Raw genomic sequence first — 101,777 nt, 5'->3', positions numbered from 1 at the left:
GATGTACATGCATAATCGAAACTAACCCATCCTGCCACGTCCTGCGGGTTTTTTTGTGTGGGGGAGGGGGGGGGGGGTGAAGAATAACACTATTTAACATCAAGAGAACGAAACCGGTATGTCAAACACTGGTCATGATTTCTGAGCTCATATGCGACCTTTTACACTCCCACAAATAGTGTTATACATGTGAACAACACTGTTTTGCAAAGTGGTGAAAGAAGCGGGTGAGTAAAAGCCATAATCCTCCTTAATATTGGATTCATTAATGTAAATACTACTTATATACATCATAATTAATTATTAGAGTTTTTTGCTTTCAAATGTGCAAATAATAAATTACTAGCTACAGCTTTAAATTAAATGGTGTATGGGGTATAAAGTAAAACATTTGCATCCAAATTTTAGAGAAGTAGATGCAGAATACTGAAGTACGTTAAATCTGTAGTTCAGTAAAATAACCTAACTAAATGTTCTCATTAAATTTCAATATGATTCTATCTATGCTGTCATCTAGTGGGCACTGGATACTGCACATTTAGCAGTACTCCAGTCCAAAAGCATTCCTTGAGCAGGGCATAAGTAGGAACCAATCATATTTTACGCCCCCCTCTGGGCATGCCCCTGTCCATCTCCATGTCCAGTACTGGTTAGCATAATCATTATTATTTATAGATAACTGAAAAGGCGTACCAACCCAAGGCCTACCAAAATTTCCTAGAAAGAGATAAAGCATCCAAAATGTTAATGTGAAATGAGCACAAAGACATACAAAGCCCACAGATCACAGGGGGAGATACAAAACTCCTGAAAGGAGAAAGACACAAAAGCAGCTATAAGAACAGAAGGAATAAAGAGACAAAACAAAGAAAGAATAGATGTAGAAAGATGAAACCAAAGAAAACATGACCGAGAAGATGCCCCTGAACTCCCTCAGCACACGTATGTGCTTGTGCTCCTGGGCAAATTCAGCAGCTTCCTCTGCCTGTTCATCATCATGTCTGCTTTGCTGCAACAATAAAAACAGCCCTGCACTGCTCGACGCTCACAAAGGTCGCACTCTAAGACTGAATCAACACAATGACTCCACTCATAGCAGCTGATAACCATGTGAATCCAGAAAATCAAAGGGCCAATTCATAAGCAGCTGACGCAGAAGAAGTTAGCTGTTGTGCTTTCTCCTTGTCACTGTGTTGTGAACACCACAATATAAAACCTCTATAGTGAAACTATTGTGCTTGTCAGTATATTCTAAAATATAAAAAAGCATACAATGGTGAATATTTGAATTCAAACATGGTAGAAATTTCATTTGAAGCTGTGTGTACAGCCACGTGAGCCTCAGCTGTAGACAGCTCTAAACACTCCAGAGTTTCAGTGTTTCCACTCTTGGCTCTGTAGATTATTAACTGTAAGGGAATACGTTTATCTCAGGCACACAGAAGCAAAGAAGCTCCACCCAGCTGCTGTAGCCTTTACCCACTTTCTACTGTTCAAACAGAAGAAAGTATGTAAAGGGAGAGGCGCAACAACAACTTGTTTCAGACCAAGAGAATGTGACAAGGCCCAGTATAAAATACACAAGGGTTGATGTTTGCTCCACCATTTACCACAGACTTCCCAACTCTGTTATTTATTTATTTATTTATCACTGAGCAGATTTTATTTTCTTATTTCTTTCTAATTACAGCTGAAAACACTATGGAGGTAATGAGAGTGAACAGCAGCTAAAGAATGTGCTGAAATTGATAATATACGTCCCTCTTAAAGTTAGAGGAGCTGCAGATTTGCCTTTTTTCATCTAAAGTCAGATTTTCCTTATTGGTGTTATATTACAAAGCATGTGGCTACATAAATCCAATGGAAATTAAAGAAAAAAAAATAATGTCAACATTACTTGGACAAGCAAATATTTGAGCTTTAAAGAACCCTTATCTGTTTTTACTGATGAACAGATCTTTTTATCACTTCCTTTTATCAAATCCTTAAAAAATAGATTCAAGGTTTCAAGATTTTTTGCCAGTTTTTCCACATGTCCTAAAATAGTTCTTTAAGACATTTAGACAGAAGGTCATGGCTGTTTCTGGGTCTGTAAGATACATTTTTCAAATAATCCAATTATTTTAAATAAGTCGTTCTATTACTGGGAAAGGAATAATTACAATTTTCAACTAAAACTAAAGAAATGTCAGAAAAAGAACAAATTTTCAGTATAAAACAACGTCTCCAAGAAGCACCAACATTCATCCCAGGATGCATGTGTAAACCTTGCAACTGTTGGTGCCAAAGCACGGTACTTCGTTTCAATTTGGTTTTGTTTATATAGCACCAATTCACAACAATAGCTGCCTCAAGGCAATTTATATTGTAAGATAAATACCCTACAAATAGAGAGAAAACTGCAACAATCTGATGATCCCCCCACTGGGCAGGGCTTGGTAACAGTGGAAAAGAAGAACTCCCCTTTAACAGGAAGAAACCTCCATCATAATCGGGGACCAGGGGGGTGGGTGAGAGGAAAAAGAAGAGGAATGTTCCCACTCTGGGGGAGAAAAAGGAGAAAGTTAATAACATGAAGTAGTAAAACATATGGGAGGTGTACATGAAATGCTTAGTGCATCATGGGAAGGACATCAGCAGCCTGAGCATAACTTCTGGGACAGGACAGAGCCACCTGATCCAGCTTTCCTTCTTCCTTCTTTGTTATGTGTTTCCGATTGTTGTTAAAATCTTTTTAAAATCACTTTCTGGACCCACTGAGATTTTTTTTCCTGCAGATGCTAGAGGGAGAGTGCACAGCAATAAACTAGTGACCCACTCAGGGTGTGCACTGCATCTCACACTCTTACAGCTGGGATATAACCCCCACATGAACGTGAAGTAGATTTTTCAAGACGGTCAGGATTTTAGGCAGAGAGCAAGTCCACCAAAGTGTTGCTTCATGTAAGGAGGAAAAAATTGTTTTTTATACTAGTAGGCCTATGATGAACCCATGGCTTTGTATGGAGCATGTCAAAACGCTCACTCAGCTCACTCAAAATTAAAAAACTCCAAATGACTTAAACTTGTTTGAGGTATTTGGAGGTTTTTAATTTTATTTTTACTTTTAGTACAGCATTACTAAACTTGATAAACTTTTTTCTTATTCTTTGTGTTTGTCATGCCTACATCCTTTCATGTGGCTGGCATCAGATAACCTTCCTTTTTATCTAATAAGGAAAAAATCAGAGAATTATAAGAATAAATATATGTACCTGTACAAATATAAGAGTGTATGTATACTAAATATGTATATATACATGTGTGTGTGTGTGTGTGTGTGTGTGTGTGTGTGTGTGTGTGTGTGTGTGTGTGTGTGTGTGTGTGTGTGTCAAATCAAATCAAATCAAATCAAATCAAATCACTTTTATTGTCACATCACATGTGCAGGCACACTGGCACAGCACATGCGAGATCAGACAGGCATGTTTCTGCTGCTCTTAGTTCAGCATTTCGTTTCAACTAAATTTACCTAACTTACCATTATTTACCACTAGATGGCGATTGCAATCTTTCTGGTTAAAGGATCCAGAATTCTTAGAATACATTGGAAAGCAAATAGATTATTACTTTGCTTATAACACTACTCAGACTACGGCGACTATAAAATGGGAGGCCTTTAAAGCTTTCCTGAGAGGGAAAATGATCAGTTTTACAAGCTTTAAACATAAAGCATCTAGGATGGAACTGGTTCATTTGGAGAAAAAGATAAAAGATATTGAGGAAGAGATATTTATATCCAAATCTAATGCTCTAATTCTAGAGTTAAATAAACTCAGAGCTAAATTTAATATTTTGTCATTAAATAAAGCTACTAAAAGTTTACTAAGACTGAAACAGTCATATTATGAACAGGGTGAAAAAGCAAGTAAAATACTGGCTTGGTGTATTAAACAGGCTCAGGCTGAAAGAACAATAAACTCTATAACTACAGATGAAGGACAGATCACAGCTGATCCTAAACATATTAATGACTCTTTTTGTACTTTTTATAAACAGCTATACAAAACTGAGCATTTAAAGTCATTTTCATCAAAACAAACTTTTTTTTTGGATCAGCTGCTTTTTCCTAGTCTACCAGAAAACGATATGGATGAACTAGAGGTTAATATAACAGTAGAAGAATTTACTAATGCTATAAGGAACATGAAAGGGGGCAAAACTCCTGGACCTGACGCAATACCAATAGAAATATTTAAAATATTTAAAGATAAATGAATCCAGCCTTTATTGGATATGTATCAGGAATCATTTGAATCTGGGTCTCTCCCCATTTCACTTAATGTTTCAACAATTACTTTGTTACTGAAACCTAATAAGCCAGCAACACATTGTAGTTCTTACAGACCAATCTCACTGTTGAATTATGATTGCAAGATACTTTGCAAACTATTAGCTATGAGATTAGAGACACTCTTGCCTAAAATGATTCATTCAGACCAGAACGGCTTTATCCAGGGGAGGCAGGGGTTTCACAATATATGGAGGGTCATGAATATCATTTATGAGAAAAAAGAGACCAGAGACAATGCGTTAATCTCAGTGGATGCGGAAAAAGCCTTCGACAGGATCGAATGGCCATTCTTATTTGAAGTTTTGAAAAAGTTTGGTATTGGAAACAGATTTTTTAAATGGATTCAATTGATATACTTCAACCCTCAAGCAGAGATTTTAACTAATGGTCTTTTTTCCACACCATTCAGATTATATCGTGGAACTAGAAAAGGGTGCCCCTTGTTACCTCTCTTGTTCACCTTGCAATGGCAATTCAGAATCATAAAAACATATCAGGAATTAAAGCAATGTTGACCACCTTATTGCCCTATATGCAGATGATGTGATCCTGTTCTGCCCTAATTTAAACAAATCAATACCATCCATATTAAGTCTCATTAATACATTTAGTACATTTTCGGGTTATAAAAGAAATTTTGATAAATCCGAAATATTATTTTTGAATAACAATGAACGACAAAATCCTCCAATCAACACTCCCTTTCTGCTATCTGAACATGGGTTTACTTATCTGGGTGTGAAATTAACTCACTCAATTGAAAATATTCTGGCATCCAATTATAATTCCTTAACGACGTCAGTTACTACACTTCTAAACAGATGGACGAAACTACCTAAATCTTTAATTGATCGTATCAATATACTAAAAATGTCAATTTTGCCAAAATATCTTTACCCTTTTCAATCAATACCTCTCTCTCCACCAAACTCTTTCTTTTTAAATTTGCAAAAACTATTCCGAAAATTTATTTGGAATAACAGAAGACCAAGACTCAGAATCTCATTATTATACCTTCATTATGAAAGAGGGGGTTTACAACTTCCAAATTTAAAGTGGTACTTCTGGGCTGCTCAAATCAGAGCGGCAATGCTTTATTTTGTTAATGAGCAAATTCCAGTGTGGGTTTCTATGGAGTCTACAGAAATCAAAATTCCCCCTTCCTTACTAATTAAACAAACTAAGAACCCTCTTTTAAAAAACACTATAATGATCTGGTTTGAAATACATAACTACTTGGGAGAAATGATACAACTGTCTAGGTTTACTCAGATATTTGGAAATAACTTTCTTCCTTGTAGGGCGAATGCAGGTTTTCAATTTTGGTTTTTCAATTTGGAATAATACTCTTATGTCTTTTGAACAACTTAGAAGTACTTTTTCTATTCCTGTCAAACATTTTTTAAAATTTCTTCAATTAAGAAATTTTATCTTAACCACACAGCTTAGAAATCCCCACCTACTCCTCTCTAGAGAACACAGTTATAAAGCATCTGATGATGAGTGGTATAAATCATGCTCCTTGGCCAAGAGTCAGACAATTAATGTGCAATCTCGACTACTTCAATATAAATGGTTAACAAGACAATATCTTATTCCTCAAAAATGCATTATTTTAATTCAAACATCCCAGACACCTGTATTAAGTGTCGAGTGGACAGGGGCACTTTATTTCACTGTATATGGGAGTGTCCACATGTGAAAATCTTTTGGGAAAAGGTAATAAATCTGTTGAGTCAAATTATTGGTGATGTGATTCCACTTAATCCTAAAATATGTATTTTAAATATATACGTGAATAATTTTATAACTGCTGCAAACAATAGAGCTCTGTTAACGATTGGACTTTTGGAAGCCAAGCGCTGTATTGCTATGTGTTGGAGAAATCCAAAAATATGTGGACTATCTCAATGGCTTAATGGACTGACATCTATACTATCTATGGAGAAAATATATTGTAAAAAGTGATCAGGTGTTACGAAAGCTGAGATTTCTGATGCTCTTTCTGTCAGAGGTACTTGCCAATAACCTTTAAGAAGGTCAAGCTTACTCACATAAGCAGCAGATCCGACGCTGTCAATACAGTCCTCAATACGGGGCAGTGGGAAAGAATCAGGTACTGTTACTGCATTTACCTTGCGGAAATCTGTGCAAAAGCGAGGTGTTCCATCTGATTTTGGCGTAACCAGGCACAGAGAACTCCATGGACTATAGCTTGGGATAGCCAATCCATGCTTCAAAAAAATTTACTGGACTTTGCAGTCCTGTGAAAAACTAAATGCACCCCATGATTCAGCAGTTTGTACAACCGCCTTTATCAGCTCGATAAACTTCAAATAATTGTTTTCTGTATGACTTCATCAGTGTCTCACATCGTTGGGGAGCGATTTTGACCTGCTTTTCTTTTTAATGTTGCTTCTGTTCATTGAGGTTTGTGTGTATTCACGCATGCACACCTCTCTTAAGGTCCTATCACAGCATTTAAATCTAGTTGATGTCTTGACTGAGCCAATGAAGAACAGATTCTTTCCCTTTTCAGTCCTTCTGTTGCAAATATGCTGTTGTGCTTGCGATCGTTGTCCTGTTGATGACCTCAGCGAAGCTCAGCTGTTGGACAGATGGCCTCACATTTTACTCTAGAATACTTTGGTATACAGAGGAATTCATGGTCAACTCAATGACTGCACCACCACCGTGCTTCATAGTATGAGGTGTTTGCGCTGATTTGCTCTGTTATAAATGGCATCTATAATCCAATTTTGAGATCCCTTCCCAGACTGGATTATAGATGAGATTCATTCCCAGGTGCCTTAACACCCACTCACATCTTCGGTCATTTGATCTCAGCAAATCACATGATAGGGTGGGGCTAGGTTTCACAATGGGTTCACCCGAAACCTTGGCTGATTGTGACCTACACCCATTTTCACGCCTTGGCTCGTGTGATTGGGTAGTGGATCAACAGGGGGTCCATGACCCTCCAGGGAAAACTCCCACAGGGCTTAAAATCTGGGACTTTCCCCCAGTTGCTCGTAGAACTGAAGAAGCTTCTCGGATGAGAGGTGAAACGTCTTCAAGGAAACATAAAGAATTCCAGACACTTTTATTTCAAAGCTCCTCAGACTACAATGACCTGGATGACTGAGAACCTTCACAGACACGAGGTACCTTTTGGGTTAATTGCACTTTCTGGGAGTCATATTTTGGAGCGAATCTGCTGGGACATCCACTCTTGTGAAAATAGAGAAAATACAAAAGTCTTTGAGAATTAATTACCAGGAAAAAATGCACTTGAAATACCAACAATGTATTACTCTGTTATTTTTAAATACCCTAGGACTTAAAGGTATATACACACACATATACTTAGAGATGAATACAAATAAAATGAACTCCTAACCATGTACAGTAACTCTTAAAAATATAGCTGATATATAAAAGAAGAAAACAACTAATTACATAACTAATCACGTTACTTAGAATAATTAATTATATTAGAGGGAAAAATCTGTTAAAAGTACATTTTTGTGGCCTGGTTTGACTATAGTTATAAAGTCCTGACTCCAGCTCTATTAAACGTGATTGTACAGAAATAAAGCATGGCAGTACTGCATCATTTTGCATTGTAACTGTTAAATGCAACATTAAATGTTCTTCAATCTGAACCTTTAAAAAGGTGCTTGTTTGTGTTTGCCTAAACTAACAGGTGCCGAGACCTTCCAGTTGAAAAAAGGTGGAGGAACCATATGCAGTTACGTTGCACCATTGTCAGCTACTTAGTGAAACCGGTGTTCATTCTGCAGGGTGGTAAACTCTCAAGGATCTCTGCAGCACTTTTCCCTGCAAACAGACCTCGAGCTCTCATTTGCCCTCTCTGCCAGGATTTGGGTCGCTGTTCACTTTCATTAAGCAATTATCCTTGGCAGGCGAGGAGGGCTCACAAATTTAGGCCTTCAGAACCACACTTGCACTGGTCCCATGTGCACTCTTTATGCCAATCTGACAGTAACTCAGCAAGCTGCAAATCCAGCCCTAATCGGGAGCTTGTTAGAGCGTCCCTGGAGCTTTGGGTCCAGGACGGCCTTCGGGAAATTGCACTCTGGGGTAAAATAAGATTTAAAAAAACAGAGGCTGCCTTAAGGGTGGTCAGACTTTGAACGTTTGTTTCCATCCTCAGTAATTAAATCTGATTAGATTGAATGTCTGGGTAAAGAAGCACCCATGGGTCAGCAGATTAGATAGCACAGTAAGTACTTTGAAGGGCGTGAATTTTTTTTACAATATATAAAATCAGGGCTTTGCAATTTCAGAGGCTGTCTTTGTATTTTTTCAAAGACACGTTCTTGGGCAATCCTATATCAAAGTTTTTAAAATATCATTATTGCAAATAATGCAATGGGGAAATTCCCAAGAATTTTGTCTTTATTTGTATATTTGATGACAACTTTTTATAATTAACTATTTATTTTTTGAGTAACGGATGTAGAGTCTGTACCTACAAATACATTCTTCCTTGAATATTGTGTGTGTGGCTTTTCAAAAGCCAAAAGATACATATGTGTAATTAAAAGTAGCCTTTCTGCAGTTTCTTCTATATTTTTAAGGGGGGACAACAGAAGACAGCCTATGCTAAACTTTTTTTTTCTTTGAAATTTTTTTTTTTGTCTGTTGGATTTTCACATTTACACATTTGATACATTCCTGTTGTCATGTGCCTCCTGGGCACACTGTATTCCCATTATTTCTGTACTGTATATGTGCAGCGAATTGGTGCTGGGTTTAGCCCTGTCACTTAAAGCAGATTCAAACCTTCCAGAAGTCTTGTTGATTTTAAGCTGGCTCTAGGTGAAAATGGGAGACAGACAAAGATGTATTAACAAGAACAATAATAAAAACAAAGAATAAACAAAAAATCCCCCAGTTTAGCATTGTTTTAAGGCCTTTTTTCCCCTACTTCCACCTAAAGACCTAAAATGACCTTAAATTAGCAATCTCAAAATCAACTGTCTTAAACGATGTGTTTCAGGAACATACTGACAGAACTCTGTGGCCTGCTTAAAGAATTTTATATAGCTAATTAATTTCATAATCATAAGTCATTTAGCTGTACTGATAGTCTTGGTCCATAAAGTGACTGAAGTGGTCAGTAATCGTGCAAAACTTGAAAACAATATAGAGGCCAAGATATAAGATGACATAAAACAAAAATACTGAATATGTCTGTGAAGGTTCTCAGTCATCCAGGTCATCGTAGTCAAAGGAGCTTGCAAAGAAAAGCGTCTGGACTTCTTTAAGTTACTTGAAGACGTTTCACCTCTCATCCGAGAAGCTTCTTCAGTTCTAAGGTCAAATGGTGAGGAGTCCCAGATTTAAACCTAGTGGGAGTATCCCCCCACAGAGGGACAAAAGGACCCCCTGATGATCCTCTAATCGCTAATCTCTAATCTAAAAATACTGAAATAATACCTCAACATGACTTATATTTTTATTCACTTTTTTGTTATTTCATGACAGTACACACTCAGTTAACTTACTAGCTGTAAATCACAGAAGCACATTTTTATTACTGTCTGTTGCTTCAGTAATGTGAAAAAGTACAGTGTTATCACATATAACTCTTTTCCTTTTTTCAAATAGCATGTTCACATTAACTAAGTGATCAAATAAATGCATTTTATTCAAGTCTGAAAGGTTTGAAGAGAAAGTACAAGGGCAACGAGACACATGAAACATGGGCATTAAAATACTATATGATTTTATAGGAAAAGTAAAAAGACAAATTCATGGTAGGAAATATTGTCACATGTAAATAATATTCATTTTCGGTGGAAACCTTCCCAGAGCTATAGGGTTACATATGGAAGCTGGGGATCAAAATTTTAGGAAAAAGGAAAATCTAAGGAGTCCGAAATAAATCCACCTGGTAGCTTGAAGATTAAGTAAGGTGTTACGTCCCCTGGCTAGTCTAGGGGGGTTGAAGGGACGAACATAAATGTGGATAGAAAAGGAGGAGCCAAGATGGTAATTCTAAAAGGTTTATTTAATACTGGTGATGGGGTTCAGACCGAGGTGTAACGTCAGGGAGAGCCAAGGCCAACATAACAAAACATCCCTGACGTAGAAATAAAAGAAACTTACCTAACTCCAAAGAAACAAAATATACAACCTATAACCATAACCTACCTAACAACACATAAACAGGAGAAAACAGGGTGTCAAAACAAAAGGCAGCTCTCCCCTACAAGCAGTCTGAACATGAAACAACAATGCTCACACAAAATACAAAGGCATGCAAGCCTGCACAAGTATGGCAACCAAAATGGCCAGAGGGCACAGAAGCACAGCTCCACAGGCCTTAAGTAGTGCTCTGCTGATTACCAATTAGCCGGACTCTGCGCAACATCCAATCAGGACAGAGGTGGAGCCTGGACAAAACAAAGGGTTAATAAGGAGAAGAGACATCCTCCTGGGGGATGTAACACCCCCACCCAGAAAAAAAACATAAGTTTGTTAACCTTACACCATCACATTCTTGAGAGGGCATCGGCCACAATATTTTCACATCCTCTCTTATGCTTTATTTCAATGTTGTAGTTTTGTGAAATTAAAGCCCACCTCATCAATCGTTGATTGTTGTTATACATACGAGAGAGGAACACGAGAGGATTGTGATCAGTGAAGACCTCTACAGGTTGGGAAGTAGATCCCACATACACGTCAAAATGCTGAAGAGCCAGAAGCATGGCCAGAGTCTCCTTTTCAATGGTCGAGTACCGCCTCTGATGAGTATCGAACTTCTTGCCAAAGAAGCAGACAGGATGACTCACTCCTTGTCCATCATCCTGAAGAAGAACAGCTCCAGCCCCCACCTCACTGGCATCCACTTCAAGCTTGAAAGGTTTCGAAAAGTCTGGAGCAACAAGAACAGGTGAACTCGACAGAAGACCTTTTGCACATTCAAAAGCATGTTGACACTCAGGACTCCAAATGAATGGTACCTTCGGGCTGCACAGGTTTGTCAGTGGTGTTACGACTTCAGAAAAATTCCTACAGAAACACCTGTAGTAACCAACCATCCCCAGAAATCTGCGCCGCTCACGGCGTGTTGTTGGCACAGGAAAGTTGAGAATGGCATTAACCTTTGCACTGATAGGGCGAACCTTGCCCTGCCCAACTTCCTTTCCAAGGTAGGTCACTGTAGCCTTACCAAACTCGCATTTAGCCAAGTTGAGGGTCAAGGAAGCATCAGCTAAACGCTTGAACACAGTGGTTAAAGTGTCGACATGCTCTGACCAGTTGGAAGAATAGATGACCACATCATCAAGATAAACATTACAGTTCGCCACACCAGATAATACAGTTGACATTAACCTCTGAAAGGTAGCAGGAGCATTTCTCATTCCAAATGCCATGACTGTATATTGTAAAAAGTGATCAGGTGTTACGAAAGCTGAGATTTCTGATGCTCTTTCTGTCAGAGGTACTTGCCAATAACCTTTAAGAAGGTCAAGCTTACTCACATAAGCAGCAGATCCGACGCTGTCAATACAGTCCTCAATACGGGGCAGTGGGAAAGAATCAGGTACTGTTACTGCATTTACCTTGCGGAAATCTGTGCAAAAGCGAGGTGTTCCATCTGATTTTGGCGTAACCAGGCACAGAGAACTCCATGGACTATAGCTTGGGATAGCCAATCCATGCTTCAGAAGGTAGTCTACTTCTGTGTTCATCATTTCCCTTTTCGCCATATTCACACGGTAAGCATGCTGCTTAATAGGCACTGCATTCCCAACATCAATGTCGTGCTCTATTACAGTAGTATGGGAAGGCATGTCCCCAAAGAGTGTTAAATGAATGTTGACGAGCCTTTCAATGTCCAACTGTTGCTCACGGGTCAAGTGGGACAGATATATAGACAACTGGGACAGTACCTCAGAATTAAGCATTCTGGCATTCTGGTAGCTGGCATCACAAAGTTTGAGCCCGTCTTCATCTAAACTTGACCTCAATCCTGAGGAAGAGTTCAACAAGAGAGTTTCTGGAGATGAGATTTGCTCTGACGGAGATGCCACAGGCTTATCTGCAGTGCCACAGAAAGAGTCAGCTCTAGAATGAAAGGATTTGAGCATATTGAGATGGCACAAGCGTGTTTTACGCTTCCTATCTGGTGTTTTAATCACATAGTCAGTGTCATTTACTTTCTTATCCACCTGATATGGTCCACAGAAGCGGGCAGACAATGCAGAGCTAGCAGTTGGTAGAAGAACCAAAACCTTGTCACCTGGATTGAAAGATCGAGGAACGGCTTTCTTATCATACCAACTCTTCATCTTCCCCTGAGCAGAGGAGAGGGCTTCTGCAGCTGCCAACCTGGCCTTATGGCTCTCTCCACAGACGCTCCATCAATGGTCAGAGGAGCATGTTGGGTGTGCATTCTCCTGAAGTCCACAACAATCTCCTTCGTCTTCTCCACATTCAGAGAGAGATTGTTGTCAGCACACCACGTGGCCAGGCGTCTCACCTCACTTCTGTAGTCGGTCTCATCCCTGTTGCTAATGAGACCCACCACCGTTGTGTCGTCCGCAAACTTGATGAAGAGGTTGGAGCTGTATGATGGAGTGCAGTCATGGGTCAGCAGAGTGAAGAGGAGGGACCTGCATGCATGACCTGCTTGAAAAGTTTAGACAGAAAGTTAGTTCCTTGGTCTGTCTGGACTACTTTTGGTAAACCAAAAGTAGTGAAGAACTTTGTCAAAACTTTAATCACCAAAGGTGCAGTTATTCTCCTGAGTGGGACAGCTTCTGGAAAACGAGTCGAAGTACACATTGCAGTCAGTAAAAACTGATTACCATTCTTTGACTAGGGCAATGGACCAACACAGTCCACAATGACACGTTCAAAAGGTTCACCAAGTACTGGTATAGGATGAAGAGGAGCTATAGGAACTGTCTGGTTTGGCTTTCCTGCAATCTGACATGTTTTACAAGTGCGGCAAAACTCAACTACATCAGCCTTCAATCCTGGCCAAAAGAAATGGTTGAGTATCTTGTTGTATGTTTTTGTAACTCCCAAATGACCAGACAGGGGGTGCTCATGTGCAAGGGAGACTACGTAGTGACGATACTCAAGAGGCACAACAATCTGATAAGTAGTGCTCCAGTCACAGTCATCAGAACAGCTTCCCTCTACGTCTGCTGTTAAACTTGGGTGGGCAGTCCACTTGCGCATCAAGACCCCATCTTCCAAGAAATAAGAAGCCTTTTTATTTCCTGTTTCAGAAAGAGAAGTAAAGCATTTAGTCAATGAGGGATCAGACTTCTGAGCAGCAACAAGGCTTTCACGTGTGACTGGCAAGTCTAACTGTGGGAGATGGAGATCCTTCCACTTCTCAGTAGTATCCTTTGAACCACTTTTAAGATCAATCAGGGTTTGCAAATCATCTGTAGCTAGAGCCTGAGCCAACGAAGAGTCTGACAAATCAATTTCTGCAGCTTCACGTCTTGCTTGAGCCCTGGTGAGAACACAAGCAGGAAAAACAGATGGAAAACAGGTTGCTAGGTCGTTGCTCTTCAAGTTTGATTCTAGATCATTTGTTACTTCGGGAACAGGTTGCACTTTTCCACCAGCAATATCATTTCCCAAAATAAACTGCACCCCTTTTATGGGAAGTGAGGGGCGTACTGCCACAGAGAAGATGCCATTAACCAACTTTGATTTGATGTGTACATAATGCAAAGGAGCTTCAACATAGCCCATTTCAACTCCTTGAATCAGAATGCTACCATGACAAGAGGAATGGTCACTCAAGGGTAATACATCAGATAAAATCACAGATCGTGACCCTCCCGTATCTCTGAGTATTTGAATGGGTTTTTCATCCTCAGGCTTCCCAGTCAATGACATAGTGCCATCTAAGGGAAAGGGTTTGAAGCAGGGATCAACTCCTTCACTTTGGTCCCCTCTCTCAGCACGAATGGTTTTAATTAAACCTACTCCTTTTGGTGACTGGTTCTTGCGCTTCAAAGCGGGACATTCAACAACAACATGACCAAGTTTATGACAATAGAAACATTCCCTTTCAGTCCTTGGAGCAAAAGTCTGTCGTGGGCTTGAAGGATCCTTTCGTGGGGGAGGTTCTCTGGTGGTAACTTCACGTTTCTGCACAAAAACAGTTTTATGAGTCAGAACAAATTCATCAGCTATCACAGCTGCTTCTTTCAAAGTGGAAACCTTCTGTTCATTAAGGTGTACAACAATGCGTTCTGGCAGGCCATTTTTGAACTCTTCCAGCAGTATCAGTTCACGTAAGGAGTTGTAGTCAGGAACTTTACTTGCTGTTATCCATCTATCAAAAAGAGTAGCTTTTTCACGAGCAAACTCTACAAAAGTCTGATTTGCTGTTCTTTTGTGATTGTGAAAGCGTTGCCTATACGCTTCGGGAACAAGTTCATAAGCAGCAAGGATAGCAGACTTCACTACATCATATTTCAAACTTTCTTCCAAAGACAAAGCAGAACAGACTTCTTGTGCTTTGCCTACCAATTTGCACTGAAGAAGCAATGGCCAAACTTCTCTCGGCCAGTGCAATGACGCCGCAACACGTTCAAACACATTGAAATATGTATCAACTTCTGATTCACGAAATGGAGGTACCAACACAATGTTTTTACTCACATTGAAACCACCTGGGTTTACATGGGAGGAGGTTGTTTCATCAACAGATGAATTTGCAGAACTAGGTTGAGTAGTAGTACTTCTTGAAGTCTGTGCCTGTAACTCCAACTGACGCAGTCTGACCTCCCTTTCAATCTGCAACTCCAGCTCCAACCTTTTCAGCTTGAACACCTTTCCTGTCTGTTTCCAACTCCAACCTGCGAAGTTCCAACTCTGCCTGACGAGCTTGGGCTTTATCCTGAGCCTCCAATTGTAATTTAGCCAAACGTACCTTGAGTAATACTTGTCTTGAACGAGGAGAAGATGGAGTAGCAAAAGAAGGTGAGCCATTAGTGCTTAAATTTTCCACCGTTTGTTGCTCCCCTGCAGCAGGGTTTTGCCCTTCTTCCTTTAACACAGCAGGCTTCACTCCTTCATTAGGGGACCTGTCAAGAGGAACTGGCAAACGAGGTGATTTAGAAACAGGAAGCAGGCCTTCTTCTACAAGTTTGTTTGAAACAGCAGTTTTCAAGTCCTCTTTCACCATTTGCCTTGATACATTTAACTCAAAGTGTGCTGCTATAGCAAACAAATCATGTTTTCTACACACATTTAGCTCCTCCCAAGAAGGATTACTCAGAAATGCACTCAAAGTGAAAACACCAGTTGCCATACTAACTACCTCTGCCAAATACACCAGCAGAAACAAACTCCAAACCTTCACCATCCACAAATGGATTAACCAGGACTTTTATCCCAGACGAACCGCCAATTTATGTTACGTCCCCTGGCTAGTCTAGGGGGTTGGCCAAGGCCAACATAACAAACAAAACATCCCTGACGTAGAAATAAAAGAAACTTACCTAACTCCAAAGAAACAAAATATACAACCTATAACCATAACCTACCTAACAACACATAAACAGGAGAAAACAGGGTGTCAAAACAAAAGGCAGCTCTCCCCTACAAGCAGTCTGAACATGAAACAACAATGCTCACACAAAATACAAAGGCATGCAAGCCTGCACAAGTATGGCAACCAAAATGGCCAGAGGGCACAGAAGCACAGCTCCACAGGCCTTAAGTAGTGCTCTGCTGATTACCAATTAGCCGGACTCTGCGCAACATCCAATCAGGACAGAGGAGGTGGAGCCTGGACAAAACAAAGGGTTAATAAGGAGAAGAGACATCCTCCTGGGGGATGTAACAAAGGTTAAAGTTACGTATGATGATTCTTGTATACTTTTATTTTAAGTAACAACTTAGAGCTTTAATTTATAGTGTGTTATTTTGAAAATAAGGTGAGCACCTCTAATTAACTGAGAAAATAATTTCATGGGACCTCAGAGGTTCGATGTCTTTGGGTTACACAGGTTTTATCAATTGTAATACACACGTTTGAACACCAGGGGGCGACAAACTCCACGAAGGAACATCAGCGCTTCAGGGAGCTGTTCTTTCAGCACCACAGCCTCTCACACAACACTCACACAACATCGCTGCGCTAATGCCGGACATTACTTACACAGGAGCCCGTAATTATAAAAAATAAATAATAATAAAATAATAATTGAATGTACCGCTGGGTTCATATCTTCAAGCACTCAATGTCAGCCAAGCCTCATTCACTCTCGCTACTAAGCATCATTAAAGAAAAATCGCGTAATCAGAGCGGGGATGTCTGCCTGTAGCGCCGTGCGCTGTAGCTGAAAAATCGAGGCTTTTAGTAACAAAGAACAAAACAAAAAACAACAAAAACGCGAGAAAAGTGACATTTAGAGTGGCTACTTCACAGAAGAGTGCGAGAGCTGCAACGATTGGATCGGGCGATAATCATCACAATAAAGCCATTAAATGCGTAAATTCCTACATGTGTGCACAAATGCAACCCACCATTCAAGAAGAGAGAGAAAGCGAGGGGGGAGAGAGAGTCCACCATCGCAACACCCCCTCCTTCCGTCCCCTCCACCACTCACAGAAACGGAATTAAAAAATCTTTAATATCTTTCCAGCAACTGGCCTCCATTGCTGCAGCGCTGAGCGCGCGCACACACGCCGACACTGTGGGCCTTTAAAGCGTCGCCAGAGCGGAAGGAGGAAAGTGATCCTCCGATTCAAGAGCGGCTTCTTTACACTGAAGGAAAAAGGGGGGAAACGGCTGGAGTGGATATGTTGAATGTATAGCGCTGCTCACATTGACATCGTGACAACACCAGCGCTGTCCGTGGATCTGTGCGAGTCGCTCTCCTGATTGTGTAATATCATTTTTTCACCCCCTTCCTGCAAAAGCGGCCGAACCTGCACCCGAGAGCGCAGGAGAGAGAGCAGCGGCAGAAGCAGCAGCAGAAGAAGAAGAAGAAGAAGAGGAGGAGGAGGAGGCGAGAGCAGGGGGATCACAGCCTTCATCAGAATTTATTTTTTCTTGTTATTACATGGCGCAAGGGCTATACAAACGGGACCGTCCTGGGTGTGATACTGCCACGGTGAATTTGGATATCCACGCAGCAGCAGCACCACCATCCTCCTCCATCCGCCGAAGAAGCACCGTGGGTTGCGACGGCGCCCACACCGACTCCTCATCCTCCTCCTGCCGGCTCCATGTCGAGTGATGGTCGGCTTGCCTTGCTGGATGCTCCCCGCTCTCTCCGGATCGTCGACCACCGAACCTCCTCTGACCGCAGACCCCCATTTTCGGCGGAAACCTTCCCAGAGCTATAGGGCTACATATGGAAACTGGGGATCAAAATTTTAGGAAAAAGGAAAATCTAAGCGGTTAATTTATTTTTTTAACTAATTTATTACTATTTTTGTTAGGTTTCGATCTGGTTTTGAGCGTGTGTGTTTCTTTGCGCCGGCTAATGAATTAATTTAGTCGTTGAGCCTTGATTTCCTCATTCCACCGGGTTGATTTGTGAGAAGACAGATTTGCTTTTAACCTCACAATAGGCTGTTATAAAACACGCAGGGAATCGCTTTTATTTCCTCTCGACAGGACTCGAATCGGTCCGTTTGTTTACTCTTCGCTGTCACCACTAATATGACAGATTTAGATTTTGTCCTTCGTTTCCTTCCCCAGTTTATTTTTACTAATAAAAGCCACTAGAATAATACTATTAATAACAACAATAGTCTTTAGAATAGCTCTCTTTCTGAATACTTACTAGTAAACGTAATGTTATAGCCTTTGACTAAAGCAACTTGTTGTAACAGACGTATTGAACTGTTGTACTTCAAACCTGCCATTACTCCAACACCGCACCCCCCACCCACCCAGCCGTCTCTTTGCTCCATTTGAGCTCGTGTAAATTCAGCTCAGTGCTTATAGCTGTGATCTCTACAAGTCAACGAACAGGTTGTACAAAATCAGCCTTGCTTGTCTTTTTAGGCTCCTCTTAGTTACCCCAGGCTTTAATTAACCAGTCATAGATCTGTGTTAATAATCACATTTGTAGCTTTTGTTTTCTTGCTGCAAGTGGCTCCAGTGCTGGGCTCCATCTGCAGCTCCAGGCCTGCTGAGGTGCTGTCATCCTCTGCATACCTAATTTTTCCACACATCTTTTTGGGTGTGAAAGTTAAAACAAACAGAGAGGAGAGACTTCACCGCCTCTTCCTCTCTCCCCCTTCTCTCTGCCATAGTTAGTTTTTTCTCTTGTTTTGGTCCTCACCCAAACGCAACCATAAGGTTCCTACCGCATCCTCCGCCTCCTTCTTCCCTCTCCTTCCGCTCGAGTATATCCCGTTTTTTCGGTTTGATTTGGTCCCGCAAATTTTCAAATATTTACTTCCTATACATCAAGAGGAAAGGGGGTCCCCCTTTCATGGAATGCGGAAACATGGGTCTGTTCGACCGCGGAGTCCAGATGCTGCTGACCACGGTGGGCGCCTTCGCGGCCTTCAGCCTCATGACCATCGCGGTCGGCACGGACTACTGGCTGTACTCCCGCGGCGTCTGCAGGAGCAAGTCCATGAGCGAGAACGAGACCAGCAAGAAGAACGAGGAGGTGATGACCCACTCGGGCCTGTGGAGGACGTGTTGCTTGGAAGGTAAGAGGAAAGTCGGTTCTTCTGTGGTGCTGTAGTGCAACATAAACTTTTCCAACGTGTTCATTTGCGTGCGTTTGAAGCCGCCCGCCCGAGAGGCCTCAGCACTGCCACGACACAAGTGTACTGTGGGAGGGGAACCTATTCTCTCTCTTTTTCTATGCTACTCAATGTAAATGAGATCCACTGCAGAGTTTCCCTGCAAAGGGTGTTTAAATGTGTGTCAAAAGCCAAACGATCTCTTAGGATACTGAATACGTCACTGACCTTCTTGGTGCCTCAAATGATACAATCTGATAGAAGGAAAGTAAAAATGCAACATGTGACCTGGCTGCTGCTTATGAGCTTATATGTGTTCTGCATTTATGGGGAAGGAGATTTCTACCTTATACCAAACAAATCAACGTGCTGTAAAGATCTGACACCATCATTTAGGTTTCATGTTCTAAATCTGTTTGAAATGAACTTCACTTTTTAGCACTTAGTTATGTTTTGTTGAAAAAGAAACAAAGAAATTTCACTTTTAGCCGAAATGACAAGTCCATTTTCCAGCAGGGTGAAACAGGTTTCTGTGAGGAAAACCCAAAGGACTACACGGATGTGCAGCTAATAGATGAGAACAATTCGGATTAGAATGAGTTTTTCTGAATTTGTGGATGGTTTCAGTTTTCATCTTTTTCATGAACAAACCAAAACTTATATCAGTAGAAATGGCATCTGCATCTTGCAATGGATCACAAGGTCAAGAAAAGTTAGCATGGATCCCAAAAAGTAGGCTTTCCACATAAATTCTGTCTAAAACTAATGTAACTCATTAAATCTCAGCAGTTTTGAGCTTTGGAAGAAACTGTTGTAACTTTTACCTGGTGTAAAATAAGCCCTTATATAAAAATCACGAAACTGAATTGCTGCACTTCAACGGTTAATTTTGGTGTTTAGCTCCTGCAGGCAGGCTGAATCAGGTTTCCGGTTGCATAAAAGTCACCCACACCAGTCTGGAATTGTTTATTCAGTCCGGCTTTAGAGTTTAAATAATAAATTAACAACACATTCACAGGCTGTAGGTGGAGATGAACCTTCATCATATATCACCCTGATATATTGGCATGCCAATAAGCTGGTCTAACCCTAATTAAAGGAAGCTGCAGGAGATCTGTACCTTTAAAGAGGATGTGACACCGGGGCAGCACGTTGGACAGAGCGTGAGGACCCAAAAGTCGAGATGCAGTCACATCTGTCAGCAGGCCTGACCTGCCTGACAACCCTGATGATGGCAGAGCTACCTTCGACCTCCCTGTGCCCGGTACTTTCTGAGATGTCAAACTGCCTCACGTCCTGAGTGCAGGTTTTCAGACGACCTCGAGTGTCTGCCCTGTCAGACGGCGGCGGCGTGTTTCCTGTCATGCCCCGGTGGAGGCGGTCGGTGCTGACTTGGAGTGAGGTGCTGTAACCTTGTGAGGGCACAGAGCGTTACAAATCTGTTCATCGTCTTAGCTGTGAGCCCCTGAAAGGCCTCAGTGGCTGACTTCATGCTCTTCTGCCCCCTGTGATAAGCAGCACCCTCTGTTCAAAGTTTAAGAAGAAGAAACATTTAAAGCCGCTATAATGAATATCTTTAAAATAACTATGATAAAATAGCAGTGCGAAAGAGGTCGCTTGTGGAGTAGGGATGAATTATTGACCAAATCTACAGCTTTCCTTGGCTTACAGAGCTTTAAGGAGAGTTTAAGGTCATTATTTAACTGTGGAGGCAGTGCACCTCCCTCTTTGATTTCTGCTCACTATGAAACAGCAGGTTGTAAGAGACTAAACAGAGGGCGAAGGTGGAGGAGACCAAAAACAGACCAAAAAACAGGAGTGGAAATTGAACATTTATTAGCTGGATACAAACTCAGATCCAAGTGATTTGGAGCTGGATGTGAAAATAAGAATCTTTTTGTCAACATCCAGTTAAAGACTGATAATATATTTAAAGAAAAAACAAATATGTTGCCACTTCAAATGTTTAGACACAAAAATGACATTTAAATGATGTGTGAAACAATGTGCTTTTGCTTTAAAATGAAAAAAATATATATATATATAAGATTTGTCATGTTTAAAAATTCTCCCTAGTTGTGTAAAATTGACATTTCTTTCATTTTTAGTAATCATGACAGGAACAAATTAGGAAGTCAGGGGACACTGCTATAATGCCACAGAGTCCCTGTAGGGAGGAGGTTGGGGTGAATGAATATCCGAACAAAACATTTAAATTAAATATGGCTGAACGTTTCCTGGTTTAAAACTATAGTAGAGTGCCTTGAGGCCATCATTGTTGTGATTTGGCACTGAATTTTACATGCCAGTCAGTTGAACATACTGAACGTTTCCTTGTTGAGTCTGATGATTTGCTGCTTTTTTGTCATAACTATTAAAGTCTGAATATAAAAGCAAATTAACAAGTATTTTATGCTTTTTCAGCAATTTCAAGGCAAAACTCTAAATAACCTGGAGCACAAAAATAATCATTAATTGCAGGTCTGCTAAAAAAAAAAATAGACATGCCCGATATGCAACAACGGAAATATGTCACTCTGAAAATGAAACGTAAGGTAAAGAACAAGGAGTGTAATGGTATTCAAGTCATGCTGCTGTTCCTGTTAATGAGATTCAATACATTTACCCTTAAAAACACCTTTATTTGGTGCACAGCCCTTCTTCCGATCACAGCATTGACACCTCAGCTGTTCCCGAGAAGCTGCTCAGGTGCTGGGATCAGAAAGCTGCGGTCTCACCAACACAGCTCGAGATGTGAGGCAAAAGAGCTCAGCTGGCCTTCACCTGATAAATAAGAGGAATAACACTAAACACTGATACAGTGATTATATTAGTCGACATAGGATCACAGTTACAGCTGGAGTGTAATTGTGACAGTGACTGGCTTTTATCCCTGCCAGGCCATTATTTAATTGGCAAACAGAACAGCACGGAGTCAAGATGAGAGCAAAAAACATCACACTTAGACTCGCTGTGCGCGCATGTGTGTGTGTGTTCCTTTTGCATTAGCACAATGTGCTTCTTCCTTTGAATCCAGGATCAAAATGGCAGGAAATAAACCCAGATTTGTCATTTGTGATTCATGAATGATCCCCGGCCCAGAAGAGGCAGGGGAGTGGAAAAATGGGGCCACTGCATTTACTCAGCGGGGTCAGATTCATTTAAATTCTAATTCAAATGACTTCCTGCTCAGGAAATTGGGTCTTAAAAAGCGAGTACATTTAATTATAGGTAGTTTGAGCAATTTTATACCAAAAATTGTGAGGGGGAAATTGAAAAATAGGAAAATATAGAGCGGATGCAGCTGGAGAGAGGCAGCGATAAGCACCAAACCCTGCCTTGTTTCAGCACATAGAGAGTCAGGAGGAGAGATATCAAGTTTACATTTCAGATGTTAATTAGGCTTCAATTTGTAGCTCCGCTCTATTAAATCAAAGTGCCAAGACGGATAGTATTCACGGTTCCCCGGTTCCTCTAAAGTGAGCTGGTGATCAGGCAGCGGCTGAGGCTGCAAATAGTTGAAGTGGTCGCTCCATCCTCCTCGCAGCAGTGAATGCAGACTGTGTGTTTGGCAGCTCGGTATCCCACACATTCTGCTTACTGAGTGTACGCAGGTAGGCGACCGTTTGTGTTTGTATAACAGCTACAGAAGAAGAGAACCTGTGAAAAAGCAAAATGGGAATACCCACACTGGGTGCACCTCGACCTCTGCTCCGCTCACTGCTTGTCAGAGAAACAGAAAAATCTTTCTCCTGTGGATCTACAGAAAACTGATCATTTACTTTCCCTCAGTATAAAACCGTGCAAGTGTGCTTTGGAGGTTTGCGCTGGGTAAAACACAGAATATCTCGTATTGATTTAGCAGATGTTCACTTTTCCTTTCTAAAGCTGAAATAACTGATCAGTCAACGCTGTTTGTTGCACATTTTAGGATTTGCTGCTTTTCTTTCTCAGAAATTGATTTGAACTGTTGTTTCAACAAATCGGCTTCATATGAAAATTGAAAAAATGTCACAACTTTCTCTCAGTGAGCAAAAGTGACACCAAAATGAGGCAGAAATGGAAGCTGCCATCTTGCACTGATGACTGGAAGACATTGTTCAGACTTTGGTGGGTTCAGGGGCATTTAAAGAAATGTGGAAATCACATGGATAACAGTTATAACAGGATGCCATATGTGATTTTCCATCACTAAATCTTTCTCAAAAACAACAGCAAGTTGTGCAACAGCATTTAAAATGATTTTTTTTTTTTATTTCTGGAGGAACTAATTTTTCCGTTTATTATGACACCGCATAATTTGCATCCAGAGCTTTTGCAGTAGCAACTTGGGACGCATTGAGCTAAGAGTGACGGAAAGCGGTTATTGCTAATAGTTTTCTAGATGCTGGCATTTACTGAGTTTTACAATATCTATAAAATAAATGTATATATAAATCTATAAACATTTCTATAAAACTGTTACTTTTTAGGTCACATGTGTTGTGAAGGTTTTGTGTTGTTGGTTTAAAGCTTTGACTTTTGTGTTGGCTTTAGTTCAGGATTCCTCTTTTGGTGTATTCATCACTGAGTTTGAGTTTGTGCAGCATTATCTGAGCACTGGTTTCTGTTTAGGCTCATGCCTCTAGTTTTCAGCTGTACCTCCCTCCCTTAGTTGCATCTTTGTGGTGCAGTGTTTCTTTGAGTCAGTCTTGTTAAGTGTGAGTTTTCTTGTTTCTGTGTTTAGTCGTGTGTATTTTGCTTCAGTATTTTTGGCTTCCTGTACTACTTTTCTTTTCTTGGATGTTTTGTTTTGGTTTTAACTTCTTGCCTGTCTGATCGTGCTGATTACATCCACCTGTGTCTTGTTCTCCTCCTGTTTCTGATCCTGTCTGTTGTCCTCTTTGGTTTTGTCCCTTCAGTTTCTTTGTTCCTTATCACTGTTCCCACCAATGGGTCTGTACTTCCGTTTGGAATTGCTCACCTTTGGATTCTGTTTTTTGTACTTAACTTTGACTGTGTGGCTTTACTTACTGCTTGAATAAAACCTTTCTTTTATGAATTTGGATTCACCTTTAAACTGACTCTGAACAACGTAAAGTTCAAGAGGCTGAGGGCAAAGCCTCAAAACCACATCTGCAGGCTCTATTTCACTACTGCTCACAAGCATTTATGTCAGCCTTACTTACAAATGATCTCATCATATCAGCAACGTGATGTGATCATGGTGTATCTTCATAGTTAATGCTTTATATTTTGGACCTAATATCATTTGAGTAAATAAATAGATTGGTAATCAATAAGTAAGGCAAATTTAGTCAAATCGTGCCGGTGCATTTATCAATATGCAGGCTGAGTTTTTCATCATGTGGCCAACAATTTCTCAAACATGTCTGCAGGTAGAAGAATTTTGTGTGTTTCTGTGCTTTTGCAAGAACATGCACATAATACAAAACTTTATGCCTCAGATATAGGACCCTTATTGTCAACTGCAAAATTCCTCATGGATATGACTAAAGTTCAAACGGAATGCGTCACTCTGTTCAAAGCTCTCTGGGGATGGATCACTTGCTGTCACATTCCTGAGATGTGATTGGTTCCAGGGACATCAGATGATTTCTGTTGGACCCCCTGAGGAGATCGTTTTAACTGGAACAATGTCATAATCAGCCAGCACATTACAGCACAGTTACCAGTTATGTCATCGCACGGATAACACAAGCTGCAACGAAGAGTAATAATTGATCAGTTGTTTTAGCATCTAACTCTTTTTTTTAAGCAAACCGTCACTTTTTCCATCTTTCCTATTCAATAAATCAACTGCTTTCATGCTTTTAGGATAAAGCAGCTCTAGAAACAGGACCATCATCATGCTTCAGGAGGTTTCTAGGACTAAAAAGTGCCTTTGATGGCTTTATTTTGAGAGAAACATCCGATTCTTTTATGCACTGCAAGTCTAGAAAACTTTCAGTATTAGTGTGAAAATACTAATCTGAAAAATACTAAGTACTATTTCTTAATATAGCTCTTGATCACTTAAATGAAAACACATTAACGTGGCACAATTTTAGGAGTTTCCTTGAAAAGGTTTAAATTTTTATTTATTCTGTGTCCGTCTTCCTTCAGTTTTTTGATCCTCTTGTCAAATGTTTTATTAGTTTAGGTGAACCTGGGGCTTTAATCAGTCCACACTGAACAGTGGCTTAATTTTCTTTTTAGTTGTTTGATTTTATCTAGACATTACTTTAGTTCTTTTTGGTCCTTTGCCATTCAGCCTTAAACCAGCATTAAAAGTCCAGTGACTGCGGTTCCACATACACACAGATGTGGTTGCACACAGTGTGGGTGCAGAGAGAGATTCAGCTGGTGAAGCATGAACGGTGCAGAGTAAACATGTGTGATGCGGATGAATTGGTCCCTGGAGGCCGCCGCTCCTCCGTCCTATCTGGGACGTCTGTAAAAAAGCCGCCTCTGCTCCTCCCTCCTCGTGCACGTCGCTCGTAATCTGAGGCATTCGTCTTCATTACAGCGCCACCCTCCGGCTCTACCGTGGCTTCAGGATGAGGACACAGTTTAGGAAGAGACGTTGGAGAGAAATGGTGCACTTCATGATGAAAGAGGGCCACATTTTTCTTTTGTGCCTGGACCTAAAGCAGTGAGACTAATCTAAGTCTTTCTAGCTGTGTCCAAACCACAAAAGCTAAAATACAATAACTAACTAAGCTGTGAAAGTTTTTTCACTTAGTGTTCGCTTCTTCCAGGGTTTACACCGCCTCTCGCCCTTTGAGAGCTGGCACACACTCCAACCTGCTACAACCCTTAAACTGGATAAGCAGAAGAGAATGGTGGGATGGATGGATGGATGCTTTTTCATCTAATCATTTGACCTATGATTTATGAAATTTCAAAGAAATACCCTTTATATTCTAAAGTCCCAGTTGGTGTCCTTAAATTTCCTGTTTTGTCTGAATCACAGTCCAAATCCAAAAGAGATCAGGTTCATTCTTGTTGCATAATGTTGCAGGTAAAGAAAATATATTTAGAATATTTGTAGCATTTTTAAACAAGACTTTGAACCTATGTTGTTTGTGAGTCTGTACATGCTCGCAACATTAATATCTTTAGCAGGTAAAATATCAACCTGTTCATCATTCTAGCACAGCCTATGTTGAACCTATATTATCAGGGAAACATAAATATGTTTCACAAAAGCGTTTTTGTGCCAATTCACCCAGCATCTGTTGAGATCAAGTAGCATCCTCTGGGGATGAAGGCCATCGCAGAGGTGCAAAAAAACTGCTGTTGAGGCTGGCTCCGAAAGAGAGTCATCCCTAAAGACCGTGTTAAAATGTCCAACTTTATAGCAGAGATATGCATGTGTACAAAAACAGGGCATTTTTTTGTTATGTTGTTCTTCATGGCGGCTGTGTGGGGGCAATTTCTTTAAATTCACTGATACAGGCAGCTGTAGAGTATAGCTGCTGGCTAGGCTTCAACTGAACTTCAGTTTAACACACACTTTGCTAACATGTTAGCTACTAACAGTCAATCCAAAAATGATCACATCTGTCTGCAGAAAAGCACCAGAGCAACATCTGTAAAACCAGGTTAGCCATAAAGGTATGCAGAGTTATCAAATCAGGGAGGTGACATTTTTACAGCCGCTTATAGTCGAGGCATCAACCAACTGATCTCCGTCATGGGTTATTAAAATGTATCCAGTGGCTGATCATTCAAATGGGTGCATATTAAGTTGGCTGTGGCTGAAATGGTAGAGAAGGGCATCCTCTGATCACAGAGTTTATTGTTCTATCATCCCCAAGTGTAAAATTGGCCCTTAAATATCTGTGCTGCCAGATGTGTATGCGCTCGTGTGTACTCATATTGCTAAGGTGCTACATATATACTACCCAGCATGCTTGAATTTTGTGCTGCTACTCAGGTTTTTTTCATAAGGGCTCTAAAGAGTCAAAGGCAACATGTGGGTGTGTCTTTTTGTTGTTATGTTAAGAGGTGACGTACTATAGGAGACTTACACAGCTCCTGTCCATCACCCCAGATCACAGTTCACGATTCCTGCCTCATGATTTTATGTATTTGTATGTGGGAGTATCTGTGTACTGCACATTGGTGCATCTGAAAACACATGTGGGAGTCATTTCTGTGCATATTGTGCATGTTTGAATAGTGATGTTTGTGCTCAGTGCATAACAGAGAGGCAGGATGAGATAAAAGAAGATAGCAGTGCAGAGTGGCAGAAAAGAGCAGGATTAGTCTCATAGTCCAATCAGATAAGGATTACCCAGCTGGAGCATGCCCACCCAGGCTAATGCTCTGGCCCTAAAGTGGCATTACACTGTATTATGACACCGATCCCCTGTACGTACAGCTGCATGGGACGGATTACAGTTACAAGTCGAGGGCAGCGTAGATGGAAGCAAATACGGCCACTTGTTGGAGTAAAAACTGAGCCCCCTCTCCTCCGACAGTATCGCTGCTCTGGGCTGCCTCCCCCCTTCATCTGATAACACACTGTGTAAAGTGACTGAGCTCTATTGCACTGCACTGTCAATGCTGTGCAGCCGGCGATGGATGGGCTTCATTTTGCCCTCACCGGAGCTCCGCTGAGACAGCACACAGTCACTGACGAACATGACTATTTTATTGGTCTTCACCTTGCCCTCTTTATTGCCCACTAAGGCCAAATTACAGACCAGACATTATCAGATTAAGCCCGGGCTGCAGACAGTCTAAGAACAGTGCAGAACTCTGGCCTTTGGCTGTGATGCCGTTAAGGCTGTCGTTTATAATTCTCACGGCTACAACCAACAGACTCAGATATCAGTGTAGAGTTTATTGATTACGTGTCTGGTTGAGATCATTAGACAAATATAGTCTGTCTTCAGTTTATATTAAACCTGATGTCTTTATCTTTTGTTTCAGATTGCTTTAAGTCTGCTTGGTTTGTCCTTACTTCTGGGACCAACATTTTTAAGTTTGCTTTACTCCCGGGGTCAAAAACTCATAACAGTGCAACAACTTAACAGAAAATAGGCCCAAAATGGGATCCAAATAAACACAAAGTAGCATCCAGAGAAGTTTTCTTCCAAACAACATTTGGAACAGAGTCTTGTTGCTAGCAGCGGTCCTTTAACTCTTTGCACCATGGAGGTCACTGCACCGAGACCAGACTGATGAGAATTAAAGAGGCTGCCTATTACTACTAAGAAATTGTTCTCCAGCGAATGAACCCTTGTACACTTGTAAGACTTTTGTTTGGTTTTTTTTTGATTGGATATATTTGCCTTATTTAGTAATTAAAAATAATTCCTGATTTGCAGGTATTAATAATGAATATTTAAGGTGGTATTTTAGCTGTCAAGTACTTTGTCACAGTTATGTAAAGGAGCTGTGTTATCACTTACCTGTCACTTACCTTTCCAGAAAGTCTTTGATATAGCACCAGAACCAGCTCTTCACCTGCTGCAGGTTCTGGTTAGAGCAACCGTCTAGCATGCAACTCCAGAGCAGAATAAACACTTCAATCCACAGCTGTAGTCTGAGATGATGGATTTCAAGTTCAGCTGAGTGACTGTGTGGAGAGGGTGCTCAATGATTGAAGGCTGCCACAATCGACTGTGGTCAGCGAGACACCCAGCAGGGAAACACAACACAGCAAAGGTGTGGACAGAGTGTGGCAAATCAGTTTCAATCACTGTCCTGGACCAACGAAGGAAAGCTGTAAATAAATAACGCTAACACGAGCAGCCAATTATACTTTGGCAGCAGACAGACAAAGTTTGGTAAACACTGTCCCCGCCTCACCCTACTGCCTGAACTCTTTCTGCACTGACTCCACTCACAAGTTCTCCTTCTTCATGGAGGTGAACACTGCATCTGTCCATGTTTTGTTAACCAAGAGAAGAAAACCCATAAACATAACCACACACAAAGCATTTCGATAGCTTAACACTTGTAGGGAAGTTTTATTGCATTTACAGTGCTGAAAATACGCAAGCCAACTTAGTATAATCTGCTATCATATAAACTGTATGTAACACAGTATTGTGACATATTTCTGTTGTGCTTTGGAGATCCAAAGCACAAAATACAATCGTAAAATAGAAAAAACTGAATTTTACGTGCTAGAAACAGTAAATAACTCATATGTTATAAATATTAATTTCGTGAAATACAAAACAAATTGAAAACAAATGTATTGAATAAATAAGTAATGGGTTAAAAGTAAGTTAAGCAATTTCTAAGAATGAACAAAATGTGGTTAGACTGATGTTTAAAGCTACATTTTAGACACCTTAATTTTAAAAAGCTAGCTTAAAAAATACATTTCCTTCCCAGTAAATCAAAGTTTGAAAAAGCATTAGTGCTGAACAATGATAGAACCAAACACATCCATCATCAGTCTTATTATTAGCCATGTCGATCATTACATATCCCCTCTCATTCTCAGACAGATCCCTCGTAATGAGAAAAACATTTATCCTGAATTATGGCAATCTCGATTGAACCACGGAGGTTTAAAGCACACAGCAGACATCATTCTGATTCCCTCCTTGTACATTAATAGTGATGGCTCTTTGTGAAGCTGCATTCGGCTGTCCTGATGAAGTCTCTGAGATTAGATGGACAGCCAGAGGAGTGTGATGGCACGGTAATTGGTTTAGTGTATGATTAATGCCTTGGATGGCTTTGATCAATGAGAGAGGGGCTGTAAACTTCGGTAGCACTCTCCCATAAATGCTGTCGCCCTCTTTGCATGGAGATGCCCCCCACCCACCCGTACTCCAGATATGCGCTTTAGCTACAAATTAGGAAAAAAGTCAACTACAAAGCATTAATGACGGGACATGCTTTGAGGAGGAGAAACATCAGTTATTAACCGCTCTGACCCCCAACACCTCCTCGTCCTCACAGCCAGAAGGGCTGCATGTGTGTTTCTGTGTGTTGTTGCCACGTGATATTTTTTAGCTGCAGTTGGTCCTGTTGGGTGGGGTCTATCTTTATCCTACATGACCAGAGAACAAATCGATATGAAACATACCCAGGGCCAATCTTTGTGTAAGCAAACTGTGTGGCACCACAACTGTGGAACCACGACTGCTGGCCGTCTGCTCCTAACTCCACATATTTCCATGACAATTGGTAGGACATATGGATTCGAAACAGAAGCCACCTCAAATCTGTATTTTTAATAAAGATTCTGATCAACATCTGCTGGTGTAAGAATTGTACTGTTACCACAACATTGCATTGATATGCTCTCAGATTAAAAGCACTTTATGCAGAGATGCATAAAGAACTGCTGATTATAATCCTTTAAGCTTCCCAATGACGATGACAATGATGAAGGTGGATGAGTAATAATAATGTGGCTTGAAATATCTCTGTGAACATTTAAAAACAACCAGGCAGTGTTTCAAACTCTAAGTAAAAACTTTAAATTCTGGGAATTTATTTCAGTGTGAGATGAGAAAACTGATGTCATGCTCATGTGAGTGGAGCTTGCTTTTAGTCTCCAACAGCATCAAATACTAATGTTTTGTCAGATGTTCACAGAATCACAGAGAAACACTAAAGGTGAGCTTGGTGTGAGAGCTGTGATCCATCAGCTGCAGCAGCAGGGAAACAGATAGGGTGTTGCTTCCACCTCGTCATGTATGGATGCTTCTTTGGGACCCCCTGACTTTTAAACTCACCGGGTACCACTAAACATCATCTTTTAACATGCACGAGTACGGCTGCTCCCAAAGAATACATCCTGGTAAACAAACAACTGATTAAAATATAAACAGGCTTTGTTGATTTTTCGAGCAACATGACCGTTGGTGATGTTCAGCATTGCCGTGTCCAGTGAATTAGGATAACTTGTGCGTATCACACTTTTCTAAACAAACAGCAGTATTTGACACACTGTAATGTGAAAGCATGAGTCAGTATGGTAAATATGACACTATTGCCATTTGTCAGCTAGCTTAGCTTAGCATAAAGACGGTAAACATTGGGAAACTGGATATGTTCAAGGCAGCAAAATGACTCTGAATGCATCATAGCTTAATTTGTTTCTGCACAAGAGCTGCAAGGTAAAAGAAAGAGATATGTCTGACTAAGTGTTTGCAAAGCGCAACAGTTTCTTTTGCTAAGCTAAACTACCTGCCATTTGGCTCCAACTACAGATGTACACAAAAGATATCAAAATGTTTTCAGTTTGCAAAAAAATATTTGTGTTTTCATTTGCTGCAGCTTTTTAGAGTTGAATCTGTTTGCTTCAACTAATCATTGGGGGTTTTATGTGTCCATTTGGGTATGTTTTGGATATTTTAAGAGACATTATGCCAAAAATCCAACATTTAATATTGTGTTTTGGTGTCATAAACTGAATTTCTGTGGATTGCAGAGATTTTGAAGACAGGATAACATGAGTAAAAAGATTTTTTTTAAATTTTCCTTCCAAACAGAAAAACTCTGCAGTGTTTGGATATCGAGCACCAGCACAGTCAGACTTCTCAGCCATCATCGTTTATTTGATCTCAGCCGCTGTTTATTAAAGACATGTTATCCCCTTGAAAATGTAAAGTTTGCATGTTAAAGTGGCTTGAATAACCACTCGATTTTCAGTAGGATTGCACTCTGATTATGTAGAATTGATCCTCTTACATTGGAAGTGTAATTACCAGCAGGTCTATCTCTGACTCCATCGCAGTAGAGCTGCTCTCTGTTCCACCTCCTCGGCCATATCCTTAAGCTGTGGAAGCATCCCAAAGAGACCCTGTAGTAACTGATAATTAACTGCAGATACAATCCATTCATTTAAAGGAGGCACAATTCACTCTTTTTTCCTGCAATAGCACAGAGAAAGCAATCTTCCTTTTGATTAATTGGTGGTGTCCGTGGTGCAGTTCATTTGCAATCTATTACAGCGTATTTGCTTTGTGTCAGAACACAGCCCAAACACACTGCATCATCTCCGAGTTGGTTGAAGGTATGAAGCAGCGTTGGTCTGTTTGGAGGTTTTACCCCAGCTCAGTTTAGTACAGCCTGCTGATATTGATACTAATGTGATAACAATAACAATAGTGGCCATGACTGTGTAATGTAATTGTGTAATGGATATGCAGCATGAGGTAAGCATTCTGTTTTACCCACACTTGCACTGTAAGAGCTCATGTTCAAAGAAGTTCTCGTAAAGGTTTGGCAACTTCTTTACATGTACGTCGGCCTTTATGAGAATATTAGCATTCAGTTTAGTAGTTTTTAGTTCATTTAACTTTTTTAACTGTACAGCTCTACATCTGTATATCTTTATATGTCTATGTGAATAGCTAGACATGTAAATTATTATGATTTTTATCATTTTCATCATCTTTGACATGGAAATACCAAATATAAATTCCAAAAGTGTCTCTGATGCTCTCAGCTGAAGATTTGTTGATTCCTAATTTACTGTGAGTTTTGTACTGGCTAAAAAGAGTTCAATATGGACCCTTGAAATCTATCTTTTTCATAATTTGGCAAAAAAAAATTAATGTAGACTAATTTTTAAAAAATCACCCAAAGATTTTAAACAAGCGATTGAGACCAAAAACAATAAAAAATGCTTACAGAGGTCATAAATCGCTTGAACTGTGATATTCTGTATGATCTGGCAATTAGACGAATGCAGGTTTAAGACACTTCTGAATAGGTATCACTTTGACCCCCAGATTTAAAAAGTAATTCATTTAGAAGATGTCACAATTAGTAGTCATGTTCACAAAAGACCCAAAGACAGACAAAGCTGAGACAGACAGGCAGGTGGATAAATAAAGGAGCTTTAGTCGGGAACTTATGGATTAACAGAAAGTGCTTCACAGTGTGGGAGGAAAAGCCGATAAACTAACAAAATCCAAAAGAACAAAACAAATGTAGGGAGCCAGTAGGAGAAAACAAGGGATGCCTCCCCAATAGGAGGATGATGAGACAGCAGGAGAACTCACAGACTGTATACACACCGGGAAGAAGACGCAGGTGAACTTTCAAAAGGATTTTTTTACTAATAAGAAACTATAACTAGATTCCTGTAAATGTTACGCTTTCTCGTATCACTGCAGTATAAAGTTTCTACTAGCTCTCCTGGAAAAGTAGCTGCTAAGATGCTGTGGTTAAAAGGAATCAAAGGAATCATGGTATACAAAGAAACAAAGCAGCACTAAAGAAAGCAGACAGAGATGTTCCCACCTCTGCAAAGCCCTCTTAACACCCAGTGGGAGAGCTGCTGACACCTCTGCGACTATCACAGAAGTCTTGGACTGAGGTGATGGGAGGTCTGGGTCAGAGGAGGACGTACGGAGGTAACGCCAGTAGGGCAGTGCATGACAGATGGAGGAGCGAACACAGGGCAAACAAAGAGGGCAAGGAGGAAGTAAAAAGACAACATGATGCAGTTTCATAAGGTTACACAGGCAGAGAGGGCAAAGATGATCCAGTCCAAGTGGCCCTGCATAGTATTCAAAGTGTATATACAAGGCTTTATAGTGTATTTAGATATCACATGTCTTTGGCATTTGACTGTGATTGATTTGTTTTCTGTGCAACAATGCAAAGAGACTAGACAGAGTTGTAATTTCAGACAGACAGACAGACAGACAGACAGACAGTTGAGCCAATGGGATTGATTTCTCTTTTGTTTTTTATACTGCAGGACAGACGCAGTAACAGGTTGCTCGTTCTCACCCCTGGCCTCATTTTTTAGGTCACTTCAGTTATCAAACAACCCTATAACCCTAACTCTGTATCTTAGAGAAAAGTAAAATGGACCAAAAAGTTTTCGATGTATCTAAATAATGGTTTTCTTTGTTCTGTGACTGACGACACTTAGGAAACAATAACGACCACAAAAAAAAACTTAAAATGATATGTTCTGATTGGATAGGGTTGAGGTTGTTATTGAAAACAATAAATCTAGCTAACAGTATGACACAGTAAGATACTGAGACAAACTGAGGCCTTAAATACACAGTTAATCAAGAAAAGTGGACACAGCAGAGTGACGAGACACAGCTGAAACTAATTTTTTTTTTTTTTTTTTTTTGCCTGTCCCGTTTGGCTCTTTTGCCATCAGAATTATTGTCTAAAGGCGGATAAAAAAGATGCCCAACGGATTTACTTTACCAAATGGACCATCCCAGCCTTGCCGTAATGGTCTATTTGGTTCACCTTTTATTGTTTATTTTACTTTATTTTCACTTGCTAAATACAGGACAGATTTGACTGGGGAAAAGAAAGGGGAGAAAGAAAGAGGGAAAGAAAAACAGCGGGGAAGAGGGACGGGGATAAAGGGCAAAAAACAAAAACCACCAAAATAAGCAGACAAAAAATACATATTTCAATCACCTTGATCACCTGTTGAGAAAGAAAAAAGAGAAAACAAGCAGAAGAAAAAAAAGAGCAATATAATAAACAACATCACGATGATCTATGGCATAGGTGTCAAACTCTGGCCCGCGGGCCAAATTTGGCCCGCAGCCTAATTACATTTGGCCCTCAGCCTAATTACATTTGGCCCGCGAAGCCATACCAAATTATTATTAGAGCTGGCCTACTGGTATTATACAGCTATTATATATATTGTTTAGTATTAAGCTTTGCTTGTTCCATATTCAGTTTTTCAGAAAAACGTGTTTGAGTCCATAAGAAGAGATTCATTCTTAAATCTGGAGGAAGATTTATTTTTCAGTAAATATTAACGTTAGCCCGCGACTTTGCTCCAGTTTTGAATTTTGGCCCACTGTGTATTTGAGTTTGACACCCCTGATCTATGGGAATATAACACTAAATACTAAATATTAAACATTATTGTCCAGCACGTAAGATCAACAGTGTGCTTTGAAGTAGGAGCCAAAAAGGGTGTAGTTTGTGTGTGTGAGCACCCGTGTGTACACCTGTGAGCATGAGTGCGCTTGTATTTAAAAGGTTCCTTCCTGTAATGATCTGCTAGAGGGTGTGGGGGGCCACAGCCCCGTCCTCCAGGGCATGAAGCAGGTATGGAGGAGATCAAAACTCCAGACATCCAGAGGCCCTCAGAACACAAGAGACCAAGGTCTGTCAAATGGAATAAATTCTGTTCCTTCTAATATATGTTCTAAATATTTGACTCCTTTACCACTCCAATATGGAAAGTTTATCATATTATTGTTTTGTAATATGTCAGGGTTGTTCCAGATAGGTGTACGTCTGCATGGGATTAATGAAGACTCCGTCAATTTTAGAAACTCCCACCATGCTGTCAGAGAAGAGCTGATGCTGACGCTTTTGAAGCATTCATGTCGTTGGATGTTTGAGCTGATAAATGGTAGGTCTGAGATCTCTAGATTATTGCAAAGTGCTTGTTCTACATCTAGCCAAAGTTCGTCTAAGAAGGTATGTTTTAGCCATCCTGAGATAAACTGAAGCCTGTTGGCTAAAAAGTAGTGCTGAAAGTTAAGTAGTTCTAATCCTCCTTTATCCTTGGTCTTTTGTAGTGTTTTTAAGCTTATACATGGGGGTTTATGTTTCCAAAGGAATTTGGACATATATGAATCGAGAGATCTGAACCAATCTTGTGGCGGTTTAGTTGGGATCATTGAGAATAAATAATTTATTTTTGGTAAGATCATCATTTTTATAGCGGCAACCCTTCCCATGAGTGATATGGGTAAACATTTCCAATCTAGCCAGATCATCTTCTACTTTCTTTAAAAGTGGGATATGGTTTATTTTTGTTAGATCTGCAAGCTTGGGAGAAACATTAATACCTAAATATTTTATATTTCCAGATTGCAGTGGTGTAGAAGAGGAATTATGGAAGGAGCAATTAATCGGAAGGACTGTAGATTTTGACCAGTTAATTGAGTAATCTGATATTCTTGCAAAAGAGTTTATCAATTCAATCACCCCAGAGATATTGGTTTGTGAGTTTTGGAGAAAAAGTAACACATCATCCGCATAAAGGCTGATTTTATGTTCCACGTTCTTGCATTTTATGCCCTTAATTACTGTATTCTGTCTAATTGCTGCTGCTAGTGGTTCAATAAAAATTGCAAACAGTGAAGGGGAGAGTGGGCATAACTCAAACTCAGAGCACTAAACAGCCCAGGACCATGACAACTGTATTCAATTTGATTGTCTCAGTATCTCCAATCCCTTTAAGCCACCTTTCTTCTGATTGGGTGGCCCTTTAACCCCATAAGGATATCCAAACTCACTGACATCATTCATAGCCAAGAGTAAAGCTCTTGTCTTTCATTTTCACACAATCCGAACTTAATGTTTTATATATATAATGGTATATATCTGACAGAGAAACAGGAAAAGCGCTGTATGTTCATCGTCATCCTGGATGTTTAGGATGATGATCTGCCTGGAAAAAATATTCTCAAATCTTCAGTAGCAGCACCTCAGCATTGAGGACAACATGAACAGTGTTCATCTCGGTGCATAAGCAGTATTTAGAAGAATTTTGAAATGGTAACTGGAACACTGTGACATGTGCAAAAAGTGAAAACTATGTCCTGCTTTCATCTTGTTCAGTAACTAGCTGACCTCTGGCGCATCTCTTCAGTGCTTGTTCAGTGATTGTTTTAAACACAATCTTTCTGCAGCTTGAAAACAGCCATTTTTTTTCTTTTCACATTAATACAGTGGGCATGAACAAGAACAGCACAGAAATTAACCTGCTTGAAGAGTTTACACGGTAGCATTTGCACCCCTCTGAAATCAGGTTGCTACTGCACACACTAAGACCTCAATAAGAATAAACGGGGTCGTTATTATTCCACGTGAGTTTTAAAAATGATTATAATGGGATTGCAGGGTTTTCATGTTAACCTGTTCAATAACACTTCTGCTCTAAGTCAGAGAAATAAAGCACACATACTAAATATTCCATGCATTTTGCACTTTGTGTCAAAAAAATGTTGAAAGTTCTCTCTCCTATAGCTGTAAAACATTTAAAGAAAACAGTTTTCTGCTCGCTTTACACTCGCTTAATTTTTTTCCCAAAAAATATATGGTTATTTTAATTATTTTTAACAAATTTTCACTTTTTTAGGATAAAAAAAAAACTTCTCTTAAGCAGCCACGCTTACACAGTAGGTTTGGGTCCGTCGTCGTGCCCTTTGGTGGCCATGTTGGAGCGAAGCCCCCTGAGGCTGCCCGCCTGCCTTAGAGGACATCAGAGCTGCCTGTCAGTGTGACACTGCTCAGATGGCCATGTTTACTGCACTCCAGAGTGAGTATTTACTGCAGTCGACAGGGCTGGCAGACCCCACTGTCACAGCAAATGGTGCTGTTGGGAAAACAAACATTTGTAATGAGACTGTGTCTGTCAATTGAGGCTGCGGAAAACCACTTCAGTCCAAAACACGAAGGAGAAGTTACGCTTCAAGTTTAAACCGGGAGCAGGGCACGTTCGACATCCTTGGTTTCGTTTTGGTGCATTTTGGGCCGATGCTGAACGTGACCTGACTCTCATTAATTTAGATGCTGTTGGTTCTACCAATCGCATGTCGAGCCGGAGCAGCTTGACGGAGTGACTTGGGTCCTTAACCTGAAGGATGATGATTTAATATGCTTCCCACGTGAAATGATGTAAACCTGGTGTCTGGGAAAGGCTGACACATGATTATTCATGTCTGTGGCGGTATGTACTGTGACTCCAACGCTTCCACAAAGCCTCAGCTGAACTGCTGACGATGCTGCTGATTTTTGCTGGGATAAAAAAGACCGTGCCTCACTAATCTCCAGATCAGAGCGAGTCAGGGAATTTGTCAAAAATGAAGCTGCTGCTGTTATCATCGCTACATCCTGATGTGGGCAAGGATAAGGTGTTGCTAAGTCCACTGAAGAAGATGATGTAATTTCCAGTGGAGCACACTTATTTTCTCCTCCCCCCTCTCTTCTGGCCTATGTTCGTACATGTGTGTGTGTGTGTGTGTGTGTGTTTGTTAACGTGTGCGCGTGTAGGCATGTATGGGAGCGATCACCTTCATGTCTCTGTTTCCCTCAGAGCAATAAGAAACAGAATGAATATTTAATGAGGAGCAGCGTGGCTTCTCTTTGCTGTGTCAGATCACTTTCCAGGACAGGGAGTCTCTCATGATCATAGCAGCATGCATACAGGCAGCCCAGAGTGTGAAAAGTCACACACATATCCACACAAAATCAGACTTTCACCTGGAAATAACTACAGTTGTCATGTAGAGTCTGACTGCACATGCATGTTTTGCTCCCTTCTTTATGAGTGACACTGTGTCTTACAGTTGTGCTTCTGTAACCAGCCTTTTTATTTTGTGTGTCACACCATTACATCATCACAGCCAGGGCCGACGCTGTGCCGGTCTTTAGGATGACGGCATGAACAAGTTGTGAAAATGAATCTATTATTTACCCACAGTGCTCTTCATACCGCTCGCTGCGGGGCAGCTTGGCCTGCGAAGTCATCTCACTATGCCTTAGTATTGAAAACCACACATCTGGAAATAAAATGAAAGTAAGAACCTAAAGGGCTCCTCTTTTCAACCCAAATGAATGAACTGATCATTGAACGAAATCAAATCGTCTTTGCCATCATTGGTAGCGTGCATATTTCAGTGAAATTAAGACTGTAGGCTACAGAAATGTACACAGCCACTGAAATACTTTTACATGTTGTAGGTGTGTGGTCACCAGGAATAAGACATGAACAGTCTTACTCTGTATTTTTTATTTAATTTCAGGTATAAGTATGGCCCTCAAAAGTGTAGCTTCACAATCTTCAGCTTTTTGGTTTTAAGCAGGACATAGCAGATCATTTATCAAAATTCTTATGTGTTTCCGATTTTTATCTCATTTGGTACACAAATGAGCCACTACAGGCAAAACACATTCCTTCATATAATTCCCACTGTCTGTTATTTTTAATATTTTATTCAGATTAACCTCTTAAAACTATGCTGTTGTTCTTTGAAGGCCTCATTCTGAATGAAATTGTCCACCATTTGAAAGCATAAAACTATGTGATCCGACACTTTTTAAGACAGAGCACAACGTTTTGTTGTATGCCATATTGAATTGTAGCTTCAGTTTTCTGTTCTTAGTTGAGCGTAGTGGCACCCGATACGGCCTTTGGACTTGTATGTTTCGAGATGTCCTTCTGCTTACCTTGGTACGAGTGGTTGTTTGAGTTGCTGTTGCCTTCTTGTTTGGCCTATCCTCCTGTCAGACCAGTCCATTTCCATGTTTAGTCACTTAAATCACCTTTCTTCCTCATTCTGATACTTAGTATGAACCTCACAAGGTCATCTTGACCTTATCTACACTCTTAAATAGATTGAGTTACTGCCATTTCATTGGTTGATTAGATATTTTCATTAATGGGCAGCTGAACAGGTGTACCTAATGTCATGGGCCGGTGACTGTATGGGGGTTAAATAATGTGATGCAGACTTACTTTTACGTACATATTGTGATACTGCTTCCAGTTTTGTGCTAAGCTAAGCTAACTGGCTGCGCTCTCCAGCCTCATATTTACAGACTGATATTGATCTTCTCATCGAACGCTCCATTTGCTGAGTAAAAATGCAAACTTTGCTCACAGAAGACAACATCTTCCCCTTAAGGCAACACCGGCACAAAACATGACTGCAGCCATGTGACTTGGACACACATCCATCTTCCATGTCTTTTTATGTCACATTACAGTTATTTCAGTTTTATTCTTTTGAAAAGTCAGATTCCTAATTTTACTGAATTTAAAATGCCAACTATTCATCAATTGGTTCTCGTGGACTTTTTAGGGCGTCCTTTCAGTAGATTTCAACCATAAACACTCCTGTAAAGGGATCATTTGGCATCATCTTGCACTTACATTTTGGTTTCTACGTTGTCAGAGCTGCATTCTTCATCTAGAGGATTTTTTTTTTGTGCACCTTTCCATCTACTTTAATTTCATCACCCGTTGCTGCTGCTGAGTATGTGCCCTTGAAAGGTCATTTGACAAACACGACATTTGCTGATTGTTCTACACATTCCATTTCTCTCATTTACTATGTAGAGTCAGACATGCTGTGTGTGATTGTCAGCCAGCAAATGTAGGTCATACTCCTCTCCCAACGCCGTTTGTCAGAAATGTGCTTGTAGTACACAGAGAGACAGGCTCGTCAGTGCAAACGCTAACCACATACAGGCTTAATTAAACTGATTACCCAACAGAATTAAGTGCCGATCAGACAGCCTGTCATCTTCTCTAACCCGACCACCTTCCATTGCTTCTCAGAGGCCACAATATTAAATTTCCTTAGCAGCTGTGTGCAGATTTAACTGAAGAAAAAAAGAAGAAAAGATACAGAGGAAAGATGGGAAGAGAAATGAAAAGAGGCAGTGAAGAATTGGTGGCGGTGAAAACGGTGCACAAGACGATGTTTGTCTTATATCAGGGGAGGGGAGGGGGGAGATGGAGGGTGTGGAGGTGAGGGGGTGGGTAAAGGATGGAGATGGGCTGTAAGCACACACACACACTGTAGGTAGTAGCATTTACATAGATGTAATGAAACAGGGAATTGGATGAATGCATGCCTCCATCCATCTAGCCATCTTGCCTCCCTCCTTTTTTTCCCCTCCGTTCCTCCTCCCAGCATGCCGCGCTGCTCGCCGCTGCAGCAGGGCAAGAGATGACATGTGGACACTCAGTGAATTGCCAATCTCCACCGAGAGAGAGGGGTGGAGGGGGGAGGTGAGGTTTGGGGGCGGGGGGGGGACTGAAGGGAGGTGGTTTGACGCATCCAGACTGCAACCATTGGCTTCTTTTTTCCTACATTAAAGATTAGAGGGGGAAAAGAACTGCAGAGAAGCATTACACTGAATACTGGATGTGTCCCCCCCACCCAGCCAACCCCTCTCCACACACTCCTCTCCCTCTCTCCCACAACCTCACCCCTTTCCCCCCTCACACACTACCTCCCCCTCCCCTCCCCCCATACATACTTTCAGTTCAGGAAGAGAAATCAGTAGCCACAAATTAATCATTCTGCCTTGGGCCGACCAAAGGAGGAGGCAGTTCGGGGGTGTAGAGGGTGGGGTGGAGGGGCAGAGGACACTAGAGAGGGGTGTTTAGAGAACTACAGAAAGGTATAACGAGTGCTTTCTCAAGATCTTAAGAGTTTGGGGGATTTGGGACCCCTCACACACGCATACACCCACGCACACATACAACTAAACAAAGAGAGCTAAAACTCTGTGGCAGGTGCAAGTAAGACATTGCTGCAGATGGCCCTGCCCCTCCCTGTGCCTGGTTCTGCCAGAGGTTTCTTCCTGTTAAAAGGGAGTTTTTCCTTCCCTCTGTCGCCAAGTGTTTCTTCATAGGCAGCCGTCTGATTGTTGATCTTTTCTCTGTATTATTATAGGATCTTTACCATATATGTAAAGCGCCTGTAAATAAATAAATAAATAAAATAAAAGTTAGTTGAACTGAATTGATCTGAACTGAATTTCTGGGGGGCATTTGTCTGTCATCAGTTTCCTTGTTTCACAGGAGAACTACATTATATGGACAAGATATTGGGACACACCTTTGAATTCAGGTGTATCACTCACATTGCCACAGAAAGAATGGGTCATGAGTCTTCACAGTGAGCCAGATTACTTGTCGAATTTAAATGATCCAAATGACATTAACGACACAGACATGATCAAGAGATCCAGTGAGGCTTAGCACACGGCTGTTCTGCTCCTCGTGTCGCCTGTCAAAGTAGCTACGTCCACAACATTAAACCTTACCTTACTTAATCTTAGTTACAATTATAAAAGTGAGTTATAAAAAATCATCCCCCTTACAGTCAACAACAAGTGAAAGATCCCCGATTCAATCCCAGAAAGTGACACAAATACCTTCAGGGGATTGCTGCAATCGGACATGTGGAGGTACCCGCTGCAGTAACCCTTGGTGAATGAGGGAGCAGTTCAAAGTAGCTTTTTTTGTGGAGATTATTTAAACTTTTTATTTAACTCTGTTGTGTTATAGTTGCTGAGAACAAACTCACTATGATTTAAGCATATGCAATAAGATTGTGGGTCAACGACAACACAGTGTGACACAGCTTTCCTTGACTCGAGTGATGTAACCATTCCTCAGTGATGTATAATACTGAGTCACCACAATCAGGATTAAGGTACAGGGTCCCGCCTTTGCAGGCTTCTCATTTACACCTTCTAGTATGACACTGCTAAACACATCCAGGTGATATGAGATTTGTGTTGCTTGTTCTTTGTGGTGCTTTGATCGTTGGTGGTAGTGTTTTGGTGTTAAATTCATAAAGTGTCTGTAATTATGATGTCTTTTTTGTTCTGTTGTAATGGTTGTGTTACAGGCCTTCGATGAGGTCTGTTTTTAAACTGTTTTTTTAACAGAAAAGCAGAGACAGGAGACATGAGTTGCGTTCGGTCTGCAGGCTCTTCCTTGTCTGATTTATTAACAGAATTAAACAGTTCCTTTCATTCAGACACACACATTTCTCTTTTAACAACAAAAACACAGTCAATCAGGTCCTTAGGTCAAACCCTTTTGGTTACCTTGCTGTCTCGCAAGAATAAACGTATAAAATAATCATTGTATATGAGTGTCCTTATTTACAATAAATCTGTAACCAATTCTACTGCATTTCAGCATCAAAAACCTTCTATGCAGTACCATTAACACTGCAATTAACCTGCTTATATACCATTATACATTCTTTATATTCTAACAGATTCAAACCATATATTACATTTGTAAACAATAAACAAAAATATTCTACCATTGCTCACAAACAGTTTACAATCGTCCACAAACAGTACACATCAGACTATTTACATTTGACACATAAGAACTGGGTCCTAATCAACTGTAACTTCCAATAATGTCAGGATAAAAGAAGTGTCTAAGAGCTGCATTTGTCGCAAAATAAAACAGGTAATAAGACCAGTTGCCTATTTAGACTACAAGTGAAATGGCGGCTTCCATTACAAATGGCGGTATAGTTAGCTTTTTCTCAATCGGTGAAAACACACTCTCTCGCAACATTTTCGGTTTTTAAACTAAGACAAAAAAGGTTTCTTGCCTTTATATGTGCATTGCAGTGAGCAAACTTGAACTACTAACCTGTTTTTTTAACAGAAAAGCAGAGACAGGAGACATGAGTTGCGTTTGGTCTGCAGGCTCTGAGGCACAGAAGCGTTGCAACGGCCTATCGCACTCAGCGCTATCTCCCCCTTGCGGCAATGCCATGCAATTACAGATACAAAGAAAATTTATAAAAGTCAGTTAAGTAAGTCGGTAGATGCTAGGTAGAAAGGTTTCATCATACCTGTCTGTAAAAAGCTTTTTAATGCAGTTTTAACTAAGTCTGCGTTCTTTTTAATGGCCACCAGGGGGCAGTAAATCTGGTTGTAAATTACTCTTGGCTTCCTCACACTGTGACATTTGTAAACACTGTATAGGCTCAGTAGCCCATAAAGTTAATCCAATATAGATCATTTTGAAAAACACATGAAATTAATTTTGCAAAGTATGCTCATTATTAGAGTCACAAAGAAGAGTTATTAAGGGTAGGCTCGTTGGTTAATGACTAGTGATTCATTAGCCAGAGTCTCCCTTGGTTTCGCAGTTAGATCCACTCCCTCACACTTCATGTCTGGACTTCACTAACCAGTGGGGCACAATCTGATATCCCCGTGTTGGTGTTTTCCCTACAGCATCATAACATCGGCATTGCATCTGACCAATCAAGTTGTCCGGGTACTCAGTTAGTTACGTCAGCTTAGCTAATGCTATTAAAAATGCACAACATGAGTAACCTAATTTAGGCTAACAGCAAACCTAACTTGATAATATATTTAGTTATGTTGCGCAGATTAATAAAGAAAACACTTGAAATTCTTATAAACACACACTATGACATCACAACAACGTTACTGGTCAGTCGCCATGTTGATTCTGGACCAATATGGTTATAATGATGTGGGACCACACCAGCACTGGGATATCATATACACCACAGGTGTCGAACTCCAAGCCTCGAGGGCCGGTGTTCTGCAGGCTTTAGATGTGTCCCTAATCCAACACAGCTGATTTAAATGGCTAAATTACCTCCTCAACATGTCTTGAAGTTCTCCAGAGGCCTGGTAATGAACTAATCATTTGATTCAGGTATGTTGGCCCAGGGTGAGATCTAAAACCTGCAGGACACCGGCCCTCAAGGCCTGGAGTTCAACACCCCTGATATACACCAACCAGTAGGTGTCATCTTTTACGAAGTCTGTGGTGGAGATTATCTTTTCCATGGAGCCTACCAGGAGGCCATTTAGGGAACTGCACATTTTTTTGCACTTAGGCATTGACATTTTTAAGCTGTGCAGGCAATCACTTGTCCCTAGTATGGAGAACAGGTTTGTAGTCCTCTGTACAACGCAGATGAAAGGCAGTTGGGATCATTTTGGGTCTTTGAGAATGTGTAAAAATAAGAAACCATCTTGCACGGTGCCTGGTGGGTACTCAGAAGTCACTTTTCATTTTTGTTTTTCTAAAGCACTTCCATTTACGACACAGCACTTGATATATTTTAAAATGAGGGTTGAGACTTCATAAAAGTGAACAACTCTGCATTTTAGTGTTCTGATATATTGTACTTCCTCAGACAATTCAATTTGCGATGCCGAGCATAAAGCAGCTGTCTCGCAGTGCTGGAATTTGTCTCTCCTGCTGATGTGTGATGTCGGGCTGAGCTACAGAATTGCACCTCAGAGAACTTACTGTAATTGGCAGAGATGGGAAAGGTGACTTTGACAGTGTGAGCATGCATTTTCTGATTCCTAACTGTTATCTCTGCTTTTAAAATGGAGCTTGGCTTCACTGGAAAAGCTTATATCCTTTGGAAAGATCCACAAAGTCAGTGTGCCGTTTGCCGTCGATAGAGCATCTCCAGCTTTGATGACATCAGACCCTGAGGCTGAGAGAGTGAGAGAGGTTCACGATCACAAATATTGATCAGCATGTCCAAAGCCATATGAATCATGGGAATTTGTAAACTGAGTAACGCTTCCACTTGAGAGACATCCAATAGCATAAAAGATTTTTTTTTTATGTTGGCATGAGATATTGTATTTACAGTAAACCACCATTACTCACTCCCTCGAGCTGTCCGAACTCCTGCTGTCATATTCATCACTGCTTGCATCTAACTGCATTTCCCCACATCACCTTTACTGGAAATGAGTTTGCCTTTTATGCCTCTCTGTGCATTTGTATCTCTGCGAAGACTGTGTAATCTTTCCGCAATAACCTTATCTGCTAAACTGCACAGGTGTTGCTGAGGTCTGCACTATTCAAGAGCAAGGAGAAGCTGATCGAATTATTTAAATTCACTGAAAACTCTTTTTAAATCATTTCCTGGCAAGAGACTGAAATCTACATTTCATGCACCTAATCGGGGCTTATTGTCTTATTTAAAGGTTAGCACTATTACCCCCCACCAGTAGAATATATACCAATGGGTGGCATTACTGTAATGCATGGTATGCATGTTCAGGATGTTACTGGAAAAATGGAAAGTTGCAATTTTTTATAATAAATTTAGGATTTGAATTGAAAAAATACACATAATTGGCACAAACACACACACACACACCATATAGCTTGACAAAAGAAATTGGTAAACTGTTTAAATTTAGCCTAAGGTTATAAATCCATCCATTTTCTGCCACTTATCCATGTCGGGTTAAAGGGACAACAGCCTAAGTAGAGAAGCCAAAACCTCTTGCTGCCCAGTCAGCTCCTCCAGCTTGTCTGGGGGGCCGTCGACAAAAGAAAGAAAACCAAGGGACCAGTTCACCCTGCCCAAAATAGGGTTATGGTGGCCCCACCTTGGACCTTGAGGGAAACCACCTTGTGGCTGGGCTTTGTACTATGCACAGCATAGCCCTGCTCTCTAAATAGCTAAAGTAACTAGCTAAATGGTTTCAATAGTTAATGGTATCTGACAAATAATTACCTAAAATAGTCACATGGACAGCTGTATAAGGGCACTTTTGTGTCAGCATCCTCTACGCTGTACAATAGTGTTAAACTGCTCAGTTCACAAGTCATGGATTGGTGTTACGGGTATGCTGCTGGTAATTTTGCAGAGGGCAAGGTTAGAAGCATCACTTGATAGAGGTTTCAGACACTAAAGGAAGAAAGGAGTCCACGATATTTTAAGTATACAAAAGTGGGCTGAAAATTTCCACAACTCAACCTGAAGCTTGTCTTAAAGAGGAACTATGTTCTCGATCTGCCAGTTCTCGCCGCATTCAAAACGACAAGTACTTTGTTTGCCTGAGGAAAAGCCTCTCGCTCGCACACGCTCACAGTAGGGGTAGTGGTGGGAGTGATTTTTCACTAGATGCTTTTAAGAAGAGAGGAAACAGAAAGGGAGATTAGGGCATTGTGAGAAAGAAAGGAGAGCGAGGGTGTTAAGATTAATATCATATGCTGGATGGAATCAGGGTGGTATCAGGCACCAGGCAAAAGCAAAGAGAGCACAGGCACCTCAGTATGAGCATAACATACAAAAATGAAATGTGGCAGAGGAAGCCAGATGAACACAAAAGGAAGGCCGTAATTTGTGTAAAATTTGTACTATTTAAAACGTTTAGTAACTGATAATTTGTCAACGCAGCCATCATACTGGTGCAGGGAAGCTGCTCCTGATTGATGTAGCAGAACACAAGGTAGATTTCATGACATTTCTCAACAGTAAGAAATCTTTTCCATTGCTGCAGATTTCTTCCAGGCACTGAAATCCTCCCCAACTGTGTTCTGACTGTGTTGTGACTAATATCTCTGTTTACTTCCTCCACCTCTGAACCCATAAAAGGACTCCAAGTTCATTCTTGATCCTTAAAAATCTTGCATAAGACGCTGATCGTACTGTGTGAACTTATCTATCCACATCACACACAGTTAGCAGAGAGCAACTCGACCTCTTTTGGAGGATGTGGTATAACTGAGCCTTTTCCAGATAATGATGACTTATCGGCCCGTGTGTTATTAGCCAGCGATGGAATCCAAAACATCCTGTTTTTACTGCAAAGAAAGACTGACATATTAACATAGAGTGAGTCATAATCACTGTAAATGTAGCCAACTGTAAAAAGTATGTCTCACTCCCCCTTTCAGGGAATATCATTAGGGCTCTATTATTCAGGACTGATGCTCGGACAGGCTGCAGAACATTCACACTTTCCAACACGCATCAGTGCTGCAGCAGAGTGGCTGGCTTTGAGCTTTGCTTGCTATTGTATGTTAATTTTTATGCTTTTAAACAGCTTGAGAGCTATATTATTCAACGTTGTCGTCATCCACAGAAACAGCACAAACCATCAGTGACGTGTAGTCCTGGTTTAGCTCTAGATGTTGTGTCCTTCTAGCGGCAAGTCTTTCTACTCGGCAGCCATCATGAAACATTTTTGGACATTTATTTGTAAGGTCATTTTGAACTATTATATCATAAGGATATAAATACGAAATGCATCTCGAGTCAAATATGTGAAAATGGTTATCTTCCTCTATCTTCCAATACACTACTGGTGGAGTTCTGAATATATTTTTGCTCCACATTATGTTTACAGTTCAGGGATGCAGCTGAAAATCACATCCAGTGACCACAAAAACCATTTCTGGTCTGCTGGTACAGTGAACTACTTTCACAGTATTTCTTTTGAAAGTCTCTGAACATCATTGTCTTATCATCCAAGCTTCAGATAAGTGAGGTTAAAAGTGAAAAAGGTTGATAGGCTTGAATTTTGCAGCAGTCTTAAAATTGACTTGCTCTGCCCTGAGTTTCACCTCTCAGACTACCTTGCTACACCTTCTTATGACTTTGCTACACTTTACGAGGCACCAAACACAACTTGTGCTGTATTGCCATCTCATTTTCTAATTAAAAAGCCTATATATTTATTTTTAATTTACAGTACTTTATATATGTTCATAAAAAGGCAAAAAGATACGGTATCTGTTAAAGATAAGACAGAAGAGGTGTGTCTGTGTGCTAAAGACATCATTATTATTTTGTAGATAGATATGCAGATCCCAGTAACTCAATTTATTATAATATGTAATGAGACAATGTAACTACGAGTTTCCCAACTCATTACATAGTGACTGCTTAGTCAGACACATTGGATTAGAGGCACAGAAACAGACAAATAGCCGTTTAGCATGTTTTTTATGTTGTGAATCCAAATCACACTTTCCCCTCCGAACCTAACCACTTCATTTTATGCCCAAATCTAAACATGCAGTTTAACATCTTAACACCTAAGCCTAACCAAACAATTAGAAAAAAAGGGGAAAAAAGAAAAAGAAAAGTGATACCAGACAAAACTAGAACTTTCCCGTTTGGAGGGTGTGCGATTTTTACCGTTCCTAACATTAGAAATCGATGATAAAATGGTATCTTTGACTTACACAACGGCACCGTGTTAAAACATAACACAGTGAGGGGGTTCCTGACCGAGCGTCAGTGTGGGACGAGTTACAAGTCAGAACTTTAACAGGAAGTGTATTTTCTTTCATAACTGATTTTTATGCCTGTGTGAGATGGTGAGTGGGCAGGTGGCTGGATACACAACATTTTTTTGGGCAGAGATTGTGTGTTTGTGCATGCGTGTGTGTGTGTGTGTGTGTGTGTGTTGCTAAGAGCAGCTCTGAAGAGCATTTAACAAGCTGGGATGGCGATCAGGACCCCCAGTGCCCTGCAAACACAAGCGTGAGTCAGCCTGGACCACAGGCCTGTAGTCCCGATCATTTCAGCACAGATCACACAAACAGTACAAAATACTAACTGGATGGAATCATACACACTGGTGCTGCTTTTAAATTATTTCAGCATCCACTGAATGGACTGCTATAAACCTTTCCACAGACATTTGTGATTACTTAATAACAAAGTTTAGCATTTTAACACATTAATAGATGTTGAATTTTATGTGCCTTTAACATTAGTTAGCACCGTCAGTGATCTGGCAGAGCCTCACCACCCTCGTGACAGTCTTGTAACTTTTTTATTCCGGGAACTTTAACAATGCTGGTTTTTACTTTGTTTGTGGTCTTGTAAATAGTTTATATTTTATTTACCATACACTGACAGTGGGCGGTGAGCACTGTGCTTGAGTTCCAGTTTCTTCCCACACATGCGTTTCTGTTTATCCGTTAGCCCTGTGGTAAACTGACAACCTTTCCAGAGTGTACCCAGCCTCACATGCTGGTCAGATAGGCACTTGAGAGAATTGATGGATAGATGGGTGGGTGACTGGGTGAATGATGTGAAACTGGGTGATTGCTTCTTGTGCTGGTGACATAATTTGAAACTACAGTTTCTGCATTAGTTACAGGGTTTAGACACATAATACTGCGGTCCTACTTCCTGCTGGGCCAAAATACCTAATCATTTTCTACATAAAAAGTGATTATCTCATTAGCTATCAATTATAATGACTCCCCACCCTAACCTCCACCCCATATGGTAGCAGAATGAGGGGGACGTTTTTGGCTGACTGCAGCCAGCTACTGTAACTAGGAGTTATTGATTTTGGCTTAATTTCTGGCAACTTTCATTCACCAGATCACAACAACAGTCGACTCAAGGTGCTGTATTTCACTCATAAAGTCTTTAGCGACTTTATCTCACTATACTTGCATGTCATTCATGCAGTCCATGCACTTATTTATCCTGCTGTTGTGCGCTATGTGCACCCTGTAACAGGGCCGTGCTCTTTGACCCTATTACCCAGCATGCCCTGGGAGCATTACTGACTTTCTTTCTCTTTATTTACATTTACATTTACATTACATTTTAATTGACACCTTATTCAAAGTGACTTCTCTGGGTGAATGGGTTGATGGTTCAGTGTCTTGCCCAAGGACACACAGACAGAAGGTCTCCATTAATCTGCAGAATAATGTTTACACGTTTACAGTATTAAAATAAAATAACCTTAATTGACACAGAACTGGATTGTAGCTGAAAAAGTAGATTTTTATGATACTATAATACAGTAGTGTTTTATTTTCTTTGGTTGTGGATGATCAGGTAATATATTAAATTCACATAAAATAGAATTTTAATCTCTGTTCCTATATTTAACCACCTGCTGAGACAGAAAGTAAAACTCATGCTACCTTTTTGAGTACCATACTTTTGTGCAGAGGCTTAGTTACTCGAGTAATTGATTAGTCATCTCTTTTATATAATTGTTTGGGTAATTTTAAGGATTGTCTACTCTTATAGGATCATAAATTCAGCAGCTGCATTGATTTGGACTGATGATGTGGCAAACAAGGAATTTGGAGGCATCAGTTTCTATTTAACTGAGCAAACGATCAATCTCTTAATTAAGAAAATAATCAGCGCATTAATCAGTTAGTAAAATAGCCATTAGTTGAGGTCGATTCCTCCAAACAAAGAAATTCTCAAATAAATTCTGAAAAGCACAAATCACGATGAAATGCACAGATCTTTCTTTTTCCAATTTAAGATATTTTAATAAGATTAACCACAAAATGTTTTCGTCTTTGGTAATAATAGTAGCAGGCCTGTTTCATTTTTCCTGTCTCGCTGCTCATACAGCAATGGTTATAATCCAGAGAAACAGCTGCATCGACTGCCTTTGATTTGTGATCTTTTACAGTCGGCAGTAAAAATAACCACACTCCCACCCTGCAGATTTGTCCGCAAGTGTTCCTGCCGTTATTAATGGTGGTCAGGAGTCCAGTTGATTTAAATAAGAGTGCGGCACGTTCATAAGATCAATGGGAAGCTGTTTTAAGAGGGAATTTATAACGACCACAGACTGTCCTGCTGTGCTCACTGTGCACATTTTGCGCTTATACCGTGAGCTCCCTTGCAGGGGATGTGATGTAAATCATAGAAAAAGGCCAGCAGCGGAGGTCAGATCATTTAGGATTTCATCACAGCCAAAAGAGCATCAGCAACTACTTCATCATCACAAGCGCAGAGAGGTGAACAATCCACAGCGCAGATACCTCAGCGCTGCTGCCAGTTTATTAAACTGAGCGGAATTGAGTGTGATGTTTTCCAGGCTGTGCATATAAACCCGAGGTGAGAAAGTTTAAAGGACGCTTTGTTCTCCCGCTCAGATGCAAAAGCACAGTTGCGAGCTTCACCACGAACACAGAGAGATTAGAGCTCAACACACGCAAAGAGCATTACGTCGCCCTCGTTTCTGCGCAACAAAAAGTTTGACAAGTTGATCTGATTAGCTTCAGCCAACCTAAAGCGATAAAAGCAAAGACGCACGAGTTAAAAATGGACAAGAGAAGATATCGATCGCTACTTGTTTGTGAGGAGGATGAAGGGTTGCTTCAGAAATGATGTGGGCCTGAACTTGAAATACACTTACAGCAACTTTCTAAAAGTTCTTCTGAGCTGAGGTGTGTGTAAACTGTATTTATTTGATCTTGTGTGGAGTTTGTGCTGCTCAGATTTAATTAGTCATTTTTAGCAGAAAATCTGAGCATCAGATGGTTTTAAATTAAATTTCATTGAAAAAAATCCAGGATAAAATTAGTTTAGATACCTTCAAGTGCCTTGATATGGACTTAAAAGCTACATTAGAATGCTGATACTAAGGTGGCTGCATTAGTGGGTCCAAATTTCACATAGTACACTCGAAGGTTGTGGACCAATCAGTTCAGTAAGTGAATGGATTAAGGGACTTGTTCTCAAGAAAAATGCTAAATAATGACCACTTCTGATGACCCAGTGTGAGTGTTTCTGCCGTTTTCTTTGTCTTCTAAGTTCATAGATGGATGACTTGGAGTTTTTTAGGAGCAAATTTGAGTATTTAGTCTTGGGCTTTAGGAGCATTTTCTGGCAATTAACAGACCAGACAGAATAATTGATTACACAATTTTGAGAAACTGAGTAGTCTGTATCTAAGGCTGGAACTACAATTGTTTTCATTGATTTATCAATTCATTTATGTGGTGTTAAAAAAAAAAAGCTCTAATAGCAAAAATCTGCATTATTCAACATATTACTTATTTCATCTGCTCCTACTGGGGCTCAGCTACCTCCATCTCCCCTGATCTCAAACAGCCTCTTCTGTCACACCAATGCCCTGCATGCCCTGCCTGGCAGCTCCATATTCAATGCCCTTTGTCCAGTGTAGCCACTATCTCTCCTCTGCATATGTCCAAACCATCTCTAACTTTGTCTTTCATGACTAAAAAACAATAGCAAAGGAGACCAGGGAGGGTTTTTTTCTGGAGAAATAGCTGAAATTATGGGTGATTAATATTTAGTAATGTAAATAATGTATTAATTGGTCTGCCTCTTCTCCATTTGTTGCCCCTCATTTTACTGGCCACAGTCAGGGGTGCTGTCACAGTTTTTATAAGAACTAACACTATTCTTTTTTTTTTTCATTTTGTTATTTTTTTTCAATCAGTGATGAAGCCCATTAAATAATAAGCAACTGTTATGTGTGGGTGATAATCCCTAGCCAATCCCTTGGCTCTGGCATAGCTAATAAATTCATGAAAAGCCCTGAAAAAATTATTTAAAATTATTTAAAAAACAATAATAATTAATTTTTGCATTGACCCATCAGTCACACATTTGCAGGGCAAGCCTTGGTTGTTTAATTAAAAATGACTCATGCAGTTCTAGGATGTGTGTTGTACAGTAAAGGGTGTGTTTTTTTTTTTTTTTTTAGATTGTTGTTGCCCTGGACTGCCGGACAAAGCTTTTAAATTCATGCCACTCCATTAATTCAGGTCTAAGGGATTAAGAGTCGGTTTGTTGGAGTGCGGCACTGTGCAGCAGGCAGGAGGCATCTCAGTCATGCAGAGAAGATGTTTTATGTCCTGTAGCAGCATGGCGTGTATCCTGTACCTGCCCAGTTTCTAATTCTTTTCTCTTTCCTTTTTTTTCATGTTGGCCAACAGCTATTAGAGTATTCTGCCCATTTACACAGCACCTGCACTGAAAACAGGGGCATGTCTTTTGTCTTCTGTCCATAATTTAGTTCCTCCACCAAAGTCTTTCTCGCAAATGGAGTTTGCAGGAGAGATTTCATAGAATTAGAAGACTGTGTTATTCATGCTTTATTCCCCATATTTAAGCAACGATGACCGTCACTATCTGATGAGGAGTTGTACTGGATGAGTTCTGGTGCCCTCAGAAGAGCTGTTAGAAACAGAAACATGAAACAATGACTAGTTACACTGTGGTATTAGCAACATTCATGTTACAATTAAACTGATCCCTGTTGCAGAGTATAAAAATGGAGGAAGCATCCATGCAGCTGTTATTAAGACTAAGCTGTTTTAAAACCAAGTTCTGTGAATAAACGCGCACTGGTTCCATCAATTTCCATCAATTTTAGATGGTGTGGAGTCATCAGCCCTGGTTAACTATGAAAATGTCACTTTTTAAGTTTTATTATGACTGTAAAATGCTACATTTTATCTAATAATCATTTCTGATACTTAAGCACACACACTGGTAAATTTAGCCTCTGTCTTGAGCACTTCGGTCATTCCCATCTTGGTCTTTGAAAAGCAGCTTGCTCTGCAGCATGTCCTGCTTTATCATGTATTTTACTGCAAATTGATTTAATAAAGAAATATCATATTGTATTCAGTAAAATCTGAAACTAGTCATTGAGACCATTAACTGATAAGGAAAGTGTTTACTGAAGTCATGGATCTAGTGAGAAGTTGTGTAATATTTTCATACATTTCTATGACTAGATGCTTCCTTTGCAACAAAATGAGTCGCCCCCTGCTGGCCATTAGATAGAAGGCAGGTTTAAGGTAAATGCAGTCAATGGCTAATCAAACAGTGTGAAAACTAAAAATGTTTGCAGAAAACTGCCAAATGTCAGCCTCTTTGTCAGTAGTTTTGTGTGCCTGTAACTCCTTCACCCTTTTCAAATTTCAGACTGCAGGAACAAATATCCTTTAAAATCGTCCTGTTGGAAATAACTTCACCTGAAATCTTAATTCTCTGTGTTAATGAGTCTACTGTAACTGCAGATCATTTTTGGCTTTTGAGAAAACCTCACCCGTGAGCATGTTTATGTTTACATGTTCTCATCGTACTTGGGAATCTGAAGGGTGAGTTGTGAATTCGATTGGCTGATGTGATGCTGTGATGTCATAACACGAGAAGTGAAATACTCATACACAACAGCAAGTACAGAGCAAACACCAAGCCATTAGGACTGGTTGTTGTGATTGACTCTTCGTTTTCCCTGCATAATGAGTGATTTGGGTTGACATCACCCCATTTATGAGTCAGTGTAAGTTACTTCTAAGCATCCTAATTTTCATTCTAACGCTGAAGTCTCATGATTTTACACCAAGTTTGGCAGACTGATGCTAAATGCTGTTTGTCAGTGTTGCTGCTGAGGAACAAATTATCCTGCTCACCACTCTATATAAATTTGCCTCTTTTTTTCTGTTTCCTGGTTGCCTCACACTTTCCACCTGCAGCAAAACTGCATCCACCTCATTGCAGGGATCTGTTTGCCTGTGCTTGTGTGCATGGTGTGCTTAACACTAAAATAAGTGATTTTACTGGTCAGCTTTTTAAAGCATGCTTTATGCTTTAAGTTTCTAAAGAGGACCAAAAAGATTCAACCCCCCCCCCCCCCCCCCCCCCCAATGGAGATCATTATATGATTGTGACTGGTGTAGGTGAGGTGTTGCTTTTCCAATTGTTGTTATTCGTGTGAAGTGTTTACTTGGCCTGTGTTCTGGGAATGCCTCTCCCTGTGGGTGCTGCTGAGGGACTCTTCTAAGAACTGGACAGCTTTCACCCCGTCTGACCAGAAGGCTGTGACGCACTCGGCTGCAGCTCCAGTGACTCACTGGTACTCCTGTTCCTGGATCTGTGAAAGCTTGTTCTCTCCTTCATGGCGGTTCCTGCCCTCCCTGACCTAACAGGTCCTGGTGTTTCCACACGTCTCGGCTGTGATGCACAGATGGACCACAGGCAGGAGAAATCCTTCCTACTTCCTCTGAACATGAGGGTGATGGTGCTCATCTTGTCTTCACTTATAATACAGCAGGAAGCCAAACAGTCCACATTGAAAGCAAATAAAGAATTGCATTTAGCAGAAATTCATCAAAATATGAGCTCTAAGCTGCTGACTGACAGCTTTTAGCTTTTTCTAAGCCTGTTTTAATTTATATGCCTGCCAGAAGCACCTTAATCATTGGCCTCAGCTTCTTAAACAAGAGCCAATCAGTTCCCAGATTGCTGTGTAGTACCATAGTGTAATGGCCACATAGTTTACTTGAGGGACAGACAACAGTATCTTGGCCACAGATACTTTGACGTGCAGAAAGGAGCAGTCACAGAATCAATCCACGGACTTTCTGGCTGGTAAATGACCCATTCTACCTCCTGAGCCACAGCTGCCCTAATTAAGTTTTAGACTTTTTGATATCACTTTCATTTCACTAAACCAGCAACTATGTTTGACCTCTGAAAACTATCCAAAATGTCTAACAAACCGTCAGATTTTTCTGGTGTTCCTTTAAAGAAATCCACTTCAAATCAGCAGCACCTCCAGCAGCTTCAACAGTAATGCTGCACAGCGATGGTTCAATATTAATAATCTAATGATGTCATCTCATATAGAGGGATAAAACTAGCACTTTGATTTTTCATGCAAGGTATTTGCTTCTGGAGTGTTTTACATTGCTCTTTAATATTTGTAGTGTCATACTCCAACTGTTATCTATTATGCTCCTACTGTCCTGCCAGACTAATAATATTCTAATCTAATAAAATACTGTGCAGTTTACATAGCCAAATAATGAGTGAATGAGTTGTCAAATATAAATGGCATGTTTTCTGATCAAATGCCCCTTCCTGTTGTCGCAGCTACCATTTATCTGTGATTCCAGTGCTGGAAAATAAGAGCACTTCTAGATTAGATACGATTAATCTACACCGTGCCTGAAAATGATCCTCCCACTCATTTCACAGCTCCTTTCTGGCCAGAGTTCACATCACATTAATTTTTGTGAAATCAATTCTAAACTATGAAATGTGATATAGATATATATATCGCAAGGACAGATAGTGGTGTCTGTTGTGAGTGGTCAGATCTGCTGTTTGTCTACATTCATACTGAGAGAGCAGTATGAGAGAGCACATTTAATTAGAGGATGTGAACGTCTTCGCTCTTGTCAATTTTCCTTTTGCAAAAAATATTTTTAAGTGAAAAAAAGAGAAAACATAACAAAACAAAACGCTGTGTAGGTTGGACGTGGAAAACAAGCAACACTTTCCACTAAACACCAATGTTTTGTTGATCCATCCACCACCTCGACCTCCACACAGACTACATGCTTTATGAAAGAATCAGCTGTCTTCCATGTAATCTCCCAATATCCTCTCCCAATATAATTTCTATAAAAAGCAGAGGGTGGTGACACTTGCAAAAGGCAACTACACCCTTTCCTGTTGCATAAAACAGCTTCTGTTTTTTTACCATCAAACTGGCAACTGGCCCATTTTACAAGCTCTCTTTAAATGGCTATAACCCCATCACCATTTGTGTTAGAAACAAAATTCAAATGGTTTCAGAAAGAAGAGACAATGAGCATTTGGGGCATATTTGGTGTATCACAGTAGTACAAAGCATTCACAAGGTACTGTTGTCTGAACACAGACAACTCTTGCTCTCTGTGCACGTGGTAAAATCCGCTCTTTCTAGATTTTACCATGGCCTACAATAGCCTGTATAATATCTGAGTGATAAAGGGTTAACATAAGACACATTCATTTCAAATTTTGAGCAGTATTGAAAGTTAATAAATTAACTCCTGAAGATGGTTGAGATGATAAAAACTAAACAGAACCTGTGACAGTGGCTACATATTGAGCTCTTCTTGTGCAATAGGGCAGCAAGCAGAATATAAAAGTAGAACACTATAAATAAGGATGGCTTGAAGAGAGGAGTCAAGAAAGCAGTGAGAAGAAACAAGTATGACTGAGAGGGTCTGGCCTCCCTGAGGGTTCGCAGTTCCTTTGGTAGTGTATCACAGGTGATCTCCTCCCTATTTCTTTTCCATCAACACATCAACTCAGGAGTAAACAGACACACAGTGCTGCAGCGGCTCACAGACAGACGCAGATGTGGCGTTTCAGATCAAAAGCAGTAGACAACTCAGCCATTCAGGACAGAGAAGAACGCCTTTGTTGGGCAAGCGCTCGAGCCGAGCTGTGGGAGGTCAAATGACTGTCTAACATCTGTCAGTCATCCTCCAACGAGCCGAAACCTGACGGCACCTTGCTGCCTCCATTAGTCTGCCTCCCACATCACCTGCAGCTACAGCTGCTGCGTTACATACCTGCCAACCTCTCAGCCTGCAAGATGCATCTTTATTTGGCCAGGCTGCTAATATTGTATTCCTTTTGCTTTCTGGTTAACTTTTCACAGCTAAGACTCCAAATGTCCATGACAAATGTCTTAAAGAGTCATTTCCAACTCCATATTGTTCATTTGTAACATCTACTAGAGCACCTTTGTATTCAGAGACTATAAGATAATGGTCTCTTTCTAATCATCTGCTTACAGGTGTCCACTATTATGGACATGTCCAATATGGGCACAGATGTCCATTATAGTTACTGTTTTTTACTAGACTTGTTTAGGTCTCAGTCACACAGGTCTAGAGACCAGTCAGGAACTCCATGGCAACCTCTGGCAACAGGGGAAAAATGTTTATTCCCCAACTGGCTGGCAAACAGTTGCTAACTGTAACCAGGTCAAACTGGTCACCAAGGTGCAGGAACCAAAGTGGTTGTTTTAATCACTAGATGATTGCCACTGTCGATGCTGACAAATTGCCGTCCTCCAAAACAAACTACAGGTTACTGCAGCAGCTTGCTAGAATCACATCAATCAAAATGAGGTTTTCAGTGCAACACTATATGCATTTGCAACTAATTTTACCTAGCTGACTCCAGCAACCACTTTCCCAGCAACTGGTGGTTACTAGGGTGTCACTGACCTCTCTCTGGGTCAAACTTCATCAGCTGATTTCGCCGCTACGTCAGCAACCCTTTCCAGCCCATCACAGAATTGTAATTTTTCCCTCACAACCTGTTTTTGCTAGATGAATTCAAATTCAAATTCAAATTCAAATTTTTTATTTGTCACGTACACAGTCATACACAGTACGATATGTAGTGAAATGCTTGGACAACTGCTCGTGACCTAAAGAAAACAAAAAAGGAAAAGGCTATGAATAAGATAGGAAATAAATATGAAAAATTAAAAAGGGTAAATTTAACTAGGAAGGAATAAAATATAAATTAAGGTTAAAAATGAAATAACTGTACAACACAAATTAGAATGAAGGGTAAATTTAACTGGGAAGAATAAGATAAAGATAAATATATAAATTAAAGTTGAAAATAAAATAACTGTACAACAAAATACACAATACACAATATAGAACTATATAAGAATGTATGAAGAAATCTAAATATAAATAAATATATACACAATAACAGCAGCTGTACAAGTATTAACCGGAAATGAAGAATATAGTGACCAGTGTTGTGCAAAACCAAAGTCCAGAAAGTCCAGTGTGTGTGTAAGAACCATATGTGTGGGTCAGTACTGTGTGGTGGTGTGATTGAGAGACCGTATCGCCTGCGGGAAGAAGCTCCTCCTCAGTCTCTCTGTGTTGGTCTTCAGGGAGCGGAATCGCTTTCCTGACCTCAACAGAGAGAACAGTCTGTTGTTGGGATGGCTGAGGTCCTTCACGATCTTCCTGGCCTTGGTCCAGCACCGCCTGCTGTAGATTGAGTGCAGGTCAGGGAGCTCGGAGCGGATGGTGCGCTCAGCTGACTGCACAACCCTCTGTAGAGCTCGTCTGTCCTGCATGGTGCTGTTCCCGAACCAGGTTAAGATGTTTCCCGCCAGGATGCTCTCTATGGTGCACGAGTAAAAGTTCCTGAGCACCTTGGAGGGCAGTTGGAAGTCTCTCAAGCGTCTGAGGTGGTAGAGACGCTGTCGGGCCTTTTTCACCACGGTGTTGATGTGACAGGACCATGACAGGTCCTGCGTGATGTGAACTCCGAGGTATTTGAAGCTGTCCACTCTCTCCACTGGGCACTCGTTGATGACGGGGGTCTGGTAGTTCCTCTCCTGCTTAGTGCTGAAGTCCACTATCAGCTCCTTTGTCTTACTGACGTTTAGAAGGAGGTTGTTCCTCTGGCACCAGTTCTCCAGATTCCTAATCTCCTTCAGGTAGGCCGTCTCGTTGTTATCAGAGATCAGGCCCACCACGACGGTGTCGTCAGCAAACTTGATGATGGTGGTGGAGCTGGTAGTGGCCACACAGTCATATGTGTACAAAGAGTACAGCAGGGGGCTCAGAACACACCCCTGGGGGGCTCTAGTGCTGAGAGTGGTGGAGGCTGAGACATGTCCGCCCATCCTTACTGCCTGTGGTCTGCCAGTTAGGAAGTTGGAGATCCACTGACACATAGATGAGCTGAGTCCCAGATGCTCCAGCTTGGTGGTGAGTGTGGAGGGAATTATGGTGTTAAATGCAGAGCTGTAGTCTATGAAGAGCATTTTAACATAATTCCCCCTTCTAGTGTCCAAGTGAGTGAGTGATGTGTGGAGGAGATGAGAGATGGTATCGTCTGTGGAACGATTTGGACGGTAAGCGAACTGTAGTGGGTCCAGTGTGTCTGGTAGTGAAGAAATGATGAAGTCTCTGACCAGGCGTTCAAAGCACTTCATCACTACTGAGGTGAGGGCTACAGGGCGATAGTCATTGAGAGAAGCAGGGTGGGGTTTCTTCGGGACAGGAACAATGATGGACTCTTTGAAGCATGTGGGGATCACCGACTGAGATAAAGAGATGTTGAATATCTCAGTGAACACAGGAGCTAGCTGGTATGCGCAGTCTCTGAGGATACGACCTGGGATGCCGTCTGGTCCTGCTGCTTTCCTGGTGTTCACTCTCTTGAAGGCTCTCCTTACTTCATGCTCGGAGATGACGAGCACGTTTCCGGATGGTTGCAACTGGTCACTAGGCTTGTGTGACTGAGCTGAACTGGACCTCTCCTCCATGTTGAAGCATTGGTTTGCTCTGAAATTAATCGAACTACCAGGTTGTCCAAGAAGTCTGCTCTTCTTTGATTTTTTGATTAAAATTCTAGTGCTATTTGTGTATTTGTTAGTGCAACAGGATTCTGTGATTTTGCAACCTGTGAATGCACTTTGTTAACTAGCATTACTGATAATATACCATGCCACCTTCTCATCCAAATGACCCTTTAGAACTTCAGGCTCCAAGAAAAACCCAGGTGGTCAAGTTCAAGCCTTTAGAAATGTAGTGCAAAAACCAAATAGTTGTGACAACAACCAAGGCTTTTTTCGTACAGTTTGTGGGTAACGACAAAAAATTGAGCCTTATGTATGTAACTAGATAAGATCGGTAAATTTCACAGATTCATTTAGTGTGTTTTCTCTTAGCCTTGTGAGTTTGTGTGTACATGTGCAATGTTTTTAACTTTTAGTTACACAAATTAATTATTACATTCCCCCCAAAATCAGTTGGCATTAGCAGCTCAGTTTCACTTACAATTTGGAAAGCAAAGATCAGAAACTATAATTACAGTTTATGAAAAGAACGATGAAAGACAAACTGAATGAGGAGTTAGTGATTATATAGGAATTGATATTAGTGGCATTCTGTAAAAAAACAAAAACATTTTACATTAATTATTTGTACTGTGATTGGTTGGAGCTGTGTTTAGATGCCAGCTTACAAAATACCAATTTTGCACTTCTAAAATTGAATGTGTGTGATTTAAGTGCCATTTGAGCCTCTTCCTCTGCCTCCTTGATTCACCAACACAGGTGAGGGTGGTGTGGGTGGAGGCAAAAAAGCCTTCACTGTATCCAGATCTGAAGTCAGGCCCCATTTTGCAGCTATCAAATGAAATCTCTTGATGGCTGATCCTCACTGCAGTGATACCTTATCTGCATATTTAAAATATGTTACAAAACTGCATAAACTGTCATTTAACTGCGTCTTTAAGTGTTAGCAACAGTTCTGCTCCAGTGCTGACATGGAAAAAGACCCAGTATTGTGTGTGTGTGTTCGTATTGGGAGCGATGGTGCACATGAGCCTCCCAGCCTTAGCAGGGTCATTACCAAGATGAATATAGTGATTATAAGGATGAATAAGGTGTGATTATGATGATGAATAAGACGATTAGGGATCTTGTCATTGCTGCTAGGATGGCTGTTCATTAGGAGGGAGATGATGTCAATGTGTAACATGCATGAACCCATTACCTTTTCATCCACAGGGGATTTATTTGCTCATACCTGTGCATGCATCCACATGGGAATGCCGCAATAGTGTAACTGCAGACTAGAGGAGACCATTTGTGTTCATTTGTGAAGTTAAATGACCCATATAAGCAATATATCTTTTTCCATCCGTGGTGTAATCCAACAGTAAGTTTATACGTTTGACCCGAAAGGACACAAGCATACCTGACTGCCTTTGCAGGCCTCTGTGTGGAGTCAGCGCTAGCTTACAGGCTGCCGTGCTGGTACTATAACAGCTGCTGACTAATACTGCATGCTGTGTCACTGAAGCCGCTTTGTGTCCAGGGGTTAAAGACACCTCACCGGCTCCAACCATGTGATCCCAGATAGCTATATCCATGGCAACCGCAGCGAATGGTTCTGATGTCCACATGGCAACGGCTGCTGTAGGGACTGAGGATGGAGGTGGGAGGAGGAGGATATGGAGGAGGGGAAGGAGGGGTTTCTGGATGCTGACGCACTCAGTGGCTGCCTGGAAAGTTTTCGAGAATGCCACCCACTGGCAAATCAGAAGTGGGCTTGAATCTCTCTGTCTCTAACTCTTTCTCTTTAAACTGCACCTCCTACTCAGTCAAGTCCTCCTGACCCCCCCTGCAGCCCCCCAACCCCCCACCCTCCCCTTCCCATCATGCACCTCCTACGTGTTTGTGTCTCATCAGACCTTTGTCTCAGTTTGCAGCAATGTGGCAGCAGTTATCGTGCTTGATCACTGTTAGAGGGTTTCATGTGTGGGCAGGCGTGACCCGGACGTCTCTCTCCTCTGCCATCCAGGAAAGATTTGTCCAGTTCTGTGTAATTGTTAAGATACTGCTGGTACCACCACTTACTGCAGACACCGATGAAAGTTTGTGACGGTCTGTTTATTTAGGTTTAATCTTAACCCACGTTACATTTGATTATTACTAATTTGATCATCACATCATTAGATATTGATCAACATTAGCTAACTGGAGCCTTATGTTTGCTTTTCATGTTGCTCAATAACCAGCCCACATACCAGTAAAAAAAAAAGTTACCTCAGTAAAGGTCCATATATACATTATTTTAGCTTTAAATTTTATTTTCCTTCGAAGTGAAGAACTCTAGACTGCTGTTAAGTTTCCAAAGCAAGACAAAACATGGTGGACGGAGCAGCCATTTTTTCCTGCAAAGTCCGCTCTGGGGGGGCGGAGCTTCTGGAGATAAAACATGACTACTCTGTTTCATTTCAACATAATTCAGTCTGATAAACTGATAAGCCTTGGTTCCTTAAACAATATATAACAATTACAAGATAGGGAGTTCCTTATATGCAAATTCAGCATCTGGCTTATTGCACTTTTTTCAGTGTGCAGTGTTATAGTTTTCAGTGCATTATGGCAGCAAGCAGAGGTCCAATTCCATCAACAGTTAGTAACGCCCTATCTCCAGCATTTTGGCCACTTTTAATTTGAAAAACAGATATAAATAATGAGTGAAGGTTGAAACTGACTGCACGTTTTTACACTAGAACTTGTCAATCTCAAGTTAAAACAGACTATAAATCACAACTTGCTTTATCCCCTGTTTCACTCTTTATAGGAACCAGATTTTAAAAACTAGCATCATGGTGTATTGAAGCATACTTGCAACAACTTATTAAGACCATAATCTCATCATATAGATCAAAAGAGAGCAAGGCCATTTTTCCACAGATTGGATCATAAACAGCTTTTTGCAGCCAGAGCAGTTTCCGCAGGTTGTAGGCACTTCTGCATAAGATTCACTTGACCACACAACTGATCTTTCATATATCATCTATGCTTCTTTGTTATTAGAAACACTTTATTTTAAACAGAGCTTAGTTTGAAGTTAGGCAGTACTTTAGGAAATCATGCTCTTTAAATAACACAGCGATAGGGAGGCTTTTCAGTCAGCTTGATAGATGAGATGAATTTGTATTTAAAGAACTACTCTAGCAAAATAGTGTTGGGGGACTCGTTAGGTTAACGTGTTACTCTAAATTGGCCGATATGATTGCAAATGGATGTCTGCATCTCTGTAATAGACCTAACTGATCACCTGTCCAGTGTGTCCCCTGTCCCTCACCCACTGTAAGCAGCGTAGACTCCATCCCATAAACATCCCTATTTGTGTAAACAGCTAAAAAGAGGGATAGGAGTCATCTTGGGTGTGTAGAAAGTGTAACTGAGCTTTTTGTTCTTTTATATCAGATAAATTAATCAGCTACTCAATGAAGATAATTGTTAGCACAAATTCGTTTGATTCAACTTAGTAAACCAATGATGAGGAATTTCTGCAAATTTTAAAGCAGGTTTCACTCATTTCTTCCCCACTTCTCACTGAGGTATGAAAGTCCAACTCAACCCTCTTTATTTAGACCAATGATAAGTGATCCCCCTTGAGTCGCTCTCTCAGATGAAACTTCTCCAAAGACACACAAGTAAACTGATCTTCATGTGTCAAATAACTGGAAAGCTCAAGCAGGAATATTGATGCTCTTCTGCGCTGGATATAAAACCAGATAGATGAATCATACGTGGTCATGTTCCCTGTTACTGTTATTTCATCCGCATTTGAGGATCTCACCTACTGCTGATGATACTGTTGTGTGATATGTTGGTTTAATCACTCAGAAAAAGAAGGAAAGTAAGCTAAAATCCCTCCGTGTGTGTTCTGTCAGGCTTTGTGCAGTGACTTCGATCATACTATATGCAGCAAAATGGAGATTAACTCACAGTCGAGGAGGAAGAAATGACTCAAAGCTGCCTTAAAACTTGAAGAAATTTCTCAGCAGCAGGCCAGAAATATGCCTGCGAGAATGATGGCAAGAGAGAAAATAGGAGTTAGTGTTTCCTGTTCCTGTAATAACCAGGGGCCAGGGCCCATGCTTGTGCTATCAGTGGCATTAGAAAAACTTTCTCAGCTTCGTCACGGACCTTTTTTAACCAGTCAACACCTAAACTTTGGAACAGATCCACATTGGGTTGAGCTCTGCCTCAGCTGGAGCTGGTCCAATATCCTGCACCTAAATGTGAACATCACCCTGGGGAAAGCTTGAATAAAGAGCAACATGGCAACATCACCAGACCAACAAGAGCTCCTCCTCGGTGTTATGTGTATGTGCTGTGTAAGGGCCGTGAAAATGAGCCTGATGCCGGCTGGATAAGCTCCGGCCCCTCAGGACTAGACCCTGAGCCTTGCTGCTGTGGGCAACTGTAAATCTGTACGTTCACCTTCCCACCCCCTCTCATTGCCACACACACACACACACTGTACTTCACTCCTGAGTGTTTCTGCCACTCCAGGCTCTGTGGTAATGAGGTGCTTTATGGCTGCAGGGGATGGGAGGGGACACAGAGGACATGGGGTTAGCCCATAGCTCATTTCCAGTATAGGAGGGAACGGCGGTCAGTGGTGTCTGGGCTGATTGACTTAGTCAGGATAACACCCTCTCTGGACAACACTCAAAGACTTTCCTCAACCACAGCTAAGGGTCCGTGGAGGGACTGGTGATGGCTCACTCCCAGCAAGAGATCACAGATAAACCTGCTCTATCGTTTTATGGCGGCAGCTCAATAAATCATGGTCACTTGCTGCTTTTCAGTCCGGCTGAGCAGGCTGTGGTTATTTCAATATTCAGAAGTGTCAGAAAGTTTCATTTTTCATCTATTCTGTTAAGTTATCTGAAGTCCTTTGAGGATTTTGTTTTTCATTTTATCTGTTCATCCTTCATGTTATAATGCTTCTCTGCAGAGAAATTGGTTTTTATATTAAAATTCCTCTAATTTTACTCCTTGTTAAACACACTGACATCCACCGGACAACACACATTAAACCTCCAGCGTGTTTTACAGCGAAAGATCAGTTCCCATTTTGGCTTGAGGCCTGACTTTGAGCTGCTAATATGGCTAAAATCAGTAGTACTTGTTGAACCATAAGTAGAGTCATTTTGGTCCAGGATGAAAAAATACTAAACTCCTCGTCATTTAATTCAGTACAGCAATTCATGGATGACTTGTTAATTGTTTGTTTTAAAAAAGGGTATCATTACATACTACATACTTTCTGCTGTACTTTACAAAGCTAATAGCTAGATCTTTATACTCTAAAAAGCTAAATAAAGCACAATAAATTTCATACACACTGGTATGCACATGATATTCAAGATACATGCTAAAAACTTGGCAAACAAGTTAGATTCAACTGGTGAAGTGTAACCGTGCATTCTTGTGGTTTCGTCTGCTAGTGTGTGTTTGATTCGTGGTGCTCCAGCATATAAGAGGCCTGCAGCATGCCCTGCCCCTCACACATAGGCTTCTATAGAAGGAAGCTTTTTTTGATTGGGGAATAAATCTTTTTCATCTTATTCAATGAAAAATATTATTATAAATATCATAATTATATCAATATTATTAAGTAACACGCTATTGCTATTTTTTTCCACTTACTTCACTGACTTTATGAAGTTTAGACTTGAGCCATACTGAAATTTTCTAAAGTCCTTGGCTTCTTTTGGGTCTTGATAGTTAATAGCTGACAACCCACTCCAGGGTAAATACTGGGATTCTCAGACGACAGGTGAAATATCTTCAAGAACCAAATGAAGTCCAGTTGCTTTGACTTGAGCACTTCAACCAACCATGAACTGTAGGATTGAGAATCTACATCAACATAAAGGCACAGTGAAAGTGCAAAGTTGGAAAGGAGAGCATGTTGGAGTTCAGTTTAGGGTGAAGCATCGTACCTGCTAGACATGAGCATATTTGCAAAGTAAACATCGATTTCACCAGTTTTGTTGTAACGCTGAACATCTTAGCTGATGGTTGAACATTCAGAGATTCTGTTTAGTGTTGACCACCTCCTGCTCCTGTTGGTAGTTGCTTCAGTTGCTGAGTTGAAAATTGTTAAAAGTTTAACTCAGTACCACCCACTTCACTTCACTTTTTTTTTTACCTGTTGTTGCTACAAGTGACTGAATTTCCCCGACATTTTTTGGTTTTTGAATACTAAATCACTGCAGTCTCTTCTCGAGAGGATGCGCCTTAAAGCTGCTTGCAGTGCGGTGCACTGACTATGTTCAGGATGTGTTAAATTGTACTCAACACACTGCAGTTTGTGCACCAATTAATCTAAACACAAGCTTTGTCTGAAAAATATTGCCAAGGTATTTCTGAAGTTATTTCAAGATCACCTGCAATTTACTGTACTTTTTTCACTCTGTGTAGAAGAACTGTGCAAGCAATATGTGTGACGTTTCAATTAAGAATACTCTATTTTGTAATTTTTAAAATAACACCAACTTGAATTCTGCAGGAAACACCATTAACTTCATTGCATTGTTAAAGAATTTAGGATCTTTAAAAAAAATGTTTGTACCTTCATCCTGGCTCATGGTGGAAAAATATGATTTTCCAGCCGCCTTGTGATTTTAAACACAGAGCTCTTTGGTTACTCGGCATACTGCGCTGAAAGTACAAGAGCTGCTCAGTGCACACAGATGTTTCTCTTCAAAGTGATAAGTGTTTTGACCCACTGAACACCTGAGTCTTCAGTAATACCTTCCCATTCACCAGTAGTCCCCCTGCCAAAGCTCCTAATGGCCAAACGGATCGCTCCGCGTTGTGCCCCTGCATTCACACTCACGTGGGGAGGCCTCTGAAATGAAAATGCCATTATAAAACATTTACCAGCCTGCTGAGTTTACATGTCTTACAAGAAAAGGACCGTTTGGAGCGGTTAAGTGTCACATAAATCTTTCAGCACGCTAATTGAAGTGGTTCCCCCAATAGGCCACTCTCCACAGCTGGTATTACAAATCACACTACTGTGGATAGGCCAGCCAGCTGCAAACCAAATCTTACACCCACTTGATAACGCTGTTAAGACACACACATGGTGCTCTGTGGGTTGCTGCTGCTGCTGCTAGTTTGCTCAGACAGCTCCACTGGGAGTGTGTAATGTAGTCGTATGTAAACACAAGTCATCTTTCAGTGAAATATGCTCTGAGAGGAGGCACAAGTGTGTCCCCCCTTGCCTCTCTTCCCCCAGAAATGCAACTTATTTAAAGCTTCTTTAAGCAGGTATGTTGAAGAGGTACTGACTGGGGGTAGTAGTTGCAGAAGGTGGTGAGGTTACACCTGCAGTAGTCACCAACTCACTACTGAAACTAGCATGCTACAGAAGCTACAGAAGCTTTGGTGGATTATTTTCCTTCAGCTTCAGTTATCTTTAGTGAAAAGAAATCACCCAGCAGCTGACTGGAAATTTGGTCCGCCATCCAAAGAGGAGCTTCACATCATATATCAGAGCATCAAGTGCAAAACTGTGGAGGACCGGTAAACTCTGGAGGCCCTATTCATGGCTCAGCAATTACACTGACACTCAGACTTGATGTATTCCACCTCCTGCTCCATCTTCCCTCGCTGTCCTTCAAAACCTCTCTGTTACCTGCCCTTCCTATATTTATCTCTCCTCCTCCTTCCCATTAATTGTCTTTCTGCCTGCTTTTCTCTCTTTTTGTCTTCCCCCCTCTTTGCCACAGAGCCTGTTGATGAAAATCCTTTTTATTTCGTTGTTTATTAATGGATTAGAAGCGATAAATGAGTGGTACACTGTTTCACACCTTTTGAATGTCTGAATTTATTAGAGTAGTTTTGTATGAGAAGTGCAGCTCCTCAGTTCATCCAGCGTGTGATATGTGAACTTTAGCTCCTCTTCCATTAAGCTGACTTTATTCTGATAAACACCAGGTGGGTGGAGCTTCTGTACTTCTGTCTAAATGATCCACATAGGTGACCATATTCAGAAATCCTGCAGATCCTAGAATAGAAAAATAAAAGTTTAGAGCTGAGAACAGGAATGGACTGACGACTCTCAATTTGTACTTTGAATTTGGCGTAAAAAGCATAAAGTCATCCTTCCGTGCATCAGTGGGTCAGGATGCTGCTGGTGGGGGTGGTGATGTAATGGTGTACGGGATATTTTGTTAACACACTTTGACCACCTTAGTGCCTGAGCATTGTTATTGACTATGTAAATCCCTTTATGACCAGTTAGTGATCTTCTGATTAACAGGGAACCGTGTCACAAAGATCAAATGAGTTTCAGTTTCAGTTACAAAGCCTCTCTTCACCTCACTACAGTTGTATTTTTATTGTAACTTCTTAGTCAAAGAAGGACTAAATATTAGGACTACATCAATGTTTTAAGGAGTTCACCTCATTCTTTAGCAACTTTTTATAGCCTCTTCTTTTCTTAGTAATCAGACCTCTTTCAGAACTCTGAAGGGGAATCTGAAGGGGAATATGGCGCGTGCCAAATGGCTGACTGCAAATTTTCCATAGATATTTATAAAAATTATATTTATAGATATTTAAATTAAATGATTTTATAATCCTTTAGAGAAAACCTGATATATAAAAGCTTATATATAAAAATTCTTTAGGGGGAAAAGTGCAAAATAGTTTCAGGTTTGGCTGAAATGAAAGAAACGTGGCAGAGTGACTAAATACGACACAATTTAAAAGCAGTTCTTATTGAGCTTTATTTTGAACACTGGTACCCAGACTTCCTTAAAGAAAACATCTGTGTGAACTGGTGATTCTCACATATATCACATGTTTTTTACCATTCAGGTCTGACCTGTGCTTTTTAAATTGCATCAGCTCATCTATTTCTCGTGTTTTCCAGTAGTTTAATGGCTTTGTTAGTACCTGCGAATGTTCATTCATTACAAAATAAGCCCGTTTTTATTTTTACTGAATTATGGTAGTATTTTTGCTACATCTGTAGGCAAACTTTACAAGTGACAATGAGGCAATCAGATGAACATTTCTCCATTCAATACTCGTACCAGACAACAGCTGGCGCTAACCCACAGGTCATGATGAGAGAGTCGATCGAGGGTGCTTTGATGGCTTGTTTTGTCAGGTGACGCTCTCTTTAATATCTGAGTGGTCATCACCAGGGGTCCCCTTCCCACCGCTGTATGTGGGCCATTCACAGAGCAATAACTGCATCCCGCTGTGCCCATCATGCCTCGCTGCCAAGACCTCCTCAGCACCATGGTAACCAACACCTGTTCCCCTAATTAGAGGGACACTGGAGGGAAAGGAGATGAAGAAGTTAATGAAACACTAATCTGGTCCAATCAAACGGCCAGGCATCTGCCTCCTCGCTGCAGCAGCAGGTGACCATAATGGATGCCTAATGGGTGCCTCCCCCGCCACGTCACCCTGAGTGACCTCATCAATGCCAGATCTCTGCACGGAGCAGACAGGCAGGGAAGAGCTGGAGGGAGGGGAGAGGAGAGGGATGCTGTTTCCTGGATGGACAGCATACCTGAACGGCGAGGTGTCAGCCAAAAAGAGATGAGGTTCTCTCTGCACGGCAGTTGGAGCAGCTCCAGGTCGCACCAGCTGCACAGCTCTTGTTTACAAGCTGCCAACTGCTGCCAGAGAGGCCTGATGCTCAGGTGTGCTTTCTAAAGAGATCAGTCCACTCATATGAGCTGTTATGACACTGTCTGTGTTGACCATTAAAAGAACAAAAGTGTTGTGCATGATCATAAACAGTTTGTGTTTAATTAATAGTTAATATTAAACTCTGGCTCTTTTCCACAGTGGGACTTTTGTCCTGTGTCGCTTCCCTCAGCCCCTTCCCAAGCCTGGATCAGCCGGAGGCTTCCTTCCTGTTAAAAGGGAGTTTTTCCTTCCCACTGTCGCCAAGTGCTTGTTCACTGGGGGTTGTCTGATTGTTGGGTTTTCTCTTTATTACTGTAGGATCTTTACCTTACAGTATAAAGCACCTTGAGGTACATGTTTGAAACCTAAAATATTCAGTTAACTTACAGTAAAGACCAAAAGGACCTTTGAACCTGTCCTCCAAGTTGTGGAGCTGTGAAAATGATATTTTAAAAAGTCAGACTGAGAAAAGCTGAAGAACAAAAACATGAACATGCAAAACGGTTTTTACCTTTATCTACTTCACTTATACAACAAAACAAGTAATGTTGGCATGGCCCACGTGTTAGATTCAGTCTGGTACACCAGTTGAGGTAAGTTGAGTAACTGGTTGAGGAAAGTCAAATTCCCTCCTCAATAGAACTGAGGATACATAGTCTGTTGATGATATGGAGTGTAAAAGGTCGACGTGTCTGTCTGATATCAAACTGACTCCAGTTGTAGATTTTTGCAGTGTTTCGTTTAGAGCTCTCCTGAACCCTCTTTCTGTTTTCACTCAACAGGAAACTTCAAAGGCATGTGTAAACAGATAGACCACTTTCCCGAGGAAACAGATTATGAAGCAGACCCATCTGAGTACTTCTTACGTAAGTATATATTCAGTCTTTACTTTCACACACAGAAAAATTGTGACTTTTTTCTGTTTGTCTTTAAAGTGACCACACGAGAAAAAAAATCACTTCAGGAATTTTGCTTCTCCTTCTATAATTTCTTTTTGAAATTCTTTCCACTTTTTGCTCAGACTGGAGCACAGTGCCAGTCGCTGCTCTTGGCCCGTGTGTCAGCACCGTCTCTTCCTGCCTTTAGCGTGAGGCTGGCCAGGCTGAGCCCTGCCAAGCAGCTCGTCTGTTTTTACTGCTTGGCTGTGTGTAACATAACGTGCAGTGTTACAGTCGGCTGTGTACCCTGTAAACACAGCCCATTGATTTCTGCTCTCTTTTTCTTTGTGCAAGCAAGACAGAGATGCTTGTCGGACTCATTTGCCTGCTAATCCTAAAAATCACAACAGGTGCTGTTACTATCACTAGGTCAATAGTCCCATTAATCTTTGTATTTGCTTAAAAGATAAGAAATTCAATTTAGAGATTTAGATCAGTAACTAATTGTTAATACTTTTATGAGCACACCTAAGCTTTAAATCCTTTTTTCTTTGAGTGGATTTAATTTGGTTTGTTTTTTTGGAAGGACAGAGAAGAAATTTTTATGAGCTGCCTTCTTTCTTGTAATGCAATCTGTTAACACAGCTTTCATAGAGAAACTTTTTTGGAGTGTAATACTGATTTTGGAAACGCATTGGCTGGAGTCCTCATATCCACACTGAAAAGTTTATATGGACACTTGTAACTTTGTGACTGCTCCAGGCCTGCTGATAGCTGTTAGTGACTGTACATGTTTCTGTTCTGCTGAAGTGTGTGGTGCAGCTGTCACTCATGAACTGTAGATACGGAGGTACAGTTCTTCATTGCACAGCAGGAAATATTCGCACTACTCAAACTTCTCCGTGTGCACTCTGTGTGCAAAAGTGCCCCACTGCATCCCCTTGGTTCTGAATATCATTACCTCTGAGACACTCACGGCAATTCAAGAAAAAAATCATAATTTTGGCACCAATGTTGATATGAGAAAACACTAACAGACTACTAGAAAAAGCATAAGACAGATTGAGGGCAAAAAGCATGTGATCATTTGATGAAAATGAGACTTTAAGTCATAATATCCAGAAACGATTTGTCATTTTTTAACTAAAGGCAACATAATTTTAAGTAAGTAAGAATGAATTATGTTTAAATATAAAGGTTAAAGTAAAAGGAAAGGTGTAGGACCTTCCCTCTTACTTTTTTGTTTTCTTTACAAATCTTTACATTTTTGTTTTTTAATTTCATTGCAATCCTGATGTTTTTGTGTCTCATAGTGTTGTGGAAAACTCTAAATAAAGAACAAATGGCAATAAAAATAAACATTCTGAATAGTAATAGTAGTAGTAGAAGGAGTAGAAGTATTCATTTTTATAGTATTCAAGATTTGTTTTTAAACTTCCAAAGAAAGCCAGGCCTTTGTCATCTTTTCGTACATATGGTTTGAACTTCTAACGCATTTTGTGCAACGTGCAAATAAATTCAGGTACAGAAATATTGATAAATCACTGATTTACATGCAGATTTGCGTATATGCACTGCTAATAAATGAGGCCTAATAGCTTGATACAGAAGGCGGGTGTGAGCTTCATCCGAGTTAAAAAATATTTGTACTCTACTCTCTAAAGTTTGCTACAAATAGATGTGTAGATGACTTGGTCATACAACTATATTTTTCTGTAAGTACTGACATCTAGAATTTTTACGTTTCATTAACACTCATCATAATTAAACATAGGTGCCAGCTTTAACGCTCTGTCATACTTCATAAAAATGCCAATGTCCCGAGCCCTGGTTGACCTCATTCCCCCTGCAGCCTGCAGTGATTTGAAACTGTAAGTCAGAAAGTGTCCATCCTCTCGTCTTCGTCTGCAGGGATTGTAATCGAGGCCTGACAGACAGCCTAACGGTGTGTGCCAGTGCTGGATATTAACCCCGGCCAATTAGGCTGCGTTTGACTCAGCGCTCTGAGCGGTTGTTCCCGCCTGTATGCACCACGGTTACGATAACAGTTCTGGTAATGATTCTAACAATGCCATAGCCCTGGCAAAAGCAGATCACACTCATAACAAGGCATCTCTCAGGCTGAGGATGACAGTCATGGGGTAGAAGCAGCGGTCTGGCCCTCAGACCACTGATGCTCTGTGCACGTTAACCTCTTCCCAGGCTGTGACTGGAGGAGAAGGCCGCATTGCTCCCAGTAGCTTGCCAATTAGGACACTCACATCCATAAATATTTCAGCCTCCTTCTTATATAGGTCAGGCCTCTCTCGGTCGTTGTCTCTCTCACTCTCTCTGCATCTCTTCACCCTCACACCTCACACTCATAGTTTTACATGTCAGGAGTTGCACAGTGCCTCATGTCATCTCAGTCACGATGATTTGCAGCATTGCATGTTTTTTTTTTTTATCCCGTATGCAAGATAAGGTCATGTGGGATGCAGTATGCGTGTCTTTCATGTTAAACCCCAGTGATGCTTTTATACATCGGCGCTTTTCCCTTTCACGGACACACCTGGCATTTCCATAATGAGGAGTTTCACGGTGCCTCTGGGTGGCCAAAGATGGAGAAAAGCTGCCTTTGCTCTCACAGCTGAGGGAGAGAGGGGATAGTTATGCAACAGGAATGATGTCACTTCAGGTGAAGGCCCGACGGAAGTGACATCACCGGCGAGCACGGCGTCCAAAATCAAGGGGACACATTGGTGATGTCATCAGACAGCATAGTGAGGAGGAGGGAGTGAGAAATTCGGTGATGTGGCTGCCGAGCATAAAACAGACAAATCTGACTTTACTGTGCTCAACATACACCCCCGCTCCACCGCACATGCACAGATCTGCTGTCCTCATGCCGACATCCACGCATGTACAAATACATACGAGCATGCCACATGTCAGTAGCTTCTCTCTGTGCGTGTTTGTGTGCGCATGTGTGTCTGCTCCGTGAGTCCAGCCCTCCCAATAGCAAGGCAGTTTGCGCATCCACACGGGGTTATATAAGCCAGCTGAGGCACACTAAAGCGCCACTGGGTTTTTAGAGCATGCCGTGTTGGAGCTCCCATCATCGGCTGCTCTACTGGGTGCTAAGCAGCTGAGAGAGAAGAAACAGAGGAAGAAAACGCCTAGTTATGCAATCTGCTAATACTAAAACCAAACAACGTGTAGCAATGAGAGGGAAAAATCATGTGCGGGGAGGAGATGTGGATGCCCGTGGATCCACGCTGGAGCAGGAAATTAACTGTTAGTCACAGGCAGGCATTTTAGTCTCTTGATATTATTTTTAGCAGTATTTATTCTATTCAATTCAATTCAATTTTATTTATATAGCGCCAAATCACAACAAAAGTCGCCTCAAGGCGCTTCATAGATACAGAGAAAAACCTAACAATCATATGACCCCCTATGAGCAGCACTTTGGCGACAGTGGGAAGGAAAAACTCCCTTTTAATAGGAAGAAACCTCCGGCAGAACCAGGCTATGGGAGGGGCGGCCATCTGTTGTGATTGGTTGGGGTGAGAGAAGGAAGACAGGATAAAAGACATGCTGTGGAAGAGAGACAGAGGTTAATAACAGATATGATTCAATGCAGAGAGGTCTATTAATACATAGTGAGTGAGAAAGGTGACAGGAAAGAAAAAACTCAATGCATCATGGGAATCCCCCGGCAGCCTACGTCTATTGCAGCATAACTAAGGGAGGATTCAGGGTCACCTGGTCCAGCCCTAACTATATGCTTTAGCAAAAAGGAAAGTTTGAAGCCTAATCTTGAAAGTAGAGATAGTGTCTGTCTCCCGAATCCAAACTGGAAGCTGGTTCCACAGAAGAGGGGCCTGAAAACTGAAGGCTCTCCCTCCCATTCTACTTTTAAATACTCTAGGAACAACAAGTAGGCCTGCAGAGCGAGAGCGAAGTGCTCTAATAGGGTGATATGGTTCTACAAGGTCATTAAGATAAGATGGGGCCTGATTATTTAAGACCTTGTATGTGAGGAGCAGGATTTTGAATTCAATTCTGTATTTAACAGGAAGCCAATGAAGGGAACCAAAACAGGAGAAATCTGCTCTCTCTTTCTAGTCCCTGTCAGGATTCTTACTGCAGCATTTTGGATTAGCTGAAGGCTTTTCAGCGAGGTTTTAGGACTTCCTGATAATAATGAATTACAGTAGTCCAGCCTGGAAGTAATAAATGCATTCAGCGTCACTCTGAGACAGGATATTTCTAACTTTAGAGATATTGCGCAAATGGAAGAACGCAGTCTTACATATTTGTTTAATATGTGCGCTGAAGGACATGTCCTGGTCAAAAATGACTCCAACGTTCCTCATGGCGTTACTGGAGGCCAAGGTAATGCCATCCAGAGTAAGAATCTGCTTAGATACCATATTTCTAAGATGTTCAGGGCCGAGTACAATAACCTCAGTTTTATCTGAATCAAGAAGCAGAAAGTTAGCGGCCATCCAGGTCTTTATGTCTTTAAGACATTCCTGCAGTTTAACTAATTGGTGTGTGTTAGCTGGCTTCATAGATAGATAGAGCTGGGTGTCATCTGCATAGCAGTGAACATTTATGCTATGTCTTCTAATGATGCTGCCTAAGGGAAGTATGTATAATGTAAACAGAATTGGTCCTAGCACTGAACCCTGTGGAACTCCATAATTAACCTCAGTGTGTGAAGAGGACTCTCCATTTACATGCACAAACTGGAGTCTATTAGATAGAGACAATACAAACCACTGCAGTGCAGTACCTGTAATACCTACAGCATGTTCTAGTCGCTCTAATAGGATATTATGGTCAACAGTATCGAACGCTGCACTAAGGTATAGCAGGACAAGCACAGAGATGAGTCCACTGTCAGAAGCCATAAGAAGATCATTTGTAACCTTCACTAAAGCTGTTTCTGTGCTGTGATGAGCTCGGAAACCTGACTGGAACTCTTCAAATAAACCATTCCTTTGCAGATGATCTGTTAGCTGTTTGACAACTACTCTTTCAAGGATTTTTGATATGAAAGGGAGGTTGGAGATTGGCCTATAATTAGCTAAGACTGCTGGGTCTAGAGATGCTTTTTGAGTAAAGGTTTAACTACAGCCAGCTTGAAGGCCTGTGGTACATAGCCGATTATTAGAGATAGGTTGATCATATTTAAGATCGAAGAATTAATTAATGGCAGGACTTCTTTGAGCAGTTTTGTAGGAATGGGGTCTAAAAGACACGTTGATGGTTTGGAGGAAGTAATTATTGAAGTTAACTCAGAAAGATCAATTAGAGAAAAATAGTCTAACTTAACATCAATGGTACTAAGAGTAGCTGTAGATAATATTACATCTGTGGGATGATTACTGGTAATTTTTTCTCTAATGATAAAAATTTTATTTGTGAAGAAGTTCATGAAGTCATTACTAGTTAACGTTAAAGGGATTGTTGGCTCAAAAGAGCTCTGACTTTTTGTCAGCCTGGCTACAGAGCTGAAGAGAAACCTGGGGTTGTTCTTATTTTCTTCAATCAGTGACGAATAGTAAGATCTGGCTTTGCGGAGGGCTTTCTTATAAAGCAGCAAACTATTTCTCCAGGCTAAATGATGATCCTCTAGATTTGTGACACGCCATTTCCTCTCCAGATTACGAGTCATCTGCTTTAGGCTACGTGTTTGAGAATTATACCACGGAGTCAGGTACTTCTGATTTGAGGCCTTAGTTTTCACAGGAGCTACAGTATCCAGAGTCGTACGTAGTGAGGAGGTGAAATTATTAACAAGATGATCGACCTCTGTTGGAGTAGCGTTCAGATAGCTGCTCTGCTCTGTGTTGGTACAGGGCATTGAAGATGATAACAGTGGGTGGATTATATTCTTAAACTTAGTTACAGCGCTTTCAGAAAGACATCTACTTTGATAAAGTCTACTCTTCACCGCTGTGTAATCAATTATTGTAAAAGTAAATGTTATCAGGAAATGATCAGACAGGAGAGGGTTTTCAGGAAACACTGTTAAATGTTCAGTTTCTATGCCATATGTTAAAACAAGATCTAGAGTGTGATTAAAGTGGTGGGTGGGTTCTTTTACATTTTGAGAGAAGCCAATTGAGTCTAATAACAGATTAAATGCCATGTTGAGGCTGTCACTTTTAGCATCTACATGGATGTTAAAATCACCCACAATAATTATTTTATCTGAGCTCAGAACTAAATTAGATATAAAGTCTGAGAAATCAGACAGAAACTCTGTGTAAGGCCCAGGTGGACGATAGATGATAACAAGTAAGACTGATTTCTGAGTTTCACAGCTGGGCATCAGGCTTTCACTGAACTAAAAGTCTGTCTTGGTCTTTCATTAATTAATAGGCTGGTGTGAAAAATTGCTGCCACACCGCCCCCTCGGCCTGTGCTTCGAGATTTCTGATAGTTAGAATGACTCGGGGGTGTTGATTCATTTAAACTAACATAATCATCCTGCTGCAACCAGGTTTCTGTAAGGCAGAGTAAATCAATTTGTTGATCAATTATTAAGTCATGTACTAACAGAGACTTGGAGGAGAGAGACCTAATATTTAATAATCCACATTTCACTGTTTTACTCTTTGGTTCAGATGTGGATACTGTATTGTTCTTTCTTTGTAACTGTTTATGTTTAAGTTGTTTGTTGCTGGTTTTTAGTTTATTTTTTGTGTTTTTGGGAGCTGACACAGTCTCAATGGAAATGGGGTTTTTTTTTGGGGGGGGGGGGGGGGGGGGGGGGTAGCAGGAGGAGAGAAGCTGCAGAGAGGCGTGTAAGACTGCAACTCTGCTTCCTGGTCCCAACTCTGGATAGTCATATTTTGGGGGGTTTAATAAATTTGTCCATATTTCTAGAAATGAGAGCTGCTCCATCCAAAGTGGGATGGATGCCGTCTCTCCTAACAAGACCAGGTTTCCTCCAGAAGGTTTGCCAATTATCTATGAAGACCACATCGTTTCTGGGACACCACTCAGACAGCCAGCAATTTAAGGAGAACATGCGGCTAAACATGTCACTCCTGGTCTGATTGGGGAGGGAACCAGAGAAAAGAGTCTGACATTGTTTTGGCAAAGTTACACACCGATTCAATATTGATTTTAGTGACCTCCGATTGGCGTAACCGGGTGTCATTACTGCCGACGTGAATTATGATTTTACTGAATTTACGTTTACCCTTAGCCAGCAGTTTTAAATTTCCTTCAATGTCGCCTGCTCTGGCCCCTGGAAGACAATTGACTATGGTTGCCGGTGTCTCAAGCTCTCTTCAACTTTTGAATTAGTCAAACTGTTGATTATATGATCCAAACCTTTGTTATTTTCTGCAGTAGCAGTTTTGAGAATGTTTTACTCACCTCAATTTAATCATCACAAAACCAAGTGATGTTTAAAATTTGAACAGATAAATATACAGTGCTGTGCAAAAGTCTTGAGCCATCCCACAATAGGTGAAGCGATTTATGGAATCAAATATAACATATAAGCAAAAAGCAGAGTTCATACAACATGCTTGAAGGACACAGTCTGATCCCGCTCAGGCAAGCTGTCTTGTAATTTTTTTAAGCAGTCTTCAAAAAAAGTTCTCCAGACTTCTTGAAGAGCATTAAAAAAACTTGGCTGTTGGCTGCCTTTTAGTGAGTTCTCTGCTGAGATGATACCACACTGCTTCAATGATGTTGAGGTCTTTTGTTCCTGATACTTCTTATCTACAAGTTGACCAAATTTCAGGTAAAAGTAGGACTTTTTTAAGAAAGCAATAAGCATTTAATAATTTTAAAATGTCTTTAATTGTACTTATTTACTTATAATATAAATTTAAGGTGGTTGGAAGATTATTTGCATGCATACCTTTGAATTTCAGTATTAGCTTACTTAGTTAACTAGTTACATATCCAACCTATAAATCATTGAAAACATGCAAAACATTAAACATTGTAAAATCATTTTAAAGCAGACTAAATGCAAATGTTAATACTGGCATGTTCTTAGCTCTAGATTAGACATTGATTTTGCTTTATTCACAAATCATGTTAATTTACATATTTTAGAATGTCAATAATTAAAAGTGACAAAAATCAATGTCTTTATAGTACAAATGAGCCATAGAGTCAGACTGAGTTTATTTGTTTATGAGGTTGTTACAAATATGACAGCAGTTAACTTAGAAGACATATCACATTTTAAAAAGGAGTTTATGAATCAGTGTTGTGTTTATACCATTTTACAAAAATCAGTTATTGTAGGTTTACATAAGAACAATAATACCATTTGTATTTCTGTTTTTTTTTCTTGTATTGTTTCTTCAAAGATCAATCCCACATTCAATTCAAGTTTGTTTGTTTTTTTCTGTGTGAATGTATTAGTCTGATAAGTGTACACTGTAGAATGAGGGCACAGCTGTGAGCGCCCACTATTTATTTACAGTGGCCCACAGTCGAGTAGTTTCAGCATGTGAAGTCAATGAATATCACATGCAAAATGTTTTCCATTTAGGAGGAGACTTTAATCACAGATTTTTTTGTTTGTCCAGATCCAGCCTTGAGTCTTCTGCTTGCATGCGTTGATCTGGAAGTATTCGCTGACATTGATGACAGAAGGACAGGCTTCTCATGGCCTATGTCACCCTAAGGCCTTGCGGCAGACTGGACGCTGGCCTAAACTGGCTTTGGTGTCGCCCAATAAAATCAATGGGTCTGGGGGAGGACACACAGGGGCTTGTAGGGCACAGGCAGGGGGTAGCAATCACACCAGCTTGCAGAGCAGTGCAGTGAGTCTCTAGTATGAGTTTTGATAGTGTCTGTGTATGTGTGTGTAGAGATAGATAGGGGAGGGATGGGCTATCAAACGGGTATAAAATATGTTAATAGGTGGTGGTAGTTAGTATCCAGCCTGAGTGTTTGCTTCAGCAGCTTCCTAGTTGGTCACACTGACCTTGAGCATCCTGTACTTTTTGCAGTATCCAAGGCAACAAATAAGGAATCCGTTGCCTAATACATAAAACATACAGTGCTTAGACACGGGCCAATAAATTAATAGCCAATCATTTTTGTCCTGGGTGACCGAGTGAATGTTAGCCCTCTAACTTTATATCTTATTAAGGGAGAATATAGAGGAAGCTCAGCTTGTAAAACACAGAGGTGAGGAAGTGCGTCCTCACATTAAAATGAGATTAGCGTATGCGGGACGAGCCACAGTGGTCCGCTGTCACCGGGACATTTGAAAAGACGGCCACACCCTCTCAGATCAGTTTTACACATTTATTCATCAGTTGTGAGGGCTGAAATTTCCAATACGCGCCTTCTTTTTATCTTCAAACATTGAGCGGTAAAAGGGTCAGTGTTGACAGTTTGTGGGCTTTTTGTGCAGCACATAACCAAAGTGAAAATGTTTCATGCAGTGATGCAAGACAGAGAGAAAGCTGATCCATATGCAATCAAAAGAGAAAAAAATACCTCTGGGTACTAAAGAAGAAACTGGTTCAATACATGAATTCCGTATGAGATAAATTTGTGGATTTGAGCTTCTAAGTAAAAGGTAATTTGTGTTGAAAGTATTTAGTTTTTCTGTAGTTTACATAATAATTACAATGATTTTATTCAACTCAATTTGACTTGCGTTTAGCAGGAGGTACTTATGTGGCCCTTAGCCTGTTGTCTCTGTCATGGAGTCATGGAGGGCTTTGAGAGGGACGAGCAGACTCTTGTATTGGATGTGCTGGAGAATGGGGAGCCAGTGATGCTGGATGAGGAGAGGTTCTGTCAAATTTGAATCTTTTTTAAGAAGACCAAAATGGCACTACAGCAATCTTACGTGAGAACTTCAGAATCAGAATCTTTACTGCCATTACACAAAAAGTACAAAAGAATTGTTTGCAGGCTCTTTCATTGCAAAGAGAGCAATATAACTATCTTAATAAACATTTTTTTCTATATATAGGGATTGGATATTTTTACTTGAGTTCTATGATGTTTGGGTATGAGAAAGAAAGGGGCGGAGTCTTGTTGGACTAAAGTAAGCTAAACATGAGGCATTAGTGATGTTGGCAGTGAAGAAGAGTATTATCCAAGACCACAACAAGACTTTTGAAATGGGGGCAGGTGTGGACTGGACAGCCATCTATGTAAAAAGTAACCGTTGAGGATGATGTCACTTTATTTATTGTTTAGTTTGACTGTCAGTGATCATCATACAGATGGTGAATGCCTTAAGGTGTTGGGTTTTGTAGACACATAAAGTATAAAAAAATATAACTGTATTCCAGAATGATGAATATTTCAAAGAGGAAGTAGATCAATTATAAAGAACAGGGGTCTTAACACTAATTTCAGAGGGATGCTGTGTATAGCGTGGAGTTTTAGACATCTAGTACTATTACGCTGTGTAAATAGCAGGTTCCTCGTTTTGTGACATGTGAGTATGATAGGCTTATTGCCCATTGCTTTGTAGATGATCAAAAAGTTCTGTGAAACAGCCATTTAGATTATGCTAAACTCCCATTAAGATCATCTCTGACAGTTTTCAGCACAGCAGCTATTTTCAGATTGCTTTTTTAGATTTTTAGAGCTCACAATTTCCAAGCTTCAGAGCAGAACCTCAGGTGAGGAGACCAGGATAATGCTCTTTAGTTCTTAAACTGATCTTCCAGGAGCTTGCAGTCAACAAGAAGTTCCACTCTAACGTCTTAAGCACCTTCCTAATGGAGACCATTCAGAGGAAACGATCTGAACTTTACTCTGTGTCCTTGTTGCTCATTGTAAATGAACTCTCAGTAATCTTTGGACCACCTGGATCACCTGTGACACCATCCACTTCCCAAAAAAATGAAAATCAAGATGAAAGATTAGTTTTTATCTGGAGGAGATTCAGCACGAGTGAAAGAAGATATCAGGGATCTCTACAGAGAGATCTATAAATAGTATACTCACTGAAAACAGTCCAGAGGTGCCAGCGAACATATTTAAATCAGGTATTGTGGACATTCCTGGTTGCATTAGAAGTCTTCTGATAGATTTTCCACCCTGACAGTATCTAACACTCTGATCAACACAAGTCAGTAAATCTATTCATCATTCAAGCTTCTAGATGTGTGTAGAAACTTTGAGAAGAACATTAAGATGAGTTAAGCAACAAGGATTAAGGAAACCTGAGGAGCAGCACAGTTTGGTTCATATATCTCTGTTTTTTATGTGATCACACAGGAAACATGGTAACAATGTCCCCTTCTGTTTTTGAGTTATAGCTTTGAAGAATGTATTGAAATGTGTTTTTGCAAAGCTTTATGACATCACTGTGTAGTTAACCTTTGACATTTTCATAAAATCTTGATCTTTGGGACCATTTTTGTCTCCATGTGAAAAGATTCTTAGCACCGTTTTGGCCACATCATGCCTCTGTATGTTGTTCTTGATTCCAGTTTGATGCATGATGTAAGCAAACTTTCATCAAATCTATTTAAAGTAAAATATGTTGTAATGTTGATTAAAATATTGGGTTTATAAAGCAGCTGCAAGCACACAAGCTTTGTACTGCTCATGATATATGTATACTTTCAAACCTGTTTTGAGGCAGCTCAGTGGGGCGTTTCCTTCCCCGCATGTGTGCTGTTGGTCATGCTAAGGTCTGGCAGCGAGCCAGACGTCATCACACACACATTGAGGCGTGATCTGTGGGGACATCAGCAGTGGAGTGGAGGGTAATTACAGTAATTGAAATGTGTTCTGTGAAGGGAACTTTAGCTGTGAGAGCAGGCCTGTCACATGAACTGATTTCTCTTTTACAGTCCACCACGGATCGGCCTGCATGCGTTGGTATGTTAATGTGACGGTGCAGTGCTCGGTAGGAGAACTGCTTGGCTTTAATGACAGCAGGGTGAATATGAGAAGATCATGGGATTGTATTCAGATCTTTGTCATCTGGTGGTTCAAATCAGTGTTTCAAACAAACAACAAAACGTGAGCGCATCCATGAAAAGATTTTGCATCCCTATCATACTAATATGTGCTGTAAACCTGTTCAGAGTTTTCTTTTTTAAACGTGCGCCAAGGTCACCATCACAGAGATCAGATAATCTCAACTATCACAAAACAAAAATACAAGAAACTGATGTTTTTAAAAGGCTTGATAAGGAGTTTTTTTTAGAAACTGTCAACCAAATTAGCCAAATTTTATATGTACAAAACTCTAGAAACTTTATAAAAAATAAGTCAAAAGAGCAAAAACATGATTAATTTCCTGAGTTTACATCAAAATATAAACTTGGGAAATTCAGCACTACTTACTTATGCTGCAAAATGGTTGGGAAACCATTTTTTTTGGCAATTAAAAAATGTTTTTCATAACAGTTTTTGCTATTTTAGAGGGAATAGTGCAGCGGTCCCTAACCCCCGGGCCACGGACCGAGAGTTGAGGCTCAGGTGTGAAATTCATGGTTTTCAGGGGTTTTATCGTTTTTTATCGTTATTTTTTTTTATCGTTTTTATCATTAACTCAGTTTCCCTGGGTCTTTTCTCGTGTGTTATGAATAAATCTTCCTTTTTTTTGGTACCGGTACTGGTTTTATTTTGTTGTATTTATCCGCAACACCGTAAGGCCGGTCCGTGAAAATATTGTCGGACATAAACCGGTCCATGGCACAAAAAAGGTTGGGGGCCGCTGCCATTGTGCACCCATAACATGCACATTAGGGCTGCACTTAAAAAAATGATGCCTTCAGGGCCCAATTTTATGACAAAAAGCTTTGTACCAAAAAGTGGTAAGGCATGGATAATGTTGTCATTAAAGTAGTCATATTATGCTTTTTCGTATTTTTTGTCATATATAAAGTCATAGAGGTGGATGTGCATGCTAACCATGTTAAACATTTCAAGTACTGAGGTCAGCATGAAAAAGAAAGTTCAGGTTTCAGGAGAGTTTTTTTCTACTCTGCTCTGTATGATGTATGATGGGAGAGGATATTCTTGGTGATCTCAGATAGAGAGTTGACTCTGATTAGCCTGACTTAAAAGTTGTGTGGCTTCAAAAAGGGAAGAGCAAAAACAGCTCGTGTCAGTGAGTGAATGACCTGACAAACAGCATCAAGTCCCATTTAAGGTAAATAAGGATTATGTGAAACTCTGAATCATTCAAACCTACTTTCTCATTGCTATTTGTTTCACATGGGACTCAAGTCCCAGTAACCTATGTGACAGTCTGCTGCTTGACTCCACCTCCTGTTGTTGTGGACTCGGCCCTCTTTCTACCATCTCACAGCACTTCATTAAAGCTGTCTGACAGTCTGCATTAATGCAGTTATCTATGGTCCATCTTTGCGTTACCATCCTTCAGCTGTGACTTGAAACAGATTAAAAGTGTGGAAGATCCTCAAATGATGTGACTAACTGTAGCTTAGCTGTGGGTGGGGGGGTTCTGCTAACACAAGCTATGGCTTTTGCTTGAAATCTGTCGGCCAGCTGGGGTCTTTCTGTTTAGAATTGCATGTTCTCCATGTGCTTCCGTGGGTTCTCTCTGCATTCCCGCATGGTAGGTTAATTGGTGATTCTAAGTAGACCATATATGAAATATTATTGCTGGTGGCTGGTAACCTATTCAGGGTGTATTGAAACTGTCCTGTGAGACTTTGGGTATTTTCATGGTCCTTTTGACGTCATTCACTTCCAATGTTTGCTAATATGCAGTCACAAGTAGTTAATTTTTGTTGTTTTGCTTAAAGTGACTTAAATAAAAAACATACAAAAATTAACAATACATAAATAAGAGGGGTCTTCAGCATCAATTGTGAATAACTCTAATGTTCTTGTGCCACTTTACAATTGCCAGTGAGTAGAACCTGCATCCATTTTTCAGTCATTTCAAGTTGAATTGCATTGTGCCTGCGACGCGTGTTGTCAAGACGGATAAGCTTTCAGAAACAGGATGAAAGCTGTGCAAGCACTCTCTCAAATTTTATATTTAGCCACCAAAGCTAATTTCTGTTGTCTGTGCACACATCGTTTTACACTGTATATTTTTTGTGTGTGATTGATGCGAGGTAGATGAGGAGGGGGGAGCCTCACGGCCAGGACGAGGACGGTGCAAGGGCTCGGTATTGAGGAAGAGGAGGGGAGAGATGTGGAGGGGGATTAATAAGCGTTTGTAGTATTAAGTCAATGTGCCTGGGAGCTGAGGCACCTGATTAGCATGACCCCATCCTGCACATCAGCACATTTAGGGCTGGGGGAGGCTGATTAAGAGCCAATGCTAATTTCCTCTCAGCCCTGTCAATGAAAGAGAGAGGGGGGAAGACAGGGGGGAGGGATAGAAGGTGCAGGGAGATGCATTTGTAAAGAGGACAGTGTGCATGTTTAGACACGTGAATATGTTATACAATGCAATACAGCATATGAACAAAACTACTGGATCATCTAAATGTACAGAAACTGCTCAGCTATAGAAGCCCATGCCATGAAGTTCCCAATGTACAGTGTTTGTCCTGACGTCAATACCAGAGAAGGCTTGCTCCTCTACAGTCGTTTATATATGTTATGTTATATATATAAAATATATAAAAGCTGAGGCAAAAGATACAGTTTATGTTCCCATATGAGTTTTTACTGAGATAAAAATAATGAAAAAGTGCAGTTTAGTCATTTGTACTTTTAGTTTAGCCTAATTTATCACCATTTAGCTTCATTTCAGAACATACAGAGCACTCAATAGCATTTTACAGACATCCCTCAACATGTCAGGTAGTCAAGTTGCTCAGGAATTATAGAGCAACTTGCTGAGAGAGGAGAACTTTTAAGCTTTGTTTAATTTGATCTTTTTATCAGTTTAATTCAGATTTATTTATATAGCACCGAATCACAACAATAGTTACCTGGAGGTATTTTACATTTTAAGGTAAAGACCCTACAATTATTACAGAGAAAAGACTTACTTTAGATAATCCCCTATGAGCAAACACTTGGCAACAAGGGGAAGGAAAAACTCCCTCTTAACAGTAAGAAACCTCCAGCAGAACTGGGCTCAGGGAGGGGGCGACCATCTGCTGCAACTGGTTGGAGGTGAGGAGAGGAAGACAGGACAAAAGCATCACTAACTATATGCTTTATCAAAAAGAAAAGTTTTAAGCCTAATCTTAAAAGTAGAGACAGTGTCTGACTCCTGAATCCAAACTGGGATCTGGTTCCACAGAAGAGGCAGCTGAAGCTGAAGCTCTCCCTCCCACTCAACTTCCAAATATCCCAGGAACCACAAGTAAGCCCGCAGTCTGAGAGTGAAGTGCTCTATAGGGATGATATGGTACTATGAGGACTTTAAAATTAAATGGGCCCTGATTACTTGTATGTGTATTTTGTGTGTTGTCAAAAAACAAAGATTTAAATATATTTTAAAATATGTTGCATTTTTTCCCCAGAACATTTTTATGTAGTCCGTAGACAGTATGACAGAATGTAGCCACATGGGACATCACCCGCTAGGTTATAAAGTTCCATGATGAAGCCTTGGCTTGAGCACTGAAATTTCAAATATAACACGTCTCATTTTACTAGAATAGGAGAATTCTTAAGAATAAGACGTCTTGGTTAAAAAAAAAAAAAAAAAAGGTACACATATGCTGCAGTTTTATAGGAATCTGACTAGAACTCTGACTTGTATATTCTCAGTTTGCTTTGTGAGGCCTCAGTGGTAGTAGTTTTGGGTTTTTTCTTTGGACAAAGGTTGCAAGTGTGGAACCACTGTGACATGAGCAGGACCAGCTGCTGGTGAAGCCCAGCCATGGGTGTGCATGGGTGTTGAGTCTCATTAAGTTGTTTGTCAGCCAGTGCAGAAGAGTGCTAGAGCTCGGACACCAGCCCGAGCTGCAGCCGTGCCAATCAATACAGTACACACAGTATCCGCTCTCACCCTGGGTCTCTGCGAGCAGGTTGGCACGCATGATAGCAGGATGGCAGGGATGGGCGGGGCTACCCCGCTTCCATAATTCCCATCATGCTGAAGCCAGGATGTCTGCACAGAGAAAGAAAAAAGAGAAAAAACTGCACACAGTGTTACTCAAGCCTTAAAAAATAATATATTATCACTACACTGTAATGATACTTTCCTTGCTAGCCTACTTTTCTGTTGTCATAAGAGAAACCAAATAGCAGCGATATACAGTGTTCCGGCTCAATAAAATCACAGTAGGTGGGATTTAGTCCATCTGGGGAAAGTAAACTTATGCGGCATTTCTCATTTCAGCTCCTGACAGAAGAAGAAGGGAAAAAAACAGTCATATTGTTGGTAAATAGAAAAGTGCCAATCATCACAAGGCAAACAGACACCAAGCAGTAGGAGAAGAAATCAATTAAAGTTTGAGAAAAGCAGTGACTTTTAATTTTATTGGTCTTTACAGAACAATTTATACTTTAAACTGGCATCTGCATCATCAAATGTAGATAAGAAATGGATGTATAACAGAGAGGTAGTGTAAAGTACTGTGCTGGTGCCATACAGAGCTTTCCAAATGTATCAAAAACAGGTTTACCATCCTGAAGTTTCTGGAAATCAAACTCAGCCTCCTCAAACCAAATTATCAGCAGACAGCACAGCTAAAGTCAAATATAGTATAAGCCATGATACAGCTTTTAATGTAAGTGCAAGTGAGAGCTGCAAGAAGCATTCATCACCAGAAAAGTTCCTAAACTTATGTCACGACATAAAACAGTTGAGATGCTCCGCTCTCTGTGACGGTGACCTCAACCTAAATCAAAACTGTGACCTCGGTGCTAATCACAGGACTCCAGAGAGTATCCTTTCATGTGCTCTGAAGTCAGGGCTTCAGAAACAAAATGCACCGCGAAGGTCACTGCCGTCATTACATATTAGCACAGAGGTTAAAGCTGTCATTTGGATGGGATTGTTGAGATTGGCAGTGATTTGCCACTCATTTTACCCTCCTCTCTTAGCAGCTGTCTGTCAGAATTAAGCCACTTTGCTTGATAATAATTATCAATGAGACCTTTTCTATTTGCTGTGAAGATATAGCACTTGTGTAGATCATAAGCATCACTAAATGTGCACAAACAGTCATATAAAGCTAGCAGACCTTTGTATGAACCTTTCTTGGTTTCTGTAAAAGAGTTAAACTTCATTCACCAAGGTCAGGATTGTCAAATGCACGGCCTGCAAGCCAGAACTGGCACACGGCTGGGTTTAATGTGGCAGGTGTGCAGAAGAGTAAAAACGCTAAGCCCTGATCAACAGAATCAACTTTTCAGGATTTCCTTACCTGGATGATTAAGTGTGCATCAAGACTTTTTTTAACAGTAATTTCATCCAGAAAAGCACTTGTAGTTTATGGATCATGACTTGTGATGATGTCATGATCCAAGTTCTATCTTTTCATCTGAGCCAGAGGTGTGAGTAATTGTCACTTTTACAGCCATCTTGCTGTCACAGACATGCAGTGCCTGCTATTCAGACACATTCATTTGATTGACAACAGCTGTCTTTTGTTTTTGTTTATTGTTGGGGGGGGGGGGGGTTGAGGGGGGGGGGATTTAATAGCAGATTGACTGAATATAGACAGTCAGATTTGTTCATTAAATCTGAACATTTTCTCCATGCAGCTATACTTCCTTATGATGAAAAACAAAGCTTGTTTCTTTGTTTGTTGTACATAGCTTACAGTACAACAGTTTCACTGGTCTTACCCACTAAAACTTTGGCTGCATGCTGCCCATGAACTAAAATCAGTTTGAATGTGCTGACCTAGACTACTTACAGTATTACAGTGCATCAGTATTTGCAGTGCAATCACTGACAAGGGGGAATGCATGCACAATTCAACTGTCTAAATAATGTTTTTGTTCCTAATTTGCTTTCTTTTTGTGTTTGTTTGTTTATTTTTACATCGTTGTAACAGTACCTTTACTTGTCCTGATGCACGCTCAGTCATCCAGCACCTTTACAGATTCTTCCAATCGTCATTTATCTTGGCCTTGGTGCAGTTCCTCATTTCATCCTCTAACTGAATAAAGTCATTTGAGGCCATGCCTTTAAGGTAGTAGTTTTCAAACTGGTGAGATTTATGTAACTAAAATTTTGTTTAACTGTTTATGGGTTCATTTGTTAATTAAGGATGGATGTGTGTCAGCCCTGCGACAGAGTGATGACCTTTCCAGGGTGTATCCCACCTCTTGCCTATAGATGGATGGATGGCTTTCATTATCTGGAACTATTTAAAGCCATGTTTAAATAATCCACTAAAATTTATTTAAAAAACAGTTTGTGCAGATACAAATTTCTAATCAGTAAGAAATCATGTATGTATATCAGAGACAGCATGCATTAATTGTAAATGTGTAAAAGAAGGACAAAGAGGTGGCGTATCATAGACCTGTCCTTTCACCACTCACCCATCCACAGCAGTGACTATTCCCCGTGTATCTGTCAGCCTGTCAGTCTCTCTGCCTGCGTCCCCCTGGGGATGCTTCTCTGCTTAAGCATCCCTCCAGGCAGGATCCAAAACTCTGACGGGGGCTCAGCTGATCCTATAAAGATGGAAAGTGAAGATGTGAAATCCTGAGAATGTAGTTTGAGAAAGGACTGGTTTTAAATAGGTGGCCTCTCAGACATGCAGCCTCACTGCCTGGGGGCATAGTTATTTGCCCAGTCTTTATCCAACAATTCCCATCCTCTGTCCTCACTGCAGGCAACAAGCTGCTCAGAGACACAGCTATGTGAGCTTCATACAAACGATAAGTGAGCACTGACACACTCAGTATTACACGGGAGAACAGAGTGCATCCTGGCATGAAAAATCTGCAGGGACTTCAGCCTTTCTTTCTGAGATAGCGCGTGGTCAGCCAAACCCAGGGGCATGTTGGCGCAGCCTGATCCCAGTGAAGGCTCACTGCATGCTGGGAGGTCACTCTGAAGGTCGCTGCACTTTTCAGCGCACTGCTAAACATGGATGTTAGCACATGGGATGCAGAGGACCGGAGTGGCACTGCAGGCCAGCTGACCTTCGAAGCCATGCAAATGAGTTGGAGCTTCTCGTCTTGGAACTACACAGCATCCCTTTCATTGCTTTCAGGATTTCACAGAAGCTCTCATACCTGAGGCACTCGTTCTGCAGAGACAAGAAGGGCTCAAATATTAAAGGCTTATAAAGGGTCTGCTTACATTTGCTAATGCTTATTGTGCTGTTGACTATACACTGAAAGGATTAGTTTGCTTGTTTAAGGGTTCATAAGGTGTTGCTTCATTACTATATATAAAATAACATGTTTATAAGCATTTATTTTTGGATTAATAAAAGCACATCTAATATTAGATATCTAACCAATTGCCTTTGGGGCTGAATGCTTGTTTATAACCCAGTCATTCCTTTCTGGGTTTCATGTCTTGAATTTCACAGCTTGAGTACCCAATCAGTCGTGAATTTTCATGTTCATAATAAGCTTGTCAACACTAATTGTTTATTTATTCAGTTGTTAATTTTGTAGCAATTAAATTTCACATTTAGATTCAAATACTGATGGACATTTAAATTAATAAATACAATCTGTAAAGGCTTAGCAGCAGCTTTAGGAATCAAAGCCGTCGGCTGTTGTTCTGGACTAAGATGGACAAAATTCTCAGTTACATTTTGTTGCTAACCAATGTGCGTATCAGCTGATTAGTGAAATAAAGTCAAAATCGGCTTCCTTTTCCTCTCTAAGTTTGTCTGCAACTGAGCCTCTCTGAGGTTTCCTCAACTTTGGTGTCACCTTGAGATCCCGCACCGTTAAACAGCCCCACTGTCAACAATCAATAAATTTGGTTGGCCCTCTGTCCCTCTTTTGTCCCTGCAAATGAAGCTGATGGATGAAAAAGAGCCCCCGTGCCCTCACGCAGGTAATGTGCTGTGAATGGCCAGGTCAATACTTTTGGGGTTAACGGGAGAGGTGGTGAGGGAGGCAGAGAGTGAGGGGGAGGCATTTAGGAAGAGTGGTGCGTTTAGAGTGGGACACAGGAGCGGGGTCAACTCTCAGGACAACTTAATATTTAATCATCCCCCCTCACTGGTTACTCAAAACCCCACAATCCCCTGTGGATGAGCAAGGAGACAAGCGGGAGAGAGGGGGGAGGGCGAGATGACACTTTATCTCTCAAACTGCCTTGTGCTTTGACTGAGTGCAAATTAAGTGAGAGAGAGAGAGAAATGGGGGGGAAGACAAAGAAAAAATGAGATGTGGGACGTTTGCTGTGTGACAAAGTTGGCGAGATGACTGTGTGCAGCAGACAGAGACAGACACATGAAAGAAAAATGGAAGGTGGCGAATAACGGCATTAAAGTCTTCTTCATCATACAGATTGGAGCTCAGTGGCCGGGCAAGGTTAAATATAACGATAAGTACATCGTGATGTTGAATGATGGCATGATGGATGTGGGTGGGGCAGGGAGCAGAGACATTACAATGTCAGGTCAGAAACAGTTTCATAAAGGTGCTACTGATCCGTGAATCTCTTCAGCTCAGTCATTTTCATCCTATTATCCAAAACCAGGTGCTCCAGGTCTTTTGTTTTGATCAGCTAGGATGAATTTAAAGGAAATGTCAGAAACATGAATGCTCTCTAGGTCCTTTATAGATCAAGCACTAAGGTTTCACATATTAAATCGTTTCTATCCATGTTGCTCATAGCAGAGAAATTTTAACAAATACCACCTCATTGAAGCTCTCCGTAGATTTTTCCACTTAATTGTTCTCATTTCAATGCCCAAAAGAGTTCTTCCTGTAATTTCTGGCACCCATGTGACACCACAAATGGAAAGTAACTTTAATGGCGGGATGTTTAGTTTTAGAATCATTTGCTTGTCTTTGGTATGCTGGATGATTAACTTGAATTTTTAACTAAAATTTAAGGGTCTGATTTTATGTTTTGCCTGTACCCTACCAGAGGGTAGAATCAGGAGATGCTGGAGTGATTATATCTCTCAGCTGTCTTAGGAACACCTCGGTGTCCCCTCAGAAGTCTCTGTGTTTGCTTAGACTGCTTCCCGCGAAATCTGGAGCAGCAGGAAATAGATGGATGGAATATATCGGATTTTTTATTTTTTGTAATTGAATTCATCAGCATTGATTTTACAATATAAAAGGTAAAAAAAAATAAAGTCAAACAGTTTTTTGTTTCCATGCAGTATCTCATAATTTCTTTTTTTAAGTACATTACAAGTTGTTTAAATAGTAACATCCTAAATAAAAAGTATGGCAGCGCATTCTTACATCATTTAAAAATATACAAGTGAATCCATAAATCCTAAAGTAAAGAGCATTTGTGTGACAGTGTGGGCCTTGCATTCATTGTCCCAGATGGCCATTCAGACAAACATTATTTAAACAAATCCAGTCTGCATTTTTTGAACAGATTTTTCTGTGTAAAATGTAAAAGCAGCAGTTTTTTTTATTGTAATTTATTTGATAACTGTCGTCTCATCCATGTACAGCGCAGAACAGAATGAACATCGTACTTTATTTAATTTTTTTCAGAAAAATAATAATTGTTTGTCAGCTCTGGGATCATTATAATTAATTCTATATATATGTTTGGATCTATTAACAAACCCACCAAATGTCATATACTCATTAAAATTTAAAATATCAAATAATGCATGAAAGTGTGAATCCTCTAGGGATGAGGAGCGGTTTCGCTTTGTTTTTGTTTTGGCCTCGTAATGCCCGGAACAGAAAGGTCATGGGGTCACCAAAAATCATTAGCATTCATCCTCTGGGGGAGCACAAATCACCATACTGAATTTCAGGTCAGTGTGGTCACTAGATGTTGAAATATCTGCTCTGGACCAGCAGTGTTGGATGACACTGCTGTCCGTTACACCACTTTACATAACATCCAAAAATACAGTCATAGGCTGTTATCCAAATAGGTGCTATTTTCATACAATGGTACCTTTCACACCAAAGCTGAATGTTCAGTCTATGAAACCTGTGAACAATGTGCCTCCTCCTGTGCGCTGTCAGTGGGATGTGGATCTATAATGTAAGTATTTTTATTATTTTCTCACCTGCTCCCTACCTGCTTTTTGCCACTTTAACAGCCTTTTTATGTGAAAACCTGATGAAGACATATCCTTAAATTTTGTTGCTGATTATTTTTCATATTAGCTAATTGTCACGCAATCATTACTTGTTGTTAGTTTGTGGTTAGGTCCTCGTTACCTGGCTATACCCTTTCCACACTTTATATGCTGAAAATCTTAGTTGCCAATGTCAGAGAAAGGATGCATGTCCTATCCAAACCTCTGTGTGCTCACTTCACTTTCTGCACCACTGCTTATGCAGTGTAGCCCACTCCGGCACTGCTGCTGCCAACCATGCACTGAGCTCAGCGTGAGTTTCAGTTGGTTTAGAGATACAGGAGGGAATTAGACCAAAACCCTTTGTCATGGTCTCAACAGACTATCAGCACCATGTTATCTTTCTTGTGTTTGTCCATATCTCAGCTTTATGCTAAACAAGACCTCAATTCTTGATTTTTGGCTGATGTAACCAATGCGTCCTCAAGCTTAGCTTTGCCATTACCACCTTGGTGTTTTGAAAGGGAAAAGGGTGGATATGAGTGAGAAACTAAGAGACAGTGTACTGTTTTAATCCAGCAACTTGTCAATAGTTGTTCCATCTTTAAACTTTATCATGCTTTTTGGCCTTAGTTGGGCCCATTATTCACAAAATCAACATTATGTTGTGTTGACTATAACTTGAGACTAACAGTTGAAACTGTGACCTTATCAGGAAATTGTCTGCTAAAGTCATAGATTAAGTTAACCAGTGATTGTTTTTCCCCTTAGATTTCAAACAGACATTTTTTCTGCACTCACAGGAGTCGCCCTCTGCTGGCTATTAGAAATAATGCAGCTTTAAGGCACTTCCTCACTGGCCTTCACTTTTCAGTCTGAGGAGTTATGGCCTATATCAGTTTATTCAGCCAATTAAATTACTAAGAGACTAATCACAGCATGGTTACAATTTGACAAGAACTTCTGTTTTGCCCTTAGTGAATTTCCAAGTTGTTGAGCTTCTATAAGAGCTATTCAAACTGGAGCTCTGTATTATTGTGGATGATATGAGATATATGTTTTTAAATACATGCCTTTTTACTTACCAACAGACTTACTGTATTTCAGTTTTGTCACAAGTGTCATATCAAAACTTTGTGGGTTTTTGTCATCTTTGCCTATAAAACTTTAGAAGAATTCATGACTGAATTTATCAATGTTTTCAGGTCTGAATGTCAGAAAACACCCTAGGGCATTATCACAAAGATAGACATAGCTATTATATTATCACCTATTAGTTTTAGACACTCGCATCTCTTTTTCCTTTCAGAGTTAGATATAATTATATTGGGATAAGAGGGTGAAGGGATAACTTATCAGCCAAGAGTAGAAAGATTGCTGCACACATAGAGTGTAGGTTGCAATGCACAGACACAGATACCTGCTAATTAGTGCAAAGTGACATACAAATAATGTACTGGAATTGCCTTCATCAAAACAAAGGTACATCCTTTTTGAATGCCAGAGCTGCAGTTTTTGACACATTGATGCTGCCTTCATTTATCAGCTGTAGAGTTTGCTGCTTGGATTAAATTGATGAAGATAGTCTTGAGTGAGATCAAGAAATCAAGCAGCCAACTCTTTTCTAATTGTTATTCATTTTTTATTATGACGGCATACACTTTGCAGAGCCTCAGCAGTCACCTATCTTGCTGTAGTTACCAGTGAGAGCCCAGTGGAGGGTGAACGCCCTGCCAGCTGTGGCCACCACTGGCATTGCAGCTGTTAGCTGATGCCAACCAGCCCACCTGAGGGCACAAGGTAGCTTTCCCACTGAGCCAGCAATCAGCCAAGAAGTCTCACGGTGCTCAGCGGGAAGGAGACAAACGGATCCAGGATAGAGATCAAGTGAGGAGGGAAGTGATGAATGGCGGCGGGTAGGCAGGCAGAAGGGCCGCTGGGACCTCCAGCTGGTCCCCATGGAGGTGCAAGCGGCCAAGCTCCACACAGAGCCACCCAGCCCCGTGTCAGCACTTTGGGGAGAAGCTGAGAAAAGTGCTGAGGCGGCAGCAACGTGGGGAGATGAGGTGAAGTGGTGAAAATTTAACCACCCTGATGAAAGTCTAAGTGTGCATGTTAAACAGGCGAGAGGGGGAGGGATGGGGGAAATTGAAGTGTGAGAGGCAAAAGTATGGCAGGAGGTGACTGTTAGAGAGAAACTGTGTGCTTCTCAAACTCTAATTTTACCTGACACCCCAGGGTGCAGTGCAGCTCTTTTATGACCCTGGTTTGACCTCAAAAGTAACATCTTATCCCGTTTCCATTTTTTTTCCTCATGATAATTAGCTGCAAGGACACTGTTTTGTTTCAAAGACAGAGGCTGTATCCCTCTGCACTGCGGCCTGGCTCATATACATGCCAGAGTCTCGTAGCGCTTTTGTGGACCGCCTTTCACATGAAGCAACCGGTTTGCTCTGTGGTGTGTGGAGAAGTGTGCAAAGGAAGAGAGAGGTAGAGTCAAGCAGTGTGATTACATAAGGTTGGGTAACAGGCTCACTGTGGGGATACACACTCACTAGACAGTGTTGATGGAGTCTTTCACAGGCCTGCTGGGGTGTTGATTAGGATGTGCTCACAAACAAGGACCAGATGCTGAAATGGATCTTAATATGCTTTTCTGTCTTTGTTTGTCGCTCCCTCTGATTTATGCTCATCCCTGCCATTTCCCCCACTTTCTTTTTTGCCCTTTTGGCTGTCCTCCCTCTGTGTGTACACCAAATCACATCCCATTCTCCATTGGCCTCCCTCTCCCCAATTTTTTCCCTCTCCCGTCTTCCACTGATTTCCAGGTGCGGTGCGAGCCTCCAGCATCTTCCCCATCCTCAGCGTCATCCTGCTCTTCATGGGAGGCCTGTGTATAGCTGCCAGTGAGTTCTACAAGTCACGCCACAACATCATCCTCAGCGCAGGGATCTTCTTTGTGTCTGCAGGTCAGTCAAACACCCGCAAAATGAAACAAAAGCTTGAGAATTTGTCAAACCATCTGCACTAATTTTGAACTGGCTGCAGACAATCATTCGCACTCACAGTCAAGCAGGCCAATTTAGAATCAGTTAACTTAGCATGCATGCCTTTGATATGTATGTTTAGTTAACTTGGAGAAACCAATGCAAACACAGAAAGGTGGTACATAAGAACCCAGGGGTTTCTTTGAGGCAATAGTGCTAACTAATGCACTGCTCTTTTTCTATGTTATGTTCTGTCATAAAGTATTCACACTGGACAACATATATTTAAGTACTGTGTTTGATATGGCAGTATCAGCCCAATGTATCAGTCAACCCTCTGTATTTATAACCCCATTTTTGAATTCATCATTCATCTGTTTCATGAAAAACATGGCATCTTTTCACCCCAAAGCAAATAAATAACATCAGAATGCACTGACATGTAGATGAAATGTACATTTAGTTTGGGTACAAGCATATGTGCTCTAATTACAAAGCAGACAAGTACAACGCACGTAAAATTGCTTTTACTGAGCAACAAATTCACTATTTTGATACAATACAAGAAATCAATCAAACATATTGTCTTTGCTTTTGCAAACTGATGGTCACTTTACCTTAAATGCCACATAACAGTTGAAACCAGCAGGTATTATTCATAATCTGTTACGATTATCTGCTTAAAGAAGGGATAAACATTAAACTGTTGGAAGCTGGAGGTTAGACTACATCTACACTGTAAACCAAATGTTCAAAGTAATTAAATACATTAAGAAAATGTCAACTTAATTTTTTAAAAACAGTCCTACTAACTCAAATAGCTTATGTTCATCTAAAAGTTTCTTACATTTGAATTAGTTCATAATTTATTGTTTTGGATCAACTTCAACTATTTTGGCTATTAAGTGCTCGCTACTTTTACTAATTTATTTAAATTATATGGCCGACATCTTTGGAAGGTTTTGATTCCTGGTGTCAGTTTGAACCCCAAATATAAAAGATATTTGTTTTTAGTCTGCTATAGCAGCTGGGTTGATTCAGATTCTGGGAAAAGACAATGAGTGAACAGGGACCGAGAATTAAAGTGTCCTTGTCTTTTATTAGTTGCTCACAGGTTCTTTCACTAACATTATCCACAAAGTTTAACAAATTGTTTTTGTTTGGGGTTTTGTTTTGTTTTGTTTTTTGGGGGTTTTTTTGCTCTTTTTTTGTCGCTTTTATTTTTTTTTTGGAACATTTCATAAACATTTTAAACATTTAAAAAACAATTGAAAATTATTCATTTAGTGCAGTGCAGTTATTAGGCCATTATAAAAATCTGCATCAACTGCAAGCTTTAAAAACAATAACCTGACCTTTTTATCTAGGTTTGTTTTGTACTAATAAAGACTCCACTAATGCTGTAATTTCCTGTCAAATATGGAGGTCCGCCCATGTGTCTGCAGTAGTTTGATTTTAAAATGTGAGTGGGTGGGACTGAAGACTCACTGAACCACCAATGTTTGTATCACAGTAAGTATTCTACTTTTCTTTAGATCTCACTTTTTTCCAACCCATTTTAGTGAAATGTCAGCAAAGCAATTCTCATTCAGTGACACCGTTAGCTAACAGTTAATAAGCTAACAGCTAATAAGATGAGTTCACCGTGGTAGCTGAGACAGACTGCTACATTTTTACTATAGACAATGTGTTATTCTGAGGTATTTGATTTTTTTTTGTCCTTTTTTGATACAATGCTCTCTGTCCTATATAAACATTATGATGAAGTCTTTCAAACTTAAGGGGACGGAATTAATGAAAATTTCAGAACTGGAGAAAAAGTGACATAAGCTGGTAAAAGCAAAGAGAAGTTAACCTTTCGTGATATGACCATGTAGAGCAGGGGTGTCCAACTCCAGGCCTCAAGGGCCGGTGTCCTGCAGGTTTTAGACGTGTCCAGCTGATTTAAATGGCTAAATGAGCTCCTCAACATGTCTTGAAGTTCTCCAGAGGCCTGGTAATGAACCAGGTGTGTTGACACAGGGTGATATCTAAAACCTGCAGGACACCGGCCCTTGAGGCCTGGACTTGGACACCCCTGATGTAGAGAGATGGATAAACTTTTTAGGGGGGGGATATGTTACTTCAGCCTTTTGAAAGTCAGAATTCTCGTTTCAGTGTCTTTCAACAACATCTAATATTACCAGAATCCAAATGTGTTAGCTACTTCACTCAATTTGATGAGAGGCATAGGTTCTTGTTCTCACCATAGCAAAGGTCATAACTTGCACTTTTTTTCCGATGTAGGTGTACTCAAAGCACCAACCTTCAAAGGGGTTCAAACAGAACATGCCCAACACGTTCCACGCCAAACCTAATGGCCATCTGATTCAGTCAATTACTTTTTTCAAATAGAAGTATCCTAATACAGGTAAGACAGCAAAAGTTTTGGCTGAAATGTAAAATGTTAATAATGAAAAGAGATTTGAAATGAACCTCAAACTGAGACTTTGAATTCTATTCTTGAATTCACTTTGCTTTAATTTTTAGCTTTCCTCTTTCTTTTCTCCAGCCTTACAGCTCAACCTTCAACATCATCTGTCCACTATATCCAATATTCCTCCTCTGCACACGCCCAGACCATCTCAGCTTTTCCTCTTTATTTGTCACTGGGGTTCAGTGGACTCAGAACAGATTACAGTCTAGAACACAGATCATCTGTTTTTACCTACCCACGTGTAGTTTGTTCTCAAAACAACTACAAAATGCAGAGTTGTAGCTAAAATAATACATGGCTTTTGAACATAACTCCGACACAACAAAGGTTCCTGGATGGTGCTTAAAGACTTAACGTATTATAAAGATTTGCAGAATCTCCTGCGTCACAACAAGTATAAACCACTTTTCTGATGAAGATGATTATGATGATTAACTGGAGAGGTGATCTGTCATACAATAGTCCTGTGAATTAGAGAATTAGTTTGTGATCACATTCTCTGATTCATTCAGGACGAATCAAATGAGCCATATCTGAGATGATGCCACGGCCCTCGTTATAGTAATCTTTGCCAAAAACCCACTTCATTACCAGACTGTGAAAGTCCTTCAGAGTGACTTTGTGGAGGTCTCCCAAGAACTGCTGATGAACTTCTTAGTCATGTTTGGAGTGATCTGTGCACTACACCTACTACTACAACTATTACCAAGGGACTGAACAACACTGTATTCCTTGAGAGTACTCTGTAATCTGGTAAACTGTTCCCCAAAAGTGTGCATCACCGTCTCAGAGCACAGTATTGTTTTTGTTGTTTTATTTTATTATTTTTGTTGCAATAACTGAACTTCAAGACATTTCTGATGGTCATTATTTTGAATATGAATGTTAACAAAGCAGGTTGTAAAATAACAGAACCAGGACGGTTGTACATAAGCATTTAAAAATGTAGCATTTCATCAGTTTACAGTGTAATTAGTCACATCTGCTATTTGAAAAAGACATATGTCTTTAGCATTTGATATTTTTGAATATTAACAGTGCAGTGTGTCATCAGTGGAGGCCAAGAAAATACTGTTGAACTGAAGAAATGTGCTTTTAAATTTTGAAGTACACAATTGGTTTTTGTACAGTTTGTGTGACATGTTTTTGAGTTTTCAGTGTCCAGATCTTTGAGTTTTGTGTAATTAAAAAAGATCACAAAAGTGAACAACAAATGTGACTGTGTTTCACTCATTCCTTTTAGGTAATGTCAACTTGTTCTCATGGCAGATATGAATGAAAACTTTAAGTTCTAGTTACTAAATATTTTTCAATGTAATTATTAAACATTTTACTTTTATTTTAGTGAAAAGGGTAAATGTGAAATGTACACAATATAGTAGAGTTCTGATAAACTGAAACATTTAAGTTCATCAACAAGTTCTGCTAAATTCTTTGGGTTTACAGTGTACTTCAAAATGAGATCAAGTGAATATGTTCCCATAGAGTGTAAATGAGGGAAGCTGCTTGCTTGGCTCTGTGTAAAGGTAACAAAATCTCAGATGCACCCTAATTTTTACTGCACAGACACGATGTTGGTGTTTTTCCTCTCAGTATTTGCTATAAAGTACTTTTTTAAAACTTAATGTTCTACACCATGAATTCAAAAGGCCATGCTGAAAACTCTCGGGCTGCTGGTCACGTCTGTCACTGCAGCTACAAGTCACTTCTTCTCTTCCCTTCCTTTCATTTCTCTTGGTCCTGTTGCTAGGCTAAAAACCACCCGTTGGGACTCATCTCTAAAAATATGGTGTCCCTGACACACTTTCCCTACAATCCATCTTCCCAGAAATACCATGTCAAACATTTCTGTGTGTGTGACTAAACTAAAAAGGCAAAGTAAGATATATAGATGGAGACGTAAATATATATAAAGAGATCATATATTTGGATATATGTTCAGACACAGAATATATGCTTTATTTCAATCTAGACAAGACATAAATGTCCTTTTTTGCCACAGAAAGGGCAAAGATTAAGACTGTAACATCAGCCGTGTTGGATGAGGAGTTGGACAGGATTAGCAGACTGTGTACAGTGCCTGAATCAGCACTCTAAACATATTTGGTGTGAGCGTGAATGGTAAGTTACCAGGATTAAAGGCTTGAGTTCATCTTGACTGATACTTTGTGTCTTGTTTTCTCTTTGTCTTTTTTCCTCTATCTTTTTTTCCCAATAAATCGACAATTCTTCCCTTATTTTGTGCCCATCTTACATCTCCCAACACGTCAGGCCTGAGCAACATCATCGGGATCATTGTGTACATATCAGCCAACGCAGGAGACCCTTCAAAAAGTGACTCGAAGAAGAACAGCTACTCTTACGGCTGGTCTTTCTACTTCGGTGCCCTCTCCTTCATCATGGCTGAGATGGTGGGCGTCTTGGCCGTGCACATGTTCATCGACCGCCATCGACAGCTGCGAATAGGGGCGCGCGCGGCCGACTACCTCCAAGGCTCGGCCATAACACGGATCCCCAGCTACCGCTACCGCTACAGACGCCGCTCGCGCTCCTCCTCCCGCTCCACAGACCCGTCACATTCTCGCGACACCTCGCCGATGGGCCTCAAGGGCTTCAGCGCGCTGCCATCCACGGAGATCTCCATGTACACGCTTCCCCGGGACACCCTCAAATCCTCCGGCACACCAACCGCCACCTACAACTCTGAGAGGGACCACAACTTCCTGCAAGTCCACAACTGCATCCAGAAGGACTTGAAAGACTCGAGCCACACCAACACAGCGAACCGCCGCACCACGCCTGTATGAGAGAGTCGACACAGGCCAGGCCAGCACGGCGGAGACCAGGAGACACGGAAACCCCTGTGGGTGGAGAACGCCCCAGGAGAAGATGGATTTCCATGTTTATAGACATTTGTTCTTTTTGTTCAGCTGCATGACTTTTCCATTACCATTGTTGAGAGAGTTTCAACAAGTCTGCTGTGTTCCTGGATTGAATGGCAGAGGACTGAGAGTGGGACAGGATGTCCCAAGGAAGTGAGCTCTGTCAGGTATTTTTGAGCAGGATTTGTTTGTGAGGTTCGGGGCGCTGACAGGGAGGGTGGGAGGGGTGGGCATTTATGAGACAAAGAATTGGTTTCATCATTTCATTGCCCTTATGTTTGACAGTATTGCCCCACAAGTTTGGTTGGAGCAACAGGTCAAGCTCCCCCCTCAGCCAGCCTGCCACCTCTTTTATTTACTGACTGATTTGTTCATTTTTTTTGCATTAAAACTGTGAATTGTTACAGCTTGGGATTCAGTAAGAATTACCCCAATCTGTAATCTCTAACAAAGGTACTATGTATACATATATATATGTATTACTTTTATAAATAAATTATTACGTTAATAATCAAGAGATACAGACTTTACCGAAGCAAAAAAAGAGAAAAAAAACACA

The 101,777-nt window shown here is 40.6% G+C and overlaps 1 protein-coding gene across 1 annotated transcript; it reads left to right on the top strand.

Moving 5' to 3' along the window:
- Nucleotides 1-16,816: 16,816 nt before the first annotated feature.
- Nucleotides 16,817-101,427, top strand: cacng2a (calcium channel, voltage-dependent, gamma subunit 2a). The gene is made up of 4 exons (XM_086290073.1): nt 16,817-19,030; nt 70,711-70,794; nt 95,702-95,842; nt 100,608-101,427. The coding sequence occupies exons 1-4, from the start codon at nt 18,805-18,807 to the stop codon at nt 101,141-101,143; spliced, it is 987 nt and encodes a 328-aa protein (XP_086146199.1). The 5' UTR covers nt 16,817-18,804; the 3' UTR covers nt 101,144-101,427.
- The last annotated feature ends 350 nt before the right edge of the window (nt 101,428-101,777 follow it).

The sequence above is a fragment of the Aulonocara sp. 'chitande type north' Nkhata Bay genome, linkage group LG4, assembly GCF_057382095.1.
Source record: "Aulonocara sp. 'chitande type north' Nkhata Bay isolate Kocher_YH1m ecotype deep benthic linkage group LG4, A_spYH_male_GT1.1, whole genome shotgun sequence".
Lineage (NCBI taxonomy): Eukaryota > Metazoa > Chordata > Actinopteri > Cichliformes > Cichlidae > Aulonocara > Aulonocara sp. 'chitande type north' Nkhata Bay.
Note: the sequence above shows the minus strand (reverse complement) of the source record. Positions and strands in the feature narration are given on the sequence as shown.

What these genes read in the sequence shown, in the direction of transcription:
- cacng2a (XM_086290073.1), top strand. Translation starts at nt 18,805, where the DNA reads ATGGAATGCGGAAACATGGGTCTGTTCGACCGCGGAGTCCAGATGCTG. An exon ending in CCCATCTGAGTACTTCTTAC is followed by an intron (nt 70,795 to 95,701) that starts GTAAGTATATAT and finishes ACTGATTTCCAG; the next exon opens with GTGCGGTGCGAGCCTCCAGC. An exon ending in GATCTTCTTTGTGTCTGCAG is followed by an intron (nt 95,843 to 100,607) that starts GTCAGTCAAACA and finishes CCAACACGTCAG; the next exon opens with GCCTGAGCAACATCATCGGG.